This window comes from Neovison vison, chromosome 3, assembly GCF_020171115.1.
Source record: "Neovison vison isolate M4711 chromosome 3, ASM_NN_V1, whole genome shotgun sequence".
NCBI classification, from domain to species: Eukaryota; Metazoa; Chordata; class Mammalia; order Carnivora; family Mustelidae; genus Neogale; species Neogale vison.
In genome coordinates this window covers 54927912-55072090 of record NC_058093.1, presented here as the reverse complement: position 1 = coordinate 55072090, position 144179 = coordinate 54927912, and the positions used below count along the sequence as shown (strand labels likewise).

At 37.0% G+C, this 144179-nt stretch overlaps 2 protein-coding genes across 2 annotated transcripts; one reads left to right on the top strand and one right to left on the bottom strand.

Moving 5' to 3' along the window:
- Positions 1 to 28986: 28986 nt before the first annotated feature.
- Positions 28987 to 36719, top strand: ERMN (ermin). Its single transcript, XM_044242096.1, has 3 exons — positions 28987 to 29475; positions 30132 to 30224; positions 33600 to 36719. The coding sequence occupies exons 1-3, from the start codon at positions 29235 to 29237 to the stop codon at positions 34115 to 34117; spliced, it is 852 nt and encodes a 283-aa protein (XP_044098031.1). The 5' UTR covers positions 28987 to 29234; the 3' UTR covers positions 34118 to 36719.
- Positions 36720 to 40903: 4184 nt separating this feature from the next.
- Positions 40904 to 85482, bottom strand: GALNT5 (polypeptide N-acetylgalactosaminyltransferase 5). Its single transcript, XM_044242095.1, has 10 exons — positions 83774 to 85482; positions 70059 to 70225; positions 68324 to 68443; positions 58714 to 58849; positions 57999 to 58118; positions 55600 to 55717; positions 54244 to 54567; positions 48932 to 49012; positions 46022 to 46183; positions 40904 to 43107 (listed from the first exon to the last, which is right to left on the bottom strand). The coding sequence occupies exons 1-10, from the start codon at positions 85222 to 85224 to the stop codon at positions 42967 to 42969; spliced, it is 2820 nt and encodes a 939-aa protein (XP_044098030.1). The 5' UTR covers positions 85225 to 85482; the 3' UTR covers positions 40904 to 42966.
- Positions 85483 to 144179: the final 58697 nt, after the last annotated feature.

Sequence of the window (144179 nt, the reverse complement as noted above, 5' to 3'; positions counted from 1 at the left end):
AGATTCAGTAAATGTTAATTATGCTTAAAAACTGCCACACTTTGGTATCTATCTTCCCAACTCTTTTAAAAAGGTGAAATTGATAAGTTTTTCCATTGGTTCTAGAATTTCTCTTTATTTTTGGATAATCCTACTTGAGTTCCCATAACTTACATCATTACTTTCCAGCTAATAAAACTCACCTTAAATAATTCCACATTTGATGCTCTTCTCTAGAAGCTTGATCCCCTTTCTAAAAATACCATTGAAAGAGAAGAAATTGCCTATCTTTTTAGCCTCTTACTTTAACTTACTTCCTTGATCCCTAAGCCTGTAAAAAAGGGCAAGTTTCCCATTATCTTTTATATTGAGACTCGAAGGTAGCAGAAAGAAGTATACTTGTGTGAAGAGTTAGTTAATCCATTGCCACTAATAAAATCCCTCAGTATGACTACAGAGGAGGATGCAATATTTTAAAGGGAAATGAAAATATGGAATTCTTTTAGTTTTCTTATTTCTTGAATAATGCAGATTTCCTTTAAATACAAATTAATATAATTTTGCTACCTATACTAGTGAAGACACTGAATTAGATGTGAACATGTTTAAGGTATTATATACCAAGGATGAGGTGTTTTTAAGGTTATGTCTCATTTATGTCTTCCAAAAGCTCTATGAGATTAATTTTTGAACTTTAATTTTGCAGTTAAGGACATTGAGGCTCAGAAAGGTGAAGTACCTGGACCTACATCACCTGGCTGGTAAATGTTGGGGTATGGATGCAAACATGTCCTTCTTACTAGATACTCTGCGCTTTTTTTTTTTTTTTTTTTTGGCAATACTATATGGCCTTCCTATAAAGTAGCCCACATATATATCTTAATCTAAAATCTTGCTTAAGCATTTTGTTTTTGACATTTTTTTCCACAGATTTTTCTTTTACTATTCCTACATACTAGTTCTTTTTCCTCCATTGATGGAATATATTGCTTCTAGAGGAGCACACAGGAACTAAAAAAAAAAAAAAAAAAAAGGAAAACTTGTTCTCTACTATTATGTCACCAAAAATAATAGTCCCTACCTCCAGCCCCACTATCCAATTTACCTTGGCCATTTTACTGCTAATAATTCTATATACTTATTTAGTGAAGCAATACTTCCAATTTTAACTCAAGTCACACTTGGTTTTATTTATTCATGTTGACAAAATATTTTCTGTAACTGTGTAAAAAATGAGTTAAAAGAGTTTAGAGCTCTCACTATTTAAATTTCTTCTGCTCTTTATTCCATGGCTAAAAGCAGCTGACTTATTTCCCAAATGTAATGAACTGATAAAAGTTAGATATTTACAATTACCTCAAGACTTACAGAAGTAAAGCTTTATAAAATTTTCTACAACCCAGGTCTACTTTCGTAACATTCATATTGAAATTCCTCCTGCATGACTTATAAGGCTATGAAACTAGGTTTACCAAGTACCAAGAACCATGAAGCTCAAAGAAGAAGCTTTCTCTTGGAAGCCTTTGCAATCATATTTGTACTTCAAGGACTTAGCTTGCAATCCCACATTATTCTTCCACTAAGTACAACAGATCCTGGTCATTATCTCTGCAATACCAATACAGATTGCCGACTTTTTCTCTTGATCGTTAGTTTACCTCCAGAAATATAAAGCTTTGACAGGCATAATGTGATTATTTCCAACTCCCATTACAAAGAGTTCAGACCTTTGCATTGCCTGGCACCGTAACCCATGGTTCCTAGATGAGCCAACAAAGAGGATAAAAAAGAAAAAAAGAGGGGAAAGGCTTAAAATGCAATGGTTTGCAGCCCTAATTTTCTGCAGCATTTCCCTTTCAGCTTTTCATGAAAGTTGGTTCATTAGACTCCTCTTTCACTAAGAAAACTAACATATTGAACTTAAAAGATTAGGTTCAGATTTTAATTTTTATTTACGTTTAAATTTATTTATTTTATTTTATTTTTTGCCACTGAGAAATTCAGTAGAGAACTGCTCGATCTCTTCTCTTGAACAGATTCGGTTTTAAACTTTTTCATTAACAAAGACACTTTATCTGTCTTGGCCACTTTTTGAACTTCCTCAGTTCAAAACTTGCTCAGTTCAAAACTTCCTAAGTTCAAAATACACAGGAGCTGATCAGAAATGAACTTTCTTTGTATTCCCCAGACATATTTCAGGCTTCTCCCCTATATTTCTTTCATCCTCTTCACCTTTACATATTTTTTTCACTTTTATTTTGCGTTCTCTTTTTATCATCCATGTCTGTGCTGACAAAATTTCATTGAAGTTAGGTAGTAAGGCTGTGGGCTTAATGCAACATTAGGCAAAAGGTACAGTCTTGTGTAAAATGCAAAGACAAAGTATACTCATCTGTTATTGCATAGGAAGGAAGAAGAAAATTCAGAATGTCTGGTCTTCCTACAGTGATCACAGAAAAAGACTATGCAATGCACAGACTAGTATAAAATAAACTGAGGGACAAGGTTCAGAAATTTCTGCCTTCATCCCTCATTTTGGCTTCACATGTCACATCAATTAAAAAATCCATTGGCCTTGGTGGTAGGTATTAGGGAGGGCACATATTGCATGGAGCACTGGATGTGGTGCATAAACAATGAATTTTGGAACACTGAAAAAAATAAAATTAAATTAAATTTTAAAAAAACAAACAAACATGGGCTTTGTCTCCATGATGTGTCCTAAATCTGACCATGTCTCACCATAACCATTTCTCCCCACCTGCCTTTAACAGTAGTCTAAGCCATTAGCTTGTTTTTGGTCTGTGCTACTAAATGTTTCAAAAGCTGAAGTGATTTCCCCAATTCCATTCTCCCCCAAATAACCAGAGTAAACTCTTAAAAATGTAAATTAGATCTCATTGCTTCATTGCTTAGACTCTAATTGCTTCCCATTGAATTCAGATTCAGTACAAACTCCTCATCATCATGCACATGCCCATGCAGAATCTGGCTGTTGTCTGTCATGCTGACCACGTCTCCAACCTCATTCTTATTTCTGCGATAAGCAGTGCTGGCCTTTCTTCGCCAAATGTGCCATGCCACTGTAGTTCCCTGTGCTTTGACTAGTTTGTGCTCCGGTGTTCAGGCTGCAGGCTTCTCAGCTCCTCACTTCTTAGGGCCCACCATAATCACCCCATCTGAAGATGTTCTTCCTCATCCCCATCGCTGTTGCTTCTCCTTATTCTTTTTTTTTTTTTTAAAGATTTTTATTTATTCATTTGACAGACAGATCACAAGCAGGCGGAGAGGCAGGCAGAGAGAGAGGAGGAAGCAGGCTCCCTGCTGAGCAGAGAGCCCAATGCGGGACTCGATCCCAGGACCCTGAGATCATGACCTGAGCTGAAGGCAGCGGCTTAACCCACTGAGCCACCCAGGCGCCCAGCTTCTCCTTATTCTGTTACCCATTTTCTTCTCTTTGAAAGAGAAATGTGTTATGACAGTTTCTTGTGTATTTCCTCTAGGATTTATTGTCTAAATTGGAATGCAGTTTGGTTTGCAGAGATTAATATGAAATATAAAATAATTGGTCGTTCTATACTTATGAATCATTGAGGAAAAGCAAAGGGTAGACCATGAAGAGAAAGGTAAGTATCAAGGTAGAGCTGCTGGCATAGTGAATTCATCACCTAGAAGGATGCCTCAAGTTCTTTTGTTCCTTTGAAAATTGCAGATGTCTAGTTTTCTTCTGAGCACCAAACAGGCACACTGCAGTTGCCTGAAAGACTTTATTTTGCTAACTGGATACTGAGGGAAACAAGATCCCGTGATGTGAATTGTTTCTGGATTATTGGTTAAGGCATTACAGAAATTTGTCCAAATTATGCAGGAATCATCGTGATTATGTTATAAAATGTGATTCTCACACCCTGAAAGTCAGGTCAGAGTCTCTCTATTTTCAAATGAGGAAACCACATCTTGGACATATTGAGATCTGCTTAAATTCAGCAAGTAAGAGCCAGGGTGGAATATGGAAAATAGATTCTTGTGTCCATGTATATTCACATTTTACTCTCATTTCTCTTTTGTCTCCCTCATTAATAAATGGTCTGGATTAGAGTCTTTTATTGGAAGAAGTAATATTATGTTCAGTTATGTTTTGTATTAAATATAGTACCAGTAATCCATTATTTCTTTAAGACCTAAGATTTAGTTTACCAACATGAACAAATTAATGGGTTAGAGTTATGCCTTAATATAATAGAATATTGGTATTAGAAGGGACTATACAAGAGATATTACTTAATCCCTCATACAAAACAGAAGTACTTTCTAGAGCATTCCTAGGAGATGGTGGTATTAAATGGATCATTTAGAATGTCTGCCATTTAAATCCCCTCCTGAGAACATCAGTCATATAGGTTACAGTGTTTGCTATCCTGTGATCACATCACCCTGGTCATGCTGAGTAGACCATGGCTGGGTGGCTGTCTCAAAGGCAGTTGACTAGAGCATGTCATCTGTAAGATCATGGTAGAGAAATCTAACAATGCTGCACTCTACTGAATGTTAACAGGCCAATCCAATAAAATGATCTTCTAGGAGGTTTTAAGATTAAGTTGGAGAGAAAATCCTCAGAAAGAACAGATGTCAGAAACCAAATAACAGAGAAACTAGTGAGGAGAAGCCATGAGGCAAGTCCTGCCTTGAAGTATGGAAAGACACAAGAGGGAAAGACAGTGGGTTGTGGGGTAGGTCAATGCAATTAGAGCAGCAAAGAGAAGAAGCACTGTCACAAGCATGGTCAATGACTAAAGTCACCATTGGGCCAAGAAAAACAGTTCTTTGATAATCAAAGGGGGTTATTCAATTCTGGCCACCAGTAAATCAAATTTTATTTCTTTTTTAAACATGGCTATGGCATTTCTGAGATTTCCTTTTTCATTACTACTGAATTTTCAGAATGTACTGCTATTAAGTGAAGTAACTGGAAAAATACCTCTGGTCCTTGGTGACTTTCAAGAGATTATCTAACAAACCTAATCTTGCAACAGCCCATTCTCTTCTGAGACAGCTTATTAAATCATTTTGTTATATAACACCTCAACTTAATCCCTTATAACTATAAATTGTTACTCCTAGTTCAGGACTCTAAGAAAACTCCAAATAAGTCTATACTACTATCCTTATCACAGTCTTAACTATGGGAAGAATGTTAACTATCACATCTTAGCAACCTCATATCTTTAGTCAAGTATTTACATCAATTAAAATATTCCCAGAGTCCCCAATAAGTCATGTGATATAGTTCCCAGAACTTTCAACTTCACTCTCAATGTCTGATTTTCTTTTAAATTGTCAACATTCTATTGTAAGATTTCATTTTGAGCTAGATATACACACCTAATCTCCCTTGACATAGACAGCATACTCTTATTAATGTAGTCCAAGATTTCATTGACTTGTTTTTTTTTTTTTTTCTTTTCAGTGTAACAGAATTCATTGTTTATGCACCACACCCAGTGCTCCATGCAATACGTGCCCTCCATAATACCCACCACCTGACTCCCCCAACCTCCCACCCCCTGCCCCTTCAAAACCCTCAGGTTGTTTTTCAGAGTTCATAGTCTCTCATGGTTCATCTCCCCTTCCAATTTCCCTCAACTCCCTTCTCCTCTTCCTCTCCCTATGTTCTCCATGTTATTTGTTATGCTCCACAAATAAGTGAAACCATATGATAATTGACTCTCTCTGCTTGACTTACTTCACTCAGCATAATCTCTTCCAGTCCCGTCCATGTTGCTACAAAAGTTGGGTATTCATCCTTTCTGATGGAGGCATAATACTCCATAGTGTATATGGATCACATCTTCCTTATCCATTTGTCCGTTGAAGGGCATCTTGGTCCTCTCCACAGTTTGGTGACTGTGGTCATTGCTGCTATAAACATTGGAGTACAGATGGCTCTTCTTTTCACTACATCTGTATCTTTGGGGTAAATACCCAGTAGTGCAATTGCAGGGTCATAGGAAGCTCTATTTTTAATTTCTTAAGGAATCTCTCCACACTGTTCTCCAAAGGGGCTGCACCAACTTGCATTCCCACCAACAGTGTAAGAGGGTTCCCCTTTCTCCACATCCTCTCCAACACACGTTGTTTCCTGTCTTGCTAATTTTGGCCATTCTAACTGGTGTAAGGTGGTATCTCAATGTGGTTTTAATTTGAATCTCCCTGACGGCTAGTGATGAAGAACATTTTTTCATGTGTCTGATAGCCATTTGTATGTCTTGATTGGAGAAGTGTCTGTTCATGTCTTCTGCCCATTTTTTGACATGATTATCTGTTTTGTGTGTGTTGAGTTTGAGTTTGAGAAGTTCTTTATAGATCCTGGATATCAACCTTTTGTCTGTACTGTCATTTGCAAATATCTTCTCCCAGTCCATGGGTTGCCTCTTTGTTTTGTTGACTGTTTCCTTTGCTATGCAGAAGCTTTTGATCTTGATGAAGTCCCAAAAGTTCATTTTTGTTTTTGTTTCCTTTGCCTTTGGAGACATATCTTGAAAGAAGTTGCTGTGGCTGATATTGAAGAGGTTACTGCCTATGTTCTCCTCTAGGATTCTGATGGATTCCATTGACTTTTAGCTTTGTCATCATCTTTAGACTTACAGTAGCACTTCTCCTGGACATTTTAAAATGCACTGTTGGCCTGAATTTTGTTGTTGTTGTTGTTTTGTTTTGTCATTGGACTTTTAAAATATCTAATATCTAGTTTAAATTTATCTGCATTAAATTTAGTCTTATTGGTTTAGTTCTATTATAGCCTTTGGTTGCCTTTTCCAAAATGCTTCCAGTGAAACAATCATGTGCTCACAAAAGGATTAAGCACACAGGCACACAGACACATACAGACACAGACACACAAACGCATTTCCCATCATGTTATAAGTTTGAGAAGTTCTGCATTAAAGAGATATTAAAAAGGTTAAAAAGATTGAGCTCTACATGACTTCTTAGAGCCTAATCTCTAGAAGAGAGAAACAGTGGGACCTGTTTTTCAAAAAAAATTATTTATGGGCACCTGGGTGGCTCAGTGGGTTAAAGCCTCTGCCTTCGGCTCAGGTAATGATCCCAGGGTCCTGGGATCAAGCCCTGCATCAGGCTCTCTGCTCAGCAGGGAGCCTGCTTCCTCCTCTCTCTCTGCCTGCCTCTCTGCCTACTTGTGATCTCTGTCTGTCAAATAAATAAATAAAATCTTAAAAAAATTATTTACCATGGAACTCATTTTGTAGAATACTTACCAACTTTTGCAGGAACATGAGTATCTCTGTGACCTCAGGCATGTTATGAGCCTTCTAGAATCATGACCTCCTAATCCATAAAGTAGAAATAATGATATTCATCTTCTAGGTGTATTATGAATATAAAGAAAGTGATGTATTTGACCCATAGAGAGTTCAAGATTTTCTCTTATTTTATTCTTTTGCTAAGATTTTTAGCTCACTGTCTATGATTTTTCTTCATATGTTGTTATATTTAGTCACGTAATTCCACAAAAACATTGACATTTGTTTTCAGTTTTCCAATGAAATTGCCAGACTCCTCTATGATCCTTTCTCTATTCTTCACAGTATTCATTTTTACCTAGAGTAATTTTCATCTTGTGTTCAAATATTGAGTTGAAATTCCACTTTGTTAGCAGTTTTGATTCAGTTCAATTCAACAGCTGTTTCCTGAGAATGCTTGCCAAGCATATTGACCTGGCCTTCTTTGCTGTGCCTTGTGGAGTCCTCATGTGCTTCTCCATCTATTTCTCACTTCCTAGAGTGGGTTCACATTGGGTCTAGGGACTTGCAGACTTCCTTTGACTATCTCAACCCAACTTCTAAATCAGACACACAGTTCTTGCTTATTGAGATGAATAACTGGTTGCAATAAAGTAGTTATTTTAATTAAGAACCCAATCTCAATGTGATCTTGGCCAATATTTGCAAAGGCTTTTCAGGTTTTGTTTTGTTTTGATTTTTGTCTCTTTCTGTTTATCCTGTGGTAGAAATTGAAAGAAATACATGAAAGTTGGACAAGGATTAGGACCATATTTGCAACTTCTCTGTTTTGGTGGATCCTCTCTTTATATAGAAGTAACAGTGCTTCCCTTGTATTTCCCCACCCAGGTGTCTGGGGCAGTCACAGAGAAAAAGCCCCAGCTGCTCGTTCAGCTGTGGTGTGTAGACCAGAAAAGAGTGAGGTAGTGAAGGGAAGGAAGCCAGAGCTGGGAGAAGATGTGGCTGAGTTAGCATATTTGCTTTAAAATACAACTCATTGTCTTCATTGTCATTTGGAATATTAGAACCCATTCTACTTTACATTCTCATTGCCTCCCTCTGGTAATAATTTGTCCACAGAAAATTTTATGTTAGGAAACTATGTGTATGGGCAGAACTCTTTTTTAAAAAGATTTTATTATTTAACAGAGAAAGAGAGAGAGCACAAGCAGGGGGAACAGCAGGCAGGGGGGAGAAGCAGGTTTTTCACTGAGCAAGGAGGCTGATGTGGGATTCCATCCCAGGACCTTGGAATCATGACCTGAGCTGAAGGCAGATGCTTAACTGACTGAGCTACCGAGGCGACCCTGGGCAGAACTCTTGAAATTATTCTGAGTCTACCCTTTCCTTTTCTTTGGAAATCTGTAGTCCCCAGGCTGGGTGTCACTGCTCTGGAGAATTTTATATATGCACGTTACCCTTCAGCCCTTCACCTGCCAGGTAGTGGATGCAGGGGATCTGGGTCCTCTCAAGCACAGATGGGAAATCAGTATCCCTACCTTTTCATACCTCACAGTTTCCTTTACTATTTCAGGGCAGACTTTCTTCTTTAATCCTACAGAAGGCAGCTGTGTTCGAACCATACTTTCATTTCCATAAATACACATAAGTGGATTGTGTGTGTGTGTGTGTGTGTGTGTGTGTGTGTGTGAAGTATGTGAGCAACATTTGGAGAAGACAGCTAATCTTTAACACCTTTCTATTCCTAATTTCCTCTGTAAAGTGAAGGCTCATCCTGATTTGTCTTCCCTTTCTTAGCAAGACCCCAATCTGTCCCCCTCTTGTATCTAGTCACAGGACTTTTTCTTCCTGTATGGTGGCACGGAAGTTAACGAGTTAATCAATATGTTTCCTTTTATGTCACTTGAAAGACTTATGTTCATGTTATCACTGTGCCACTTTCTATCTGGGTGATTCTGGCAAGTCTCTTAATAATTCTGGGCCTTCGTTTTTTCATCTATAAGAATGACTCTTAGGTGCTATCCAGTTGTAAGCTGAACTTTAGTTTGTACCCAAGGAGATGGAAATTTTCTTAATTCCAAAAGGGTACCATTTATTTCTTGGTAGAAACAACATGGAACTCAGAGTCAGATAACCTAAGTTCTCAATCTCATTTCTTATTAAATTAAATCACTGCATCAGTCAGGGTCTTACCAAGACAATAGAAACCACTGTGGGGGTCTACGGCCATACCACCCTGAACGCGCCCGATCTCGTCTGATCTCTGAAGCTAAGCAGGGTCGGGCCTGGTTAGTACTTGGATGGAAGAAACCACTGTGGGGAACATAGCAGGCTCCCTATGACTTAGGATGCATTGTTTTCTCTTCAGAGAGATGTGGCAGTTTGTTCTTATGGGGAACTGAAGAGTGGTGATAATAAGCTGTTCCAATAAATAATAATAGTGGGCTTTCCGAAAACTGTGGTCCAAGGACTTCTAGAACTTCATGAGAACATTGTTGGTGTAGAGGTCCTGTTGGGGTTTCGTCTAACAATTGTATTTTTAGAAGAATTCAGAGAAGGGTACCCTAAATGTAGAAGGAGGGTATGTTTTAGAGAGTAAATAGAGTTTTGACCCAAGGATATGGTAAAGGAAGAAAACACTATTTCTGCCTGCCTCTCTGCCTACTTGTGATCTCTCTCTGTCAAATAAATAAAACACTATTTAGGAACTTGAAGAAATATATATAAATATAAAATCCCTATATTCCATGCTGTCTGTATATGCAATAAACAGGTGCTAACTTGCATTCCTGGTCAGAATTTGTGAGTCACAGACTTATATATGGAAGCTTTCAGAAGACAGCCAATTGTCCCAAGTTTGTTCTTCTCTAGCTGAAATCTTGTCTTCTTTGAGAAAGCTGAAGGGAGTATAGAATATTTCCCAAGGCTTCATATACATTCATAGGAGGAATATTATTTGCAGTCTGCTCATTCTTATAAGTGCTGATATTGGTGTGTTAGAAATGCTGACAATGAGCTCCAGAGGTATGACTTTCTTGAACTTGACAAAAAAGAAGCGGTCAAAAGATATTCATGGTAAACACAAACACACACACACACAGAAGGTAAGTAGAATAGAACTTGAACAGAAGCAGCTTGGGAATCTGAATGATGGCCCAGTTGTAAGCATTAGTAAGACTTGGAAGTCCATTTATTTTCTGTTTTCTGCGGAGGGGACAAGAGAATAGTAACCATCTTTAATTTTAGCTACATATATATGAACTAACAATAATAGCATTTTAACAGAGGAGCTGTTTCACCATCAAAAGTTGCCAGAGAGGATACTAAATATCTTTTGAGAGTTAAATTCCTGATTGGGCAGATGAAGAAGAATAGTTGCTTTTCAAGGCAAATGATAAGCTAATATTGGATGCAAGTCAATTGAAATACTCCTTTTAATATTCTAAGACATTCTTAAGATTGACATTATGAATAACACTATTATGGTGCTAGCTGGTGTAATAGAAAGAGAATGGATTTTGCATTCAGACAGACCTGGATTTTAACCTTGCTCTGCCCTTCACAAGTTCCATAACCTTGAATAACTTGCTTAACTTTCTAGGCTCAGGTTTCTTGCTCCATATAAAGCAGCCAGCAACACTACCTCACTAGGTTGTTGGGAGGATGATGGGAGAAATTCTTTAAAAGCAAAACGGTGCTTGGTCTTTCACAAAGTAGTTAAACCCGATTCCTACTTGAGGGCAGATGGAGACTGCTAGAAAGCTTGCTATCAGCGAGCAGTCAGCCAGCCAGTGTTCAGAGGATTCAAAAACTGAGGCTCCACAAACAATCTAGCATGCCAAATGTCAGAATTTTGACTTCTAGCCAATTATGTTATTTTGGCAGTCATCCCTGTCACTTTCTTATTAAGGGCCTTAAGACCAAGAGTCAGAAATAAAGGAAAAACATAGTACTAGTTGAGAGAATTATATAGGCTTAAAGAAGCAGCTAATCAATTGGAAGTGGTATGAACCTACTAACCTGGCTTTATGGGCAGAGGATTTTAAATCTACCTCTGACTGGCCTTCCTCTGCAGCTTTTGGATTTCCTTTTAGATATTCTAATGAAAAATAATGCTTCCCATGAATATTTAAATATCTTCCATGATGAGGTTCTGGAAACATTTTACATTTCTTTTTGGCTTAGGACTTTGAGCAACTTCCTTTGTGATTAGAATGTGGAGGGGTTATTTTCCCTTTCTTAGTAGTTATATAGGATTCAAGTATTTCAGACATTGAAATATCAGCAGCCCACAGAGAGTATGGGTGTAGATGAGATCCCTGAAAAGTAACATCAAAGGTCTCACCTTATGACTGTTGATAAAGGCGCTCTTTACAAGATATGTGTTGTCATGGTGATGGGGAGAAGGGACTGGATTGGGAAGGAATTAGAGGAGACAGTATAGTGTGGTAAAAAGGCTTAGCATGTATAAACTATGGAGAAAAGTACAGTTCCTTGATCTAGTCTTAGACATCATACAGACTGTTTGCAGGGTACCGGCACATGTTAGATAATCAATATATAGCTGAAGATTCTGTGATTCTCAACTGGATTCTTTCGTCTCTAATTTATCTGACCTATAACTTCAAATTTGAAAGTACAAGTTAGGTGTGGAAATTGTCCTGGTAGTTAATAGCTGGAGGTACTTTGAGGAGAGCTGAGAGGCACTGATATCTTAAACATAAACTTCCCCTATATGCCTAAATATCATTTCAAACATTTGAATATTTACTTAGCAACAGTTGTGCACTCAACACTCTGATGGTTAATGTAGGACGTGCAAAGGAGGCAGGATATTACCACTAACCTAAAGGAGATAAAATCAGATATCAAATACAAGTTGTATTTTTATTATTTATTGATGAATCCTTCTAAAATTATATGTAAGAAGTTCCAAGAATCAGTCTGAGAACCTGTACCAAGCACTAAAGAACTATTTTTTTCTTAGTAATAAGAAATAATTCATATTAAGAATATTACTTCATTGATAATACTGTATAATACAAAAGAAGCATATACTTTGAATTATAGAATATTTCCTCAGTCTTTTATATACTAAGTTCATGACTTTTGCCAAAGCTGAACACATCTGTAATAGGTTTTATTTGTTATTTAAATAAATCAATTAGAGGTGCCTGGGTGGCTCAGTTATTAAGTATCTGCCTTTGGCTCAGGTCATGATCCCAGAGTCCTGGAATGGAGCCCCATTTTGGGTTCCCTGCTCAGCAGGGAGATTGCTTCTGCATCTCCCACTCCCTGCTATTAGGCCTGCTTGTGTTCTCTCTCTTTCTGTCAAATAAGTAAATAAATCTTTTAAAAAATCAATTAAAAAAAGGTTAAATTAGTTTATTTGAAAAAGAAATGGGAAATTGAAAATAAAATTGCTTGCCATAAATAGAAGGTAGTGTTAACAATAAATACAACTAAAACAAAATAATGTAATTAAATCAGAGATAAATGCTATTGCCAGCTGAAGGGTAGCCTCTGACCTAGTTTCTCTCTGTTTTAAAAGGGAGATTAACAAGTGCTAGACAGGTGTGAAACCATAGTAGCACCAAAAAGAGATTTTCTTCTTTATATAACTAGAAAGATTAAAGAGAATTGAAAAAATTTTCTTACAATGTGACTTAGTAATGTTATTTAATCCATGTCCAACAGCCATCTAAAGCATCAGATCTCACACTTTGGAATTCTTGAGGTTTCAAGGTCAAGTTCTTGCACACTATTTTATGTACCCATACGAGAACCTTATGAGATCGGCACTAACAGCATGTGTATTTATTTACTAACCCAATTTTAGAGTTGTGGAAGCAATAGCACAAAGAGGTTAAAAGATCCTTTCTATGTTTAGTCGGTGTTAGACAACAGACAAACCTAGTTTTTGAAAAACAAAGCTCTTTTCATTATAAGATCATTGTATTATATCATTATGTTATATTTTATACAACTATCATTTCCAGCTCTTTTTTATCCTCCCCTCCCCAGCTTTATTGATATATAACTGACTTACAAACTGTGTACAGTCTGTTGACTTGATATGCTTATATATTGAGAAATGATTACCATCATTAGCATTACGTAACACCTGCATCATGTCACATAATTACCTTTTGTGTGTGTGTGTGTGTGTGTGTGTATGTGTGTGGTGGGAATATTTAAGATTTACTCTTGGAGCAATTTTCAAGTATATAATACAGTCTAATTAACTATAATCATGATGCTGTACATTAGATCTCCAGAACTTATTCATCATATAACTGGAAGTTTGAACTTTTCAACAATACCCCCCATTTCTTCCAACTGACAGCCCCTAGCAACCTTTATTTTGCTCTCTGTTTCTATGAGCTCAGCTTTTTAAAGATTCCATGTGTAGGGGATATAATACAATATTTGCCTTTCTCTGACTATTTCACTGAACTCTTTTATTATTAAATATCTCAAATAATTGAATAACAATAGAAATCAGCAATTTTTTTTTATCAAGAAACTGATTTCCCTTATTTCAATATCTTGACAATAGGTATTTTATTAACTAGAGAGATAGTCAGTGTCTACTAGTGAATCATTTCAAGAGGGCTCTAGATTGGAAGTAAATTTTATTTATCTGCATCTGTATAGAGTGAATTAGATGTATGGAGAAGAAAGATATTCAATGTGGGTGGCAGTATAGGAAGTGTACTAGACTTTCTGATGACCTCTGATTTAGAGCAATGGAAACAAGGGAGAGTAAGTGTTAAATAAATATAAGGTGACAACACAGTGGAAAGCAAAGATCTGAAGATCAGATTTAGAAAAGCTCAGATCCAAAATGGGTTGCAACTTATGATAAAACCAAAAATGATCAAAAGATCTTAGTTACATTTAGGACAAGAATAAGATCATCATAAGAATGGGCTCAGGAATAGGACAATATGTCACAATTCGGGGATAAAGCCGACGGCTGACATAGCACAGTAGTACTCTTTAATTCTTATTTTGCTTCGTCTTTTCTGTGAAAGACTGACTTCTACTAAACTTTATAGAGTTTCTGCTAAACTTTATAGAGTGAGAACTGGTATGGAAGAATAAAGATAAAGATGGGATAAAGTAGTGTAAGATAAACCTGCTGCTAAAAATGAGTTCAAATTTTCTGCAGTGGGAAAAGCAAACCCCAGAGTACAATATCCTGGGGTGCAAATGAGGACAGTGATATATGAAGAAATTTTAAGGACAAAGGGGAGATGAAAGATAGGAAAATGCAAATGTAGATTCAAATTTTAAAAAGAGGAACAAAAAAGATTGTATTCTGCCATTCCAGATTAGTGAACTTTAAATTAATTTCGGGCAAGCTTCCAGAATGAATTTTTAAAGAGATGATTCATAAAATCCTAGAAGACGATTAGCAAAAGTTCACTATGATGAATTCATGACATAATTCATCATTTTGATTTTTAGTAAAGAAAAACAAACAAACAAACAAAAAAAACCCCGTTGCCTGCTTTCTGAGTATATCTGATATTCTATAGGCACACTGCAATTTTTTCATAAAGTGTCTGGGGAAAGGGTGGAGAAGTATGCATTTAAAGCAATGGTAAATAATCCCCTATTGCAAGACAGTGCACATATGCCTGAACAAGGGGTGCTTAACAGAATGCTGTCATCCAAAGAGGAGGTTCTTAGTGTTACTTTTCAGGATTCTTCCATGTTTAACGTTTCTTGCAGGACAGGTTTGCTGGTGATGAATTCACTCAGCTTTTGTTTGCCTGAGGAATGTCTTTATTTCTCATTCACTTTTAAAGGATAACTTCACAGAAATGGCGTTCTAGGTTGGTGACTTTTTTTTTTCCTTCAGTAATCTAACTATTACATTCTACTCTTTTTTTTTGCTTGCAGAAGTTTTCTGTCATCCTTATTCTTGTCCCTCTGTAGACAAGGTGGGCGCCCCCACCAGCTTTGTTCAACTTTCCCTTTTTGTGTTTGGTTTCTGCAGTTTAAATATGATACGATGAGGTGATTTTGTTCGTTTGTTTGTTTTTATCTTATTTATCCTGCATGGTATTCTGATCTCCCTGGATCAATGGTTTGGTGTTTGTCATTAATTTGGAAAATTCTTGGCCATTTTTACTTCTAATATTTCTTCTGTTACATTCTCTTTCTCCTGATGTGGTTTTATTTATTTATTTTTTTTAGATTTTATTTATTTATTTGACTGACAGAGGTCACAAGTAGGCAGAGAGGCTGGTGAACAGTGTGGGGGGAGGGTAGCAGGCTCCCTGCTGAGCAGAGAGCTGGATGCGGGGGTTTGATTCTAGGACCTTAGGATCATGACCTGAGCTGAAGGCAGAGGCTTAGCCTACTGAGCCACCCAGGGACCCCTCTCTTGATTTTTTATTGCACATGTGTTACGACTTTTGAAATTATTCCCTAGTTCTTAGGTGTTCTTTTTTTTTTTTTTATCATTTTTCTCTTTGCATTTTAGTTCAGGAAGTCACTATTGACCCATATTTGAATTTATTGATTTTTTTTTCCCCCTCAGCTGTATTGGGTTTACTAATGAGCCCATTAAATGCATTCTTCATTTCTATAACAGGGTTCTTTTCTTTATTTTGAGAATTTCCTTTTGATTCTTGTTTCAACTTTCCATTTCTCTTCTTGCATTACTCATCTGTTCTTTCATGTTGTATAATTTTTCCACTAAAGCCCCTAACATATTAGCCATTGAAATTATATTATAAAATCCCTTTCTGATTTTCAATATCATTTCAATATCTATGGCATATTCGAGTCTGGTTCCTGAGGATTGCTTTGTCTCTTCAGACTGTATTTTTTTTACTTTTTGGTGCTTTGTAATTATTTTTTTGAAAACCTGTCAGGTAAATATGTAATAAGACTTCCATGTAAGGATTTGTGTTAATCTGGCTAGCAGTTGGGCTGTCTATAATGTTCACTAGAACTTTAGTTACCAGAGGCTTCACGTTGTTTCTTAAATACCTTCCCTCCCGATTTGGGCTTCTCTATGTACTTTTTTTAGAGACCTTTTATCTGGCAACTCTCATCTGTAAACCACTATTGTTATATCAGAGGCCCATTGCTATGGTGGGAAGGTGTGGGGACTGAAAGCATTTAATAGTTTCATGATTAAATCTCAGTCTTTCTTTGTGGGGGTGGTGCTGTATCTCTGGACTGTCAACTTCACAACTGTTTATTCAGTGGCATAGCTTTTTGATTTCTCCCTTAGGTTGTACAGGAAGGCTAGAGTGGGCTGGGCTGGGGGAATGACCTCCCTTAGCTAGAATAAGGCTCAGGGCCATCCGACCTCCACCCCCACGGGTAGGCTTTTGTTATGGAGAAGACTCCAGGATATTTCACACTGATGATTCTTCCCCCATTTTCTGCCACAGACAATAGGGAATCTTTCTCAGGACTTCACAGGCAGAAGCTGGCTGGATTTCTGGAGGTAAAGCTCATAGATATGTGGGGTCACCCCTAAGATTGTGACATGCAGAAATTGTTCCTCACACACTAATCCTCACTCAGCCTCTAGCAAATTGTCAAAATTACTCTGTAAATATTCCTCATGGTTTATGATTCCAGTATCTTCTGCTCTAAGTAAACACATATCAACTATGTCTCTCCAGATTAGAGTGATGTTTTGTCCTAAAACCTCAGTTCTCTGAAGGGTACAAGAAAAGTCACTGAGTTTTAGTTTATCCAGATATTTTCATCATAAGGATGGAAGGAATGACTTCCAACTTCATTACATATTGAAGGTGAAAATAGAAGTTCTCAATTCTTCTGTTTAACATTTATAATTCTTGGTCTAAAGATGAAGAAAATATGGTGAGCCAGTCTAAGGATGAGTTATACCAAGTGACCAGACAGGATGACAGAGTTGTGATATTGACAAACTCAAACAATAACATGAATTCAACCAAAGGTAATAAAGGAGGAAGAAAATTAAATTCCTGTCCTTGGATTCAAAACACATTTTTCAAGGATGGGACAGGTAAGCTGATCCTTAACAATGACACGAAATATATGTGGGACTCTGAGTCATCATTTAGATTACCATGACTCAAAAGTGAGGATCAGCTTCCAAAATATTTAAAACAGTTCACTAAAATGTTTTTGGGTATTAAAGAAGAAAAGGGTCAAACCTCAAATACATTAGGTAAACCATTTTCTTTATTGAAAACTGTCTTAGAATCTTTAATGTGCTCAAGTTCATCATGATTTTGCCAAGAGGATAAAGAACTCGTAGCGTTTCCCAAATTTATTGGACCATTGATCTGTTTTTTCAATCTAACTCTGGCACTTAATAGTTGTAAAACAATGGGTAAAACATGCAACTTCTGCGGCTCTTAATTTTTGCATTTATAGAATAGGAATAATGCTGACTACTTTATAGTCATGCTATAACTACTAAATGAGAATAATGTTTGAAAACATTTAATAAAGAGTGGATCTAAGTTTAAGAGCATAGGCTCTGGAGCCTGACTTTTTTGGTTCAGAACCTGGCTCCAGGCTGTGTCCCGTACAGAAAGACCTTGGCAAGTTACTTAAACTTCCTTGTTTCCTCATCTATAAAATGATGACAATAAGAGTGCCTATCTCAAAGAGTTGTTTTGAAGAATAAAGACCTACTGTATTAAAAGCTCTTTGAGGGGCGCCTGGGTGGGTCAGTGGGTTAAAGCCTCTGCCTTTGGCTCAGATCATGATCCTGGGGTTTCTGGGATCAAGCCCTGCATCGGGCTCTCTGCTCAGCGGGGAGCCTGCTTCCTCCTCTCTCTCTGCCTGCCTTTCTGCCTACTTGTGATCTCTCTCTCTGCCAAATAAATAAATAAACATTAAAAAAAAAAAAAAAAGCTCTTTGACCAGTCTTGGTGCATAAGTGCTAAAGTGTGTTGGTTATGACTCTTAGGACTTTTATTTTTTATGATTACCATTCCTAGATGTTTATCTCAAGACTTTAAGTTTTAAGTCCTCCAAGACAGTTGCTGCCTTTTACTTTTTCCTTGGTTAGGAGTGTGTTGGAGGTTAGAAAGTGTAGTGCTGTTTCTTAGAATGTATACCCGAATCACCCAGGTACTTGCTTATAGTACATATTCTGGGCCCTAAGCAAATCAGAATATCTGACATCTGGTAGAAATCCATATTTTAAATGAGGAGCTCAGACGACTTGGGGCAAACTGAACTTTGATTACAACTGAGTAGAGCCAGCATACCCTGCTTTAGCTCAATCGCAATGTCAGGCCCTTTCCAGAGAATGTATCAGACACCAGCCACCGGGCTCTCTTAATCTTCACAAGATGCCTCCTGGGGCAGGTCATATCATAATCTCAGGTTTTCAGATCAAAGGTTAAATGATTTGCCCAAGATCTGCTGGTAAGCAGCTCATTGAAAGATGGGATTGGGTCTACCTGGCCAGAATCTGGCCCTAGTATGTCAAATATGTCAAACAAGTCAAACAAGTCGTATCCCGTCTGAGCACATGCTTTCTCCTCTGGGAAATTTGACCAAAAATATTCACTTTTAGATTAGGGCTGACTTTAGAAACCCCTCTACTACAGGATATGTAATATACTCTTCTAATACAGGAAGAATGTATTAGCCAATGTACATTTTACAGAGAGGGTCTGTCCAGTGAGCAGTCAGGAGGTGGATGAGAACAGCCTTCTGTGTAGCCATAGAGTTGTTTCATTTTCGAACTTAAATTCTATCTTTTGACCAGTAGGTGGTGTCTTATAATTCTTATACTATAGAAAACTCAACGAATGTTTAGATCCTGAATCCCTAATATTTAATAAAGACAAATTTATAAAAGGAGGATGGAAAATTGGGTCAGGGATATGTTCAAGTGAATTTTACTGTCACATAGAAACCACTATGTACAATTCAAAGTGTGTGTATGTAACACAGACCATGAACCAGGTGCAATGCTTGCTCCTGCAGGAAAAAAATAAAAAGGAATCATAAAAAAACTTGCAAGGAACTGATAGTATATTAATAAATAGTATAGCTATTATAATTTGGCTCTCACTATGTGTCAGACACTGTAATAGGTTATCTACCTATATTTTGTCACATAATCTTTTGAAAAATTCCATGAGGTTATCACTCTTTGGATGCTTTGAGGTTCTGGAAATTAAGTAATTTGCCCAAGTTCATATAGATTTTCAGTGCAAAATGAGATTTAAATTGAGATCTTTCTTACAACATAAAATTTTTTGGTAGCGAGGTAAAACAATTGTACAAATAATAATGCAAGGCAAAATAATGAGATTTCAATAAAACATCGAGATTAATTGTGAAGGAGGCTCAAAGAAAATATCTAAGTAGAAACTGTGAGTAAAAGTGTCTTAAGATACTTTGTAGAGGATATAATTTTGTGACAGGTCTTGAAACATGGCTCTGACTTATGTACAGAGTGAAGAGGATGCTAGGTGATGTGTTCCATATATGGAAAAGAATGAGCCAAGACATGGAAATAGGAAACCATGTTTGGTAATACAGAATAGCTGTCAGTGAGAAGGGTAGGAAAAAGAACGAGGCAAATAAATAAATAAACCTGAAAAGTAGCTGCATCGCATTGTGAATTTGTACCTAAAATGACAAACAATGGAGCAAACGGGCAAAAGCTAACTTTGCATGTGTGTGTGCGCGCATGTGCGTGTGTAGTAGATTAGGGCAAAGAGAGAATCTTTAAAAAATTAATTTTTTTTTGAACATCTGCAGTAAACCAGATAATGTACTATGGGATTATTCACAATATCTCAATTTGGAGGTAGGGGACAAAGGATTGTAGATAGTAGCAGAAGACTATTGAATGGTCCACATGAACAAATCTGAGGGTCCCAATTTACTTTATTGTGTCAACCCAGCTAAGTGAGTGTGCTGACTAACAACTTTTGTCTTGACTTGTTCAGCTCCTGAAGTACATTTTCTGTTTGCCTTCAAATGCTTGGGGATGAGTAAGTGAGTCAATAAAGCTTTAAAAACACTGGCTCCTGCCCCACAAACCCTGTTCATCTAAAGGTCAGGAGAATCTACACATCTATACAATGTTCCTTGGACTCAACACAAAGACTTTACAAAAGTTGCTAATATATCTGTAGATTTATTTCACTCATCAAGAATGCGTGAACTTTTCCTTTGTACCCTGAGACAAAGTTAACTGAGCCAAATTATCAGAGGCATCGTAGGAAAAATTATATTTGTTCATGGTTACAACACTATCACCTTCTTACAAAAGCAAAGATGGCTTCTTTATTTCTTTAAGGAAAAATGTGTCTAATTATTTTGTTGCTTTTCTCCACTGAAAAACAACATGCTGCCCTAAACTCCTAGTGACATTCAAAATAGTTCAGGAGAGATGCTGCTGATAGTGATATTACTTTCATACAGCTCTGCTTCCCCAGGAGGATTATAAAATACTTTTAAACTACCAAGTAGTCTATATGCATGTACAGTTAAAAATTCTTTTTCTGTGGTTTTGTAAACACTGTGCACATTCCACTTCTATGTACTGAGCACTTATGGACTCTTCATGAATAGAGAAACAATTCTTTCCACTAAAAAGCATCAAGGAAAATCCCACTGTAAGTAAAATAGGATTATAACTTCCTGGCTAAAAGCTGTAGAGAATCTAGTCCACTGGGGACACTCCCTTATGCATGCAGGATAGTATACTCTTAAACTTATTTTCTGGGGCTTCCCTCTTCTTCATCTGTGCAGCTGCTCTCCAGTACTCTCAAACATAATTCATTCTCTACTACATGGATTCGTGTGGGAGATAGGTACATGGGTCAGGATTTACAGAGCTACCCTTTTATTTCATACTTTTTAAGGATTAGTTTCCATCGAGTCAGTGCAATAGGGTATTTGTAGTCAGCATAAACTGGAATTCACACATTAATCCCAAACCCAGGTAAGAAGGATGAAGTCATGGTACTCATCCCAGTGTGTGTTATTAGATGGAACAGATGCCACCATTATTTACAATGATCCCCTATAACAAGCCATTTTAAAGATGCCAATAGCTAAAATATTTCCAGGGACTATGAGAAGGGACAGGACTGAAGCCACATTAGATCTAAACTCCATGTATGTACACAGGTCTTAGGAGCAGGCATGTCTAAGTCTCCACATTGTCTTCTACTGATAAAAAAGTTCCCTTCAGGGGACGCCTGGGTGGCTCAGTTGGTTGGACGAATGCCTTCGGCTCAGGTCATGATCCCGGAGTCCTGGGATCGGGTCCCGCATCGGGCTTCCAGCTCCATGCGGAGTCTGCTTCTCCCTCTGACCTTGTCCTTGCTCATGCTCTCTCTCACTGTCTCTCTCTCAAATAAATAAATAAAATCTTTAAAAAAAAAAAAAAAAAAGATCCCTTCAGTGATCGAACTCCACCCAAACTGCTACAAATTTCAGTCAAAACTGTACCATCAAAAAGATGAGAGAGAAGAAAATACAATTTATTATGAGAGGTCTTTTTGTCCTATAACAAACAGTCCAAGATAGCTGGAATTCAAAACTATATATCCCACAAATGGTTGGAAAGTTAAATTTTCTTCCTCTAGACAGTCAATGGAAATGAAGGCAAAGAAGCAAGAAACTAAGTGTATTAGTTTCCTATTACTGCTGTGACAAAGTACAACAAATTTAGTGGCTTTAAATGGTACAAATTTATTCTTTTTCAGTTCTGGAGTTTAGAAGTCTAAAATCAAGGTGTTGGTAGGGCTGTATTTCACTTAGAGGTATCAGGGGAGAATCTGTTCCTTGCCTTTCCAGCTTTTTTGGGCTGTTTTTAGCTCAGGATTCTTTCTCAATTTCTCTCCAAACTGTTGCTATCTTGGCACATCTCCTACCACTCCCTTTGTCCTTCCTGCCTCCCTTTTATCAAGATTCTTGTGATTATCATCTTAGATCTGATAGTCCACGACAATCTTTCTATCTTAAGTTCCTTAACTTAATGTCTGCAAAGTGTCTTTTTACTATGTAAGTTAACAATTCACATGCTATAGGCTTTAGGACTTGAACACCTTTGGGGTGGCCATCATTCAGTCTACTATACTCAGCGGAGATAGGGGACCCAGAAAAAGCCTGAACCCTGAGGTTTACCCAAGTACCTCCCAATCTTCTAATATTCATCTTGTTTGTGATAGAAAGGGAAAGGTTACTTGTGACACTGTTTAAATGCTTGGATCCAAATAAATAGAAAACCAACCCTAGACTTTCTAGTTAAATGATCTGTTAGGTTCACAGAGTTTAAGATTCTTCAAATCAGGTTCTATCATCTACAACCCAAATAGGCCTGATTCGTACACTTGCCCAGGGTTAAAAAGCAGCAAAGCTAGGATTTTCTGTCAGGTCACCTGATGTCTGAGTCCATCATCTTGACCACTGTAGGGGTCACTGATGATAATGCCCATCTGTCCTTTATTTGAGGGTTCTTCTTAATTCTTGTTGATGCTCTCATCCTCAACAAATACCCAGCTTGTTTCTTCCAGTATATTTCCTTAAAAAGAACAGTGACTCAGTGAGACTCTAGGACCACACAGAGATATACTTTTACTGAGGTATAAGAGAGGCTTCATCTTTACAGAGATGAGAGGCATCCCCCAGCCCCCAATCCTGACTTACCTCCAAGATTGGAAAGCATGCTTCTTGTGAGATATGGTTAAATTTTCAAATTCTATTACATTAAATTCTTAAAACTCACATGCTATCCATAGACTTCACTATTGGCTTTCTGGGGAAAAAAAAAACAAACAACAACAACAACAACAAAAAACAACCCCAAACCAAACACACACACACACACACACACACACACACCCCAAAAAATAAACCACAGAACATCCTCTATACTTTAAGATCTTATAGTACCAAAATGGCAGCTGTTATTTTAGACCACGCACAAATATAAGCACAAGGTACTAAGATGATATCAGATAATCAACTTTATTTAATTTATACTAAGAGGCAGGCAATCTTTTTTGAAGTGAAATATAGGGATACTGATAGACTCTAGTATGTTATATTTTATATTTCTGTTCACTTCAGCTGGGTTGCTCTTTTAATTTGGAACGTTAATCCCTTAAGTGAAGCAATTCAGATTATGCCATCTCCTTCAGTACTGCACATTCCCTTGAAGTATTACCTATTCCATATAGAAGATTCTATGGGTTATGCGTAGGATTTTTGAGCTGAAAATTTACATGTGGTACCACATTGGCTCAGAGAGGTGCTGAAAGTCCATGGTGCTGATGCTATTTGTCACGCTGGCCAGTCTAAACTACATTTCCCCAAATTCCCTTTTCTAATTGTTTCCAGGAAAAGAAATATGAACTAAAAAAGACATTCTTGTGTGAGATTTGTGGGGCAAAAGTGAAGCAGCAACTGTTTTGTAAATCACACACTCTTATTAACCTGTTGGCTTACCTGTTGAATGACAGCACTGCCCCAGCTTCCTCTGGAGCTTCCTTCAGTTTCTTTGATTCCTAGGCCATGGCATGGTAGATAGATCTCAATAGATTGGTCTATAGATATCTTAGTTTTTCTACCTTTCTGTTTCAACCCTGATTGTTAGAGTACCCCTTTTTCAGTCATACAAATCTTTTTGTATAAGAATTGTCTCCAAGCTGATCTTTCAAATTGATTTATTGTTGTTATTCAGTGATCATTGGTCATCTCTTAGATATAACATTGACATGTGGGTTGGCTTTTTACATATTATTAAAGGTCAGAATTTTATGATTTTCCCCAAATCTTATTTCTGGACCCAACATAGTCTTAACATTAATCATTTGGTACTTGACAAATAGAGTGTGGATATTTATGTACTTTTATTTTGATACTTTCCATTCCTAGGTGATGATCCTTTCATTATTATCATATTTTGTTATAGACTTGATAATGGTTACATTTATATGATGTCCTTTATCATTAAGTATAATAAATAGGAAAAAAGGCAAACACCCCACTAAACCATCTAAAAAAAGTCATATTTCATGCGTGGAGATTATGCAATAGTATTTGAAGTAAGAATCATTAGTGCAAATTTTAACATATGCAAATCATAGGTTGTTATGGAGGAGGAAAAATTTTTGTTACCCCAATATATGATTTTGGGATGTTGATTATTTTAAGCTCTTAAGAAACTATAGAAAAAAAGAATTTGAAAAAACAGGTACAAATTACCCATTTTAAGAGATATTCACATTTACAAAGAAAATTTCCATTTGTAAGGGAGTTTTGCTGCTCTACCATAAAGCAGAGAGTGACCCAATCTCTAGAAACTCTTATCAATGGGGAAGACAATGACTTAAATCCACATAACAAACTTACCCTTATTTACTGTGCTTTTCCTGGTAAGCTTCCATAACTGACTCCCTGTCCTTAACATCTTTTATCTTTAGCTAAAGATGGTATTTAAACTGATGGCTTCAGCTGTGTCAGACAGAGAGTTATTTAGTTTTCCCGGGTCTCTCTTATGTATATAGGATGTATATGTGTTATTAAACTTTCGTTTGCTTTTCTCTTGTTAATCTGTCTCACGTCAATTTAATTCTTGGGCCAAAAAAGAGTCTTGAAAGGTACAGGAAAGTTGTTCCTCTCCAACATTACAAACAATCAGTGACAACTTACTTTTTATGGATGAAATACCTTATATTTTATTTGGTAGATCTTGGTGATCTAGCACAGATCTTGGTACTAAATGTATCTTGTGTTGCCATGTGCTTGTAGGAAAGATAATGCATGTTATAAACCAGTTACAAGTAAGTGGTTATTACATAGGACAACATTAAAACTATGCTTTTCATAGAGGTGAACATTCTGATTACACAGAACTCTGAGTTATTTTTCTGTGTTCCAAATATGAAATAATTCAATGTTATAAAAAATTAAAAAAGGTCAAACCAAGGCAGTCAGAAAGAAGATAATCCAAAAAAGAAAAGTGAAACTCCCATAAAAACTAAAGTATAAATTGCACATTGCTATAGGGTCACAAAAATCTAGGTGTAAGAGAGAGATAAACTAAACTCTCTAGACTCCACTGCATCCCTGAATTGAAGTGTACAGCAGTCTTGAGGGAATTGTGAATGATTGGAGTCAGGTGTTTAAAGTTAATGTGAACATTTCTCCATTTCTATGTTTATAGCTGGACATTTTGTTGAATTTTTGTCACTTCCTGCCCTTAAGAATCTCATAATCTAGAAGATAAAATTATGGAAAACAATGAAGCTGAAAATAAGACAGAAAGGAAGCTATTAAATCATGAATAAAGACATGTATATGTCATAGGAATTCCAGAAAAAGAAGTGTGGGAAAAAGAGGTGGAATGTTTATTTGAACAAATTACAGCTGAGAATTTCCTAATGTGGGGAAGGAAGAAGGCATTTCAGTCCAAGAGGCCCAGAGAACTCTCCTCAAAATTAACAAAACAGGTCAACACCAAGACATATCATAGTGAAACTTGCAAATACAAAGATAAAGAGAGAATTCTGACAGCAGCTAGAGATGAAAGGTCCTTACCCTATAAGAATAGACACATAAAGTGTGTCTGTGTGAAGCAGACCTGTTCACTAAAACTTGGCAGGTCAGAAAGCAGTGACATGATATATTCAACATGCTAATTGGGAAAAATATGCAGCCAAGAATACTTTATCCAGGAGGGTTGTCATTCAGAATAGAAAGAGAGATAAAGGGTTTCTAAGACAAGCAAAACCTAAAGGAGTTCATGAACACTAAACGTGCTCTGCAAGAAATACTAAAGGGGATGCTTTGAGTGGGAAAGAGAGACCAAAAGCAACAAAGACTAGAAAGGAACAGAGACAATCTATAAGGCTAGTGACTTTCCACATAATACACTAGCACAACATTCATATCTTTCAATAATTACTCTCAATGTAAATGTACTAAGTGCTCAAATATAAAAACGTAAGGTATCAGAATAGATTAAAAAAAAAAAAAACCTTCTAAACAAAACCCATCAATATGCTACTTACAAGAGACTCATTTTAGACCCCATGACACCTCCAGATTGAAAATGAGGGAGTGGAGTACCTTCTATCATATTAATGGACATCAAAGAAAGCTGGAGTAGCCGTCTTTATATCAGACAAACTAGATTTTAAACCAAAGACTGTAATAAGAAATGAAGAAGGACACTATATCATAATAAAGGGCTCTATCCAACAAAAAGATGTGATAATTTAAGTATTTACACCCCCAACTTGGAAGCAACCAAATATATAAATCAATTAATAACAACCTTAAAGAAACTGATTGGTAATAATGCAATAATAGTAGGGAACTTTAACACCCCATGCACAACAATGGACAGATAATCTAAGCAGATATCAACAAGAAAACAATGGCTTTGAATGACACATTAGACCAGATGAACTTAACAGATACATTCAAAGCATTTCATCCTAAAATAGCAGAATACACATTCTTTTTATATGCATGTGGAACATTCTCCAGAATAGATCACACACTGGGTCATAAATCAGGCCTCAACCAGTATAGGAAGATAGAGATCATACCATGCCTATTTTCAGACCACAATGCTATGAAACTTGAAGTCAAGCACAAGAAAAAATTTGGAAAGACTATAAATACATGGCAGTTAAAGAAATTCTTACTAAAAAATGAATGGGTTAACCAGGAAATTAAAGAAAAAAATTTAAAAAATACATAGACTGATAAATGGATAAGGAAGATGTAATATGTATATGATATATGTGTGTGATATACATATGGTATATGTGTGATATATCTGTATATATACAGATTTTATTTTTTAATGAATAAGAAATATATATATATGTGTATATATATAATGAAATATTATGGAATATAATCCCATATATAATAATGTAATATTACTCAGTGACCAAAAAGAATGAAATCTTCCCATTTTCAACAAAATGGATAGAACTAGAGTGTACTATGCTAAATGAAATAAGTCAGTCAAAGAAAGAGAAAACCATATGATTCCACTCATATGTGGAATTTAAGAAACAAAACAGATGAATGTAGTGAAAGGGAAGGAAAAATAAAATAAGATAGAAACAGGGAAGCAAACTATAAGACGCTTAACTCTATAGAACAAACTGAGGGTTGCTGGAGGGGAGCGGGGCAGGGGATGGGCTAAGTGGGTGATGGTTATTAAGGAAGCACTTGTAATGAGCACTGTATGTTACAGGTAAGGGATGAATTGCTAAATTCTACTTCTGAAACCAGTACTACACTGTATGTTAAGTGACTTGAATTTAAGTTAAAAAAAAAAAAACAACAAAAAACCTGGTTTCTTAACTCAGTGATCATTGTGATATTCTAAGAAACTAATGCAGCAATTCTTATTTTTAAAGCATTTGGCTACATTAAACTACCCTCTTTCTGCTTCTGTTTGTCAGAGCAAGTCGTATGGTTTTAATCTAGATTTTATCTAGATTTAATCTAGATAACCAGTCACTAGAAAATGCTGATCTACTTTACAAGGAATCATACTGTTTTATTAGAGTTTATTCTCAAACTAACACTTTTATTTTTCAGTTGTATTTGATGTTATTGCTCTGTCTCCTTTAAGTCTTAAAGGAATTTTTTCCAGTTCTCAAGGTATTGGAGTACCATGAGTCAAATTTTCTTATGGAAAAGAACCTAAACTTTCAAGAAGTTGGTTTTCATTTTGTTTCTAACAGAAAACAAATTAGTGAATTATTCACTGCCTTGAAAAAATTTTGCACATTTTGTTTGTGAACGTGTATTTGAATTCATATTTTCAATATCACAAGGAAAATAATATGTGAATCTTTAATGTGTTTCCATTGAAACTTAATGAGTTTTCAGTGTGTCATAAATTAAATTAAATTAAATTAAATTAAAACAATTAAAATTAAAAATTAAAATAAAATTAAAAATCTTAAATTAAAATTTAAAATTTTAAAAAATTAAAATTAAAATTAAAAAAGTAAAGGTTGGTAAGTAGTGGATATTTTCCATAATTATCTGTTTCCCCCAAGGGCAGGCTATGTTGGTGCTATATGATTTTACCAGCATCATGCAACTTCAGTAGGGAATATTGAGAATAAATCTGATAGGGGAAAGGGAAAACTCCATGGAGAAAATTATATTATGGGTTCAAAGGATAGTTTGGGCCTTAATAAACATAAACTAGAGAGTAAGAAGCTACAGATCAAATGAATTATCTAAATGTAAAATTTTTGGTATTGGAAAATGGTAGAGTTTCTTGTTTGTTTTTTTTCCTTAGGTCTTTCCTCTGGGCTCCTGAAGCACACCATGGAATCTGCTGCCAGAACCACTTACAATAAAGTTGTCCTATTTACAGGTTTTTGATAAGCTGATTTTATTCTTTAATGAATAAGAAACGATGCCATTATCCCCTACAAAATAGCTAAGGTTTTACTTGAACAAAATCCGTTTGGAAATGTTAAGCTGGTTACACAGAACTAATATGCCTCAAGGTGGTCATTCTCTCTGGATTAAAGCTATGGAACAATTGTGGCTCCTGTTACAAGGAAAATGACAAAGGGCCATTATGAAAAGGGACAAAAATCTCTGTTCCCAGAGGGGGACTGACAAGCTGAAAGTCCCCTTCTACATGCCAACACAAAAGCCTGATTGCCTCAGATTGTTTGTTTATGTAAATCAAAATGCTGCCATTAATTCAGCAAGTGGGCTGCTCAGAGACAAAGAAGGTGGTGATTGGCTGGATGCTTGCTTCTGGGCTGGTGGCAAATCTGACAAATCCTATTGCTTCTGTTCTAAGCTCTATCTGGACACCTTTAGGAAAAGCAGCTTGATACTAGGTACTGAAGCAAATACTTTGTATTCTTAGAGTAGGAGTTGGAACTACAGAACTCGAAGGGGAGAGAACACATCTATCAAGGATCCTTTCACTCAATTTCCTCATAGCTCTCTCTGCGTCCTTGGACTCAACTCTACATTATGACAGATGTTCCAGGGACACTCAGTCGGGCTGAGTGCAATGGGGATACACCACCCGAAAATGGTCAACAATCGATCACTAAAACAAATGAGGAAGCCAGTGATGTGGATGGTACCCCACCATACTACCGCGTAGAACCCCATCTTGAAGACCTACCCACAGAAGAAAATCAAGAGAAAAGTGAAAAATTACAAGGGAATATTGTAGGCAACTGGCCCATGGATGAGAAGATTCTAAAAGGTAAAGCATTTTTCCTTTCTCCTTAATTTGCTCGATTCAATTTGTAAACTCATTCGTAATTCTTTTGATAAACTGTTATGATGGAAATGTGTTGTCCATCCTCCTACCCATGACCTTGCCCAAATGTGGTCTCTTAGTCTACTGGGGCTGGATAGCTAAGGACCAACCCTCTGCCTCAGGTCAAATCCAGGCTTATTTATTTGATAGCTTTAGACCCTGGACAACTTCCCCAGCCTCCTGAAGCTTTAGCTTTCCCAATTAGCAGAAAGCAGAAATATAAGTACTGATATTTGAAGCGTTGTTGTGAGGATTACTAAGTATTGGTTAAATGTTACCTATATTATTTATTATTATTATGGACAGCCCCGATATTTTTTAAGCGAAGAAAATTCAGCATTTCAAGTTTTCCTTCTGAAATATACCTGAACTTGTGTGAATTCATGGTTCTATAACTTACTAGATGGAAAAGGAGAGGTTATCCTCAGGTTTATAAGTAAGAACCAATGAAGAAATGAGTTGGGAGAGTGAAACAGATACTTTTAGTGAACACAATTGCAAATCAAATCGATCTATGTAGCTAGAGTCTAAATTGATAATTTATTTAACTTAAACTGCTTAAATATAGTATTAATCTTGTGAGTATTTTTTCCCCCCAGAAAAACCAGAAGAGAATCTTTTTATTGTTCATAAGGCTATCACGGATCTTTCTCTCCAAGAAACAAGTGTTGATGAAATGACATTCAGAGAAGGTGAGAGGAACTTCCATTTTGTACACAGACGTTGTCTGACTGAATATGGATGGTAGTTTTTGCATGGGATGTTCTGTGAGTGTGATGTTGAAAAAGCAATCCAGACAGAGCCTTCAAAAGCACAAAGCTGCTATAGGCAGATAAGGGAGTAGTCTTGATTATCTGTGGGTTTCACCTTAAAAAGTGTTCCAGAAGCATCAAGACTGAGACTGCATAGGTTGGTCTAACTGATTGGCATGCCTTGACCTGACAAAATGATATCAGTCTCTTAATAAGTCAGTCCACTAAGATTTATTTAGTGTCTCTAAATTTGTGTCAGGTACCTTGTGAAATGTAAATGTTTTAAAAATGGGTTTATCCTAAAAGCTTACTATTGACATACATTTTAAAATAATAATATAAATTTATTTGATCTATAGAAAAATTCTAAGCTTCTATGTAAGCTGAAAATGGTTATCTAATTCTTGTTAAAGAAATCTACCAGGTAATGAAGGTAATTTTAATTGTGTTCTTTCAGAAAATGAGACAATAAAAAGAACATTGATTTTTAAGTGACTTATATTTCAGATAAACTCAAGAGACTAAGAAACACAAAGCCTTTTAGATTTTACTTCTAAGAAGACACCTATGTTGAAGCAATTTCCAAATCAAGTTCAGGATAAACACGTATTAATTAATCACTCATTTCCTCTTTTGCAGCCATAAGCACCTTATCTCAAAACTGAAGTTGGTTCTTTAGACCTTGAGCAATTTAGCTTAGCTTGGACCTTAATAGGCAAAATATGGAATTATTTTTTAAAAAATATTATAACATCACGTAAAATTGTAGATGTCAAGAAGACAGGGATGTGACTGACAATTTTTTGGGTTTGTCCACTTTGCCTGGATACCTCCCAGACTATCTGCTGTCCCTATGTAGCAGTGGAATGTAGTAAGGAACAGCCATTATTAAGCTTTTATATTAATACAGGTAATTTATAAAACTTAAGCCTTAAGCCCCAGGAAATGAACTAAATAATTTCTCTGCCCTTATCTTTCTGTTTCCAATGTAACAAGTTATTACAGGCAGGGATCTCAAAGTGCATGTAGAGACCCTTTCAAATTTTTTTTTTAAGATTTATTTATTTATTTAGGAGAGAGACAGCATGCACACACAATGGAGAGGGGCAGAGAGAGAGGGGGAGAGAGTCTCAAGTAGACTCTGAGCTGAGCATGGAGCCTGACTGGGAGCTCAATCTCATGACCTTGCTATCACAACCTGAGCTGAAACCAAGAGTCTGACTCTTAACCAAATGCACCACCCAGGTGCCCAGAGACCCCTTCAAATATCTGATCAGGAAATCCACTGGAGATAACAGTTTGCTAGGATCTTTTGTTTTGTCAAATACAGAATGAAAGCAGTCTGGATTTTTAAGTAGATGGTGTCAGGGTGAATTTTTCCCTGAATGAATTCTTTTGTGTTTGGTGGAACATATGCTTTTCCTGTAAGGCACATGTTGGTGTCTTCTATTTTCACAATGACAAACAGCTATAAAGTCTCCAAAGAGAATACTCCTTGGTTGAAAACAGCAAGATGCTAAAAATATTGAGGAAAAACTATAATTTAAATTCAAGAAGTAATTTCATGCATGACAACTCCATGCCTGAGTCATGGTGTGAGCAAAAAGATCAGCTTCTTTGGCTCTTATGGGAAAAAATAGAATAAAAGAAAGCTTACTTAAGATTACAGAAAACATGCTAATGTATATTTATTTATAATGTAAAGAACATTAACTGGGCACTAACAACCCGATAGGAATTGTATACAACCAGTTAGGACTTCTATCTCTTTCTGTAAGTGTACAATCTGATCCCTGTGTTGGGAAAACAAAACAAACAAACAAACACACACAAAAAGAGAATGAAAAATCTTGAATGGAAATGGACTTTGAACATCTTTCAGTGAAAGTAGAAAGCTGTGATGGGGAAAGACAAAGACAAACACTGCCTTTCACTTTATTTAAGGACTCTTATGCTGTTGAAAGGGAATACCCAACACCCTACAACACACACTACTGTAGTGTAGTTTCAGCACACTACAGGTGACTAGACTGAAGTTTGGGATGAAGAAATGGAAGCCTGACAAGGCACACAATCTAGACAATATTTTAAAGTCACACATAGACTGAAGCTTCTCATAGTAGCCCCTTGAGAGGTGAAAGCCCAGAGAACAAGCTCCACTCTAATTCTTTCTAGCAAACTCAATAAATATTGTTAAGGATATGCTGATGTGATCTGTTTGAAAAGTGAAATTTGACATGAATTAAGCCTTGTAAAAGTCACTGCACGGTACCAAACAACTTGAGTTAATTAGTCGTTAGTAGGGATATATCTAACATAACAGGCTAATCTACCAATATATAGAGAGGACCACAACAAGATTTTTAAAGTCTGGCTCTCTAGAAATCAATGGCAGATCTTAGATGACATTGTGTGTGCTTTGATGGGCTTGGTGTCACTGTTAGCCCAACATAGGACCCATGACCACCCATGGCTCCCTGCTCCTCCTTCCACAACTGGTACTTTAGCACAAATCTGAGAATCATGGTGGCAAATACTGAATGCGCTACTCTGAGCATGCCCAGTTGGGAGGAGTCATTGTTTTTACTACTAGAAGAAAACCTTTTTTCTCCTGTGAGATATTTTTCTAATTTTCCTTGAGGAATGTGGTATGTGTGTGTGTGTGTTGTGTGTGTGTGTGTGTGTATGTGTGTAAAAGATAGGTCCAAATATTTTATTTTCTATGTTCACATTTCTAGTCACTACAGACTAGACAGGATTTTAAAAGTCTTTCTCAGGAACATCAGTCTCACTAGATACAACAGTCCACAAAAACAAAAAAACGTTTTATGGTCAAATGAAGTTGAGTCATCATCAACTTCTTAGAGATCCACAATATTTATTGGCATTTTAAAGGCTTGCATAAATTCTGAGGCTTACTTAACTGTGTTTAATGTGATATTTTCCAAACTAATTTGATAGTACAACCGATTTTATTGGGTAAAACATATTATTAACCCACAAAATAATATCCTATAAGGTATGTGTAGGGAAATGATTGTCCAGAAACATAATTTAAAGAATAAGAGTTGGGCATCTCATGGCGCCTGGGTGGCTCAGTGGGTTAAGCCTCTGCCTTCAGCTCAGGGCATGATCTCAGGGTCTGGGATTGGGTCCTGCATCGGGGTCTGTTCTTAGCAGGGAGCCTGCTTTCCCCTCTCTCTCTGCCTGCCTCTCTGCTTACTTGTGATTTCTCTCTCTGTGTCAAGTAAATAAATAAAATTAAAAAAAAAAAAAAGAATTGGGTATCTCAATTACCAATTGATTTTGCTACAGGACACCAATGGGAGAAGATTCCTCTGAGCATCAGTAACCAGGAAATAAGTAGACAGAAGGAAAGGATTGCTGAACAACTTCTAGAAGAGAAGGAAGAGGAGGATGGGAAGAACAAAGCTCGCCAGGCAACTGAAATTGAATGGTTGGGATTTCGGAAACCTAGCCAAGTTGATGTGTTGCATTCTAAACATGAAGAGGAGGAAGAAGTTTGGGATGAAGAAATTAATAATGATGACGATGATTGCAATGATGATGAAGATGAAGTTCGAGTGATAGAATTTAAGAAAAAAAATGAAGAGGGTTCTCAATTAAAAGGGGAAGGTGATGCAAATGAGGACTCCCCACTGAGCAGCCCCAGTTCCCAACCTGTGACACCTGAGGAGCAGCCAACCTTTGGGAAGAAGAGTGATATCTCTAGAAATGCTTATTCAAGATACAATACAATATCCTATCGGAAAATCAGGAAGGGGAACACCAAGCAGAGAATTGATGAATTTGAGTCTATGATGCACTTATAAATTAAATGGAACTGAGGAATTCTCCTGCCCACTAAAGCAAAATCTAATTCTATTTCCCTGAGACACATCTTTGCATGTCTTATTTGAGTCATCCCCTTTAAAGATGTAAAAGCTTAACCTCTGTTTCACTGTAGAAAAATATGGAAATAATCCTAGACAAAATTCAGTCTGGTAACCTCAAGTCAAAAAGCTTTAGATTCATTCATGGGCATTTGCTTTTTAAAATTTAACTAATATGGTCTTGTGTGATAAGCACTAAACAGCAAACAGCAAGCACCCCTAGAGAATCTGGCATGATTTGGCTTGTTAAAAGTAACAACACTGGGAAATACAGTCATCAAATGAAAGAGGACTATGAGAAATGACCTGTATTTCTTTTGGTGTCTTTCTTCCTGTACATTGAGGGTGCTAGAAAGTCTGGTATTAAACCTATTTCATTTCAACTTGTTTTTATAGACACTGGCAATAAGCTGTCCAAAATGTTTTGCCTTTCCTATTATCTTCAGAAAAGATTTTAAGTGGCTTTTCTTGGCCTCCTCAGAGTGAAAAATCTGTATAGGCCTTCTTCCTAGGTGTTACCATTCACTGAATTTTCTCACTAGAGGGGCTGAGCAGTTGTCAAGTCAGGAAAATTCTGTTGACTAAATGTTGGATTTATGCAGTCAAGATGAATAAAATCCATTGTGAGGTTGATACAGGGAGGGACTAGAAGATTGGTGGGCAATAGACTAAGGAGTCAGATAGTTTATTTTTGTGACTGAAAATAAAATCTCGTCTAGCACAGTTAAAGTCATTAAAAGTGAAAATGACAGCTTTAGCACAGTTTTAAGAAAATACCCTTCTCTATTACCACAGTTTCTCTTATTAACAGTATCTCAGAATAATTTTCTTTCCTTAGAAACCCAAGACAACTCTAGTCATAACTGTACTAGTTACTATGAAAATGGAAATAATTATCTTAGGATATTTTCAAAGTAGAGTGTGAGCATGTATTTTTAGTAAGAAAGCTCTGATAGTCGTTGGGAATATATAATTTACTGGACCTCAGCCCAAATCAAGATGCTTAAAACTGTGCCTATGGAGTTTCACTCAAGCCAGTGTATCAAATAATGTATTAAATATTTATGAAAAGGGAGAGTCTATATTTTTATTCTTAGATAGTTTCATAATTTTTCATTTCAGGCTTCCATATATATCACCCTGAACTTTCTGTCACCACAGATAAAGATATTTTTGGCCCTGCAAATAAAAAGACAATTCCTTATTGTCTGAATGTAATACAGTCTCCATTGTACTATTCAACCCTTTGTTTATTTCTTTTTCATTTTGTGAAAAAACCTGGGTTAGGCCTTCTTAGATTATTGCTTATTTATGTGTAACAAATCCCACACATTCTAATGGAAATTTCTTTAATTCTTCCTGGTCACATAATATATTTCCAGGATATCATTTACTATTATTTACTGTTTACAAGATTCAATTTTGGATTCAAGATTGAAGTGCTTCTTTTATTCTTTCAAACAGATATTTCACAACCTGATCATGTAAAAGTGCTGTTGCTCTTCATTTGTAGAACCTATAGATTTCATTCTTGATGATGCAGGTTTTTCAGAAGAAAGTCAGAGAAAATCAGGTGTTTATTGGTAAATTTAGGTAAAAGATTGGTGCACTCCAACAATTTCCTATTTATTTAGATCCTCTAAATCGTTCCACCTGGGCAACCTATTTTCTTTTCTGGGTTACTGATGAGCCCTACAATTTTCTACTTAACTTCAAAGCACAGTATTGTGTTATCCATCAAGGAACAGGAGCATATTGTTAACCTACCATCAACAGAGCCTCTATTTTTAATTGTTCTAACAGAAGTGTTGAATTTCTGTGGAATCTGAGTGAACTGGGTGGTCTCTGGTGTGACATAGTCAAGCGACTGGCTCTTATGGGGATCCAGTACAGAGTAACACTGGCCTTCAAAGCTTTGTGCTCTTACTATATAATTAACCAAGCATGAAAGATACTGTCCACAAAGACTTTTTCAGGGTATGTTCAATGAGCAAATGCTTAATGCTTATGGATGAGGCAGTGCAGTTACAAAAGAGCACTGAAACTACTCTTGGACATTAACACCCCAATGCTTCCATCTTACACTACGGCTACAGAGTTAAAGTGATCAGAAGCAACATGATGGGGTTAGGTGACTATTTGATTCTTCATAACCTAGGAAAGGCAAGGGTATGGTTCTGATTTCACGAGGGATATTTAACATATTAGACATTCCTACAGAACAAGTTAGAACACAAATTGGTAATAATACTGGCAGATTTACTGCTTTTGTGATCTAAGGGTTCGGGTTGGATAGAAGAAGGACTCTGGTACCTGGTAGGAGGGGGAACTGATTTCTTGTGAGAATGTTGCCATTTCTTACATGACTTTTAATTTGTCTTAGTTTTGGGGTGAATATACATTAATAAAATCTCTATTTCTTTGTCAATATAAAATTTACTTTTCCTATAATGCTATATTGGAAGACATGGGATATGTCAGAATCCACCTATCATCTGTCTACAGTTTAAATAAAGAACTGCTGTGTCTGACTTGCTTTCAATAACAGTGTGTGTCCTTGTTTTTGGTGTGAAGGACTTATTTTCTTTTGCTGTCCTTTAAAATTTAGGAAGAATGCTTGCATATCAGCAGTTACTAAAGACCATTAAGAAATGATGCTTTAGAAATCAAGAGAACACTTTATTTAAATCCAAAAAGCATTATTTATTTCAAAAAGGTCTTAAAATGATTGTAAAAAGAAAAAAAAAAAAAGAAACACAAAAACTTCTGGCAGGTAGATACCTAATGTTCCTGAAAAATTTGTATTATTTTTATAGGAACTGAGCTCTTGTTTAGATACACCTTAACTTCAACAACTTGAAAAACACACATGTATCTCTCTAGCCATCAAGGTAATACATTTAATCCATGCTGACACTTTTATAGTAACTGTTTCTGCCTATTTACATGGGCTAGTACTTTTGGCACATTTTCAAATGAAGAACGGACATTTAAGTTTTTCAAAGTGATAGGAAAAACACTTAAAATAAGTAATAATAGAAAATTATGGAAAAAAATGAAGCACCAGAGTATTATAAAAAAGAAATATGTTTGACCATATGAGAAAGGCAACTACTTTTAAAGGCTTAACTTTCATTGCTCTATAAAAACAAGAGGGCTATAAAAAGTAATGTCAAAAGTTGTAGCAAACATTTGCCAATATTAAAATATCAGACAGTAACATAAAAAATATGAATACCAAAATGTGCATACAGCTCATGAGGAACATGAAGTGACTCAGCCACACAATCAACATAAACACAATGACACAGGTAGTAATCAACAGCAGAAATCACCCAACAGATACATGGCAAACTACAAAATCAAAGGACAATGCCTCGTAATCAACTGCCAGTGTGGGAGAGTTTTGGAAATGAATTTGGAAAGTAACCCGAATCTTTAGTTAGTGACTTAAAATTACATATTTGATTCCTTCTTTAAGATAACATCAGTGAGTAGAGGCAGAAAATTGGTTACTTCAAAATGTTCAACTTAACTCCAAATTTATTTATATTCCATTGTTTCAATCTTGTCCCATTAACAGAAGTTTTTAGGTAATCAATAAGAAAATTCACTAATCTGACCTTTGCCTTCTCTTATTTTTCTGTCCACCTTTAATAGCTAATATGTATAAAACTAGCAATGTTTGGGCAGCTGTTTGAAGGAGGAGAATTAAGACATGTGCATAATCCGAAATGTATAAGCATTTTGATGATTTAGAGTTCGGTTACTCCCTTCAAGTATGGAAAGTGATACCCAGAGTCAAAGTCCACTGGAGATACTTTTGTACAGAAGGCCAGATGCAGACAAAATTGTGCACTTAAAAGAATTAAAATTATCCAAAAACATTTCACAGTTTTCTTTATATTTGTAAGCAGGAAGTCTTGGTCTTATTTTCTCCCTCTTCAAAGCATAAAATGTAGAGATTCCTATATATAATTATATATACACACATATAAGAATATATACACATACTTTTCTATATGAATATATGTATGTATATATACATATATATTTACAAAGATAGATACATTTTGGTCAAGTAATGATAATCTAGTCCCTCAAAAAATTGGTTTTTATATCTAATATAGAGGTTTTATTTTATACAGATATTTATAACTGAAATCCTTGAACTGGTAAATACCAATCAATCAATAATAAAATAGAAAGCCTCTGTTTTCAAAGATATTATCTGTTATTTATTTAATGGCAACTGTCATCATTAGAAACTCACCATATTAGAAGTTGTTCTATTTGCTGAAAAATGAGAACTTTCCTGTGTTTTTGCAAAACAATGATTCACATAAAGTTGCAAGGAGACCCTAATTGGAATGGTACTCCTAGTTGACCCATTAGGTTGAAAACAGAGGCATTGAATCTGCTTATTGTGATGGGATTTTTTTCTCCTTTCTTTAAGGTTCCAACACCTACCTGAAATACCATCCGTTAAACCTCATCAGCAGTATTTAATACTTTACATAGCTTACGCAAACTTGTTCACAGAATGGCTGTTTGCCAAAAATAAGTATTTTGTACATTAGCTTTGGTTAGTGTTCCTTTTCTCATTTCAAGGCTTGTGGCTCATAGCAATTTTTAAACAACCTACACAAAAGTTGTAAAAGCACTATGGTGACAATCTACACAATGAAGTAAAAGTTACAGGTTTTGGTTCGTATTTTAAATTAAAGGACTCTTCAATGTTTACTTCCCACCTCTGTTCAAATTGGGCAATCTGTCGGCTTTGATTAATGGTTGGGGAAAGAAAGAGGTGGCAATATTATTTAAGGGAAAGCAATCTCTCTATGTCTGCTTCTCCTTCTCATATTTATTATAGGAAATGGAAAAGAATATGTCCCGCATGAAGTCAAGGAGATAAACCACTGTAAAGCATGTGGGGATAGCTAAACTTAAGCCCACACTTCAGGTGATTAACAGAAAGGCTGCAGCCTCTATATCACAACCAAGGGAGATCTAAGACTTCACAATAAAGGGATTTTAACTGAGCCTACCGGAGTTGACTTCCCTACTTAGAGAAAAAAAACAAGTCATAGGAGCATGAGACTCTTTTCTTCTACTTCTCCTCCTCCTCCTCCCTCTCCCCCTCTCCTTCCCCCTCCTCCCTCTCCCCCTCTCCTTCCCCCTCCTCTTCCTCCTCCTCGTCCTTCTTTTTTTTTTTTTTTTTTTTTCCAGTCAGGTAGAATGGAAACTAGATTTTAATCTCTTACTAGTGGGATGCTCTTAGATAAAATACCTCTCAGCCATCCTCTTTGTCTGCATAATGAGAAGAGTTAAGACCTAATTCTCTTGAGTTGTGCACAGCGGTGAGATGGGGAACAATTGGTGCCTAGCACATGACAGGTACTCAAAGATAATCAGTTCTCATCTGGTTTCCCTTTATTCCCTGTAAATTCCTTGTTTATACCAAAGATATTGGGACCCTCATCTGAGGCATAATTTCTTTTCTGTGTTTGAACATGGAAGTTAAAGTTGTTAAAACAAATAAAGATAGTACTATCTGGCCAGCTTCAACCCCACTCTCTTTGCATGAGAATCCCTTGAAAATCATCCTAAGCCATTCATAAATTCAGGGTTGACTGGAGAATTTGAATTCCTATATACTATAACTGATATCTTTGCCCCTCTACAATACCTAAGGCAATACTATAAGCAAGGTGTTTCCTTATTTAAGAGAATATTTCCAAGTTAGTTGTGGAGACACTAACAATACATTGTGATTGTGGCATATGGTGGTTTTTGGCCCTGTAAATGACAGCTGATTGAATGTCAGCAAGCAGAATTGAGCAAATTTGATGCTGGTGATAAAACATGGTTGTACCAACAACAGCTGTGTCATCCTTCAGGGAGAAGCTCTGGGTAACTGCTGAAAAAGAGAAAGGAATGGTGCAAACCAAAAAGTTCAGAAGCACTCAGATGGTCTGGTAGTTAGGTTTTGATCAAATAAGTCCTGTAAAATACCGAAACTATGCTTGTGTTTAAAGTAACAAAACGTATAGACACTTCTCTAAGAAAAGGCAATGACTTAAGCCAACCCACGGAATACTCTGATGTCTCCCATAACACAGCCTCCTACTAAAGAATTTAGGGTTGGGGCACCTGGGTGGTTCAGTGGGTTAAGCCTCTGCCTTCGGCTCAGGTCCTGGGATCCAGCCCCACACTGGGCTCCCCACTAAGTAGAGAGCCTGCTTCTCTCTCCCTTTGCCTGCCACTCTGCTTACTTGTAATCTCTTTCTCTGTGTCAAATAATTTAAAAAAAAAAAAAAAAAATCTAAAAAAAAAAAAAGAATTTAGGGTTGAATAGGACCCTAATGTGTCCCACTCAGGGGTTTCTCACTAGAAGTACCAGAGGCCTAGTAGCATTTACACTTTTATTTTAGTCTTCTGAAAACAAAATATAGAGGGTAATGCTTAAAAAAGTGTTGGTAGGGGATTTCACAATTAGTCAATACTCTGATGTTTAGGTCTGTAAGATTTCCAATTTGTGATTAGTTCCTTGCATCTTAAGAGTAGTTGAGCAAATACATGGAAAAAGCTCTTTTCAAAAAATTTTTCCAAGAACAAACATGTGATGTATGGAAACAATCCTTTGCTATATTGACAACCATATAGCTTTGTATTAAGTCAAGGTGAAGTCAGGAAGAGCACGCTCTGAACAACAGACTGTAGAGGTTTTTTTTGTGAAAACATTTTAATTTCTTTCATTGCTATGCCCCTAGGTAAGTGTTTCCGAACCATAATTTGTCTTTTTCTGAACAGACTTGATGTGTTTTGTGGAAACTGTTTTTGAATAAAAAGCGTCTTCAGACAGGGGGCAAAAAAACCTTTCAACATTTTTGCAGTTACACAAAGAATTGTATGAGGCACTCAGCACATTCGGTTTGGTCAGCAATTCAGTTAGTCCTTTGGCAACTGACTTGTGTTTTATCCCCCATATGGCTCTGTTTTGAAAAGAATTATCTCATTTTCTAGTCATTCTCTTATCTCATCTGCAATGTCAATTATCTAAATAAAACATCTTAAATATGATGCAAATAGGCAGAACTCTTTCCCCCTCTGAGTCATAGCTATAGCTCTGCTTTTGTGCAATTAATTGGGAGATAAAATTAAATTTTAAATAGGAAGTCAGAACTAAAGATGCCCAGTTTAACCACCAGCTCAATTGAACAAAGCTTCATTTTTATATTAACAAGCCTATAGCATGGTTTTCCTTCAGACACCCAACCCCAGCAAAAACGTTTATGTCTCTCTTTCTTAAGAATGCTGTGGAACAGATTTATTTAGGCCAGCGGCCTGGGGCAGGGAACTGAGCCCTGTCTCTAGAGATCCAAATTGTAATCCTCATCTCTAACTGGTGTAGGACTCTTATGTAATATGTTTTCTGGGCATCAGTTTTCTTACCAAAAATGAATATAAAGGATGTTAGGATTTCTAGACTCTCTTTTGGTATGCCTAAATACTGGCATATGTAAGGTTAGGAATTCAATGTGGATTGATGAGATATTGTTTCCTCAGATTTATCAGTGTTATCATCAGACCTGCACCTACGGCCTTATCTCTCAGCCCCACCCCACAGAGGTGCCGGATTCCTTTTCTTTTCTGGCAAGTCTAGGTCAATTTTTTTCTTAACTCTCTTCCAGAGGGTTTCTTACCTCATTCTCTTCCCCTTTCATTATGTTTACTTCGTTTTATTCTTACTTTGAAATCTTTTAGAGCTTACTTTTAGCATATTTCATCCTTGTGAATGCTGCTAAATCTAAAGCCATATTTTGTATAAATCTTTAATAATTGTTAGTGCTCTGTCGCTGCTTTATTCGTTTCAGCTCCTTTTATTTGGTCTTACATTACACTGCAATTAAGTGTATTTTGGGTGCCTTTCTGGTGACTACAGTGCCTTATGGGCTAGGCTCTTTCTCCTTGCCGTTTTTTTTTTTCTTTTTTCTTTTTTAAAATATCCACCTAAGTCTTAAAAGTTAGTAGTATGACCGTTTCTTAAAAGTGTAGCTTTAAAAGCACAAAATGAATTGAAACAATGTCCATATCTGGAACTGAATAAACATTTGACTTCCTCACTTAAAGTTTTTTTTTCCACTGACTCAGATTGAGAAACAAAAAACAAAAAACAAAAACCTTTATATAGTCATCTAGATCAAAGTCCTACCATTGAGTAGTATGATAACCGATACTCATTCAAACTGTTAGGTGCGCAGGCGTGTCGCTGGGAGGGACTTCACCAAGATGACAGCTGTGTGTTTCTGAGGTCTTTTTGCCATTGGAACTCAAGCGACTTTTTTTTTTAATTAAAAAAAAAAAGCAAATAAAAGAATAGGTTCTCATTGATTATACCTACTTATGGGCCAAAAGAGCTGGTTATTATCCAACTCAGTCATCATGAATATCATTGTACTTCCTCAAGTACTTTTGGCTTCATTTCCTGTATTTCCCGTTACCTGTTTGATTGCATTGGGAAGTTTGCAGGCTGAGGTCCATCCAGCACAGGGCAGGAAGCATGCAATTCAAAAGGCCACCTAGAGCTGAAGATGGGCTCCAGTTCAATGTTAGGTTGTTTCCCTGAGCTCACTTTTGGTTTCTCAAATATTGCGGGTTTTTAAATCTCCTATTCAAATGCCATTAATTTTGAAAATGTAAACTACCATGGAGAAATACGGTCCCTACATCCACTGTCATTTTCACAGTGTCTAATGGGTTTACGAGATAAAAATATTAGTTGTTCTTTAGTCTTCATAATATTTTTCAAATTTCCACTTTTGGTATTGCTTCTCTGGGTCACAAGCAGCAACTTTCAGGGTCTTCTGAGAAACGTTTCCTTCTAAGCATAACAACTGATGATAGTTCCCAAAAACAATGTGATTCACCTGGAAAGAAAGGGAATCTGGGAATGAGCCACAGAATGAATTTGACAACTGAAATATAAAGAAATGAAAACTAATAAAAAAATTATATTTTTGATTTATTAGGAATTCTTCTGAACTAAACGAACAACATGAATACAGTCTTTGGACTGTATTAAATTTGTCTCCATCTCAAACTAACTTCTCACTTCTTTAAGCTACAGGGCTTTTAAGATTTTTATGACTTCCTTAAGGTGGAAGCAAAAGATTTATTTTCTGATGATGGGTCTGGTAACTGTATTATTTAAAAGAAATAATTCCATATGGCATTTGCTATATTTGATGGATGATGGCAGTCTAACTGATGGTGGTCATGAAAAAACAACCATCACAAAAAGCGAGTCAGTTAATTTCTTAATTAAGTTCATACCTTTGAAAGCAAACTTAGAATACAAAGTGCCAGAAATTATGTATATATTTATAAGCTATCCACCATAATATCTGATAGTATGTAATGCCTGATATCCAGAAAATCCAGATATAATTAGAAAAAAATCAAAGGTATTTCAGAGTTCTATTATTTGTTAATATTTATTGAATAACCTAGAAATAATAGATAACCAACTTAGAACTTGCTCGACTTTATAATTTTTTTCACCTATTAATCCTATGATAAAGATAATCTTAATTATATGTATATTATTTTGAAATGTTTTAAAAAAAATAACAAATAGGGGTAACTTCATAAAAGTGTATTTTAAAGATATTCCTACAAAACCATTGTCATCCTTGTAGGACTTTGGAAATATGATGTTTGAGTATGCTCACGGTTTTGTAAAGGAGTTGGCCTTGAGCAAAATCATCCTGGATTATCTACAACATTCTGCCAGTGGATTGTAAAGAGGTAATTGAATAACTTGTCCCCAGTCTAAAGATACTTGATGAAGGCACAAGTGGTGGAGGGTCATTCCATGTCACAGTACATAGGAACTACCTATGAAAGAATTTCCTCTTAGGGGTCTATAATCCATAACACTTGGAGTGAGCTGGCCTAGAGAATATCTTTTAAATGCAGATTAGAGATGTATAATTTTAACAATTCTTTGGTATTCAGGATCAAACTCACTGTTACCCTATTTCCTTCTAAGAAGCTCTCAATTCCTAATGCTAAAGGGAAAGACATGTTCCTGTTATTCAATCTTTTTCTCCGGTTATTTTTTAAAGACTTAACAAGATATGGAGGACTCAGGAGGTTTAGTATGAAAATTACCAAAATACTGAAAATATAGGGAAGACCATTATCAAGACATTATTCTCCACGACATCTAGCAGCATGGAAAGGGGAACGTAAGGCAGAAGAAGACAGCTGTGTGACATGCTACAAATTCATAAGCACAAACAGCATCGGGAAACATTGAATTATTGCCATCTTAATTAAATTACTGTCTTACTAATTGGCTTGCCATTTAGAGGGACCAAAATTAAGCCTATATGAAAATCAGCTAATGAGGGCTTAAGTTCTCAATGGGCCAACCCTGTTTATAAATAAGACCTATGTGATTTAAGGGCTGCTGACGCCTACATATTTTCTAACTAGCTTGAATTTTTTTCTGGTAACAGATTCATTTCCGGAGATTAAAAATATGTTCTCATTCTCATCCTTTCTCACCCCTGGCCCAGCCTCCAGCTTTCTTTGGCATAAGGTTAAGGAAGCAGAAGGTAATATTTGATAGATGTTTATGGATTTTTCCAACATTATGCAACATAAAATTAGTAACTGGTACACTACTAATTCCTAATTTTCCTAAATAACTCAATGGTAGTCATTATCACTAAAAAGAAAAAAAAAATGCCCAAAAGGAATTGAAATATAACAGAGAAGATTGAAAGGGAGAAAGACTGGGAAATATGATGTTGACCCCAAGTAGAAAGAAAAATGCCGTGAAGGGAGTAGTCACTGATTGTGACATCTAAAGAAATGGATGCACTCCACGGGGGAAACAAAGTGCTTACTTTGGCGACAACCCTGAGCAAAATGATGGTCTTCGTATACCCAATGTATTTTGTGGGTTTGGTGGTCACTTTTAGTGAGATAATAGAAAGTTTAAGAAGGTTGACCTGAAATTATTTTTGTCACCTCAATATCTTACACCAAAACTTATCGCTTTGTATCTTGTTAGAATTGGGGAAACCGATCAGAACTTTAACATTTATCATTTTGAAGGTGAATAGGATATAGCAGGGGTGGACTGGTAAGTATTAATAATTGGAACTCTGGAAAAACATCCCTGGATTAGTAGCATAGGGTTGTGTAATTCTTCCCACCATGGCTGGTTTCAAGCTTTCAGAGTGATGTCACTGAATGATTTGGGAAGTGCACAAGGCACACCGTCAGCTCCTATGAGAAGCAGGTGGGAGCTGCCTCCACCACTTGTTGAGGCCCAGGTCTCAGGGGGTGGGGGATGAGAAAAAGTCTCCCTTTATGGAAAGGAGTTAGAACGCTGAAAAGCAGAGTCATTCTAAAGTGCAAAGCTTGTAGGAAGAACACTGCTTCTTGCTTTCCCTATATACTTTCCTTCAGGCTTATCTGATAACCAGTGAGAACCAGTTCTAGCCCGTAAGCAGGATTTTTGGCATTGTTAGTTGACTGAAGTGAATGACTTATAGAAACAAAGATGCTGATAGCAATATAACCACAGCAATGGGTGGCTTATGTTTAAAAAATAACAGATTTGAAATAAATTTTGTAAAAGAAAAAAAGGACTTGACAATTTGCAAAAATATCTGTTTATCTCTCTGTATGAACTTTTTACACTGCCTCTTTTGCCATAAACACATTGAAAGCTTCCGACTGAGGATGCGGACAATGAGAGTTTTATGTCCCATTTAACCGGAAGTTGGATTTGCAATAAAGAAGAGGTACCCATATTTTACTTACCAGCTCTGGTTGGAAGACCGATGTTGATTTATGCAGCCATCTTAGCCCTTTGTTTTTGTTATCACAAGGGTGCAGCCTCAGGGCCCTGGTTTCAGGGACAGGAGCTAAGCACCACTCTCCATGTTTAATAAGTCTTAGCCAGGTGTAATTGAATTGTTGAAGCTGTCGGGAAATGAACAAGGAGAAGGTCACTTTAGGTAGCAGATACAGGTAGGGGCTCTGCCAAACATTTTGGTTAGCGATGGTTAAGGATATAGGCAATTGGGTCAAATGTTTTGTACCCAAATCCCAGTATTGCCACTTTCAATTCTAACAGCATGGGTATATTATTACCATATTTAATTCATTTTTATTATTTTTAAGTTGGATAGCAATAGGGAGTATCTCAGAGAGTTGAGGTAATGACTGTGAAGTTACTGTAAGCCCTCAATAAACGTGAGCTGCAATAATAATAATTATTTAGTGCAGTTAGTGTATATCTGCAAATGGAGGTTATTTCAGGTGGTCTGAATCCTAGACAAGCCTGGTGCTTGAAGTAGTGGAACATTCAATAGCCATTAGGGCCATAAGGAGATCCAAGTCACAGTCCTAAATTGCTTTGGTGGAAATTATTATGCTTCTTTGTTTAAGACTATCCAGATTCCTGGATTCCTGGAGGTTTTGTAGGAAAGGGTAAAAATCTTTCTTAATGCTAACAAAATGTTCCTATTTTAAGAAAGGTTAAAAATCTTTCTTTGCTGATAGCAGAAAGAATTATCAGGTTCTGCTCTATTAGCATCCCGTGGTTCATAAGAACTACTCTTGGGAGAAGTCCAGTTTTGGGGAGTTGTCAATGTCTAAAATAAATACTGATCCAGGTAATGGAACCATGTTTTTAGTTTTTATAAGTAATTTCTCCAGTTACTTACACCCTAGTATCATCTGCCTGGTCAATTTATTCTAAGTCTGTGGGTCTGCGGGAAATTCGTTGTTTCTCACCAATGTGAACATAAAAAAAGTAGATGGCTGGTAAAAATCTATCTAAATGCCTTTGTGTAGAGAATCATTTGTGATGTAATTGAGATTTAACTTAGATCATCAGGTATGTCATTGGGTTAGACCTCACCACTCAAAGGGTAATCTCTGGACCAACAACAGCATCACCTGGGAGCTGGCTGGAACTGCTGAATCTCAGCCCCACCATGAACCTATTGAATCAGAAATTTATATTGTAACAAATTTCCAGGTGATTTGTATGCACATTAAAAATTGAGAAGCATGGTCTTATGTCATAATAAAAGGAAGTTATGTGGCTACTAAGAGAGGCTAGACATTACCTTTAAAAGGGACATCTTAAATGGTTGAAAAGTTAATAGCTAAGGGGACTTTCTAGGTAAAGTGAAGGTTAAGGCTTAGTCGTTCAATCCTTGGGCTTCATTCCTTTCGAGCTTTTTTGGATGAATGTTATAAACTGGTTTTGTATTAAACTTCATTAATTCTGCCAAAATAAATTGTTCTGCCAAAACAAACTACAAGCTACAAATGAGGAAGAAGACAAAAAGGGAGATGGGGGTTTGTGGAAAGCAGGGGCTACATATTCATACTTTTGCCTCCCAGTATCCCGTTGAGAGCCTCAGTGGTTACCCAGACCACAACTTGGGTCTTCAGATAAAATCCTGGTTAATCAGGTACAGAAAATCACAAGAAGAATGTGTCTTGAAGGACTGAATTAAATAATACCTTACTTTCATATAATTTGGACTACTTGTGGTTTTATTTTGCAATTTGTGATTTTATTTCCTCTTTGAATTGTTAATATGAGTTGTATCTTTCAAATGATTTCTGACATGTTTCTCTTCCCTCTACCTCCTCTCTTTCCTAATTAAGAAAGAGCTTCCTCAGCCTCAAGTTTACAGTCCGTAGCTGAATTGTAGCAACAGAGAGGACAAAAATGCCTTTTCCGCTTTAAATTCAGAGGTAGAGGGGAGATGTGGTCAGAAATAGAAGCAATATCTCTTAAGTCAAAGCAAATAGGTAACCCCGGAGAAACCTAGATTCTCACCACAAAAGAATTTCTTTACCAAAGAGTGATCTACAATTTTAGGAAGCTGAGTTCTACTCATGAATTGATGTTTCTATGAGTTCTATTTGGCATCCAAACCAATAATATCTGCACAGAATGAGAATGGGTGGGGAACATACACTGAAGAGGGAGGTACCATCACTCAGAGCTCACTTCCAGCTCGGCAGAGTCCCTGCTCTGGTCTCCCTGGCTCTCCTTCCTCCCCTTCCCATTGTTTTCTGAGTTTGTCAGAGATTGTTGAAGGGTTTCCACCATGGATCATGGATTATGTAATTTGCATTAATCTCAATATGGATTCAGGAGAACTGAATCAACAAAATGGCTCCCTTAGATTATTTGAAAATATTCTCTGCCTTTATTTCCTTTATTATTTTACCTTTAGATGTAATTTTTATTGTTCACATTTTTTGTCTTTATTATTAGAACAGGAAACATCTATGGAGCACTGAGGATTAAGTACTGGTCTAGATGCTTCATCTGTATGACATAATTTGATCCGCAAACCTGATTTAGAGGTTGGCTCTGTTATACCTGCTGTTTACCTAAAAGTTAAAGGATTTGCAAAGTTAACACACTTGATAGTGATGGAGCAAGAACTGGGTCCCTGGTGGGTTGACTTTGGTAAGCACAATTTTACTCCCTTAGTCACTATCTTTACATTGAGTGGTGGGCTACCTTATCACCAACCTTATGATCATGCAGCAATTCATAAATTAATTATTGTTTGTACCGCAAAAATGAATTTCTCAAGTGAGCAGTAAATGTACCACACTTGCACTTATCAGGTACACCTGGGCCTTCTATCAACTGTGTCTGTGATGAGAGAGAAAACCCAGCCCAGCGGGTACCTTGCTGCTCGCATCACAGTCTTCCAAAGTGGCTGTGGTGTTTTCAATGGAAATGCATTTGCCCAAGGCCACATTAATAAGCTAGGGAACAAAATATAAAATATGCATTAAGAAAAAAAAATTTTTAAGGAGAACAAGACATTCAGAAAGCACAGACTATAAAATTATAATAAGGTTAAAAGATAGTTAAGTTGATAGCTTAGCATTACTTAGCACTATACGATTTTATTGGTTGCTATCTCTAACAGAGACATAATGTAATCTTGCTAAAGTACAGCTTCAATCTGTCAATTTAAGCCTATGATTCAGCCTCAGAGCCAACAAACAGAAGCTTTTAATTAACCCTTGCCTGGAATGCTAAATAGGGAATGAGCAAAAGGTAGCATGAAAAGTAGTTATTTTCTTGTCTCAAGTTTTTCTGATGCATACATTAAAAGTCAATGCACAGACTTGCAATTTAATCAAACCAACAGTTATGGGCTCTGTTCCCTGGCTGACCCCTTCAAGCAATTTCACTGCTTAGGCACTGAATCATAGATAAATTGAGTCCTTCAAAGAACAGCAGATTCCAGCTGATTCCCTGTCAGAATCTTCCTAATGACTCAGGCAAGCCACAATTCATTACAGGAAAGTCATGAAAGCTAATACAGAGCCAACCTTAAAGGCACTATTTGGCAGGCCCCCAGGTTTTTAATGGATTTGCAGGGTCAAATATGGAGGCAGCTTTCTATAAGTCACCATTTAATGCAGAAAAATGTTGATTCCCTTGCCCCCTTTGACATCTTGGGCAAGGCTAACGAGATGGTGAGTTAATAGTGCAATTTAGACTTCTTAGATTTCTGGAAGAGCAGTGTAGAGTCAAGTCTACACTCAGAAAAGCCTTCTGAGCTGGGAGGTGGCGAAGTCTATGTTGGCAAGGACACTATTTGTGCCCCGTCCTCTTCTGAGGGTGTTGTATGATATAGCTGTGTAGCTCAGAGTTGAAAGCCTTCATAACAGGGTGCTCTTGGGGTGGTCCTCCCTTTTACATGCATAGCTTAGTTTGCAAGAAAATCAGGGGCATCTTCGGGGACCAGAAAATGCAGAAAATGAAGTAAAACAAAACCCTTTAGAAAGTGGGAAAACTGCAAATATTGGTAGGCAAGGCACCAACATTATTAAGGACAGGAGGAAAAAACATGGGTAAGCCAGAGGGTTGGAACTACAGTCTTTCACATAAAGATGGATGACTAAAGAATTAGACCCTCAGTAGAACCGTGTCCTGGGAAAAACAATTTACCCGTAGCACAGGGAGACAACATGGTAGCTAGAGTCTCCCTTGGGAATCTGAACCTTCTGTGGACCTTCATCTGGGTTTGAGATACAATTTTACTCTACTTCCATTGGATAGGAACTTTGACAGACATAAAAATAGTACCAGGTTGGGGGTCCCTGGGTGGTTCAGTTGGTTAAGCACCTGCCTTGGGGTCAGGTCATGATCCCAGGGTCCTGGGATCTAGACCCACATCAGCTCAATTCCAAGGCCTGCAGCAAAAGGCTCATGCTCAGTGGGGAGTCTGCTTCTTCTTCCTCTTCCTCTGCCCTCTCTGCCAGCTCACCACCCCCCCAACCCAGCTCTCTCTCAAACAAATAAATAAAATCTTAACAACAACAACAACAACAAAAAGTACCAGATTGGTTACTTCTTGGGCAGCTGGCATGTGAAACAAATCTAGAAGGACAGAATTTCCATCAGAAATCTTCAAAGAAAGCTCTATTCACAATGTAGAGTGACAAATACGGGAAGAGACTATCCACCAGTAGTAAATGGAGCGGTCAGGACGCACAAAAGGAATTAACTTCAGAGAAGAGATTTAATAGAAATGCATGAACGTAGGATAATCCTGGAGATTAAAGAAAGGAAATGTGCTCCAATTGTTCTCTGGATTTTAACAGAGATAAACATAAACTTCTGTATTTGTGGATTACCCAGAAAACATTCTCTCTTCCCACGGGTTTAGAAACCTGGTTCCAATACAGCCGAACAGGTTGTACTGCTCCAGAATCTCACAGAACTTCCAGTTCGCTAATGTTTAGCTCTCTGCTGTAAGAGGGAATGCAGCGTGAGCGGCTGCCAAGTGTATCTGGCCCGGGATCCTATTTCTGGCAGCACAACTAACATTGCCCAAAGCAGTGTATGGAAACCCCTGGCTTAACTGATTTCTTTGTATTTATTTTGTACAGTCCCGTCTGCCAAGCATAGAAAAGCATTAGATAGAGGGGAAATTTTTCTTTCCCTTGCTTTCTGCCACCCTTCGCTTTCTCTGAAGTTTTGTTTCCCTTCTTCCCTACCAGGAATTTCTGGAGAAACTACTTTTCTTCACATAGAAATGATTCATGAACTCCCAAAGAGTTGTTACTCTTTATCTCATTATGAATGGTTTAAAAAATTGATTCTTCATTTATTTTCAAGGAATTATATTTATGATTTTATTGTAAACCATTTCAATCTTTTTGAAAAAAAAAATCAGTCAGTATATAAATTTTAAATCACCCATTTTGAATTATTTCACTTTCCAGTTTAGGAGGTGGAGTTCCCCACAGTTTATCACAGAATTACTAAACATTGGGCTATAGGTTATTTGCTAAGCGTCTAATTCAATACAAAGACACATTATTAGTGAGGTTCTTTCTTTCACTAAGTATTTGTGGTTCAAAAAGATCTGATGTGTTCTTTTTTTTTTTTTTAAATTTATTTATTTATTTTTTTTAAGATTTTTATTTTTATTTATTTGAGAGAGAGAGACAGTGAGAGAGAGCACGAGCGAGGAGAAGGTCAGAGGGAGAAGCAGACTCCCCATGGAGCTGGGAGCCTGATGTGGGACTCGATCCCGGGACTCCAGGATCACGCCCTGAGCCGGAGGCAGTCGTTTAACCAACTGCGCCACCCAGGCGTCCCAAGATCTGATGTGTTCTTATAAAAAAAAGAAAAGGAAACAAAAGACCTTGCACTGGATTTAAATTCCTAAATTAGTTGAAAGAAGGAAAATGTGGAGCAAATATCAAAAAGTTGCAGAGTTTATTTTCTTGGGACTTTTCAAAACTGTCTGTTCAAAATAATGGTCAAGTTAATCTTAATCTGAAATGTCTGGAAAATAACTTTTAATAAAAAAATATTAATAATGCTCCTTACTGGTTATTTCAGAAGGGAGGAAATGGTATCTTCTTTATGATTTGTGTAAGGAAAGCAACAAATAGAATTTTAAAAAGTAATTTAAAAATATTTTCTGCATTTTAATATATTATAGCTCAGGCATCAGCGGAAGGCTGTTTTAAGAGCGGTTCAGAAATTTTCATGGGAACGCCATTCGAAGTTAACCTCACAGAGGAGGCAAAAGGTAGTTTTTTAGTTCCCTCTGGTGGTTAAAATTCAGTAATGCTCTTGCTGAGAGTCTGTTAGGACAGGAAAAAAAATTACTATGGTGAGAATTTCTTTTTCTCTTAATCAGGAGTTAGAATTAAAAAAGAAAAATGTAAATTTATTTTACAGACACATTTTTTGAACAGCGTATAAATCCAGGGTATTCTTTCTAATGGGTTACTTAGAAAAAGACACCAGGTTGAACCACCAGAAATAGTTGTTATTCTATTTTGACCTATAAAAATGACAATTTTATACCACATTGTGTTACATATAAATAGGTCACATGTACTTGTTTGTCAGTTGAATTTTTTATATTTCCTCTCTTCCATACTCTTCCAGAATTCTCCCCTGCACTGTCAGGGAGAATGGCTCTACTAAGTCCTTGTCATCAGGAAATTTCCTAGACGGAGAATGATTGGTTTGTATAATTCACTTTCTAGGGAGAACTGAACAAAAATGGCCCAAAACAGCAGGCTTACTGATGATCAAGTCTGAGAACCTCTTTTATGAAGAAGAAGAAAATTCTTAAAGAAAATGAAATAATGCCAGGAATATTTATAAATAAAAATAAATGAGAAAATAATAACGCAGATAAACCGTATGCATGACTGGGGAAGAGCTCTAGGTCAAGGCTTGACTAATCACTTCTAAACCCATACTATGGTAAATAACCTCATGTCTTGCCATCCTCTTCAAATTAAGCCCCATTCCTAGAATGGGTTTGAAATGGCTTTCATCCAGGTTCTCTGCTTTCTTGCTTTAATTTCTTAGCTTTGTACTCTGTCCAACCTCTTTTGTGTGGTTTCTTCCCCTTTTGGTACATTACACTGTGCGCTGGAATTTTTTGGGTCATCATTTGACAATTTCTTTTATATTCGACCCATCTGACATCTGTAAAAATTGAATTAAATCATGTCGTCCCATTGCTTAACCTTACTCAATAACCTCCTGTTACATTCAGTAGAGGGGGCGGGAAAAGAAGAAAGAAAAAGAAAAAGAAAGAAAGAAAGAGGGGTGCCTGGGTGGCTCAGTTGTTAAGCATCTGCCTTCTGCTCCGGTCCTGATCTCAGGGTGCTGGGATCGAGCCCCACGTCATCGGGCTCCCTGCTCAGTGGGGAGCCTGCTTCTCCCTCTTCCACTCCTCCTGCTTGTGTTCCCTCTCTCTCTGTGTCAAATAATAAATAAAACTTAAAAAAAAAAAAAGAAAGGAAGGAAGGAAGAAAAAGAAAGGGTGGAGGGAAGGAGGAAGGAGAGGAAGGAAGGAAATCCTTATTCTGCCTACAAGGACTATGTGACCTGACTCTTTCTCCCTCCTCCCCTTCATATCGTCCCATTCCTCTCATTCATACCCTGACAACATTCATCTTCTTGGCAGTTCTTCAGGGCCTGGACAGTCATCTATCTTAAGACTTTTTGCACAAAGGTCATCTCTGCCTAAGACTCTCTCCTTCAGAGCTTGGCTGACACTTGTCTTTCAGGCCTAGGCTTCAACATCTCCTCGGAGTTGAATACTCTACCTTAGAAAGATTCATCCCTTAAGACCAGTTCCCTAAACGAGAGCCATTCTATTTTTTTTAAACATTACATACTCGTACCTTGTTTTCCCTATTCAACTTTAAGCTCCACAAATAGGAATCAAGTCTGCTTTATATATCACCCTATAGTATGGTTCTGAAATGCTGTCTGTCTTATTGAGACCCAGTAGATATTTGCTGAAGTAATCAATGAACCTGAATGCCTAAAATCTTCCCTCAAGTTCACCTATATTTAACCCTTAACAGTGTTCTCTCATCTGCGCTCATACTTGGTATTTACTTGTAAGGTAAACCTTTATTCTTTTCCACACCTTTTCAAGAGCTTTTAAACTTTATTTTTATGGAGTCAGAATTTAATTGCTGCTTGAACTTACCACACCCTTAGCCCTCACAATGGGAGCCTTCAAATCAGGAAAAACATTCTCCAAGTACCATTTGAAACTTTTGCATTTTAGTTTCTTTCGAAGTTCCCGTTGCTCGGTGAGGTTTCCAACATCTAACCCTTGGTCTATGAGGTGGTCCCCATGGCCATAGAATAGCTCCTTGTATTCATCAAGCCAGACCTCAGCAACCCGCACCAAGTTCCGCTCTACTGTCTTCATCCGGTCTTTGGGGAAGGAGTATGGATTGTCATTTCTGAATATGTGGCCCACTCGGGAGCAGGGAATGATTTCAATTTCACCACCACACATCCACACCTGAAACAGTTTGATAATAAACATCAATTATCAAATGATGTCCCCAAATCATGGGCGTTAGTTAACAATAACAAAGAACAAGCTGGTGACCACTCCCTCCTCCCCCCAGTTTGAAGTAGTTTTGTCCAGTAGTTTCAAGTTAAACTCAACAGGTTTATTTAGTTTTGTACATTGCTGTGGACCATTTTAGGATTCATTATATATATATATATATTTCCCTACCCTGTAGTGTACTTCTTATTTTACGAAGAAATTTTCACTGAATCCCAAAGTGTAAAATATGGAATATGGATTCCTCTTCTGGTTGGTTTAAGGAAAGGAGTATATATTTCCATGTTTTCAACTTTCCCTTCTCATCTTGGGATGACCAATATGGAGCACAAGTTGAAAATGAGCTCAAAGTAATACCCCCTTTTACAATATATCACCCCATTCCTCAGGAAAGCAGTTGCCTTTTGGATTCTCTTTACTCTGGCTGCTGCCAAGACTTGCTTAGCTGTTGATCAATGGTTATAAATACCCAGAGCTATCTGAAATGTCCAAAGTTGCTGCACCATTGCCTGTTGATGGCCTGCTCTAAAGGCACTTTTTGTACTTCTGTCACTTACGCTGTCTAACATGACCCGTTACTCAGTGATTTCGTTACTTCTGATATACTAGAAAAACATTCCTGGAGATATTTTGTATGAAGTATGAATCCCACAGCACTTATACAGAATGGCAGACAATTATTTCCCCCATAGTCACATGTGTATGAATCCCACAGCACTTATACAGAATGGCAGACAATTATTTCCCCCATAGTCACATGTAGAAACAGTGTTATAAAATACTAGGGAATTCTAATAAATTTTATGAAAGCCATTGATTCATCCAAATTTAACATGTGATATTAAAACATTAATCTAGAGGCCCTAAAATTTCTGTGGAATTTCCTCCCTGAGGCAGTCCCATATCTAATTATATTAGTAAAATGAAACCAAATGATAAAGTCTTAATTGTAGAGAGAATTTGAGGACCACTTGGTAATACCTTGAATGAGAGCTCCATATTTTCTCCACCCCAGACATCAAGCCCAGGGTCATATGTTCCAAGTTCAAAAAAGTAATTTTTATCAATAGAAAACAATCCACCTGCCATGACGGGGCACCTACAAAAAGAAATGTTTGTGTTTTTAAGCTTGCATGTCATGGGAATTCACTTTTCAAGTGGGTCCCCTGTGCAATTGTGATGGCATTAAGAGATATTTCAAAATAGCTACCAAGCATGGGGAGGTCTTAGAATGGAGTCACAAATAGCCCTGAAGTCATCATTCCCTGGTTCATGGCGGCAGAGCTTGATTAGTGTCAGGAAAGATGGGGCTTGGGAGTAAGATTCTTATTTGCCCTTTACTTTCTGGCACAAACTCTCCAGATAGGTTACTTTAACAATGCTTATTTAACAGTGCAAAGGGAGTACCAGGCACTGTTGTATTATATATGTACTATTTCAGACTTTATGAAAATCCTACAAGTATGTACCATTAAGGAACTACAATAAAGAAACGGTTAGGAATTTCCCAAGGTCACAGATTACTATGATGTACATCAGGGGTTCACTTTAGGTGGTCTGGTTTGACTCTGATTTCTCACTCCACTCTACTGCCTCAACTGTAGACAGAGTTTGCTGACAGCTTATTAGGTGGCAAAACTTTTTAAAGCATGTCATATAATTGGATTTAATTCTTAGATGATAGAGGTAGCTCCTTTTTTTAGTCTTAATGCAGAATATGAGGAAATGAGATTCAGAGAGGTTAAGAGACTTTTTAAAGCTCACACCATTAGGAAGAAGTAGAGTTGAGATTTAAATCCAAAGAGTCAGATTCCAGAGTCTTCACGACTGTTATAGATTATGGGGGATAGAAACTACACTTGAATCAGCAACTGGACAAGGCAGTAATCACTTTCCATGGTGGCAACCACTGACCCAGTTGAAAGGTTTGTGTGGACAGCCTGTCTTGGGTTTAGAGTACAATGCAATGTAAGATAATTTCTGCCCCACATCTATTTCCCCTCCCCTACAATTTATGCACATATTCTGTCTGAATGCCCAAATGTCCATTCTAGTCCATCCAGAATGCATTCTCTTCCTAATGTTCCGTGGAATATAATCGGAACTCAATCATTACACTGACCTTCAAAACGGGAGTCTTATTTTTTATTTTTATTTTTATTTTTTTTAGATTTTATTTATTTATTTGACAGAGATCACAAATAGGCAGAGAAGCAGGCAGAGAGAGGGGAAGGGAAGCAGTCTCCGTGCTGAGCAGAGAGCCTGATGCGATGTGTGGCTTGATCCCAGGACCCTGGGATCATGACCTGAGCAGAAGGCAGAGGCTTAACCTGCTGAGCCACCCAGGTGCCTCGGTAGAGGTTCTTTAGATTGGGATCAGATTAAGTGTGTTAAATTCAGGCAGATATGGGTTTGAATCCCAATTTGTTCTTTTACTAACTGTACATCCCTGGGGAAATTACCTCTTTTAGGGTCAATTTCCTCATCTCTAAAATGACAATACTACCATCTCTCTCCTAGAGTAATAGAGAGGGTTAAATGCACAGTGTTTAGTCAAAGATAGTACTCCTCCCTGACTTACTAGGAATAACAATTCTGAAGGGATCACACCTAGCAAGGAATGAGGCATGCTTTATTGAGGGTTAAATTTTGAGAAATAGTGCTACAATCCACTGTGGCCGGAGGCTTTCTCTTGGCATAGTCTGCTCAACTGCTCTCTCCAAGGGAGAAGGCTTTGGGATTCCTGCTGTTCTGCCTGAGGCTGGCTGCATGCTTGTTCTGCATGTCTATACTCTGGGGGAAGTGTTCAGAAGTTCTCACTTTGGCTTCAGGTCTAAGCTGTGTTCTTCAATTCAGCTTCTCCAGCAATAAAGCCTCACTTTTAATTCATATCTTCCTTCTGTATCTATTTCTTAATTCATTCACAGAATTTGGCACCCCTCCCATGGAAAGGGTAAGATTAGAATTAAAAAGAAAATCCTGACAGTAGCTATTATTACAATATTTTTACTACTATTACTTACTCTTCTAATTTTTACTCATGTTGGCTTTAACATTATGTGTGTTTACATAGCATTTATGCAGCATATTCAATTAGTATGTATTTCTTAGGTTGTAAACCCCAGAAAACAGGAAAAGTATTAGTGAATTTCTCTGGGTTCAGGGTGAATAAGGTACAATCGACCATACAAAAAATGAGTTTTGGTAGTGGGAAAGTAATACCTTAGGAAAACTCTGTTCACTTTTGATCATCTATTGGTTAAAGTTGTAATTCTTGATGGTCTACAGAATGACAGGAAATACTCGTTTTGTGAATAGCGTCCTACACATTTATAAAAAGATACATGATTGCTTTCTAATCTTAAATTTCACATACTTACCTTATTATATCTGTTTCTTTAATTCTGTTTTTTGCAACAATGTCTGGAGGAATTGTTCTCCAACCAAAGTTCATGGGCCACACAAAGATGCCTCTTTGAAAGTTGTCTACTGTCATGTAACTAACACAGAAAAACAAAAAACAAAAGTGCTCCCTGAGATCATCACATATACTTAATCAACCTGATATCATGTCTTGTTCAAATGAATGGAGCAAGAGCTTACACAAATGATTTTAGATTATCACAAACTTTTTAATAACATTTCAAGCAAATTTATGAGTGCAAGTCATATTAGTGACTAACTGGCTGGATTGTTAGTTTTTAACTTAACTTTTAACAATGTTCTATTTTTGAGGGGGAAAAAACAATTTAGGAGCAAATGTATTTTTCCCACAAAAAGATGAACTAATCTTAAGGAAGGTAGATATTTTCTGGGTTCAGGTACAGCTGACTAGAAAGAGGACAGAACTGAACAATAAATATTAGGATTTATTGCTATTAAGAGTTAAGTATTTTGATGACCAAATAAACTACTGGATTGACTTTCTCTGATCCCAAGATATCTATTATGTATTTTCATTTATTTAAATGGATGAACTGTGTATGGAATGGTCATATGGTCATTCCATATGGTCATATGGAATATGACCAGTACTTTCTGCTGTTGTTAGCTAAAGATAACTTAGAAGTATCTTGTAGAATATGACAGTATTACCTCATATCCTTATCATTGATGACTTCAATTACTGGACAGGCTACTTTCTTTCTACTTAAATAAACTCTTTCCAGAAGAGGTTCCAACCAACCAACATTACATTCCACGTGAGAATCTAAGAATGTCAACACATCACCTAGAGAGCCAGGAAAAAAAACAAAACAAAACAAAACAAAACAAACAAACAAAAAACAAACGACATTTGAAAATGCAGATTTACTGAGTGTGTGTACTTCATGTTCAAAGGTCTTGGGGATTGGGGCATCTGGGTGGCTCAGTGGTTAAAGCCTCTGCCTTTGGCTCAGGTCATGATCCCAGGGTCCTGGGATCGAGCCTCACATTGGGCTCTCTGCTCAGCAGGGAGCCTGCCTCCTCCTCCTTTCTCTCTCTGCCTGCCTCTCTGCCTACTTGTGGTCTGTCTGTCAAATAAATAAAAATCTTTACCAAAAAAAAAAAAAAAAAAAAAAAAAAGGTCTTGGGGATTGCTCCAGAAAGGTGATTAAGGGTAATAGTCTTCTTACTGAATTCCTGGTCCCTAGAATTTCATTCTATAGTGAAATAAAATGAATTTTGTTTCTAGAAGTCCTTAGGGCAAGCATCATTTTCGCTTGTGAAAACTTGATAAGCCACTTAGAATGGATAGCCAAGACTTTGAAGGGAATTCTTAGTAGTAAAGGTGGCTGCTTTGTCTTTTCTAAGGAGGGTGGGTCCCATTAACCTGGAATGGGGGCCTGTGGACCAGGCAGAGTTTGGTATTCCAAGGTGGGCTTTAGGAATGACAAAAAGGAGAAATCATTCTACGTAACAGGGGTGAAAACAAAAGAGGAAGAATCAACAAAGCTAGAAGGAAGTGTAAAAAGTGTTACAGGGTTAAGGAGGGAGAGTAGCGAATAGTTTAATGGGGACAGAGTTTTAGTTTTGCAAGAGGAAAAGTGTTCTGGAGATTGGTTGCACCACTGTGTGAATATACTTCAGAGTACTGGACTGCACTGAAGAAATAATTAAGATTTTATGTTTATTTTACCACAATAAAAAATCCAAAGCTTGCAGGAGAGAGAGAGAGGAAAAAAAAAAAAAAAAAAAAAAGAAGGGCGCCTGGGTGGCTCAGTGGGTTAAGCCATTGCCTTCGGCTCAGGTCATGATCTCAGGGTCCTGGGATCGAGTCCTGCATCGGGCCCTCTGCTCAGCGGGGATCCTGCTTCTCTCTCTCTCTCTCTCTCTCTCTCTGCCTGCCTCTCTGCCTACTTGTGATCTCTCTCTGTCAAATAAATAAATAAAATCTTAAAAAAAAAAAAAAGAAAAAAAACCTTGGAGTCCAAAAAACAAGCATTAAAAATTATTTTTCCTATTAGTTGTGTGAGGTAACACTCTCTCTGTAGCATCTACATTTTCCAAATGATTTTATACAAGTGGTGTGTGTGTGTGTGTGTGTGTGTGTGTGTGAGAGAGAGAGAGAGAGAGAGAGAGAAGATTAATAATAACCTGAGGAATCTGGGTTATGTTATGACCAAAATCCTAGATGTGCTTTTTCAGGCCCAACTATAGCCAAATTACAAAGGCTTTCCTGGCAAGTCCTCATGTGTGGAGGCTGTCCTTTCACACCAGACGTGGTCTGCAGCCAGTACAGCACAGCCTGTGAAGGGACCTGCAGTCAAGAGGACATGTTCTCAGCATAACTTCATTTCTAGCTCAGGTTCCTCCATTGGAGACCTCCTTTAGGCCAAGATCTCTGTCTTACTGCATGGGAGGTCAGGAGGTCTCCAAGACATTTTCCTCCACCTGCCTCAACATTCAGTACTTTCCCACTCCAAGTCCTCTCCTTTTCCCACTATAGGCCCAGGCTGTAATGCATATAGGAGGAGCCTTTTGTTCTGGGCTCCTTAGTCCGTGAGATGATTCTCACATCTGCCCAATCTACCAGCCCATTTCTATACAGGGAAACATGGAACATTCAGGGAGTCAGAACTTTATTCTGTTTCTTTTTTTTTTTTTTTTTTTTTAAAGATTTTATTTTATTTATTTGAGAGAGAGACAGTGAGAGAGAGCACGAGCGAGGAGAAGGTCAGAGAGCGAAGCAGACTCCCCATGGAGCCGGGAGCCTGATGTGGGACTCGATCCCGGGACTCCAGGATCACGCCCTGAGCCGAAGGCAGTCGTCCAACCAACTGCGCCACCCAGGCGTCCCCTATTCTGTTTCAATTCTTATATTTTCTAGTTACATTAGTGGAGGAAATACAGATTTGAGTGTTACTTTCCTTTTGGCTTTATTGTTTGAATCGACCCCTCTGCCCCCTGGCTGCTCCCCTCAGCTCTTGACAAACCTGTAACAACATCAGTTACCTTCTATTAAGTGCTTACTCTATGCCAGACATGGTCCTAAACATTCTTCATGGTTGTCTTGTTTAATCCACACAACAAACCTGATGTATCAATCTAATTTGTCTTTCCCTTTAAGAAATGAGATGTAGGTCTGAGTTTTATTCCCATTTAATAGAAACAAAGAACTTAAGCACTTTCTTCAAGTTTGCTCAGCCAAGTGGCAGCTTGATATTAGAAAACACATAGTTTATTCCATTGCCTGTGTTCCTAAAAAAAGAAAGAAAAAAAAATGGCCATAAAGAGACAGGGCTATGAGAATGGGAAAGCTTAAAGTTAGCCACTAAAAACTACCTTAATTAGTGGTTCCATATCTTATTAACTGATCAACAATGGTATTTTTGCATGAGGGTAAAGAAACTGACCTTAGCCAAGGTCTTGCTGAGGAATGTCCTTGAGAAGTCTCCAGGCATAACCAGGCTGTGCTAGACTGAAGCCCTTCTTCTCTTACCCCCAACTCTTGGAGACAGTGGTTGCAACCCCTATTATGCTGGTGGAGTCCTATTTTCAGAGATTATGGGTTAGTTGATTATGGCTTATAATCAGCTAAGGGTGTTATTTTGCACAGCCCACTCACTGTGTGGGAAAGTTCATAGGGGTTATCTAGGTATGTAGGGTATGCAAGCATGGCCTGCTTAAGGTCCCACTTGGCTATGAATACCATATGCAGAAGATAACCTCCTTTTTCTCACTACTTCAGCTGTTGGTCCATTCAAACCAAAGAGCAGTGTCTACCAGACTACCAGTCCCTGTCCCCAGAATAAGCTGGCAGGGTCAAAGATGCCTGGATCGACTTTCTAAATCCCTGGTGGCAGCAGGATGGGTACGCAAACCTACATTCACTTCCCACCTGGCCCAGATTCCCATACAGATTTTCATTCACTTGTTGCCAGAACCCAAAGGAAGCAGCTTCTGCCCAAAACATAGACTGGAATTTTATACTGTTTTATTTTGGGTGAGAAAAGAATCCTCCCATGCATGAATGTCATTGCTCCACTTTCAGACACTTTCACTTAAAATAAGATCTCCGGAACTAGACCAGGGAGCTGTCTATGTAGCTGACTCTGGCAAGGACTTCTACTTGTAGTGGGTATGATCTGTGGACATTTCAAACACTCTTCCTAACCCCAAGTGTCATGGTGAAATGAACATAGGATCGAAGCCACAGAGCTCTGCTTTCCTTAGCCACACTGGATAATTACTTAACCTCTCTGAGATTTACCTTATGGGGATAGTTCTAAGATCTATCTGATACCTAAATTTCTTATAAATAGCTAGTGATATTACTATTTTTTCAATGAGTGTTTAAGCTAGAGCCCCAAAGAATTTTATCTTTTTTTTTTTAAAGATTTTTTTTTTTTAAAGATTTTATTTATTTATTTGACAGAGAGAGATCACAGGCAGGCAGAGAGGCAGGCAGAGAGAGAGAGGAGGAAGCAGGCTCCCCGCTGAGCAGAGAGTCCGATGCGGGGCTTGATCCCAGGACCCTGGGATCATGACCTGAGCCGAAGGCAGCGGCTTAACCCACTGAGCCACCCAGGTGCCTTTTTTTAAAGATTTTATTTATTTATTTGAGAGACAGAGACAGTGAGAGAGAACACGAGCGAGGAGAAGGTCAGAGAAAGAAGCCCACTTCCCATGGAGCTGGGAGCCCGATGCGGAACTCGATCCCGGGATTCCGGGATCATGACCTGAACCGAAGGCAGTCGTCCAACCAACTGAACCACCCAGGCATCCCAAGAATTTTATCTTCATGACCACGTGACAGGCTTTTCTGTTTCCTGAGTAGAGAACAGTGATGCTGGATTGTTTGCAGATGGGTTTGATTGTAACTTATTTATTTATTTACTTTTTGACCAACCTAGAGATGCACAATGTGCCAGAAAGCTTTGGTTCCTTGTTGAGTACAGGCCCCCCATTTCTATTGAGCCAATCAGCTTGGGATATTGTTGCCAGCACCAATTAGTGTTGGCATGTTGTGTTTAGGGTTCCTTGAGGGATGTGGGCCTGGCTGGTTGTTTAATTTTACATAATAATTTATAAGTGATGCTAAGGAAACCATTTGTTTTACTTGCAACAGAAACAAGTTGTAGAAATTTACAGAAGGATTATCGCTTTTCAGGAGACCTCAGAGCTGTCCAGGAGTTAGATGTCATTTTAGTTCATATACTTAAAGTTAGCCAACTGATTCTTTGGAATGTCATGGCAATGTCATGTATTTTGCCAAATGCCCTTGTTATAAAGGAAATGAGAATCTGATCTCTACTCTGACTCTCCAGAGTGTACTGTTGAACCTTCCCATGCAGACTCGTCTTGGCAGGGCAATAACTTGCTCTTTTGTTCAATACTCACATGAGATCTGAATGTTTGGCTTGTTCACCCTGTACCTCAATTACTGCATCTCTTTTTACTCCTGTTGGCTTCCTGCAGGACACTTTCCCTAGAGATCCACTGACCCTGGACTGCCGTTCAGATTTTTAAGTCCTACTTGAAGTCTCTATCTCCTCCATCTCAGGAAATGACTGATTGGACCCGATCTTTTTGCCTGAATCATATCCAGATGAAGAACCTGTCATACACTGGAAACTAAACATGTAGTGAACATTGCTAGTTTCAGAGAGTCACTGTTTTGCCTTTATTATTTCATATTACATACTTTTGGAGAGTCTAATAAAACCCTGGGACCAAAATGGGGCCATCTGGCTAGTTTCTGTAGGTCCTTGGATCTTTGTTCTCATCCTTGCCTGTGGCTTCCCCTCCCTTTTCTCTGAATCCTAAAGGAAAAATCCTTTAGGAAACAATAGCTGTCAGGGCCTGTCAGATTTTGAATTCAGATTCTTGTCTCTCATCTCTTTGTTTGGCCAAGGCGGTCTAGAGAAAATGTCTGCCCTGGTATCTTTGCTGATCTCTGATTACAGAGACTTTTCAGGCCCACAATGTCTCCTGCCTGTGCTTTACTTGTGATGGCTGCGGAATGCCCAGGGAGAGTCTGGGAGAGTGAACAGGCTGGCCAGCCCCACTTAGGGCCAGTCCCCAAATGGTCCTTGAATTATTTCCTCAGCCAAAACTGGTATGGGCTTCTGAATCCCTTTGAATTGCCCACAGGAGTCAGGTACACTTTAGGCCTTTTGGATGTATCCTTCGACAAGGTTACTAATCCCAACAGAACACACATTTCAACTCCTTTCCAAATTCAGGGATTGGTGACCCTCCAATGCTACTCAAAATGTGGGCCACAGACCCTGCCATCAGACACAGGAACAGAAATTGAAAATGAATGCTTTAAAATTCCAGCAGGTTGCTGGAATTTGTTAATTTATTCTCTGTTTTATATATGTGTATGTGTATAACTTATATGTCATTATTTATGTTGTGTATTTATATCATTTTTTATGTTATGTATTTTATCTATGTTATATATACACACGTATAGGTTATACATAATAAATTATGCATATATCTATATACATATAGTATAGATGTATGCATATATAATTGTGATTATAGCTTTATTTTTTCTCTCTTAGGTAGTTTATCTTTATTATAATTTACAAAGGGGTGGGTCCACAAAATTTGGAAATTATAAAGAAAAAAAGTTCTTCTCTGATAGTTTGAGAAGCAACTCTTCACTAGACAGTGGCAAGCAATTAAGATGTACGTAGCTGGACTCTCCAAAGTAGAGTTGTGACCCATTAGCAAGTCATTGCGACAATATGGTGGGTTTTGTCAGACTCTAAGAAACAAATAAAATAGCAAAGAAGGTATTAGAATCTGCTACACATGTTATTTCATGAAATGTCTACTATAGTTATATGGGTAACATATATATATGCACTGGGTTGTGATGTAAGATTTATTTCTTAACATGGGTCATGGTCCAAATAGTTTAAGAGTTACCCAACAAAAACTGAGCTAATGTGTTCAAGCGTGTTAATGACTGACTGAGAGCCAAGTTTATATTTTTACATTTGGATTTTCTAAATTTGAAGAAATTATTTGCTGGCTGTATAAAAGCAAGTACTTGAGCAGGCCGATTAGGGAGCTGCTTTGAGCGAGTTCATGCAGCCCATCCGAAGAGGACTCCCATGTTGTCTAACAGTTTGGACTCTTCTGGAGATCATCACCAGCATGCTCTGTGCTCCAGGCAGGCACAGAGAAGGTTTTTATAAGCAGTACATTTTTGGTTCTGTGCTTGTCAGCTTTCTCTACATGGATGTCTCATTTTCATCTCAAATTTACATGGACAAAATCAGAACTCAACTGCAATCCCAAATCTGTTCCTCTGGTTATGGCCCTACAGCCCACCAAGTTGCTCAGATGCCAATTCTAGGGTTTTGTTTTTGTTTTTGTTTTTTGGGGGGGGACTCCTTTCATTATTACTCTCTTCATATCTTATCTGATGACAAGTCCTGTGGTCTCCATGTCCACAATATAGTCTTACTCTGACCCTTTCCTTTCACTGTCCTTGTACCCTTGTGCTTGGACAACTATAATAGCCTCCTTTTTTTCCTCTCTAAAAATTTTAAATTTATTTGAGATAGAGAGAGAATGAGTGATGGGAGTGCAGAGGGAGAGAGAATCTTCAAGAAGACTCTCCTCTGAGTGCAGAGCCACCTGTGGGCTCAATCCCACCACGCATGAGATCACAACCTGAGCCGAGGCTAGAAGTGGACACTCAACTGACTTGAGTCATCCAGGCGCTGCTATGATAACCTCTTAATTGGTCTCCCTCCTTCCTCTCCTCTTCCTAATACCCATTGTCTACAGGTGGTCAAAGTGAGCTTTAAATTAAGCCAAACAATTTTATCCTCCTCTTTAATGTACTTCATTCGTTTCATATGATACCAAGAATAATGCCTACACTCCTTAAATGACTCAAAGCTTTACAAAAGCCCACCTGTGCCTTGCCCCACAGATGAATCTCCTGTCACTCTCTCCAGGCTCAGCACCCATCAGCCAGAATAAGCTTTCCTTAACTTTAATACACAGAACATTTCTCCACCAGGACTTTGCATTTCTTTTTCCACTTGCCTGGGGAGGTTCTTTAGCCAGATCTTAGCCCCAAACTTGCCCACTTGGACTATTTCCTCACTATCCTATTTTTGTATCATTTGCGTGTAATTATTCCCAAAAGAAATCAAACATGGATTTTTACTTAATGTTCCAAATGCAGTCTATCATTAATAATCTTGGTTATCACCACAATGTCAATTTTGGTGTGATGTATTTGTAGTTCATTTTAGATTTCCATTACAGGCCAAAGAAATTTGTTAACAAACCAATGGGATAAGAAAAGTTCAAAATTTGGGGCCTAGTTACAAGGAACTATAACTATATGAGCAGATAATTTATCATTAGAACATGCTTTTAAATGCAGGGCACCTGGGTGGTTCAGTCAGTAGCATCTGCCTTTTGGCTCAGGTCATGATCCCATGGTCCTGGGATGGAGACCCACGTCAGGCCCCCTGCTCAGTGAGGAGCTCCTTCTCCATCTGTCTCTCTCCCAGTTCATGCTCTTTCTCTCTCTCAAATAAGTAAATAAAATATTTTAAAAAAAAGAACATGCTTAAATTCAAGCTGGTGGAGATCAGTAATGCCATAGCTTAGGGCAAGAGTGGCTAGATGTCTAGAGGTAGGAAAATGTAGCAGATAAGAGTGCAAATTTGGAGCTAAGTTTTCTGGGTTCCAATCCTGCTGTAGCACTTACTAGCTGGGAGAACTTGGGCAAGTCATAACCTCTCTGTGCTTCCATATCTTCATCTGTAAAATGAGGAAAGTTATTGTACCTAGCTCCTAGGGTTTTTGTGAGGATGAAATCAATTACTGTAGAAAATATTTAGAATGGAACCTGGTACATAAGTTCAGCTATTATTACAGGGAATGGGTCTTTCCACAGAAGGCTGTGAAAATAAATCAATATGTTTGATGTTTTTTTAGAGTACTCATGGGCAGAAGAGATTTGGCTCCTCCCATTCACTCACCAACACCCACACCCTAAAAAGAAGTGAAGAAAAGAAGATTATATTGCTCTTTGGGAACACAGCACTATTAGAAGAGTGGACATACACATAGGTCAAGGAAGAGAAAAGTAAACAATTCTAAGTCCACAAATACCAATGAGATGAGGTCAAAAAAGCATAGGATTAAAGGGGCTACAAGTGGTCCAATTTGGGACAATCTGAGTACAATAAATAAAGAAATAGATAAATGAAGGAAGGAAGGAGGGAAGAATAGACAGAAGAAAGGAAGTTAATAATATACACATAGAATTTTTTAAAGCATAAATTCCTGTTGATGGGAGCATAAGGGGAAGAGGAAGGAGAGAGAGAGAGAGGAAGGGAGGAATAAAAAGAGGGAGGGAAGGACAGAGAAATGGACAGCCCTCAGTGTAATAATTGATTCAAGGAATTATCATCAGTGGGTGCAAAACCACTAAGTAAAATGTAAGGAAAAAAGTATTCATATGGATCAAAAGTATCACATTACAAATACTTCCTACCCCCAAAAGAAAAATCTGGCTGTCAATATTTTAACCAAACGTTCAAAATTACTATCATCCACAGTGGGACAACCTGACATCATGTGTCAATGATTTGAAGCCATTAAGCAATATGTAATTCCTACCACCTACATAGTAGAATATTACAAACTATTCACGCCAAAAACATTTATCCTGAGTGTAACATCAGGAAACAATGAGAAAATTTCAGAATGTGGTCCCATGTACAAAACAAATGGCCTGGACTCTGAAAACACGTCAACTGGAAGTAGTGTGTTGTCTACGCTAGACTGAGGAGCTGGGGAGACTAAACAACTAAGTGTGGTGCATGAGACGTAATAAAATCTCAAATTTCAAAAGAGAGAAGTAGTTATACAAAACATTTTAGGAGCAATGAGGAGGTCTGAAAGAGTATAAACCAGATGATATTTAGATAGGAAAGTGTGCTTATCTAAGAGAATGTCTGTATTTTGCAGAGATGCCTACTAAGGTACACAGCGTTGTAGTGTCATGATGTCCGTGAATTCAAAAGTTGAAGACAAAACTGTGTATGTATAGACATGTGCTCGTGTATGTGTGTGATGAAGCACATGGTGCAGAAAATTCAAATTGGTGGCATGATGATGGCCATGTGGGTGTTCACTGAAGTATTATTTCAAATTTGATATATATTTGAAAGCAAATAAACTAAAACGAAAATATAAATAAAACAAAAAAGAATTGGCAACTTCTTACCTGTTGCATTCTGTGCTCCCGCCAGCCTGGCCCTTATCAAGCCATGTCTCTCTTTGAGACGAAGAATCCGAACTTTTGGAAACTGAGACATGTATTTATCCAAATTACCTTTCAGGTAGTCTATATCACAGTAAGAACAGACAAGGACACATGTTAAGTAACAAGATCGGGATAATACCAGCAGTGGCTTCTCAACATCAAATTCCAGAAACCATGTTTACTGTAGTCAGTAAATTTTACTCCTTGGGGCATGATTTTATTTTCTGATGTCATTTTCTTGGGTGATTTTTTTTCTGTATTCAATACACCAAGCTATCTGTTTCTCAAATTCCAAATCCTTTTTTTTTAGTGTTGCCAAGTGACCCATAGGAGGGCTCACCTTTTCTAAATATTTGTCAGGACAGGGGCAAATTTGCCCCAAGATAAATGAAAACTCAGGTTTCTGTACAAAATTCCTGGCTTACAAAGGCCCCTTCCAAGACCCAGACCAGAGGCTAAGCATTGCATGCAAATTGGAAAATTTGTGAAAGAAAGATATTACAACTGCAATTGGTTAAGGGCACTGTCACTTCCCTACTATGACACCATTGGAGCCATACGTCTTTTGTTTTCTGGGTGGCCAGGAGGAATGCATCTAAAGGAAAGTTGTTGGGGTTTTATGGGATAATTTACATGACTTGCAGTCACTTCTATGTGTAATTAAGCTATTGACAGATATCCCAGGTAGGAAAGGTTTCCAGAAGTACTTCTGCTGCTCACTTTCTTACTGACTTTGTGGGATTTTTTTTTTTTTTTCCTTAAAGAGGACCCTGAAAACCATGTAAGCTCTAGATCTCTCCAAATGGTTCTTCAGGTCCCTTGAATTGTCATTCATAAAAAGACTATTATTTGCTTGGTGAATGGATACTATTTCTGTTTATGTTTTCAAGGCCCCTTCCCAAGATTTTCAACCAGTTTTTTGTCTGTTTGTTTGTTTGTTTGTTTTAAGGCATTTTAGTGCTGATGAACCTCAGGGTGATTATGGTAGGAATTCTGAGGCTGATGAAACTGGTTCATGCAATTTTGGTGATGAACAGAACTGAGTTGTTCTATTGGGGCTGTCCTCTCTTTGCTATTTTCTAAATTTTTCTAAAGTGCATTGCATTTTGGGAATTGGTAATGTGATAGCTATGGGACCTCAGGTGGAAAAGGACCATTTACATACACAAATTATGTGAGGACCCCAAGAGGAGATTCTTCACTTCTTCCAGACCGTTTCTGCCTTTGCACTCTATTGAAGCCTCATCTCTTTGGTTCTTTTGGCAATTTGTCTTCTCAACACTTAACACATAACTTGCTTTGCTATTGAGGAAGAAACCATCAGCCTTCCATTTCTTTGTTTTCCATAAAATCTAACTCTGACTTGTTATTACCACTGGGAAAGGCATCCCATTATTGTGAGGGTACTAGCTTATTAGATTTCATAAAACTGTTGAGTATCTTCTCTGGTCTCTGGGATTTCAAAGTGCTCCAAGGAGCTATAGTTAGAAAATCATTTCTACATGGCAGAGAAGGCACTGCGGAAGGGAAGTCTGAGACAGCTAACTGAAGATAGAATTCACTTTCTATATCCCATAGATGCTTGGCTTTATGCCTCCAAAGCACCACATGAAACAATGATTTGATATTTTCGCCATCCACCCAAACTGCTATTGCCTCATATGAAACTTCAGTTTTTCAGGAGTGGTTTTCCTACCTTTGGTGCTGAAGTCATCCACCAGCAGAATCTCCTTGATGAGATGTGGAGGAGAGCGATTAAGGACACTGTGAACAGACCTCAGGAGAGTGGACCACACTTCATCCACAAAGCACATGATGACACTGGTGGTCGGGAGGTTGTCATGAACGAGCTGCTCTGCACACCTGGGCCAGGACACAAGCAGGACTCATTTTAAAACTAAGGAGATGGTTTTACAAGTCACAGAGGGCAATTGTATATAGTTATACATACACTCACATGCTCTGTTTATCTGTTTGGGTATCTATCTGTTTGTCTCTATATCTGTTTATTCATTCATCCATCCAGCATCTACTATATATATCAGTGATGATTTTATCATGTGTTTTTCTTGGGGAGGGTTATAAGCAAAATAGACAGCAGAGTAAGAATAGCCAGTAACAGCAGTTGCTGTGAAAGGACTAGCAATGCAAGACAAGATGTGAGACGTCCCTGTAGCGGCAACTCACTGTAGTGGACAGGAAGGACATGGGCTTTGCAGGTGGTTAGACACTATTTTGAATCTCACCCCCAATATTTCCCAGGTCTTTATCCATTGATACCATGCTTAATAACTCTGTATCTTTGCTTCTACATCTTTAAAATTAGGTAAAGTTTCTTATTCAACAGAGCTTTACAGTCTAGTGAGAACACACATGAAATGTCTAGCACAGTTCCTGGCATAGGAATTCACCAAATGGTAGCTAGTGCTATCCTATTTAGACCATATACCACAAGAGAACACTCTGACTTATTTAATGTTACCAAGTAGTTTCTGATTGCCCTTCCAAAGGGCCTCCTGCCAAGTGCCAAAGGAAATATTTTTTCTCCCACCTTGCATGTGAGTGTATTTATGGATGTATATGGAGATATATAATTAAACTCTTCATCTTCTCTATCTATTTAGGGGTTACTTGCTGAGACTCTCTGTACTACAGAGTAACCACAGTTGAAATAAGTCCTGGGATAGAGAGGAGGATAAGGCTACAGTGGGAGTTGGTATTCAGGTGGGTTGTAATTGGTCTTGGGTTTTTTTTTTTTTTTTTTTTTTTCCCCACACCCTGCAATGTGTACTGCTTCACTGCTGGCTTTCTTCCATCCCCTGCCTGTTACTCTTCATAGGAGGGTGCCGAGTGGAACCTCACAAAGAGTATTTGCCATCCTCTAACACAACTACTGTTATAATGTCATAATTAAATTATAATGACCATAAATAAATATTATAAGCATGCTGTATTATTTCAATTTAAACCAACATCATTTCTTCCCCTTTTTATGGATGAATAATTAAAATCATGGCAAGGCAATTCATGATTATACTTTTAGTAAATGGCAGAGTTGGGACTCAAACTCTGTCCAGTCTGGCTCCAGAAATAGCCATTCAGGAAGCCTTAAGTTCTCAAGAATAAAAGAAGCTGGCAGCAGATGTATCATTTTGTGGGAGCAGGCACTTCTGCCAGACGACATAGCTACACTTTGCTTAGTCCCTAAAAAAGAAATAGATAAGAGCAAAAATCATAGTAAAACCATATTTCCATGCACTCACCATTTATCAATAGTACTTAATAAAGTATTATCATGTAGATAACTATAACAACTGTCTGAGATCCATATTTTTACCCTCTTCTCTAAATAGAGCAAACTGAAGCTGGAGAAGTTAGATGGCTTATCCAATATGATTCACCTAAAAAGGATATATATGGAAATGTGAACAAATTGTTGTCATTCCACTGCACTATCCTGATTTTCCTGTACTAAGAGCATAGGTTTTGGAATCAGGTAAGTATGTGGTCAAATACCAGATCCCCTAATTACTGGCTTACATAAATTGTGTAACTCCTTTGAACCTGAATTTGCCCGAGATTAAGAACATCCAAGCAGAGATGAAGAATGGATTTATTGTGAGATTAAGTGCAAGTATTTTATAAAACTCACCTACTATTTATCTGACACACAGCAGATACTTAAGAAAAGATAGGCAAATCCAGCTTTGGTCTGTACTTTCAATGGTTCCTTAAAGTGGATAGTTATGATACTACCTACAAAGCCTTATGAAAACATACTTAGCCAATCACTAGCCCCAGAAATTCTATCCAGCAGTTCTGAGTAGTCCCTGAGAATCTGTGTCTTAAAGAACAAACAAACAATGTAAGTAAAATTCTACAAACAATTAGACAACCCACAAGTTGTGATAGGCCAGTTTGGGAATCTGAGCTCTAAGACAAAGTGGACTTAATTTTACTTAACATTGGTAGATAATCTTAAAAAAAAAAAAAAATATATATATATATATATGTAGAGGGCTGATAGGAGCATGTCCCAAATCTTCAAGTGATGTAAAATCTAAATGATACATTTTTACCAGATACCCTGATCTAGTAATCAGGTACCCAGTGTTAACATCAACTAGTAGACAACTCAAACTGATCTGATTCTACATTAGAGATAACGAATTGGCATTTCTAAATAATGTGAGATATCTCTAAGGGCTGTATTAGTTTCCTGTGGCTGCTGTAACAAATTAAAAAAAAAACTGCTTATCAATTTCTTTCTCAAATTATCTCTTTCTTCTCACATTTTACTATGAAAGAAAAGAAATACCAGTACACACCCTCAACATCTGACTTGGAATTCTCTTCAGTTAACTATCCAAGTTCATGGCTTACAATTTCTGCTTTCACACAGCTATTGGACACAATTTAGACAAAGTTTCTGCCACTATCTTGCAAGGGTCATTGTCACTCCTGTTCCCAGTATTGTATTCTACATTTACTTCTGAACCCTCACAAGATGCACTTAGAATGGTTATATTTTTTACCAACATTCTATTCAAGTCGGTATGTGTATTCTTAAAGAGGACAGAAGCTTTCTTTTCTGTACTTCTCACTTCCTTCCAAGCCCTCACCTGTAGCATCTTTAACATGTATGTTTCTACTAACAATTTCTTCAAGGCAATCCAGGCTTGGCCTGTTGTGTTTCTCAAAATTTTCCCTGCTTTTATCTATTATTCAATTCTTTCGATATTACTTGAATAATCCTTCCACATTTTTAGGTGTTTGTGACATCAGCAACCCACTCTTTGAAACCAAATTATATTAGTTTCCTCTGGCTGCTGTAACCAAGTTCATAGCTTAAAAAAACAGAAACATATTCTTTCATGGTTCTGGAGGTCATAGCATTAATTTATTGATTTTATTTCTTATTTTCTGCATCCAGAATTTCCTGCTTACTACAATGCTTCTAGCATAGTTACACATAATTAATATTTGACAAATGTGTATTAAATGGGTGGATGAAAAAAACGGAAATGGAATGGAGCTTAAATCAAAAGATTAATGGTGGAAGAAGAGACATTTTTCTTTGAGATAGGAAGAAAAAGGTGGTAATGTATACAGATGGGTTTATGCACAGAGAAGTTGAAAGAATTTGTAGCTCATGTTGGAGGAAAGGTTGTTTGTTAATGTGATAGGGTAGGGCTTTGAGAAGAACAGAGAGTATTTTGAACTGACACTATGAATAATGGGAGGGAGTACTGGCCAACTATTTATGAAAGGATTTCTGAGGGGCACTAAGTGCTTTCCTGAATTAGGAGATCTGAAAATTTTAGTCAAAATGCTGGTGTGATTTACTCCACCAGGGTCTGTCAGCCCGAGTTTAGGAGGAGATAAAAGAAGATTGGTAAATTAATCCAAGTCTAGGGGTCATCAGAGCAAACGAAATAGAAAGAAAAATGGTAGAGGATTTTGAGGATACTGGTATAAAATGGGTAAAAGTTCCATCTTGAGCTATATGTTGGGAGAGAAGAAGTAAAGCTAAGAGGAGTTTAATAGCCTGAGGAAGACATCAGTGACTCCCTATGACTTCCTCATCTCTAATTTTATAATGCAAATGGATGGACAATGCACATTTTACACTTAAATACTCCTTACATCATTTGGTGCTAAGAAAAATAAACCAGTTCTAAAAAGAAAGGGTCAGCTGCACAAATTCTGCCTGAGCCGTCTGAACCAACATGCCTCTCTGTGAAGTCCTGAGAATTGATTTACTGTTAAAATTTGGTTGATATTAGAAAATCTAGTTATAAACGAGAATACATCGGGGAGTTAATCTTGTAGGCTAATGCTGATGAATCTTCTCATATAATAATAAAACAGTAGATTTTTGGTCTCTTTTAGAAGGAAGTTCCAAGAAGTGTTGTCATGTAAGCCAGTTTGAAATTAGAGATTGGAAGAGCTCTCAGAGATTTGAGATTTGGGGAGAGGCACCTCCACTAACCAAATATCTGGGCTTCCATTCTCCCCAGCCCATCATGGTGCCTTAGTTTTAAAATTAGAAATCCAAATGGGTGGGGTCATGAAGGATTCCACTAGATGCCAGAATCCCATGAAATAAGCAGGAAATCTGCCAATTATTGACAGACACATATTTCAGATGCATTTAAAGAACCCACTGAAGATGACTCTGTGGAAGATTATATTGTACAGGTCACACTGGTGCCTGGAAAAAGAGGCAGCATCAAAGAATGGGGAAAAGGGGCACAGAAGGAGCTGAGAGAGACTGGAAATACAAAGTTACAGGGTGTGCCTTGCTTTGGGTGGCTGAGAAGTCGGGCCACGCTAACAATTTTATGTACCTGTTTTCCTGCACAACTCAGCAGGGCAAACAAGTCTCCAGGTGTCTAGAAAAACTAGCAAGCTAGCTTTGTTTAAAGGTGCAGTACACCAGACCAGAAGCGCTTTCCACATTAACGCCTGTACCCTTTTTATGTACTGACAGTCATCTAGGTTACTACAGGTTGTGAAAAGAATTTCAAGTGATCCTCCACTGACCAGCTAAAAGCAAATTTCCTTTCTTACGATTTGCCTACTGGAAACCCTGCTTTCTGCTGTAGTGAGGGGGGGAGTTGCAGCCCAGGTGAAGTCTCATTTAAATGCAAGCTATTCCTGGGTTTGTAATCTTTTTTGAGGTTAAGAAGTCATATTTTTATTCTAGATGTTCATCCATTTCACAAGTCAGGTGTTTAGAGCCCACAGACTCCGTACTATATCTAAAAACTAAGCCGATCTGTTCGGTTTGGGAGAAACTAGGACTTACATCATGGCGGCCAATCCAGGTACCGACCTAATGGAGGCTCTGACGTGAGGTCAGCTGACCAGCGCATGGCTGATACTACTTTGGTGGAACAGCTTTCTGGACTTTCTCTAGACTTGAGAAAGATGAGAAGGGACTGAGTTTTGATTCCTTTCTGACACTTACTGGCTGCGTGACCACAAGTAAGTCGTGTAACTGTGCACACCTTCAGTTTCTTTACGTTTAGGGTGAAGATTACAATGCTTTCCTCACAGAGTGTCCGTGAAGATTTGATGTGATAATGGATATAAAAATACTATGTAGGGTCCATAGCAAAAACCCATGTGAGGACTAGAGAGTATCCACAATGCAAACACACACATTTTGACTGGGTACACTGACCTTTTCTCAGGCAAACCTTTAGTTCAGATCTGTCAAGGGCTCGTCAGTTATCAAGAGACTCAGGGAGTGATGTGTTTTGCCTTTTTGGCTTGTGAGTGCTGAATGCTCAGCCACTAACCTGATTTGAATGTAGTCTGTCCCATAAAGAAGGTTTCAAATCATAAGATTGGGGAAATGATAACATTCTCTCATTTTTATGAATTTTTCATTTTATTCCGAAACCGTCAAAATGTACTATGTGGGTCAAGTCTCAGTCTTCTCAGGTTTGAACAGAAGGTCGTGAAGAATATTTCTCAAGTCCAATTTGCAATTCAACTAGTGCCTGGAGGTAAGCCTTCAGGGGCCTTCACTCTCTAAGCTTTGCTATCTTTGGGAGGATCAGAAGGGGGAATAGGGCATCCCACTGAGGAGCTTCCTCCAGAATTATATTCTTTTCTAGGAGATGTTTGATATATTGGGGCTTCTTGACTTCTCCCTGATAATAGGGTATAGTTATATAAAAAGTTTACTTCTGTGTTTTTCAGTCAAAATTGCCTGACTGCTAATTTAGAAGATTTCAGGCACACTCACCACCTCTACCCCAAAAGCCTCAGCCAGCTGAGGCTGTGGTTTCTGAGGTCGCCTTATATCCATCAAAGCTACTGGACTCTGGATCAACATTTCTCAGTTTAACAATCGGCTATTTTGAGCAGGCAGCTGTTGGAGTGAAATCAGCATGAAAGGGAAAAGAACAGCGGTGATGTCATGTGGCAGAAATAGTTCTGGGTGACGGTCAGGGCACCTTGGGGGTAGCTATGACCTTGAGCAAGTCACTTCCCTTCTCAGACTTCTCTTTAACCTAAGGGACTGGATTAGATCAACTTTGATGCTTCATCCAGTAGTAACATTCTGAGATTGTCTATGCAACTTGAGCCTTGTTCACCTGTAAGTGCTTCCCTCTGTGTCACAAGACCCCTGAGAAAAGGTACATCAAGTGGTTTTATTTTCCACATTTTCTCACTGGTCCTTAGAAGAACCTTAACAAGGTTCTGAGGGGATCTGTGTTCTGCTTACTTTCCATGGTCTCATTTCCACAACACTCCCCAACCTCATGTCGGATTTCCTTCAGTTTCTCAATGGATTTTTTTTTTTTCGCTTTTCCCCCACTTCTCTGACTCCCTACCCTTCCAGGTCTCTGTCCTCTCTCAGGCCAGGTACAGGGTCTCCCTTCCTTACTCTGGGAATACCCTGTGCTTCCACAAATCGTTCTGCAGTCCTTGCCTTCGAGGCAGGGAACTTGCTCAGATGGTAGATCACCTAGAGGGAGCTTAGAGCCATTTGCTGTGGTCGACATTTGCTTAGTGCTGTATAGAAAATACTTTTCTACCAATTTTCTCTCTGAGGAGGTAGCTGATATACAACACTAATTCCTTTCACACAACTCTGACTCATGTGTAAGGAAGAGGAAGAGAGATGTTTTAATTTCTGTCAAAGTTGTATGAGTCTAAGGAAGCAAAGGAAAAGGAAGGAGGAGATGTATCCTTATGGAAAGAGGACTGGGATTAGATGTTAGGAAGTTTTAGCAATTTGGCTATTGGCTTGCAGGGACAGCAGATACATCGCCTGCTCTTTTCAAGCCTCGGCTTCATTTTCTCACCTGTAAAACATCTGAGAGATAATATGTCTTTCATAGCGTTGCTGTGAGGGTTGGTTGGAATAAAAGTGTGTATACACATACACTTATAAAATCTACACATGCACGTGCACACACAAACACAGCATTGCCTAGAACATAAATAAGCCCTTTTTCAGTGAGGCCCCGCAAGCGAGAATCCCCTTATTCAGACAGCCTCGGCCAACACAGGAGAGGTGAGGATGATGATCACTCTGAGGCAGGAGAACTGGTTCGGGGAGACAGCCAACCCTGGGTGGTGGAATCTTTATGGAGTGAGAAAGAATCAGAAAAGTTTGGGTTCCAGTGGTGTCGCTTGTGAGCGGTTGGACCCTTGGCCAGAATACCTTTCGTTGAGTTTTTTTTCTACCCCCTCATCTCTTCAGGGATGTAACGCTTACCAGTCTGGCATGACTATTGTAAGGCTCAAGTGGGAAGGTGTGTGTGAAGGATGAACGGTCCCAGCTCCCTGGTACAGGGAGCCCCACTCCTCATAGGCGGTGAGCAGACAGCACTTGGAAGGAAGGCGACTGCCCCCAGTGAATTATCGGCCGCTGTCTGAAAGCTCATCTGCCTCTTCAAGGTCCAGTTTCTCCATAGGCAGGGCTGGGATGGTGACTGTCCCTGCCTTGAGGAACGGTTTTAAGGATCAGATGACAGGAGGCAAGTCGGAAGGCCCTTGTAAATACTGTTTCTCTGTACAACTCCTTCTCACACATGTCCATATAACAACATTTTAAAAGCGGAGCCAATTTTGGAGATAATTTAGTTTGGAATAATGTAGACTTTTTTTAAACATAGAAGGGACTCTAAAAAGCTCCTTTCATTTTGAAAGCAAACAACAAAAGAGAGCTTCTAAACACTGTTATTTTTCCCCAATTTTCTGACCCTTGAGCAAACAGTGTTTCATTCTTGAGAGGCTCTGCGGGGAATGGGTCACCCAGAACAGCCCAATAGGTAGTTATTTTTTGAGACAAAGCGTACCCAGGGCAATACTGTAGCCAGAGTCTGATAAAATTAGGCCGGCGGTTAAATTAGGCACATGGATTAGATGAGTAAAAGAGAAGTGTAAAAGGTTCGAATTCCTACATTTATTCCCTCCTTTCTTTCAGAGACATTTCTGAGTCTTTGGCAGTATTTAGGGGAAAAAGTCACTGATCTGCTCTAACATTTCTCAGTTTTACATAATCAGGCACTATTTCATTGTTTTCTTCTGAGTTAGTAGCAGAAATGTGTTTTGTGTCCTCTGATCATCTTTCTCCTTACTGCTCTCAAGTGATGGGGAGAGTGTGATAAATGAACGTATTGAAAGGCCCTGTGTCATCTTTCAGCTATGTTTAACCTTTGTTATGCTGCGGTGTAGCCTGTACCGTTTAAACAAATTTTGCTGTTTACTTCCTGCTCTCCGACATGACTTTTCAGTGAAATAGCTCACTGTGCTCTAACACACAAACACACAGATGTGCACCAATGTACATGTATACACACACACAAACAATTCAGAAGCACCCGAAATAACTCTTTTAAATCATCTTGCCAGATGTTTCTTTCCTGCTCCTGCTTAGTTTCCCAGGGAGCTCCTGCAATCGGTTTTAGATAATATTCCCTTTTCACGGTTAGTCGCAAAAGCAGTCTCCTTTCGTCAGTTAACATATCCACACTGTGTAAAAATAAAGAATATGAACTTCATTTAACTTTCGAGTTTCTGTTTTCTCCCAGCCAGATAAACTTTCAGGAGCCTGAACTTCAGAAACACATGTGGTCGGTTTATGTTTTCTCTCCTGACTGCTCCTCCTCCCCTAGTAATTTATTAGTTACGATTTTTGACCTCAGTAGGATTGAGAGGGGAGGAAGGAGTGGAAATTAACGTTCTAGAAAGGTTTTTCTTTCCCCTCAGTAATTTAGACTGGTCTGTGGCAAACGCGTGGCACTATCCTTTCCTTTTCCTATGTGCCCAAAGAAAAAGTCTCTGTAGCTGTGTGGGAAGGAATCAAGTCATTGGTTGACCGTCCTGGCTCTGGGCTAAGAGAGTAAAGATCAGTTTTAATTGCTTTATAAAGGGGCTTGCCGGAGTTCCGTAGAAAAGCAAAGCATTAAATTAAGCAATCGAGTAACCTCATGACGACGCAGCAGTGGTAGGACAGCATGCTATCATTCTTATTGTACTTTATGCTGGCAGCAAAAAAATTTTGAGTCATTTTTCTCTAAAACAGATTCCGGAAGTGGACTCTTAAAATAAGTTCACTTTTGGAGTGTCATCTTAACTAAATCGTGGCAGGCCAGAAGACAGACATCTTGCCATACAAAGGCCCTGCCTTTCCCATAGATAGGACCGCGTTTTAGCAAAATCTGCGTGTATTGATTATTGCTGACTGAAAAGAACTTCAGTAGTTGAGAGCAAGAACTGTAAGGATGGCTCTTTATAAAAAATAAGTATGGAACTTTAAAATGACTATATCAAAAATTTTTATTTGAAGCATATTTTATAGGCAAAAGTTCTAGGCAAAAATGAAACTGTATTTTACTTATGGACACCAAGCATTGTTATAAACAAAATAAGGAGATTTTTCCTCCCCTGAAAGTCAAAACATGAAAAGGAAAAACCAAACAATGAACTTATAGACTGAGGAACAAGTATGAATCAATGAATAGATCATAGTGTTAGAACAGGATATATTTACCTTAAGCCAGATACTAATAACATACTCTATATATCCAAAATGAAAAATTAGGAAGCCATTATTAGTTTATAAAAAGAATTATTGCATGCAGTATTTGAATGATTACCTTTCATTTATTGTTTTAAAATAGTATCAGTTTTCAAAAAGCATTTCTGAGAAACATATCTTCTAAAACCATATTGTTCAGGGCCAAGGGGGCAGAAAATGAAAGAAAAGACAGAGTTTCCTGGAGAAGCTTATACTTTCACTGAGGAGGCAAACAAATTCTCAAGGCTCTCGTGAAGGAAGAGCACATGATAGGGAGTATTTCAGTGACTGTGGGCACATTAAAGGTTGTTGGAATTTAGAGGTCACAGTCAAATCACGGTCTAAGAGGAGATAAGCTGCAGCTGGGTTTTGAGTAATGTCAGACCAGTGTGCATGGGAGGAAAGGGTAAGGATTCCGCAAGGTGAGGCTGGTGGGGCCAGTAGGAAGGCACCAGTTAAGAGGAACATCAGTGGATGGTACTGACCATGATTGCAGGAAAATGTAATGAGATACTTTCCTAATGCAGAGACCCCACAGTAGAGAGAAGGTCATGTGCAGAAAGCTCCAGCTATCATGCAAGGGACAGAGGTTAGGGTGACACTGAAAAGGAGATCGAGAATAATGTTCATGACCCACAGGGGTCTTTGTGCTTTTGGAGGAGGCCATAACTGCATCTCAACAGCTTAGAAATGGTTCTCTGGGACTCAGGAGAAAAGGAGGGAAGAGGAGCTTTGGAAAAGAGAGTTTGATTTTGAAAAGAGAGCCGGTGAAATTGTCCTCGACATCCTGCTTGTCTCCTTTCCTTCTCAGGGCCAACCTCATCCTGGAGCATCAGTTAAATCATCCTTAAGAAGATATTAACTTCCCTGGTACTGGTTACTATCTTTACTCAGGGGAATTGAATTTAAAGGAATGTACTAGCCAATCTAGTAAAAGGTTTTCATCCTTTATTTGGCTCAGTGTGTATTCAATAGGCAGTTAGTTATGCCAGTTACTGTGGTAATCGTTCCATAGCGGTGCATTTTGGGAAATGTAAAGAGCAGTGAGGAAGATATTCCCCAGAACTCTTAAAATTAAAGGGCTTCAGTGGGTTGCTACTGTGGCTAATTTCAAGGCAAGCCCTCCTGTCCTCCTGTGTCCTTATAGATCTCTCTGTCTCTCTCTGTCTCTCCCTCTCACATGTTTTCTTATTATATTCTATGACAGTTTTCCCCTTATGCTGACTTCTAAAATGTATTATCTTCAAAAAATCTTAGTGTGTGCATTCTTGTAAGCCATTTCAGATACTTTCGGAGCAAGGCTGAAAATAAATAAAATCAAAATAAGAAGACTTCAAATCGTGCCAACCTGATGAATCAAATGTTTTTCGTTTGTATTTTTTCCCAACCTTTATCCATATAAATCCGTAATTGGCACATATTTATAGTCAGGGTGTTCGGATAAAAGAGAGGAAAAATAATTCACCCTCTTTCAAGGAAGAGTGGCACACACGGGCTGTAAATACCTCAGCGGGCCCTCTGCCTAGGATCCCTGGGGGCTACGGAGTCACCTCCCTCCTGCTGGCGTGCAGCATCAGGGAAGCAGCTTGCAGAGAGCGCCTATGTTTAGCCAAGGTGGGTTGTGTGATAAGAGGGAGGGGGCCCGGCCACATGCTGGCTGACTCATGCTCTCGAGCACACGTGTCAGCCTCTCCTCAGCTGGGACAGCCTCCATCAGAAGACTGAGCCTGACTGTGACTTTTCTGCCACCTTCATCTTCTACACACCAATTTTCAGAACCTAATAGGTGCTGGGCACCGCTGAGCCTTCAGTAGCTCAGAGGACCAATAACCTCATGATTACTTGCTGCCGGTCTTCACACAATTGCCCTTTCTCTGGTTTGGAACTGCAGCCCGAGCTTCTGTGTAGTGCCCGACTCTTCCCCAGGTTCCAAAGCAGTCTGTCAGACCACCGAAAGGACATCAGAATGGAACTACTTGACCTACTACTTCATTCTGTGGCATTTTGTGTTCCAAATTGGCAAATTTACATATGCATACATAAATATATGTGTGACATGTGATAGACAATATTTCAGATCAGAGCTGGTCCCACATAACTTTTAGGATCCTTTTGGGGGGTAATCAGCCAGCGATAAAGAGCACAGCCTAATTCTGAGCATGGATTTTAATAATTTCTTTACACTTACTGCTCTATGACCACGGACAATATAACTTCCCATGGCCTTGGTTTTATCATCTTTATTTTGGGCATATTTGTGTTGTTCCCCATGTTCTGAGTTTTAGGAGAAAAGGACGTGAGTGGCACGGTCCTTAGCCTAGCAGGTATTGGTGCTTCACTGATAGCCACCTGCCAGTGGCCGAAAGAGTTGAAGATAGATAGACATCATCATGAAGAGGCTCCTCTTACTAATATGAGAGGCCCATCTATACCTGCCTTCCTCCTAGTAACTGGCCACTTAGATCATAAACAAGAGTTTTTCACTGAGGCCAAACAAGGCCATTGGCTTACCTACCCAGGTGTTAATTCTGAATTATGACATTCCATAATTCCAACTTGAAGGCAAGCATCGTTTAGCTCAGGAATTGACTATCAAGGCCTACATGGAACCGTATTGTCAATTAATGGATAGTGAACATACGACTACAAAGTGCCTTCACTTAGGAGGGGGCTAAAAAGAACCAGGAATCGGGCGCGTGGGTGGCTCAGTGGGTTAAGCCGCTGCCTTTGGCTCGGGTCGTGATCCCAGGGTCCTGGGATCGAGTCCCACAGAGGGCTCTCTGCTCAGCAGGGAGCCTGCTTCCCCTCTCTCTCTGCCTGTCTCTCTGCCTACTTGTGATCTCTCTCTCTCTCTGTCAAGTAAATAAATAAAATCTTTAAAAAATAAAAATAAAAAAAAAAGAACCAGGAACCAAACTGCGTTTGGATCAGATGAGATATTTGTGATTTGATCCACATTCCTGTGATGTAGTTACAGGACTTTAATTCATTGAAGAGCTGGCTCGTGAAGGCTCACTGGGCAGCTTTGGAGCTGTGCTGCTTTGGGAAAGTGATAAAATTTCAGACGGCCCTCATCTATGAATTTGAACCCATCATATCTACTGGCTTCTATCTGGGGACTCTTATGCAGTTCATGTGATGTGTTTGCAGGCTCTCTGTAAATGGTGAAATTCTAAACATATAAGTGATTCTTGATATGCTCTTATACATCCTGCAGATGTTGCAAGCTATTGATTGATTGCTTTTCCCAACATTATTTTTCCCTCTATAACTAAACTCTTATAATATCTACCATCCCACCTACAAAGGATATTACATCTTAGGGAGTAAAGTCATTTCTTCAGTTGCTATTATGGTGATCATTAGTCATGATTAGGTGGAATTCTGCTGGTTAGAATATAATTCCAGGGAGGCCTAGAAGGCTCCTTTTTTTGTGCTCATTTCCCAAATATATTCCTGACAAACTTGCTAATAATGTAAAGTTCTGAAATTGGGAATCCATGTCATTGTCACTATTTTAATGGAATTACATTTTAAGTTCTACCATTCATATAGACCTTATTGGGAATTAAGTTCATCAATAGTCTTAATAGGTTTTCAGTAGAGGAAAGGAATGGGGCATAAGCTAATAGGGGTGAGAGCCAAAATCTCAGACAAGTTAAGTGTAGAGAGAAAACATAGTGGGTATGCTCTATCTGAATTTTTCTCTGTGTGAATGGTAGACTATCTGGGCTCTGTCTCATGATTAATGTTGCTTTCCTTCTCTAGGTGACCAAAAATATGCAAAATTACCTAGAAATAAATCTTCTCTACAAGGGCCAAAATACTTCAGGTGGAAGAAAGAGAAGAGAAATGGATCTTACCCAACAGGTCTGGTGTCTTCAATGGCTCTGTCCACTGGGATCAAATCGCTGAGGTAGACATTGAAGTTTCCTTCTTTCCATCTTCTTTCTGCCTCCTTCTCCTTTCCACGGGGAACCACTACAGGCCGTCCAAATTGGCCTGGAGCTTTGGGGTCCCTTGGAGAAAGTGTCACATCAATTCTTAACACATGGTGCAGTCCATGTTCTTCAGGTAACAAGGCTTTTATGTGACTTTGGTTGAGTTCTGGAGGTTGGGCCTTGGCAGTCAAGTTGATTCTTGCTGGCTCTAGCCCCTCAGCTAAGGCTTGGTGAGACTGAGTTACCATTGCTCTCTGTGGAGCAAGTGTGGGGAAAGATGTTTCACTTCTATTCCCAGAAATGTGTTTCCCTCGGCTTTCACCCAAAATAATAGGGAGCACAGTTTTGTTTTTAAGACTGGGGGCCTGTTTGGAGTCTGTCTGGAGCTCCTCGTCCTTGGTTATAATCACAACGTGGCTTTCAGAGAAACGGAATTTCTTCCCACCAGCCACTTTGGCTCCATCATCCTTTGGCAAGCCTCCCAATAGTACTTCGTTAATAGATTGCTTCTTTGAGCGATTTGAATTGGCAATAAACTTGGAAAAGGGAAGGCTCTTATTGGCTCCGCGTTTATTTGAATCTAGTTCTCTGCTCTGCGTCTCAGTTTTATTTAAGGCTATGGCTTCCCTAGATTTTGGCAACAGTGGGTCGACAGGGTGTGTCCTCTCATTTGCTACTGCCTGCGATTGCTGCTTTGATCCGTCAGTATTAGGTCTGATGGCCACATTTGGATTTCTTTCGGCTGCTTGTTTTGATGTGTCACTGCCGAGACCATGACTCTTCCTGGCTTCCTGGTTTACACCGACAGGTCCCGCGTGTACAGAGATTTCGGCCAAATGAGTTTCTCTTGCAGCTATGAATGGGGTTTTCTGAGCCCCCTGAGTTCTCATTTGCTTTGCCAAGCGGCGAGAGTAGGCTTCAGGTCTGAGGTCCTGCCCCTCTGTGTTCTGCTTGGTAAAACTCACTGGAAGGGTCTGTAGGTACTCAGGATGCCACAAAGGGGCAACCTTGCCCCTTCCTGGGGCGTTCTGCGTTTTTCTTTTCTTCTGGGTTTGGTCCAATTCCTCCTCAACCTTGAGCATATTCTTTTCAGTTTTTCTAAAGTTCTCTTTACCCCATATGCCCCTCCCGTGTCCCCTCAGTGGGGGCTTCATCTCTTTCATGCTGCTGTAAAGGATCTTCATTTGGTTTGGCTGAACTCGGAATCCTACCCGCTCCCTCCTGACGATGTCTTCCTTGAGGACCCGAGTGTTGATCTCACTGAATGACAGGCGGAGAGCTGCCATGTCAAAGAGCAGCCAGATGACAGAAGCGACAAATATAAATGCCAGGACTCGCCCACTTCCTCGGAAAAACTTTCGAATCTTGTTCATGGTGCAGAGGCTTTGCTTGCTGCCTACCCTCCCTTGGAGCCTGCTTACCTTGAGCGGAGAGAGAGCTGAAGTAGCAGCGGCTGCAGCAGAGTTGCCAGAAATGCCCCCTCCCCTGAACACAGCAGGAAACAGCAGTCCAAGAGGGGAAAGCTCAGCTCCTACTGCTTGTCAGTCTCTGCCTGCGTGGCATTTCCCAGCGGAGCATCTGTGCCTGCTCAGCTGGCCCCTGGCTAAACAGTGCTAAACACTGTCCTTAGGTCACTCTGGGAGCAGTCAATTCCAGCCACCAGACAGTTCAACATATCACTTGTCTCCCCGAGCCCACGTCCACCGTCCTATGAGCCCAAGAAAAGGTGGGGGCCGGGCTGGGGCTGCCACTTCTCTCCTGCCAGCGCTCTGCTCCGTCTGCACGCTGTAACTCAACACCACTTCTCATAAGGAAAACATTTCAAGCCATTACCCAGAAAACTTCATTCAGCTCTCACCTTCCGTGTTATGTGAGAGTGTGTATGTTTTTTTGGCAATTAAAGGGAAAGAAAACTTGAAGGGCATGTGTTCCTGGTTTGTAACCCCACCTACCCCATGCCTGCTCATTAACCCTGTTGTGTCCAGGTCTCTGAATGATCTGGTCCAGCAAATAATCTCTGACCTTCCTGTTTTGGCTTTGAGAGGCAACAGCTTAAAGAAGGGGTCGAGCATGATCTCAATTCTAGTAGTGGATATTTAATTATTCAATGGTTTTCCTTGAGTGAGAAGCAAAACGTTTCTTTAGAAGTCAATGGTGTTTTAAAATGACTCTATTTTCATTATTAGATCGACGAGACATCAACTTAGTTTGTCATACTGCTGTAAAAGCTTCTAAACGCTTGCCTTCAGTTACCATACTTACCTTGTCACAGAGCAGTAACAAATACCTTGCAGAGTGTCCTGACTTGGGGAGGCACTGGGGGGCTGGCAGAGCAGTGGTCGCCATGCAGGCTTCATGTTAGGCTCACTCTAAAGAGGTCCCCCAACCCCTAATTTTGATTGATTGATGGGGGGTGAGGGCAGCGATAGCAGTTGGTCTGGTGTTGTGCTTTTTTTTTTTTTTTTTTTTAAATTCATTTATTTGACAGAGAAGATCACAAGTAGGCAGAGAGGCAGGCAGAGAGAGGGAGGAAGCAGGCTCCCCGCTGAGCAGAGAGCCCGATGCGGGACTCGATCCCAGGACCCTGGGATCATGACCTCAGCCAAAGGCAGAGGCTTTAACCCACTGAGCCACCCAGGCGCCCCAAGTGTTGTGCTCTTAAGAAACTTCCCAGGTCTTTATAATGTACAGTCAAACGTAAGAAATACTGGGAGCCCAACATGAAGCTCAATCCCAGGACCCCAGGATTCTTACTGAGCCGAAGGCAGCCGCTTAATGAAAGAGTCACCCAGGTGCCCCATGTTTTTTGTTTGTTTTTGAGCACTGCTCAGAATTTTTGTGAAATTCCCTCCCAGACAGAGTAAAACTAAATCAAAATCTGCATTTTAACATCACCTGTTAAAAACATTACCCATGAAGTTTGAGAAGCACTTTCCAGGAGCCCTGCTCTCCTGGGAACTTTGAGGGATGTGTAGACAGCAATACCACTTATTACTCTAGTGTTGGGAGCCCATAGCGTCTCTGTTATCAGGTAAATTTAGCCCCCTACAGACTTGGGAAGGGAAGAAGGACAAAGTCTGAATTCTCTATACGTCTGCATTACCTTCTGTAGCATTTGGCCTTTAAATTTATATCTTGCCCCAAAGGAGAAAAGCCTGATAAATGCAGCTGTGGTAACATGTGTCTTGAATCCATGATTCTCCTTTTTATTCAGTGCCTGCTTACTCTGGTTTGGATTGTCCATATGGAGGACAGCATTGGTATCTCAGTCATTTCCTGCCTGCTATGATTCATCCACCTTTCCAATATTTGTTATGTTTTATGGCTTAGGTCCTGTGTTAGGTGTTGAGAGATATGGAGTAAAAGGACATAGCTCTTGGGCACTTGGGTGGCTCAGTGGGTTAAGCCTCTGCCTTCAGCTTAGGTCATGATCTCAGGGTCCTGGAATCCAGCCCCTCATCGGACTCTCTACTCAGCAGGGAAAATGCTCCCCACGCCCCCGCCCACCTCTCTGCCTACTTGTAATCTCTCTCTCTGTCAAATAAATAAATAAAATCTTAAAAACAAAAAAGGACATAGCTCTTGTCTTGGAGATCTCACCCTCTAGGGTGGATACAGACAGGTAGGAGGATTTACAGGGGACATGATAAGTAATATGAGAGAATAATCTACTGGATTCTATAGGGATCTAGCTAAGTTCTGGGCTGCATGAATAATTTTCGAAGAAACTATCCTTAGACTTGAGGGGTGAATGAGAACATCATTGTTTCTCCTTGTATTGTGGTCCGAGAAAAGAAATATTATTTGGATGATGAAAGGCAGCTAAATTAACAAAATCATAGAAGTGAAGACAGAGTATAGTACATGAGGGAAAAGCACAAATGTCTGAGAACAAGCACAACTGGAAACACAGGCTTTGCCATGAATGGGCATGAGTTTGTGTGTGTGTGGGTGGGGGATGGGCCCAAATGTCCCAAACACTTTATTAATCTCTTTCCTTTGAATATCTCACTCAATCTCCAAAAACCTAATAGAGGAGAGGCAGTGAGAACTATCACTCTGTTATCAAAGAAACAAAGCTGTGAGAGGTGAAACCACCTGCAGGAGAAAAGGAGGATTTGGATCTGGAATAAATGACCATGCGACGCTATAGTCCATGTACTTAAATGCCACATGATACTGCTTCTCTCTAGCTGTCTAATCTTGTAACTTAGTTAATTTTGTGTGTTTACTCTGTGATTTAAAAAAAAAGAAAATAAATTCTACCTTGCAGGTAAATGTAAAGATTAGAGAAAACAATTTAAAGTTCTTGTTATATTGAACGATGTAGTTGCTGCTTCTGATATGGTTGCTGATATTTCGTGTGATAGGAGTAAGGGGAGCATGGGGGAGACAACATACCATCTCTTCTCGAAAATCAAGTAAGACTGATGACTAACATGCTTTTGGCAACAGGGCTAGAAGGATATTTGAGTATTTTATTTTTGGCTTCCTGTTCCTAATTCCTTTATTTTGGATTCGATCAATGAACAGTTGTTCTTTGAGAACTCACTATATGATCAAAACATTGAAGTAGGTAACTTTGTTTCTGCGTCCTAATGACTTTAAAATGCCACTGAATAGAACACCTTCGACATCAAATGTAGCACAACTATTTAGGATCCAAGTTCCAAAATAAAGTGAGAAATTGTTTTTCATATGATGGATATATGGTTTACATTACAATATTGCTTTAGATATGAAAGCAGAACGCTTTGGAGTATTTTACTATCCAAGATTTAAATCTTGTCCAACCACATCCCCAACTCAAATGGCAGCTGGAATTAGTCAAACTCCTGTTAGAAAAGTCAACACTTATTACATCCTTACTAATCTTGACAGCTTAAAACACTGCTTGAAAAATATCCTAAGTCTTTTATATTTATTTGATTTAAGAACAATGATTTCTTTCTCTCTCTCTCTCTGGTCTGCCTATATAAATTAAAAAAATAAAGCACTTACAACAGGAGGAAAAATTGTTAAGAAAATTAAAGGAGAGTCTTGGCTTATCTACCTTAGGCAAAATTACTTACTAACTCCGGCTTAGTTTTGAGTTTTAACTGATGTAGAATACAGAATAAGACATGAAGAGTACATAAGAGAGAAAAGAAATGTTGACCTAGTCCCTTGCAACAGAAGGAGTAGATTGGCAGATTTGGTCTAAAGTACTGACTTGACCATTAATAGACATGATCATGGATAGGATCACACAGGAAAGAGCTCCTCTAAAGGCCTCTTCCAGCCACTTCCCCATTTTTTTCCCCCTGGCGAGTCTATAAGAATCTATAGGAATGACAGAAGTTGGTTATAAGGTACATTATAGTCCTAATGCGATGGATCTTCAGGAACCTGGCAATAATTTCTGGTGGTCTCCAGGAACTATACATATCTCCTCTTTTTCCTCTCTTGTCTGGACACATGATGTTCATACCAATGACAGAGTGTAGATAAAAAGAAATAGAAAACAAAGAAATTAAGAAATTCTACACTTAATAGAAGTCAAAGCATATAGAAGACCCTTCATATAGGTAAATGATGCTGCTTTTTATTTTAGTTGTATTTATTTCCATGTTACCAACATAAAGCTAAATAGAGGGGTGAGTTAACTATTTAAGATACTTCTGGCTATCATCCTAAATCATAGCTTTAGGTGCTTAAATTTCTTAAAAATCTATACATACTTAGTTGGAGTGACTATCAGTCTAAAAATACTGAGTAATGAAGTAATCCTTGGGAGGCTTTTGGAGGTGCTATTCTAATTTTCATTCTGACTTCAACTTGTAGTAAAAAAATTAAAATAGGGGCTCCTGGGTGGCTCAGTGGATTAAAGCCTCTGCCTTCAGCTTAGGTAATGATCCCAGGGTCCTGGAATCAAGCCCCGCATCGGGCTCCCTGCTCGGCAGGGGACCTGCTTCCTCCTGTCTCTCTGCCTGCCTCTCTGCCTACTTGTGTCTGTCAAATAAATAAATAAAATCTTAAAAAAAAAAATAAAAATAGTTTAAGCTTTTTCTCTATAAAATGGCTATATCAATGAGGGAGTGCTCTCCTTTACTTGGTTGCTGTCAAATACCATATTAATAAAAACCTTTTATTGAAAATTACTGAATGCCTCCCACTAGGTTCTCCTGGACTAGATCACAGACTGTTCAACAGGAAAGCTCTGTTTTTAGAGTAGGATCTGAAGCTTTATACTATTTCTATGGCAAATATCTCTGAATCATCCTCATTGTTAATTGAAGATTAATAAACACGTTTTTATTTATAGCCTCAAACTTCCCTAGTGGAAATACAGAATCTTAGAAGTACTGATTCTAGTTCTCTGGACTTGCAATAGTGTTACTTTCTCAGGATATTTGAGTGTTGCTGGAGTGTATATGTATATTTCAATTAATATCTGTTTTCTTTAATGATTTTTACTTAACTGCTTAGCCCTAACTACAAAAGATATAAAAAGGAAAAATGCATCTAGACATATATTTTGTGGAGAATAGTGATAATTTAGAGATGTATCACTGAATTTGAATTTAGATTTAAATTTAGAGATTCTAGTTAAAGACAATATGGGCTGACGTTATTATTCATTTGAGAAATTCAAGTGGGAAAGCCAAATAAATATTATGCATCATTTTGGTTTCTTATTTTAATATGGTCATTTTTTTCCTTCAAAATTCTTTTTTTTTTTTTTGAGGAAAAAAGTGTATTTAGTATGATACCACTATCCTGTGAACAAAATCTACAAAAAAAGAGAGAAGATTGAAAATTATAATTTTGAGGCTAGAATTATTGCAAAATCCATGGGTAGACTAAAAATATAAATCAAAATCTTATTCTATTTTAACCAGTTCTTCCAAAGAAGATGGTTGACTATAAATTCTGGCAGCCATCTAAGCATTGGTGTATGTCTTCTTCTTCAGAAGTTTTGGAAGCTGGTTAAGAAAAAATTAAAAATGGAGGGGCAGCTGGGTGGCTCAGTGGGTTAAATAAAGCTTCTGCCTTGGGCTCAGGTCATGATCCCAGGGTCCTGGGATGGAGCCCCACATCAAGCTCTCTGCTCTGCACAGAGCCTGCTTCCCCACCACCCACTCGCCTGCCTCTCTGCCTACTTGTAATCTCTGTCAAATAAATAAATAAAATCTTTTATAAAAAAAAAGAAAAGAAATAGAGCACTACATCGAAAACTAATGACGTACTGTATAGTGACTAACAACATAATTTTTAAAAAATGGCCTCAGTGGCTAAGGCCCACAGAAGGAGAGCTGCTATAATATCCTTTTAGACATTTGTTCTTGAAAAGGATTGCCTGGGGCACCTGTGTGGCTCAATCAGTTAAGCATCTGCCATCAGCTCAGGTCATGGTCCCAGGACTCTGGGATGGAGCCCAGCATTGGGCTCCCCACTCAGCAGGGAGCCCTTCTCCCTTTCCCTCTACTGCTCCCCCTTGTGCTCTCTCTCTCTTTTTCTGCATCAAATAAAATAAATAAATAAAATATTAAAAAAAAAAAAGAAAAAGTGTGGGGATTCCTCAAAAAAATTAATAGAATTACCTTATGATCCAATAATTCCACTATAGGGTGTTTACCCAAATAAAACAAAAATACTAATTTGAAAAAATATATGCACCCCTATGTTTATTATAGCGTTATTTGTAATAGCCAAAATATAGAAGCAGCCCAAATGTCCATTGACAGATGAATGGATAAAGATAATGTCACACACACACACAAAAACACACACAGGAATATTCCTCAGCCATAAAAAGGGAAATCTTGCCATTTGCAATAACATGATGGATCTAGAAAGTGTAATGCTAAGTGAAATAAGTCAATCAGAGAAAGACAAATACTGTATGATCTCACTTATGTGGAATTTAGGAAACAAAATGAATGAACAAAGAAAAAAAGAGAAAAAAAGACCTTTTTTTTTCTTTCAAATTTTTATTAAAATTCACATTAGTCCACATATAGTATTGTATTAGTTTCAGGGGCAGAATTTAGTGACTCATCAGTTTCATATAACCCCCAGTGCTCATTACATTAAGTGCCTTCCTTAATGGCCATGATCAAATTACCTTATCCCCCACCCCCCATATTCCCTCCAGCAACTCTCAGTTTGTTCCCTATAGTTAGCAGTCTCTTATGGTTTGCCTGCCTCTCTGTCTTTACCATATTTTATTTTTCAACAGATCCTTAAATACAGAGAAACTGGTGGTTGCCAGAGGGGAGGTGGGTGGAGGGATGGGTTAGATTTAAAGGGATTAAGAGTTGAGTTATCTTGATGAGCACTGAAAAATGCTTAGAATTGTTAAATGATTATATTTATACCTGAAACTAATATAACACTGTATGTTATTTATACTTGAATAATTATGTATATACACATATCTATATAAAACTGTGTGTGTGTGTGTGTGTGTGTGTGTGTGTAACAAATCTTTATTGAGTACCTACCACGCAGTAGGCTTTGGGAAAACAAAGAAACTGAAGCTCATAGTTTAGTGTAGTTCTCAATTTTCTTGTACATCAAAAAAGCTCATGGGGAGCAATTGTTAAAATATAGATTTCCAAGTTCTATTCTCAGATATTTTAGGTCAGATGTAGGACTTAGGAATCAATTAGATTATTGGATGATTATGACACTGGTGAACCAAGAAACATGCTTTGAAGCTCAGTGGTTCAATGGCAGAGGCAAATATATTAATATTAAAGGAAAAAAGTGAAACAAGCAACTGATTTATTGAGGGTGCTTGAGAAAGCTTCTGGTGGTGATGACTAATGAAGGATAGTTGGAAGAAAGGCAGGCAGGGACAAGGGACCCCGCTATAAGAGGAAACCACCCTTAAGAGGATTTTGCACCACTCTGGAAGAAACTTTGCACCCTTTCCCACTGGATAGTTAGGTGACAGGTGCATGGAGTGTTAATCAGATTTAAAAAGCCTGCCAACAAGGCCATAAAACTCCCAAGATTTAGAAATTCTGGTGGCAACCCTCTCCCAGTCCCCTCCCTCTGCAGGAGCTTTGTACTATCACTCAAAAAACTTCACTTTGCTGCCCACCACTCTTCATATGGTCTACCTCTTCATTCTTTTGAAGTGGCACGACCAAGAACTGTGGGCATTGAAGGAAAAGAAATCCCAAAACAATTGTGTGTGAATTCACCTTATGGATAGGGAGGAATTCCAGACCCAGATTCAGGGTGAAATTTTGCCAGTGTCCCTTTCCAAGAGTGATGGTGAAGGCTTTAGAAGTATGTGAAGGAAGGGTGAGAGGGGTGGGGGAACAGAACTCAATGCTTAGGAGTGATGAAGTTTTAGAATGTAAGTGAGGTTTGGTGGGGTGAAGTCCAGAGCCAATGACCAAGAAAGAATTCCTGAGACATCTTTGGTGCAAAATGGTGGCTTATTAAAGCATGGGGACAGGACCCATGGGCACAAAGAGCTGCTGCCCCGGGGCTGTGAGGAGTGGTCCATTATATGCTTGTGAGTTGGGAGGGGGTCAGGGATGGTGGATGTCTCTAAGGAATTTTGGAAGCATGGTTTCCAGGACCTTGAGGGGCTAGCTATTGTTGGGAAAAAGTTATTTATTACTGGTAATAAAACCATTGTCGTGAGACCATTTAGATGTGTATCAGTGGACCATATGCTTGGGAATGATTGTCAACATTATCTTGGAGGGTTTAGAGATAAAGGAAGTTTCCAAAGGAATTGTTAAAGTAGACTGACGGGACCCTGGTGGAGGGTAGGGGTCAGTCAGGCTAGGATTGCCCTTTGCTTGTAATAAAGCCCTAAGGTGGAGGTAGTTGAGTCCCTAGAGGAATGTCACTCTGCCTGTCTCAAGGGCTTGTCAGTGGGTAAGGAAATTTAATCATTTTTTTTCTGCCTCTGTTTCCCACATCAGGAGGGTTTGGTAATCAATTATAATTTCTCCGTGAGTGGGAGAAGGAATATGGCATAAATGCAGGGAGTACAGAACAAACTCAAGATTTCTACTCAGGTGACTGGGTGATTCCCCAACTTTAGCATGAACCAGGATCACCCAGAGGACTAGTGGCCCCACTCCCAAAGTTTCTGATTGAGTGGGTTTGGAGGGAGTCCCAGAATTAACTTGTAATTTATGACAAATTCCCTAATGAGGCTAATTGTGCTAGTCAGGTGACCACACTTGGAGAAACATTGGCTTTTGCCAAGAATGAGGACAGGAGAGGAGTAATAAATGTGTGGAGGATGATGATGATTTTGATTGGTCATGTTGAGTTTCAGATGCCAATGGATATTTGATTAAATATGCTCTTTGCTTTAAAAAAAAAAAAAAAAGACTGTTTTGGATTTCAAGAAAGAAGCCAGGGCTCAAGCCCTCTGTGGAGTCATAAGCATATGTTTAATATTGTATGCATAAGGTTACTCTAATTTGGCAAAGAGCACAAGCCATGAAAATTGTTGGGAAACTTGTATAAATAAGGTAGAAGAAGTGTACAATAAAAAAGAATGAGAAAGAATAGAGAGCAGGAAGGCTGGACAAGAATAATGTCATGAGATCCCATGGAGGAGAGAATGGAAGACAGTCAACAAGGTCAGAGGTGTCTAAGAAGTTAAGCCAAATATATTCTAAAAATAGTCTTAGATTTTTTAGTTCACAGTTCTTCAGTGGACTTCCAGTGAATCTGTTTCTATTGAGATGAAATCCATATAAGAAAATTAAATTAAAGTGAACAATTCAGTGCCTCTTAATACAGTCACAGTGTTGTATAAGCACCACCTCTATCTAGCCCCTCAAATTTTATCATCCTAAAAGGACACCCATATCTTTAAGCAGGACCTGGAAAAACGAATCTGCTTTCTGTATCTATGGATTTACTTATTCTGGATATTTCATGTAAATGGAATCATACAATATGTGACCTTTTCACAATTTTCTGGGCACTGAGAATACAAGAGTGACTAAACCAGAGAAGTTTCCATCCTCTTGTAGTTCACACTCTAGGGGGAGATACACAACTAAATTACCTGACAAGAAGTACAATTTTAGTTATTGATGCATGCTAGAGAGAGAAATAAAAGGGACTAGAGATGAAAAGGATAGAAACCATGCATGCTTCTTTAAAGCGATAATATCTAAGCAGAAACATGAACCAAATGAGAGAGTGTATGAAACATCCTGGGGAAGAGATTCCAGGTGAAGAAAGTAGAAGAAGCCAAGACCTGACATTGAACCCAAGCCTGGAGTTAAAGAGAACTGGACTTAAAAGAGGTGAATTTAGGGGTGCCTGGGTGGCTCAGTGGGTTAAAGCCTCTGCCTTCAGCTCAGGTCATGATCTCAGGGTCCTGGGATCGAGCCCCACATCGGGTTCTCTGCTCAGCGGGGAGCCTGCTTCCTCCTCTCTCTCTGCCTGCCTCTCTGCCTACTTGTGATCTGTCAAATAAATAAATAAAAAATCTTAAAAAAAAAAAAAGGTGAATTTGGAGAGGTAGGCAGGAACCAGATTTCCTAGCTACATTATTGTATATACGATTGAATTGGCTGAAAGAGTGGACTAGAATTCATGCATTACATAAATTACTTCAGTTAGTCTTTTTAAAAAATCAGCTGGGTGGAATAGGTGCTAATATTTCCATTTTACAGGTAAGAAAACTGCAGCGCAGTGAGGTTAAGTAACCGGCCAAAGCTCACACAACCAGTGAAGCATGGGTGGGTATAGAATGTGAACCCAGGTAGTCTGGATCCACACCAGTTTTTCTCAATCTCCTTTTCATTATCGGACCCCATTCCTTGGCAGAAAAATAAATTCAAACTCTCCCTGAAGAAATAAATTAATCACTAAGAATTACTATTTTATTGAGTAGAGTTGAACTTTGGAAGACCAGAAACAATTGTAATATTTTAGAACTTTTTGTCTCCAAAGAACCAATTTTTATCCCCCGAAGGACAACATCATTTCATTGAGAAAAAAAAATGCATGCACTGCACTGTAATGCCTCTCATAAGCACATAACTTATGGTAAAATTTATTGTATATAAATCTTATAAATAAAGGAATACTTTTTCTTATAAATAAATAATGTCTTTTAAATAAACATCTTCATTGTAAAATTTTCTTACAAGTAAGGGAATAAAAAGGAGAAGTTGGTAACAATGAGGCTGTCTTTTATTTGTGGATGGAGAAGACGTGGTTGTTTTTCAAGAATAAGGCAGGAAAATGGTAAGATTGAAGATAAAGTAGAGATAAGGCCTTATCAGACGAAAGTGAAGTCCTAGGGGAGACATAAAATAGGCCTTAAGAACTCAGGTGGATGATTAATTCATCAGAAAAGACTAGGGGCATGTTTGATTTTGATATTGTAACTGTTTCAGGGCAGATAAGAATGAATGGAAGCAAAGGAAGTTGGGGGAATTGTGTCCAAAAGCTTCAGATTGTTTTAAATAAGTACAAGGCAGACAAGACAAGTTGGATACCAATGAGAAAGGGGTCAATGCACTTGGCAAAGGGTTGAAATCAATTATGAAGAGAAAGAAAAGGGGCTAACTCAGAACAAAAGTAAGAATTGTCAGAAAACTTTGCAAGTCTTATTGACATTTAAACCAATGTCTCTAATCCAGGGGAAAACAGATCGAGTGACAATAGAACAGAGTGGGGATCTGGACAGTCACAGAGCATTCATGGCAGAGTGACAGAGGGTGGTGGGAAGCAGAAACAGAGTGGTGCTTTCTTTCTTTTTTCTTTTCTTTTCTTTTTTCTCCCCTCCCCTCCCCTCCCCTCTCCTCTCTTTTCCTCTCCTCTCCTCTTTTTTCTTTTTAAGAAGACTTCACACCTAAGGTGGAGCCCGATAGTGGGGCTTGAACTCACCACCTTGAGATCAAGACCTGAGCTGAGATCAAGAATCAGAGGTTTAATTGCCTGAGCCACCTAGGCACCCCCCGAGTGGTGATTTCTGACCAGCTTGGTGGAAAGCAAGATTTCATGGAACACTTCTTACCTCTTACAGGAAGTGGAATGCCTGGATCTTGAAGAATTTCATAGAACCTGTACAGGTTAGAATAGGAGGTAGATACCGTTTTTGTTTGTTTGTTTGTTTTTTGTTTTGGTTTTTTGGGTTTTTTTTTTTTTTTTCTGTTGTTGCTGTTTGCTTTTTTTGGTGGAAGGAGATATACGATGATGACCACAGATGTGCAAGGGATTTATCTTTTGAAAATCTATTACCAATGATATAAAAATTCTTCCTGCATTACTTTTGACAGAAACTGGATTAATCTTCAGCTGCTCTTTGACATCACTCACTTAAAAGTTTCATTGTCTCATATGTAGAGCTTGGGTTAAGAGAACAGAGATGTGGGCAAGTTTTTGGCCAAAGCAAAGTTGCCAGCTGCAATGGAATGAGCACCTGGTGCCCCCCAAGGAGCTCTACATGCCCGTGTAGGGCCCCCTCTGTGGTATTCTCTGTGTCTACACAAAAATGCCTTCAGAACATATCCTGGCACTGTTTTCTCTTCTCATCCTTCCTATTCTGGAATCTTCCTGTTCTCTCTATCACCTCCATTTTAGCAAAGAAAAGAGGAGTAGAAAAAGAAGTGTCATGGGAGGAGCAGATAGCAGGAGCTATGGAGGGCATACGAGGGCACTTTTCATGTGCTGTGAAGAAGTGGGATGAAATTAAAGCCTTTCAAACACAGCAAGATGCTGTTTCTTCTTTCCCCCACTCCCCCCACCAACTCAACTTCTGCCCCCAGGAGGAAGATCAAAATAACTTTCTGTGGGATGAAATGCTGACAATGACTTTGGATCCAATTACATTATCATAACCTGGAAACAACCCTTTCATTTGAGGCTTTCTAAAGTACTGAACTGTGAAACTGAAATCCCAATGTGAAAAGAGATTTGAACTCAAGGCCTTTTGGACATTTCCCTCAATATCAAAGTAGATTTTTCAAATCTGCAAACAAGATAGGAAAGGGTCAAGTGATGAACTAACTGAGAAATGTTGGAAACAATACCTCACTGGAAATGAACCTAAAAAAGGAAAAGACAAATAGGTTCAGATTAATGTCAGGCTTGTAGTTAATCACAGGATCTGAATTTTGTTTACATCATCACACAGTTTCAGAGTTACTCAGGTCCTCTGATGCAGCGTGTCTAAGTGAAATGGAGAATGAAGATTAATTACTCAATGCTGGGCACATTGGCGATGGAAGTATGCAAACATCCACTCATAACTGAGGTATGAAAGGTAGAGACAGCTAGAGCGCCCACCCCCAACCAATTCCAGGGGGATGAAATAAGTCTGGAATTAGGCAAACTCTCCCCACATATTGAGGCTAGACTGGAGCCACACAAAAAAGGAACACTTAAGAAAGAAGGAAAGATGAGCAACATGTAGATTTTCCACATGTGCACATACATGTGTCTGTATGTTTCCAGGCAAACCCAGAAACTCCACATGCGGTTTGTTTGTGTGCACATATTCATAGTTACATGCATATGTATGGATGAGCTTACAGAGCACACCCAAACAAATGCACACCACATGTGCTGATTTGGAGCTCTGTAAAAATTACTATTGAAAAAGAAATGAAACAGGGCGTTTAAAGACATTGGTCATTCTACCAGTTATCCTGTTTTTTGGAGGACATATTGTATGTTTTGCATATGTTTATATTGAGTAAGAGAAGACTCAGGGGCAACATGACAACTGCTTCAAAATTTGGGAGCAATATCATGTGGAAGAAGGATGTAACTTATTCCATATGGTTCCAGGGGGTAGAAATGAGGCTGAGGCGTAGCAGATTTCTATTCTAAGTGAGAAGGACTTTCTAACAATTAGTACCATACAAGAGAGACATGGATTCCTTCTAAAAGTAGATAATGATCTGCCTAGCTCTTGGAAATGACATGTGGCAGAGGCTGCATGGCCATCTGTCACAAAAGTTGTCGGGGGCATTCTTCCATTTGGTGGGCGTTGGGACTGTAGTCATTTGCTGGGCCATCTCCATTCTGAAATTCAATGCTTTTTGAACATACATAAACATATTTTGAGGCAAGTCAAGTCAGATAATGGTTTTGGCTTTACAACTATTTTTATCTTGTTCAGTGACTTGTGAGCAGCTCACTCCTGTCTCAATATATCCTACAGATAATGATAATTTTTCCTTCTATTTGGTTTCCTTGAAGTTTTATATTTCTGTTCTTTTTTTCTTTGTCTTTCCTTCATCCTGTCTATGCCCTCTAGATGTAAGGAATGGAGTAAAGGTAATGTTTGTTGAGAAAGTAAAATGAGGAAGAAAAACGTTTAACTCAATTATATTTTCACTTCAAATTCTGGCTGTGTATGAGTATGTGAATATGCATATGTGTATGTATATGTGTGTAAATCCTCAGTGAGCTGATGCTATTGCTGGGGAAATAAGGCTCATAGTGTTTTTAACCTAGACTATTTCTCTCCCAAGTGAAGTTTGGAAAAGCTGGTGCTTGAGAACCACTTTTTTTTAAAATTTATTTTTTATTTATTTTCAGCATAACAGTATTCATTCTTTTTGCACCACACCAAGTGCTCCTTGCAATCTGTGCCCTCTATAATACCCACCACCTGGTACCCCGACCTCCCACCCCCCGCCCCTTCAAAACCCTCAGATTATTTTTCAGAGTCCATAATCTCTCATGGTTCACCTCCCCTTCCAATTTCCCCCCAACTCCCTTCTCCTCTCTATCTCCCCATGTCCTCCATGCTATTTGAGAACCACTTTTAATTGTCATAATGCCTGGGGTCTTCGACTAGCATTTAATTGGGAGAAGGAATGGAATGCTCAGTGTCCTAATATGGGTAGGGACAGTTTGATCTAATCAAGTATTCTACCTCCATAAATGACAATAGAGTCCCATTCGTCCCATAGGAGAAGGTTTTGGAGATAGACCATCAGTTTTTGTTTTGTGATCTTGGACAAGTACTTTAACTTTCTTGGGCTTTTGTTTTTGTCATCTGTGGAATGGAGGGTAATAAGGGCATCCACCTCACAAAGCTGTGGTGAAGATGGAATGAATTAATGAGCCCAGTGCTCCAAAGAGCACAGACAAAGAAAACACACTCAATGAGGGTCAGCAATGATTTTAATTTTTCCAAAATGGCCAGGAATGGACTATTTGGGTTCATTTTACACACTGAGTATATGTGAGTGTCTACATGCTTTAATTAACCAGTTTTCAGGGAAATAGAACATAAGGAACAAGTACTTACCAAAGTTTGGCCGATGGAGCCCTTCAAGTTGTGGAGTGGCTGGGACATCACCATGGACGCATATGGGCAGTAAGCATTGGCAAGGTAAAATTAGTCTTTCTTTTCCTCCTCGTACATATGCAAAACATTCCTAAACATTTCCCTAACACACACATGCACACACACACACACACACACACACATAGTTGTAATTAATAAAATGTGAATTCATTTAAAGTCCTAGGAGTTTTGTCACTATGTATTTGCTCGGTAAGTGGATATAAGCGTACATCTGTGCCCTCTATAGGGACAACAGAATTTTGAAAAAAACCTTTTTTTTCTTTAGTTCCTTATGCTGGAACAGTTTGTGATCCATACCATAGATCATTTTTAGTTCTACACTGATAATGAAGATTATTTTCTTTTTAAAGATTATTTTATTTTCTTTTTAAAGAATGACTCAGAAGGCATTTCAAGATTTGCCATATCTCAAGGTCAGAATCATGGACATTTATGATAATTCTATCATAAACCAGCTCTGGGAGGCACATTTAATTAAGGAGAATATGTTAAAACATAGTACTGATGTAGAAATTCCTCTTAGGGGAAAAAAGAAAACCTCCTGGCATTAGCTTGTTTACTTGTCATTTTTAATCTATTTTATGCAAACAGGGTCAAGATCCTTCAGAATAATGTGTATTTTGGTACAATGAACAATATCTCCAATTGATTTTAGTCCTATTTGTTTAAATAATTTCTCCCATTTTGAGTGTCCATTTGGGGAGAAACAAGTGTGTATGACAGTGTGTATTTTCTGAACTATATTATTCCCCTTTAAGATGACTATTATATTTTTCTATAAATCTATATTGAAAAGTGTTAAAACTTTTCCTGCCTTTCCTGCATGCACTTGCTGATCTACCTGAGGCACATGTAGCCTGCATGTGTGGATGCCTCATAGTCCATAGAAAGAATGGAGACATTTTATTGTTTTCTAAAATGTATATTTACCCACTTTTTGATATTTGTTATGAGGATTAAATGACTTCTTACAAGTCAAGGGTTAGAAAAACACAGACAAGTAAAACATTCAGCAAGTGTCAGCTACAATTTTTATATTACTGAAATGGCTGCAGATGAGCTATTTGGATTCATCTTACATGTTGATTATATGAGAATTTGTGTATGTCTTAACTGGTTTTCAGAGAGCTGGAACATGATGAACCAGCCCTCAAAAAATTCCACGGAGAGGATAGAAATAGTGTATAATTATTAAATTAGGAGTACTCTATGTATCACTCTGGTCCAAGATCTTAATGGTGGTGGCAGTAGTGAAAATCGGGGGTTAGGAAGTTTATGGGAACTGTATGTACTTTCTGTCCAGTTGTGCTGTGGAAATAAAACTGCTCTAAACAATGAAGTCTATTGGGGTGCCTGGCTAGTTCAGTCAATAGAGCATGGAACTGTTTATCTTGGGGTAATTAGTTCAAGCCATCATGTTGGTTGGGCATAGAGTTTTCTTAAAAATAAACAAACAAACAAATAAATAAATAAATAAAGTCAGTCTATTATGCCACTTTTTTTTTTAAGATTTTATTTATTTATTTGACAGAGAGAGAGATCACAAGTAGGCATAGAGGCAGGCAGAGGGAGAGAGAGGAGGAAGCAGGCTCCCTGCTGAGCAGAGAGCCCGATGCGGGACTCGATCCCAGGACCCTGAGATCATGACCTGAGCCGAAGGCAGCGGCTTAACCCACTGAGCCACCCAGGTGCCCAAAGTCAGTCTATTAAATGCTCAATACTACCAGAATTAAGACTGAGCTTGTAAAGTAACAATAATAATAATAATAATAATAATTGAATAACTCAGGGTTTATAAAATCAAAAAATTTATAAAATTTTATAGAATCAAAACTTTAAATGACTTCTTTCCTCTCCTGTGTACCTTCACCCATAAGTCCACTAAAAGTGTTACCAGAATTTGACTTAATAAGGAGTTTTATTTATTGGTGTTTGTCTGCCTCTGAGGAAGCCCAGCTTAGGAAAGAGAGCCAACAGTGTTCTTCATGGCTATATGATTGGCTTGCTCAAGGTACTGTTGTTCTTCTGAAGTGTTCTAGGTTCACTGGTTTACATGGCCAAGTTTTGGGTATAATTTTCTTTGTTTTCTTTCATCTTTACTGTTCTGTTCATTAGTGCTTTTGTGCATTAAAGGTCTAGTTGCATAAAAATAAATGAGTATTTACCCTGTGTTTATTTTTTGTAAAAAATGAAAACATTGAATAGAGAACCATATGTGGAAAATTCCCTTGGGGGGGGCGCCTGGGTGGCTCAGTGAATTAAAGCCTCTGCCCTCGGCTCCGGTCATGATCTTAGAGTCCTGGGATGGAGCCCTGCATCGGGCTCTCTGCTCAGCAGGGAGCCCGCTTCCCTTCCTCTCTCTCTCTACCTGCCTCTCTGCCTACCTGTGATCTCTGTCAAATAAATAAAATCTTAAAAAAAAAATTCTCGTAGGGGGACAGCCTGATATAGTAAAGCACAGAGTTTGAGGTCACTGAATCTTAAATTTATATCTCAGCTGTGTCGTTTTCTTGTGATGGAGCTTAGACACTCCAGAACTTTCATGTGCAAACTGTGGATTTTGATGCCTATTTGTTAAATTTGTTGTGAGAATTAGATATAAGTAGGGTAAAAACACCTAGCTCTGTGTGTGGCATATAGTAGATGCTTATTATATGCTAGGGTAACAATTAATGCCAGATGATTTTTTTAATGTTCTATTTAAATTCACTTAGTTAACATATAGTGTATCATTAATTTTAGATGTGGAGTTCAGTACTTCATCAGTTGCATATAACATCCAGTGCTCATTACATCAAGTGCCCTCCTTAATGCTCATCACCCCGTTACCTTCCCTCCAGCAACCCTCAGTTTTTTCCTATAGTTGAGTCTCTTATTGTTAATCTCCCTCACTGATTTAATCTATTTTACTTTTCTCTCCTTTCCCCTATGATCCTTTGTTCTGCTTCTTAAATTCCACATTTGAGTGAAACTATATAATTGTACTCCTCTGATTGACTTATTTTGCTCAGCATTATACCCTTTAGTTCCATCCATGTCAATGTAAAGGGTAAGATTTTATCCTTTCGGATGGCATGCATCTATAACTATATCTATATCTATATCTATATCTATATCTATATCTATACCTATATATCTCACATCATTTTTATCCATCCATCTATCGATGGACATCTGGGTTCTTTCCATAGTTTGGCTATTGTGGACATTGCTGCTACAAACATTGGGGTACAGGTGCACCTTTGGATCACTACATTTATATCTTTGTGGTAAATACCTAGTCGTGCAATTACTGGGTTGTAAGGTAGTTCTACTTGTATCTTGAGGAACCTCCATATTGTTTTCCAGAGTGGCTGTACCAGCTTGCATTCCCACCAACAGTGTAAGAGATGTCCCTTTTCTCCACATCCTCATCAACATTTACTGTTTCCTGACTTGTTAATTTTAGCCATTCTGAGTGGCCTGAGGTAGTATCTCATTATGGTTTTGATTTGTATTTCCCTGATGCTGAATGATATTAAACATTTTTTCATGTGTCTGTTGACCATTTGTATGTCTACTTTGGAGAAATGTCTGTTCATATCTTCTGTCCTTTTCTTGACTGGATTTTTTGTTCAGAACCTTTGGGATGCAGCAAAGGTGGTCCGAAGAGAGAAGTATATAGCATATTTCTCAAGAAATAAGCAAAATCTCAAATACATACGCTAAACTTACACCTAAATGAGCTGATAAAGGAAGAGCAAATAAAGCCTAAATCTAGCAGGAGAGGAGAAATAATAAAATTAGAGCAGAAACTGATGAAATAGAAACAAACAAACAAACAAAAAACCAGTAGAACAGATCAACAGAACTAAGAGTTGGTTTTTTGAAAGAATTAATAAGTTTGATAAACCCTAGCCAAACTTATTAAAAAGAAAAGACAAAGGACTCAAATAAATAAAATTATGAATGAAAGAGAAGATTACTATCAACACTGCAGAAATACAAACAATTATAGGAAGATATTATGAGCAACTATATGCCAACAAATTAGGCAGTCTGCAGGAAATGGATGCATTCCTAGGAACATATAAAGTACCAAAACTTAAACAGGAAGAAACAGAAAATGGGAACAGAACCATAACTAGCAAGGAAATTGAAGCAGCAATCAAAAACCTCCCCCTGAAAAAGAGTCTGGGGCCAGATGGCTTCCCAGGGGAATTCTATCAAACATTTAAAGAAGAATTAATACCTATTCTTCTGAAGCTGTTTCAAAAAAAAAAAAAAAAAGAAATGGAAGTAAAACTTTCAAACTTGTTCTATTAGACCAGCATTACCTTGATCCCAAAACCAAAGACCCCACCAGAAAGGAGTGTTACAGACCAATATCCTTGATTAACATGGATGCCAAAATCTCACCAAGATACTAGCCGACAGGATCCAACAGTACATTAAAAGGATTTTTCTCCATGACCTAGTGGGATTTATTCCTGGGCTACAAGGGTGGTTCAACATATGCAAATCAATCAACATGATACATCACATTAATAAAAGAAAGGAGAACCATATGGTCATCTTAATTGATGCAGAAAAAGCATTTGACAAAATCCATCATCTTTTCATGATTAAAATTCTCCACAGTATAGGGATAGAGGGAACATACCTCAATATCATAAAAGCCATCTGTGAAAAGCCCACAGTGAATACAATTCTCAATGGGGAATAACTGAGAGTTTTCCCCCAAGGTCAGGAGCACAACAGGGATGTCCACTTTCACCACTACTGTTAAATGTAGTACTAGAAGTCCTTGCCTTAGCAATCAGACAACAAAAAGAAATAAAAGGCATCCAAATTAATAAGAAGGAAGTAAAACTCTTACTCTTCCCAGATGACATGATACTTTATGTGGAAAACCCAAAAGATTCCACCCCAAAGTTTTTAGATCTCATACAGAAATTCAGCAACATGGTAGGATATAAAATCAATGCACAGAAATTAGTTGCATTTCTATACACTAACAATGAGATAGAAGAAAGTGAAATTAAAGAATCTATCCCATTTTCAATTGCTCCCAAAACCATAAGATACCTAGGCATAAACCTAACCAAGAGGTAAAGGATCTTCAGAAACTACAGAATACTTATGAAGAAATTGAAGAGGACACAAAGAAATGGAAAAACATTCCATGCTCATGGATTAGGACAAATATTGTTAAAACGTCTATACTGCTCAAAGCAATCTACACATTCAGTGCAATCTCTATCAAAATACTATTGTTGACATCTTTCATAGATATGGAACAAATAATCCTAAAATTTGTACAAAACCAGAAAAGACTGAATATCCAGAAGAATGTTTGAAAAGAAAACCAAAGTTGGTAGCATCACAATGCCATACTTTGAGGTCTATTACAAAGCTGTGATCATCAAGACAGTATGGTACTGGCACATAAAACAGAAACATAGATCAATGGAACAGAATAAAGAACCCAGAAATGGACCTTCAACTCTATGGTCAACTAATCTTCCACAAAACAGGAAAGAATATTCAATGGAAAAAAGACAGTCTCTGCAACGAATGATGGAAAAATTGGGCAGCCACATGCAGAAGAATGAAACTGGACTATTTTCTTACACCATACACAAAGATAAACTCAAAATCAATGACAGACCTAAATGTGAGAGAGCAATCCATCACAATCCTAGAAGAGACCTCGGCTGCAGCAACTTCTTGTTAGACATGTCTCCAAAGGCAAGGGAAACAAAAGCAAAAATGAACTATTGCAACTTCATCAAGTTAAAAAGCTTTTGCATAGCAAAAGAAACATTTGACAAAACCAAATGACAACTGACAGAATGGGAGAAGATATTTGCAAATGTCTTTCCAGATAAAGGGCTAGTATCCAAAACCTACAAAGAATTTTCAAACTCAACATCCAAAAAACAAAAAATCCAGTCAAGAAATAGACAGAAGATATGAACAGACATTTCTTCAAAGAAGACAAGAGTGGCCATTCAAAGAATGGCCAAGAGACACATGAAAAAAAGGCAGTTGCTATTATTATCTTGATGTTAAAATTTTTGATAAATGAGTTTTGTTATTAAAGTATTATCACTTGTTTTCAATTATGACACTATGGAGTAGTGTCTGTAGCAATAATGACAACAACAAAAAGATTGGAGACTAAGCCCAATAATTTGCTATTTAGGCAGGAGGCAGAATCCCACAGTTCCCAGATAATAATGGTCAAAGACTTCAGAGACAAGATACATGAATACTACCTTGTGTGACTGAAATGTGCATATGATGAACTTACATCTACACATCATAATCACTCAAATTCCATAGTTCACATTACAGTTCACTCTTAGTGTAGACATTCTGTGAGTTTGGATAGATGTATAATGACATGTATCCATTACTGTGGTATCATACAGAATACTTATGAAGATCATATTTTCACTGCCCTAACAACCTCTGTGCTCACCTATTCATCCTTCCTCACATCTATTCCCTGAAAATCAGTGACTTTTTTTTAACTGTCTCCATAGTTTTGCCTTTTCTATAATGTCAAATAGTTGGAATAATACAGTGTGTATCATCTCCAGATTGGCTTCTTATACTTAGTAATGTGCATTTAAGCTTCCTCCATGTCTTTTTATGGCTTGATAGCTCAACTTTTTTAGTGCTGAATAATATTCCACTGTCTGGATGTATCTCAATTTATTATCTTTTCACCTAGTAAAGGACATCTCGGTTACTTTCAAGTTTTGGCAATTATGAATAAGGCTGCTATAAACTGCTATATGCAGGTTCTTGTGTAAATGTAAATCATTTTCAAATTTTCCTTTAAAAAACAAGACTGTATAAACAAGTAAAGAGTGGGGAGAAAGAAATACCTTTACCACAAAAATGTTTTTAGTGTCAAAACTGAAGATAGGCCTCCATGGATAGAATGCCATCATAGTGGGCTGACTTGGGGGATATTCTGAGCAAAGGGGACTTTTGCCTTTTCTTAAAACACTTAACACAAGGAGGTCACTGATATTGCTACATTGAGGAATTTCCTTGCTAAAATTCAGTGGTTTTCATTCTTTTCAATTTCAGAGTTTGCCATAAATTTTAGTGATCTGCTTTAAAGAATAGCCAAAGTCCATAATCCTTACTGCAGTCTGACAATATTCTGATCTGTCTCAAACAGCAACTATAATTACTGAAACCAACTTTTTCACTGATCAAACCCCTTTTCCTAACAGATGCAACATTTAATATCTTGACCATGATTTCATATTTCCTCACTAGGCAAGTTCCTAGAGGAAATGCCATTGCATGGTTCTGGCAAACTCCACTACTTTATTCTTTGAAAATGGTGCCCTTGGAGTTGTGCAATACTTTTGTGTGCTGTGTAAGCACACAATATTTGTCTGCTTTCATCTTGAATTTTACTCCATTCTTCCTTAACCTGTGCTTTTCACTTTCTGTTCATATACCCCATTCAGCTCAATGTTCTATTTGGCAAACCACAATAACATTGTCCATATTAACTAAAATAAAATGAGATATTCTAGTTCTTGACTTTAGTTTAGTCTCAGCACTGAGTTCTAGGGGGTTGAAAGGAGTGGATAAAAAGCGTCATGATTATTTATTCTTTGATAAATTTGCCCTGATTACATGCTTCCACTTGCAGCAAAAGTAAATTTTACAGGTGGTTAAGTTACCTATAGTACATTTTTATGTCTTTTGAACACAGTGGCCAGCCTTGCAGTCAATTTATACTTAGACATTTATATGGACAATGTATCAGCATAACCACCAAATGTCATAAGCCCCTCAAATGGACTTGGTTTCTGTTTTGTTATTTCCTTCAAGTTATATAAAATATTGGTCACCATTTTTTAAATTTCCTTTTAATCATTAGCTAGAGAAACTTTCTAGTCACACAGAATATTTGTCTTGTTCGGCTATGAAGGATATCTCACTACTTAACTGAGAAACTCCACATCTTTGAATGCCAAAATATAGCTCTTCGTGATACTTTAAAATTGGAGTGGGACAGGCTTAACTAATCAATTTATCTACACAAAGATTTCCTCCCTTTTCTCAAGGGAGGAAATGCTTTTCAAATAAACAGGAATATGTAATTTATTTGTAGAGAAACTCGGTCTATAGTGCTTGCAGTGGGCATATTTGGCCAGACTAATAGAAATGTTTTTCAGAGTTCAGGCCAAGAGCATAAAGTTTTAAAGTATAGAGGGTTATCTTCAGGACTCTTTATGAGAAACTATGGATGATCAGATATACAACTGAGCTGTGTCAAATAACAGACATCATTTTCTCCAAACACTCCCTCCACTTTCCTTCACCTCTTTCAAACATAATAATCTTTTTTTAAATGAAAAGACAGTGACATAATAACAAGTTGCTATTGGAAATTTAATTTAGAGAACTTTATAATTGGTAGAAATGTACATTTTTCTCTTTCATTTCTTTTCAAAGAGAGTTTCTTATTTCATTTAAATATAGAAATAGCTACTGTATTTAATGTCAGGATATTCCAGATACTTTATTGAACCCAGTTTGAAACCTCAAGTCTCTGTGCATTCCACCACTCAAGAAGGGAAGAATTTTATAGCAGGAGACCATTTTATGATCTGCAAGTATCTGGAGACCTTTCCTTTTTCTCTTTTTTCATTTATTCATCCACAGTATCCAAGACAGTTGGGAAGCAATGCAATTATCATTTTATTTTATTCTATTTTATTTAAAGATTTTATTTATTTATTTGACAGACAGAGATCATAAGTAGGCAGAGAGGCAGGCAGAGAGAGAGAGAGAGGAGGAAGCAGGCTCTCTGAGGAGCAGAGAGCCAAATGCGGTACTCGATTCCAGGACCCTGAGATCATGACCTGAGCCGAAGGCAGAGGCTTAACCCACTGAGCCACCCAGGCACCCATCATTGTATTTTAGATAATATGATTGCATAAATAAAAAATTAGAGCCACCTATTGATAAATTATTATGATTTGTAAGTTAATTTAACAAGATTGCTATGAAAGAGGTCAATTAAAAAAATCAGTTGCATTTGTATATATGGCACATTGTAGGATCTGAAATAAACTTCAAAGATAAATCTTAGCTAACTCACCTAGCCGAATGCAAAATTTTAGACAGACTCAGAAGTGGAATTATTTTGAACCTAACTGAATTTGTGAAAAGATTCTATACCAGAAGACTGTATAATTCTCTGAAGTTTGTGTTATAGTCTTTTGCAGTAGAATCCTATAGGTATTATGAGTTATTTGGAGAACAACTTTAAATGAAAAAAGTTATTTGAAGAATGAGCCCATTTTTCTTTTATCTGGGCATATCAGTACCTATGCAACTTCTTTCAACGGCAATGGACAGCCAAGTGTCATGCTGGAAAATCCATCACCAATAGTTAAATAGGTTTTGTTCTGCCACACTTCCTCTCTGCTTCTTCCCAGGTGTCAGCATCTCCTCGTGAGCAGGCTCTCTCTTTCCAAGCCCTCCCTGTGGTGATCCCAAATGTTGTTTATCAAATGGGTGTAATTCAACCCACTAAAATACATCCTTGCCAATGGGATTTGTGCTCTGAACTCCAACCCCCTCTGTCTAGTGACATATGCAGGTTGTTCTCAATCTGCGTCATGAAGATCTGTAGGCAGATGTAGGTGGTACCTAACACATGCAAAATTATTATTATTTTTTTGTATTGTTCTTATATCATTTGGACACAATGGTACAAAAGTAATCATTCCTTAGTTATAAAGGATTCAGAGAAAGAGTTGGTACTGGGGCTCTCCTTCAACCTCCATCTGTGTGATGTATCTTGCTTGATCTTTGGAAAGGAAAGAATCCATATAAGCTTTACATTCTGCAGTTGATTTTTATCCCAGGCATGCCTATTGTGTTTCTTCGGCTGGGCCACTCTAACGTACCACACATTTCTAACTGGCAAACAGGGCAGGAAAGCAAGACATGCCTGAATGGGATCTGGACATATAATCATAACATTTACTTTCCACTCTTATGTTAATGTAAAGATGTGGTTGTTACTATTTACTTCTAACATTGAAATATTTTTAAAGTGGCTTCTAGGACTCATAAAATGTAAACATGTTTTAATTACCTAGCAACCGTCTATAAGTTTAGTAGACAAATGAGAAATATGAGAGAAGAAAATCAGAATATGATTCTAATAAAAAAATTTCTATTAAAAAAATCTTTCTCTTACCAGGAAGAACAGGAAACTCCCTACATATAGGGTTTGGAAAGATCCTCTGTTCAGTTAAATCCTGAGTTGAACAAAAGCAAAAAAATCTCCAAGTCTGTGACCTATGTTATTCCCTCTTATTTTTTTTTTTTATAGAATGTTGAATCTAAGGTGAATTTCAAAATGACTTGGATACTTTTTCAGACATTCCAAGTATTGTTTCAAAAGATCTTTCATAGTAGTTCAAATAAACATAAAAAATGAAAACAAGAAGATGCAGCTTGCTACATCTAAACAAGATCATTTTAGAAATCAAAATCATGACATTTGAGGAGGATCTAAACTTGGCAGAATTGTGCCTAGAATAGAAACAGTAGATTTTGGAAGTACTGGAAGACACGCAGTTCATAATGGAAGATTTCACCACATGATGAAATCGTTCAAATTTAAAATTGTTCCCCTTCTAAATGATGTACATTTTGATCTCTGTTTTCCTGTTTTCAGATTCAGAGCTGAATACCACTTCAGCTTTAAAAGTATTGTTTTTAATTTTTCCCTAAACATGTCAGATTTGAAGGGTGCTGGGTGGCTCAGTCAATTAAGTGTCTGCCTTTGGCTCAGGTCCTGATCACAGAGTCCTGGGATCGAGTCGTACATCAGGCTTCCTGCTCAGCAGGGAGCCTGCTTCTCCCTCTCCTTCCAGCTCCTACTCTCTGTCTCTATCTCTGTCTCTCTCTCTCTCAAGTAAATAAACAAAATCTAAAAAAAAAAAAAAAAAAAAAAAAAGGTCAGATTTGGATTGTCTTTTCATGTATTCAGTGGGTTTTTGTATTAAATCAGATGGCTATTTTTGGAAAGGAGAGAAAGGTTCACATTTAGTATTTTGATTGATCTTGACATAAATTCCAAAGCCTTTCACGGTCTGTTAATGGATGAGTGAGGATGGCCACTTTGTCTGAGTCCTTGCCTTGAGTTGTGATAGTCTATCAATTTGAGAGTGTTGCCAAGATTTCCACATTGTTTTCTAGGAACCCTCCTCAATATCTGTTTTCAAATGTCTAAGTTATTACTTGAAATATCTCTATTTGTTAATATTAAATTAAGGCTTTATTTCATTATGTGAAAAATGACTTACGGCTTTAATATTCACATTTATTTCTTTCTGTTCACTATACAGCCTTCAGAGCCATATCAGGCATAGAATATTGATAGTATAAAATGTGCCAGAATGCTCCAACACATGATTTTTTGGTGTTATTTTAAGCATAAACCTGTTTCTGCAGCAGAGTCCATCATGGAATTTTAAGACTTACATTTAAAAATTTATTATGATTTATTATCTGAAATTCACACTAAATATACTAAATTTTTAAATCATTGGCAAACAGTCATCTGCCCCTTGTCCAGAACACATGATGATTTTGCTAGGTCGGGATAATATGGTATGACAGGCTCTCAGTTTGTTCTGACCCTGCCCCCATTCTCTGACACAGTGTTGACTCTGCCTGACCTCTTTTACTTCCTACCCCAGCATAACATACCAATTAGCCACTTCCTCAGCCCAGAATGTAGCCATCTTGGACAGAATCCCATAGACTTGCTTTGAATCTATCTCCTTTATTTAAGTAGTGATCGTTTGGCCTAAGGAGACTTTGGCTTTCTAAGCACACCAACTGCTGAAAAGGACAGGTTGTTCTCACAGCTGGACTGTCTCCTCTCAAGATCCACCAAGATCCTTGCCTTCAAAATTTTCCAAGTAAGAACCAGATTCCAATCTCTTTGTTCACCAATGTTCCCAGTCTCCATGGCACACTTGACAAACTCTGCAATCACCTCATCATGTCACTCACTTCTGGTTCCCTAATATCTCCTTAGTTTAGCAAATATTTAGCTGTAAGGTTAAATGTCTGTCTGAATTTCAGACACTCCAGTCTTTTTTGCTCAAGGGTGGGAAGCAGTTCCTTTCTCTTTATATGTTGGGGAAAGGAAATGAATGACACAACACTCTTCATGTTATGATCCATCTCAAATCCTCTTTCCAATTTATTTTCTACTCTGTAGAGGCAAGAAGTCAGTCATTTTGATCAATAAAATTGTTACATAATTTCTGACATTTTAAATTTAGCATAGGTATAATTCAAATTGTTTTTTTTTTGGAAGGTAAATATGCTTCTTGCCTATGGTTTTCATTATTGGGACTTCAGCAGAATTCCCACAACAATAGGAAAAGTTCCCTCGACCTCCTGTTGCATTCCCTTATAGAGTAGTCAGCAGGTTGGCAATTTTCATGGTTTTGAAAAGAGTTAAATATTCTAATTAAGCAATTACTAACATTCTGTTCACATGTTTCTGACAAAATTTCTGCAAACTTACTCCTATGAAATGATTGAAATACATGTTTAAAGAAATCATAGAGCCATAGCTAGGGATTTCTATCAGAGGTTACCCATGGAGTCAAAAGCCAGAACATCCTAACTCACTGGAAAAGCTGAAACTCAAATACCAGAAGCAGAAATAAAGTTAAGAGTAACAGATCAAGAAGACTGGGGCTTAGTACTGATTGGGAATAAGTAAGAGGAGGCTAAGAAGAAAAGCTGTAAACTTTTGTGGATATTTATGATTTGTATTAATGGTTTGTGGTATGTGCATGTATTTGAGTTGGCCTGGATTAAAAAGCCAGAGCTAACCATGAGAGAAATGAATATGTTTTTCTTATTTAAGTGGATTTTTTGGTTGGAAACCCAAGATGCCTATGAGAATGAAATTTCAAGGCTCTTCACGTATCTATAAGGCTAATAAGCTATATATTATCTCCTGGGAAGTTATTATCTCTTATTTACGGTAGCATAAGCCAATTTATTTTAAACATATGATGCTCTCTGGGAGAGCACCAATAACATATACAATACCATGAATCCCAATGGGTCCAGAAGGCAGACTTTAGTCCATAATCTGAAACCAAATTATGAACCAGGGAGTAAATGAAAAAAAAAAAAAACAAAAAACAAAACACAAAAAGACTCTAAATGATAAATGAGAGTCCAGAGTTTTTCCAGAGAAGAGGTTGGCACACTTTCAAAATCTTACCCAGACAATTATATACAGACAGAGAACAGATGAAAAGTGGTAATATAGTGACAACCATGAGAAATAACAGCTGGTTTCAAAGAAGGCTAGAGAACTCCTTGTGTAAAGGAGAACAATATTAGGTACAATTTACCCAGAACAAGGGACCTTACATGTCTCATGAATTCCTAGGCTCAATAATTCATAATCAAAATGATATCCTCTGAAGTTATCATTACATAATTTATCTTCTTTATTCTTCAGTGAGTGATATTGTTAAAAGGATTTGCTTCAAAATCCATGCTAAATAGTTGATCTTCCTGATAATGCTAGGCATATTAGATTTTGTTACTTGTTTTCCAAATGATACATTTGAATCTTTGAAGGTTTGGTTGGAAAATGGTAGATTGCTGATGAGGAAAGTCATTAATTTGGAATTCCTGTGTCTCACCAACTCAAAGAAATATGACTGTTGAGTGGCTATGTTTGGAATGGTGGTAAAGGGAAAGGGTAGGGTCTGAGGTTTTTACTCATTGCAAGCCTGCAGAGTTAGATCCAGATCTATGAATTCTTTAAAACCAGATTTCTCATTGCCAATCAATGAGTGGTACTTGTTGAATTTTGCGGTGTGGTTCTCCATTTTTATCCACAGCCCAGGTTACTTAGGTCAAGATTAAGAGATTAGTTTAGGAAAGTGGAACGGAACCAGAAAGAACTCAGGACTCCGTTATGTCTAGGGGACCAGCTAATTTGAGGGCCCTCTGTTATGATTGCTGGTGCTGCTTGTCTTCTGCTCCTCACCACAGGAGGCGCTAAAAAAAAAAAAATTGCAATTATTTCAGGTTGTGCCAAATTGCTTATTTTTTTCCCATTATTGTCTTCTTAATGGATTGGTTCTTTGTCTTCCACTGTATGGCTTTTATAAAAAGTTTTTATGGAATATTAATATGAAGCACTCCATAGATTTCTTGCAATAGAAAGAAATTTTTAAAAAGGGAGAAAAATTCCGAAAGTGAAAGGAAAGAAAAAAAAAATCTAATATTTCAAACAATAGAGGGATTGTGATTGTAAACAACGTTAGAAAATGGTGAACAAAACCTAAAAGCTCTTATATGTGTTGAATAACTATTGAGGACACTTGAGCTACATATTTTGAAACACAAATTGCTCTAGTCATAATACTCAGTCTATGAGATGCATTGTGGCTTGTCTGTGGTGATACTTCCTTGAACTGGGCACAATTGAATTCTTACTCATTCATCATTGACATGGTCCTTAGTGAAATGCAGATAGATTAAGTTTTGACTTTGGGTGTGATATTTGGGTAATATATAACCATAAAATGTTTTCCTTCCTCCTTCCCTTCCTTCATTCCTTCATTTCCTTCTTTTAACATAAGGGAGAGGATCTGTCTTTCCCTATGGTACATGCACAGCTTCTTTCATTGGGGCATGGTGTATAATTTTAGTTCTGTTTTTAAGTTATTGGGAAATTACAAGATTGTGATTAGTAGGCTTTGCTTTCAGTATTGTAGGCACAACACTTAAGAGTGAATGTTTCTTAGGATGAAATGAGAGATATAAAAGAGTTTTTTTTAAATTTTAAGAAGTGAAATTATAGGAATACAATTGATGAAGTAATTTACAGCTGAAGTAATTTCAATGAATTCTAAATTTGGATGGGGTTATTCTCCTATTGAAAAGGGTAGTGCTTCTCAGTTCCACTGCTGCTTCAGTTTAGGGGATTTTCAACCTGATTATTTTAGTTAAGTAAGCAATTGTAAAAATAAAACATATTTATATAATAAAAATCCTCAGGTTTAAAGGCCTTATGTTAGTATTTTGAGCTTAATATTTCTGGTATGGCTCCAAATCCTGTTCATCATTCTTCCAAGAATTTAGTGCCTATTTGAATTATTTATATTATTCTTCTCTGGGATATTTCAATTCTCTCTATATACCATCAGTAAAGTAGCAGTAGTTTCCATAAGAATTGCTGCTACTAAAAAATAGGCAAAACACAGGAAAACCAAAACTGCGTAGCACATTATAGTCCTTCAACATTTATTCCAAACTTAACTATATCAATATGCACTTGATTATCTCTATAAATGATAATATAAAGCAAAATCTAAAAAGTAACTTTCCATGAGATATATGTATAGGTATTCTCAGTAGGTTAGTTTTAAGTTTGGGACAGGGGAAGGACAAACATAATCTGCAAGTTAAGTGAAGAGCAGGGAAGAATTATGAACAGGTGATGAGCTGTGCACAGATAATACGAGTGAGGTCTCTAGTCAAGTACCTATCTAACTTGATGGTCAGACTTTGACTTTTCTGATGTTAACCAAAAATTCTTTAAACTTCAGTCTTCTTATGGGTTAAATAAGATAAAACATACCTTCATGGAACTGAGTTAGAGATTACCTGACTGGTATATAGCTAGAGATAATCTCAGTGGTGGTAGAATGAGTTGCTTCTTAAAAGATTTTTATGTCCTTCTTGTAAACAGAATTTTGGTAAATCTACTTAATTGGTCCTTCAGTCATGTCCAGTTTTGATGTACCTGAATCATAGGGTAAACATAGCTTAACATAGCATGGGAATAATTCTATAAACATAGCCATGTTATGACTCATTAGGATTCCAAATTGTTTTTTTACTCTATTCATTTGGAAACTTTCTATATATTTTTGTCATTATGATTTCAGATATATTTTCTTGTTCATATCATTCACTAGAAATTGATAAAAACATCTTGAAAATTCTTGGCTTTGGGCTACATTATCCAAACAACTTTCTGGAGGAGAAATGTGTATTATTATTTATATTTTGTGGCTTTGTAAAAATGTCTTGGATAGATTAATAGCCAGGGTTTTCCCCTCTGTAACAGTATGTTAATTGTGGGTATGGAACTGATGGTAGTGGTCATTATCAAGAAGATTGGGGTTTTGAATATGGGTGAGTACATGCATATGGATGTATATTTCAATGAGAGTAGTGGCTAGAGAGGGATACTTAGTATTGATGAGGTGAACTTTCAGAATTCACTATTTCATAAAAATGTATTAAAGACATGTTAATATATTTTTCTAGATTTTTTTTTGAATCACCATGAAAATAAACTGTAAATCTTTGGCAAACTCAAATGATGTTTTATGTTTTTTTTATTTGTACAAATATTACTAGAGCCAACAAGCTATTATAAAAGATTAAATAAGTTTGATAAGGCTTATTTTATCAAAGCCATTAATCTGTTGTTTTTCAGTGCACTGTTTTATTTAAGGTGTTTACAAATTAATCTCATTTTAAAAATAAGAATCATGATATAAATGTACTGTTCTTTGAATACAGGACAAAACCTGGGTAACAGTATAGTTTGCCTCTTTATGCATTCCATAATAATTGAAAGTAATTCTTATGGAAAAAAAAACACAGTGAACTTCAGAATGTAAATGAAAATAAAATCAAGGCTTAGTAATTTGTGCAGAGGTTGTGTTTCATTAAAATGTGTCTCATATAAGCAGAGAGCATGTAAAAATAGATGGCATATCTGACCAAGAGTTTAAAATTAAAAATTATACATAGAATGTGTGTTAAATTGATTGGGGAATTAATTGAGAAGCATGAATTAAGGAGAAAACTAGTTGATGTTGTATAACATTTGATAATCAGAGTCATTTTTCTACAATTGTTAAATGTAATTTATCTCCTAATGTTATCCTTTGGTAAATTGTTACAACATTGTATGATATATGTAGCTTATTAACAGTTTCATTAATTGCTATTAGAGGAATGAAGCTATGAAAGCTGGTGCACATAGGAACAAATGTTGAGGCAGATGGTTGAAATTAGTAAAATGTGATCAGTTGCTGAACTAGTTTACTTAATTAGCTTTCTACATCAGAATAGTTGAAATAAATTTGTAATATTGTCTTCAGAAAATTGAAATTCGGAAGGCAATCATCATATATCGTAGTTTTAAAAATAACAAGACAAACAGCAAAGAACTGTGGGCGCTGGCCTATGACCATGAGTTTGTTCTGTACTGAGTCGGCTGAACAGTTTTGAATGAGTGGGAAATTTTCCCATTAGGGAATACCAATTGTACTGACATCTTTCCATTGCCTGTTAACAGGGAAAACAGAGGGAGAAGAGCAAGTGGAAGTTGGCCACTGCCCACAAAATTTCCTTGATGCTGTTACTTCTTAATGAATAATTCTTGAATAATTCTTAGAGAAGCTGAAAGAGATTTTTGAAATAAAAATTTTATGAAACAATTTAATCTTCAGTGGGATATCAGAAAATTCTAAGGCATTGAAATTGTAATGATTTTCATACTCAGGCCATTCTTGGCTATACTACTGGGGATGGGAGGAATCTTTTTTTTTTTTTTTCAGGTACTTATCTTTGGTTAATTGTAGATTTGAATTTTGCACCACACCCATAACAGGAACAACAAACAGTTGAAGGTGGTGGAGATTTTGGTGGGAATACCATTCATATACTGGAGAAAATATATGTTCTGAATTGTTGAATAGAATTCTCCAGGTATGAGGGCATTATTACATGGTTTATACCTGCTAAAGTTTATGTAATTTTTAAATAATTTATTATCCCCTCCCACCTGAATTTTTCCTGTATTTTCTTTAACTTATTCTTTTTTAAAAGATTTTATTTATTTATCTAACAGAGCGAGAGATCACAAGTAGGCAGAGAAGCAGGCAGACAGAGAGAGAGGGGAAAGCAGGCTCCCTGCTCAGCAGAGAGCCTTATGTGGAGCTCTATCCCAGGACCCTGAGATCATGACCTGAGCTGAAGACAGAGGCCTAAACTACTGAGCCACCCAGGTGCCTCACCTGTATTTTCTTTTAAAGAAATACTTTCCTTTTTCATGTGTTTACTCATAGGAATTTGAATAATTATAAGCATGTATGATCCATTTTGATACAGCTCCCCTTTTCCCTATTAGTATGTAAAGTGTGCTTTTTTTCTGCTAGTTTTAGATTATAAAGCTGTTGGTTGTTGATTTAGGAACTACAGAGCTGCTGCTACTAGTCCTTTGGCCTTTGTCTTCTTCCCTGCCTTTATTACCACCCTTGGACTAGGGAAAGGTCATAAGGGTAAGATTATCTTATTTATAATACATTTATAGGCACTGTGCCAAGAACCTTTGAATTTCTTAAGGTTCCAGAGAATATTTGCATCTTGAACTTTTAAAAAACATATTTTTATAATATGAAGCCAAAGTTGAAGCTAGTAAGTTTCTACTTATTTAAAACATGTAATTAAAAAAAATAATCAATTGCTATTTTACTAAACTCTTCAACAGTAAGATATAAGTAGTATTTAATGTGGGAAGTAGGTTTATTTTTTATGTTAATTATGAGGAAAACTTTAATATAAAATGGAGCCATCTGACAAACTACCTTCTTATTTCCATGCTTTTATTCAACAAAAAAACAAGGTGCATATTTACCATGACTTGAAGGCCATTACATTTTAGCCATTAATTCTTTTTTTTTTTTGAAAATTTATTTTTTTTATTTTTAAAGATTTTTTTTCCAATTTATTTATTTTCAGAAAAACATTATTCATTATTTTTCACCACACCCAGTGCACCATGCAAGCCATGCCCTCTATAATACCCACCACCTGGTACCCCAACCTCCCACCCCCCGCCACTTCAAACCCCTCAGATTGTTTTTCAGAGTCCATAGTCTCTCATGGTTCACCTCCCCTCCCAATTTACCCAAATTCCCTACTCCTCTCTAACGCCCCTTGTCCTCCATGCTATTTGTTATTATTAGCCATTAATTCTAATACACTTCATAAAGGACAAGAAAATGTTAAGCATGATGTTAGCTTATTAAAATTTAGGAACAAAATTTGGGGAGCCTAGAATGATTATCTAAAAAATAAAGAAGCTTAATTTTATTCTTATAAATGATGACAAACATAAGATAAAGCTATTACAAATATTCTACATGTGAAAAATCTAGAGACAAATGTATACCATAAACCATCTTAGTATTATTTTGATATTGAGCAACATAGGACCGGCTCTATGCAAAATTTGAGTCAGCAAAGCTATTTTTGTAGATTAAATGTTCTGGCTTCTTAGCTTAAAGAATTATTATTTAAAAAAAAAGAATTATTATTTAATTATTCTTGATGAACTATTAGAATTAATGTTGCAAACCCATCATTTTCATGCATTAGATTTGTAAAGCCTTAAGAGTAGAGACATTGCATCATTATTTGTCTTTCCGGTAATTGTAAAACAAACAACCAAAACTGACAGGTGTTTAATAAACATTTCTTGGTTCAAAAACTTTTTAGTCTGAATGTTGGGAATACTGGGGAAAGCTGCCTCTACTTTGGATATAGATTACTCCTAATCTAACAACAAAAATATGAAATCATCTATAAAGTTATAATTTATTTGTTCTCATCAGAGGACTGAAGTTGCAAAGAAACTAGGATCATTGAATTTCAAAGAATGATAAGCCTCTCTAAAGCGAGGAGGTCTACAAAAGATTTGCCTCTGTTAGAGCACAGCAAAATGAGGAGGAAGTCATACAATCTCGTAAGAAGAAAACAATTGTGCAATGGTTAATTTTATGTATCAATTTAACTGGGCCATGAGATGCTCAGATATTTGGTTAAACATTATGCATTATTATTGAGTTTTATTATTATTAAAATCATTATTGGATATGTCTGTGAGAATGGTTTCTGAATGAGATTAACATTTGAATCTGTAGACTGAGTAGAGCAAATTGACCTTCCTTTTTTTCTTTTCTTTTCAAAAAAAATTTTTTAAGATTTTATTTATTTATTTGACACAGACAGAGATCACAAGTAAGCGGAGAGGCAGGCAGTGAGAGGAAGGAGAGCAGACTCCCGCTGAGCAGAGAGCCCGATGTGGGGCTCGATTCCAGGATCCTGCGATCATGACCCGAGCTGAAGGCAGAGGCTTTAACCCACTGAGCCACCCAGGCGCCCCTTTTCAAATTTTTATTTAAATTCTTATTAGCTAGCATACATACAATATTGGTTTCAGGAGTACAAATCAGTGATTCATCACTTACATATAATACCCATGCTCATCATTACAAGTGCCTTCCTTAATGCCCATAACCCATCTAGCTTATCCCCCATCTACCTCCCTCTATCAATCCTCAGTTTATTCTCTATCTTTAAGAGTCTCTTATGGTTTGTTTCCCTCTCTCTTTTTTCTTCATTTCCCCCCCTCCCATATGTTCATTTGTTTTCTTTCTTGAATTCCACATATGACTGAAATTATATGGTATTTGTCCTTCTCAGACTGACTTATTTTGCTTAGCATAATACATCTTCATCCATGTCATTGTACATGGCAAGATTCATTCTTTTTGAAGCTGAGTAATTTCCCATTGTATACATATACTACATCATCTTTATCCATTCATCAATGGATGGACATTTGAGCTCTTTCCACAGTTTGGCTATTGTTGATAACGCTGCTATAAACATCAGGGTGAATTAATCCCTTTGAATCACCATCTTTGTATATTTTGGTTCTATACCTAATTGTGTAATTGCTGGGTTGTAGGGTAGTTTTATTTTTAACTTTTTAAAGGAAACTCCATACTATTTTGGGGTGGATGCATCAGTTTTCTTTTTCACCAATAGTGCAAGAGGTTTCCCTTTTCTCCACATCCTTGCCAACACCTTTTGTTTCTTGTGTTGTTAATTTTACACATTCTGATACGTGTGAAATAGTATCTCATTGTGACTTTGATTTGTATTTCCCTGATGATGAGTGATGTTGAACAAGACACATGAAAAAATGTTAAAACACTTTTTTTCTGTTTTTAAAACACTTAAAAAAGATAATTGAGTGTATAAAACAAGAATAATAACACCATATATTGTGGTATTTATAACATAAGGGTAAAAAATATAAAAATAATAACAATGAATTAGTGGAAGAAGATAATACTCCATGGTTCTTAAAACATATTGAAGTTATATATTTTTGGAAAATGTGTGGTGAGAAGTTGAAGATATAAAATGTAAATTCTAGAGAAAACATTAAAAAGGAAAACAAAAAGCTATAACTAATAGGCCAATGGTGGAGTAAAAACTAAGTCAGAAAATATTCATTTAATCTAAAAGAAGGCAGGAAAAAAAAAAGAACAAAGAATATTTGGCACATTCAGAAAGTAAATAGTAAAAAGGTAGCTTTGGGGCACCTGGGTGGCACAGTCAGTCAAGGGTCAGACACTTAGTTTCAGTTTGTGATCTCAGGTCCTTGTATTGAGCCCTGCACTAGGCTTGGTGCTCAGCATGTAATCTTCTTGAGATTCTCTCTCCCTCTCTCTTAGCCTTTCCCCCACAATTTACTCTCTCTTTCTAAAATAAATAAATAAGTGTTTGAAAAGAAGAAAAAAAAAGGAAAAAGGTAGATTTAAATACAAACCTATTGATCATTCTATTAAATGTAAATGGTGCAAACACACCATTTGAAGTCTAGATATTATTGAAGCACCTGGATGGCTCAGTCTGACTCTTGATTTCAGCTCAAGTCATGATCTCAGGGTCATGAGATCAAGTTCTGCATTGGGCTCCATGCTAAGTGTAGAGGCTGCTTAAGATTCCCTCCCTTTGCCCCTTACTCTCTCTCAAAAAAAAAAAAAAAAAAAGTAATAAATGAATGAATGAATGAATAAATAAATAAACACACAAAATCAATCTAGATATTATTAAACTGGATTAACAAAAGCAAGATCCACCTATGGTCTGTCTACAAAAAACTCACTTTACATATAAAAATATAGACAGATTCAAAGTTAAATGATGGAAAAATATATATCCTATAAACACTAATCAAATAAAGGAGAAGCAGGTATATTAGCATTAGACAGAGTAGACTTCAGAATAAGAAAAATTACAAGAGATATAAAGGGACATTACATAATGCTAAAGGAATATATTTTATATCAACCTGAACCAGACTGGAAGAGATTATGCTGAGTGAAATAAGTCAAGCAGAGAGAGTCAATTATCATATGGTTTCACTTACTTGTGGAGCATAAGGAATAACACAGAGGACATTGGGAGGTGGAGAAGAGAAGTGAGTTGGGGGAAATTGGAGGGGGAGACAAACCATGAGTGACTGTGGACTCTGAGAAACAAACTGAGAGTTTTGGAGGGGAGGGAGGTGGGGGGATGGGTGAGCCTGATGGTGGGTATTATGGAGGGCATGTATTGCATGGAGCACTGGGTGTGGTGCATAAACAATTAATTTTGGAACACTGAAAAAAAAATAAAATGAAATGAAAGAAAAATAATATCTTAACTACAAGAAAAATATTATTTGTAGCATTTGACCAAAGTTACTGATTGACAAAAATGTTTGTAAATTGAACAGCAGAAAAAAAAGCTTGCTTCAATTTTTGAACAACAACATCAAAATAAAGGAATTATTTAATCCAGGAATTTTAATAATTTTAAATATGCATTTTTCAAAACTTGACCTCCAAGATGTTTGAGAAAAAAAAAAAAAACCTGACAGAACTGAATGAATAAAGAGATATCCACAGTTGTAGTTGGAGATTTCAACATTTCTCTCCTCATAAAGACATAGACAAAAAAAAAAAATCAGTCAGAAGACGTGGGCAATGCTATTAACCATCTTTATCACGCTGACATTTATAGACTATTTCAGCAAACAGTAATAAAATATACATCCTTTTTAAATGCATATGGAGCAGTAATTAAGAACATTTTTTTCTGGGCCATTCAAAATGCCAAAAATGATAAAGAAATGAAACCATATAATTTATGACATTTAGAGCAAAATAAATCAAATTAGAATTTTTTTAAGATTTTATTTATTATTTATTTGACAGAGAGAGAGAGAGAGAGAGATCACAAGTAGGCAGAGGGACAGGCAGAGAGAGGGGGAAGCAGGCTCCCAGCCAAGCAGAGAACCCCATGCGGGGCTTGATCCCAGGACCCTGAGATCATGACCTGAGCCAAAGGCAGAGGCTTAACCCACTGAGCCACCCAGGTGCCCCTCAAATTAGAATTTAATATCAGAACGATACTTGGAAAATCCCTAAATATTTGGAAATTTAACAATGCACTTCCAAATAATTCCATAGGTCAAATATAAAAATAGATATATTAGAAAATATCTTGAATTGAATGATAATAAAAATACAACATATTAAATTTGGGGGGGAATTCAACCAAAGAGCTGCTGAATTCCAAAGGTATAGAGTCAAGTGGTTTTATTACAAAAGAAAAAAAAAAGACAATTTTGGGGGGTGTATGACACCAAAAGCACAAGCAACATGGGACTACTTCAAACTAAAATTTTTAAAACTAAAAATCTTCTGCACAACAAAGGAAACAATCAACAAAATGAAAAGTCAATGTACAGAATGAAAGAAAAATTTGCAAACTATATATATATTTTTTAAAGATTTTTATTTATTTATTTGATAGACAGAGAGAGATCACAAGTAGGCAGAAGGCAGGCAGAGAGAGAGGGGGAAGCAGGCTTCCTGCTGAGCAGAGAGCCCGATGTGGGGCTGGATCCCATGACCCTGAGATCATGACCTGAGCTGAAGGCAGAGGCTTAAATCACTGAGCCACCCAGGCGCCCCGCAAACTATATTTTTGATAAGGGACTAATATCTAAAATATATAAAGAATCCATACAACTCAATAGCAGAAAACCCAAACAATCTGATTAAAAAACAGAACTAAGCACACATTTTTTCCAAAAGAGACATAAAAATGGCCAATTTATACATAAGAAATAGTTAACAATACTGTGTTATATATTTGAAAGTTGCTAAGAGTAGAGCTTTAATGTTCTCATAATAATAATAAAATAACAAAATTTTAATTATGTGAGGTTAAGGATGTGTTAATGAATCTTATTGTGGTATTTCATAATATATATGTATCAAACCATCACACAGTATGCCTTAAAGTTAAATAATGTCAATGTCAAATACATCTCAATAAAGATGGATTTAAAAACAAAAAAGGAGAGAGAAAAGGAAAGAAGGGGCTAACTTTAATAATCTAATTTTCCACTTAAGACTCCATAAGAACAAAAGAAAATTTAAACATAAAGGAAAGAAGGAAGGAATAAAAAGATAAGAACAAAATCAATAAAATAGAAAAAAAAAAAGCTAATAATGGAAATGAAACCAAGAGTTGGTTCTTTGAAAAGATTAAAAAAATGAATAAATATTTAGCCAAACTAAGGAAAAAGAAGAGGATATAGAAATTGCAGATATCAGGAATGAAAAAAGCTAGCATTACTACAGACCTTAAAATGATATTTTAAAAAATAGTAAGGAAATATAATGAGCAATTTTATGGTTATAAATCTGACAACTTAAAGGGAAAAAATTCTTAGGAAATAGAATCTGCCAAATGTCATGCAAGAAGGGATATGTAATCTGAATAGTCCTGTATTTATTTAAAACACTGAATTTGTAGTATTTGTAGTTAAAAATCTTTTAACAAAGAAACTTCCAAGACTACTTGACTTCACTGGTAAATTCTTTAAACATTTAATGAAGAAATCATAGCAACATTTTACAAATTCTTCCAGAAATTAATAGGATAGTCTTCTAAGCTCATTTTATGAAGTCAATATTACTCTTTTATCTTGATACAAAAATTTTAGAAAGATACAACAAGATAAGAAACTACAGACCAAAATATCTCATAATTATAGATGGAAAAATCATCAACAAAACATTAGTAAGTTCAACTCTAGAAATACGAAAAAATAATAGAACGTAATTACCAACTTGGACTTAAACCAGAACTGCAAGGTTGGTTGAATAATATAAACAGCAACTGATGTCCTTTATTGTGTTTAAAACTAGGAAGATTCTTTTCCTATAAAAGGAAATGGTCATAACATTATGTTAATGAATATGAAAAAGGATACAAAGTCAATATACAAGAATTAATGGTATTTTTATATACAAGCAACAAACAACTGGAAATTGAAGTAAAAAAATACTATTTATGTAGTATAAAATATATCAAGTACTTAGGAATAAAATTTTTAAACATATATGCAAGACCATTACAGTGAAAAACTATACATTATTGAAAGAAATTAATAAAGACAAATAACTAGAAAGCAACACTGAGTTTATGGATCAGAAGACTCAATTTTGATAAAAATGACAATCTGAGGGGTTTGAAATGGCGGGGGGGTGGGAGGTTGGGGTACCAGGTGGTGGGTATTATAGAGGGCACGGCTTGCATGGAGCACTGGGTGTGGTGAAAAAATAATGAATAATGTTTTTCTGAAAATAAATAAATTGGAAAAAAAATAGCATAAAAAATGTCAATTCTCATCAGAACCCCAGCAGGCTTTTTTCCCCCATTTTTTAAAAATTTAAATTCAATTAAGCAAGGTATAGTACATCATTAGTTTTTGATATAATATTCAGTGATTCATTAGTGGACTATTATACCTAGTGCTCTTCATGTCTTATACCCTTTTTAATCCCCATCACCCAGCTGACCCATCCCCTTTTCTATCCACCTCCTTTTCTGCAGCCCTCAGTTTGTTTCCTGGAGTCAAGAATCTCATATGGTTTTCTCCCTCAAAGATTTCTTCCCATTCAGTCTTCCCTCCCTTTCCTGTTGTCCTCTGCACTATTCCTTACGTTCCACATATGAATGAAACCATCTGATTGACTTATTTTACTTAGCGTAATACCTTCCAGTTCAACCCATGTCAATGTAAATGATAGATATGCATCCCTTATGATGGCTGAGTAATATTCTATTGTATATATGAACCATATCTTCTTTATCCATTCATCTGTTGAAGGACATCTCGGCTTTTTCCACAGTTTGGCTATTGTGGACATTGCTGTCATGAACATTGGAGTGCAAGTGCCCCTTCTTTTTACTACCTCTGTATCTTTGGGATAAATATCCAACAGTGCAATTGCTGGGTCATTAGGTAGCTCTATTTTTAATGTCCTGAGGAATCTCCATACTGTTTTTCCAGAATGGCTGTACCAGCCTGCATTCCCACCAACAGTGTAAGAGGGTTCCCCTTTCACTACATCCTAATCAACTTTTGTTGTTCCCTGTCTTGTTAATTTTAGCCATTCTGACTGGTATAAGGTGATATCTCATTGTGGCTTTGACTTTTTTTTGTAGAAATTGACAAACTGATATTAGAATTTATATGGAAATTAAAAAGACTTAGATTACCCTCAACAATTTAAAATATTCCCAAATTTAGAGGGTTCATACTACTTGATTTCAAAACTTACATTAAGTTATACTGAATGAAACAGTATAATATTAATTTAAGGACAGACAAATTAAATAAGGGAACAGAATTGAATCTATAAGTAGGCCCACATATATATGGTCAATTGGATTTTGATAAAAGTGCCAAGGTAAATTAATGAGAATGAGTAAGTCCTTTTAACATGTGAAATTGAAAAACTTCAGATCTGAATGCAAAATAATGAAATTCAACACCAATCTCAGATCATTTAAAAAAAAAAAATTGGTGCAGGGAGCCTGGGTGGCTCAGTCAGTTAAGCATCTGACTCTTGATTTCAGCTCCAGTCATGACCCCATCATTGTGAGATTGAGCCCCAGGTCAGGCTCCATGCTGGGTGTGGAGTCTGTTTGAAATTCTCTCTCTCCCTCTCTCCCCCTCCCCCATTCCCATTTCACAGTTTCTCTCTCTCTCTCTCTCCAAAAAAAAAAAAAAAAAAAAAATGCATTACTAATCTAAAATGTGAGATCTAAAGCTAAAATAATTTCCATAAGAAAACATAGAAAAATATTTCTACCTCATGTTTGGCAGCGATTTCTCAGATGGAACACACACACACAGCATGAATCATGAAAAGAATATAATTTGAGCATACTGACTATGTGACTTTGAAAAAGTTACTTGCTTAATCTGGGTCTCATTTTTCTTATCTATAAACAGAGAAAACAATCCCATTTTCATTGGTGGTTGTGAAGATTATATAAAGCATATAGTAGCTGCTTTGTAAGTGGTGTCTATTTGTAATTACTATTTTTATTAACAGTAATATTAACTGATATTTAAAGCAGATGATTCTTTTCAAGAATTTTCTTGCTTAAAAAGCTTATCTTTTCAATAGGAAATGTTTGTAAATACCTAAGCACTTCCTGCAAAGATCAGAAAGAAAATTTATGGTAGAACTTACATTTTTTTCTTCCTTTTTATGTAGAGTCATTTTGGGGGGTGTGGTCACTAGAAAATGAACCAAAGTGCATTCTAAATCCATTTCTTTCGATTTATTTTCTTCCTTATCCCTAACTTTCTTAAATCTAATAAATATATTAAATCTATTAGATTGCTTTGATGCCTCTTTATAGTTGGGTCTATGAGGACGGATTTATATTATGTAAATACTACAAACTGAATTATGGGAAATGCTAATTTAAATGTGTGCTTTTTCCTACTAGAAATAATTTTCTTTTATGATAAAGCCATGAACAACAGCCTATAAATTCATCTTTGACTTGAACATTAAAATGTATAACCATATAACATTATATTAGAAATTGACTTTTAGAAAAACATATTTTTGCTTTTTGTTATATGTCCCATTTTAAACAATTGGTGAACACTTTGTCAGATCAGTGAACCAATCTTTCTTTTACTCAGTGATTAAAGAGCCTAGTAGATTAACAGCACTTTTATTTTGGCTCCTTGTTGATTATGACTCTAGCTAGTGAACAGAAGGGCTTATTTGTTAGAAATTCTGGTGAACAGCTTGCTGCAAGTTTAGTCAAAATAAGTTTTTTTTGACCAAGGTTGTCATTCCTGGTATATAAGGTGACAAAGGTAGAGGAATTTATGGGGTCTTGTAGGGGAGTCTAAACTAAAAGACGTGTTATATTTTAGGGTTCCTAGAAGGTCCTTGCTTGAAGACTTTGCATGTTTGCTGATGTCTTATGGGAAACTGATTGATTTTTGCAATCTTCAGTCTAGCCCCTAAAAACATGTCAAAAGATAGTATGTAAATTTTAGATTTGCTATTTAAAGTGATTATTTGAAATATTTTGTATTATAATCTTATTTTTAATGATTATATTCAATATTTAGAGAAAGAATTAGATCTGAACATATTTAGTGTTCATAGCATTGTTACAACTCTAACAAATTGCTAACAGTAGAAAAATGGGATAGGTAAATGTGATTATAAAGGTTCAAATGAGCTTAATACTTAGGCTTTCACTAACATTTTTCAGATAATTGAAAACTAGGGGAAGTTTCAAGGGACCACAAAGACAGTGGGAAGTACCTTAAAATATGAGGACATTTTTTAAAAGAAGGTCAAGATAATTTCACCTTTTTCCTTTTGAAAGTCACTATTACTTATGGCAGGAGTGACTTTGCCCTACTCCCCCACCTCAGGATGTTTGGCAATGTCCAGAGGATATTTCTGTGTCATCATAACAGTGTAGAGAGGTTTACTACTGTTATCTTGATTATCTACAAACTTATTTAGATAACTTCCTATTAGGTTGTTCCAAAAGTTGTTTTTCCAGAGGTAGGGAAAATGAAGTAGATTGTCTCATGAATTTGTATCATAAATGGAAGTCTTATGTTGTCAAGCACCAATATTTGAGATGCATTGTGTTTGTCTTTATCATAATAAAGTACGTATTATTGTGTCACTTAACATATGGAAAAAGTGAAGAGAGGTTAAGACACAATCTCAGGGTTATCTGACCAGGTAGTGTCACTAGCATTTTGAATGTAGGTGTTTTGACTCCTAACAAATTCTATCTCACTGTACCCTTTTCTCAACTGCCTTGCATACATATAACAAATTGTTCTAAAACTATAATTGTAAAAAGATGATTATGAGTTTTAAGAAGTTTTGTGTTCCTGGTTGCAAAGTAAGGACATGGGACTACATCTACTATCTATTCTTGCTCCTGTTTTTTAAGTTAGTATTTAAAAATCAGTAAACCTTTAGAAAATGTGGGGGAATATCTCATTATTCTAACTGGTAAATAATAGAAAAGAACACACATTTGTTTATCTTGACTTCTTTTTTTTTTTTTAGGTTAAATTATTCAGTTAACCCTCCCATAGATCATTAGTTTCAGATGTACAGTTCACTAGTTCATCAGTTGTATATAAAACCCAGTGCCCATCACATCATGTTCCCTCTTTATGCTCCTCACCCAGATAGCCCCTACCCTCACCCACTGCCTCTCCAGCAACCCTCAGTTTCTTTCCCATAGTTAATGGTTTGTCTACCACTCTGATTTCTTCCCATTCCATTTTCCCCTCCCATCCTCTGTGATCTTTTTTTATTTCTCATATACATGAAACCATATATAATTGTGTTTCTCTGACTTATTTTGCTCAGCATAATATCCTCCAGTTCCACCCATCTTGATGTAAATGGTAAGATTTCATTCTTTCTGCTGGCAGTAGTATTCTAGTGTGTGTGTGTGTGTGTGTGTGTGTGTGTGTGTACATATATATGTATATGAAGAAGATGTGATGTATATGTATATCACATCTTTATCCATTCATCTATTGATGGACTTCAAACCCCAAAAGCACATACCCTCCCCAATGTCCATAACCCTACCCCCCTTCTCCCAACCCCCCTCCCCCCAGCAACCCACAGTTTGTTTCGTGAGATTAAGAGTCACTTATGGTTTGTCTCCCTCCTTATCCCATCTTGTGGACTTCTCAGCTCTTTACATAATTTAGCTATTGTGAACATTGCTGCTAAAACTATTGGAGTGCAGGAGCCCCTTCAGATCACTACATTTTATCTTTGGGGTAAATTCCTAGTAGTGCAATTTCTGGGTCATCGGGTAGCTCTGTTTGCAACTTCTTGAGGAATATTCATACTGTTAGGCTGAGTGGCTGTATTAGCTTGCATTCCCATTGACAGTGTTAGAGGGTTCCCCTTCCTTTCTCCACATTCTCACCAACATTTGTTGTTTCCCAACTTGTTAATTTTAGCAATTCTGACTGGTGTGATGTAGTATCTCGTTGTGGTTTTGATTTGTATTTCCCTGATACCAAGTGATGTTGAACATTTTACATTTTTTTCATTTGTTTGTTGGCCGTGTGTATGTATGTTTTCTCTGAAGAAAAGTCTGTTCATTTCTTGTGCCATCTTGATATCTTGACTTTTTGTATGAATTCTGTCTCAGAGCAACTGAATAGTTAATGAAGGGAAGTTTTCTTTGTTTTTTCCTTTGTATGTACCTTTTTACAAATTAATAAACTTTGTTTTTTAAAGCAGTTTTAGGTTGACAGCAAAATTGAGCAGAAAGTACAGAGAGTTTTCATTACCACCCTCCACCCCCATCACCCTACAAATCTTCCCCTACTATCCGTATTCCCCATCATGGTAGTACATTTATTTCAACTGATGAACATACATTGATGTATCTTCACCTAAAGTTCACAGTTTACACGAAGGTTCACTCTTGGTATGGTACAGTCTATGGGTTTTGACAATATTATAATGATATATACCCAACATTGTTGTATCATACAGAATAGTTTTCACTGCTCTAAAAAAATCCCGTTTTCTGTTTAATCATTTCTCTCTCCTCCTTAACTCCTGGCAACCACTTGATTTTTTTTTTTTTTTTTTTTTTTACTGTCCCTATAGTTTTGTCTTTTCCAGAATATCATATGGTTGGAATCATAGAATATCTGAAGATTGGCTTCTTTCATTTAATAATATGAGTGTAATGTTCCTCCATGGCTTTTCATGGCTTAAGAGTTAATTTCCTTTTAGTAATGAATAAAATTCCATTGTCCGGATATACTATATTTATTTATTCATCTAATGAAGAATATCCTGGCTGCTTCCAAGTTTTGGCAATTATGAATAAAGCTGCTTATAAACATCTTTGTGCAGGTTTTTGTGTGCACACAAATTTTTAGCTATTTTGGATGTCAAGAGGCATGATTGTGGGATCATACGGTACGAGTATGTTTAGTTTTGTAAGAAACTACCAAACTGTCCCCCAAAGCGACTATCATTTTTGCATTCTGAGCAGCAATAAATGAGAGCTGGTGTTGAATATCCTCTCCAGCATCTGGTATTGTTATGTTCTGGGTTGTGGCCATTCTAATAAGTGTGTTGTTGTATCTAACTGTCATTTTAATTTGTATTTCCTAATGACAAATGATGTTGAGTATATTTCCACATACTTACTTGGCATTGCTGGTGAGGTATTTGTTCATGTCTCTTCCCATTTTTAAATTGGGTTGTTCATTTCATTATTGTTGAGTTTTAAAAGTTCTTTGTATATTTTGGATAACAGTTTCTTTTTAGATGTGTATTTTGAAAATATTTTCTCCCAGTCTGTGGGTTGTTTTCTCATTCTTTTGACATTGTCTTTTATAGAGCAGAAGTTTTAATTAAGTCCAGGTTACCAATTATTTCTTTCATGGATTGTGCCTTTTGTGTTGGATTTGAAACCTCACTGCCATATCCAAGGCCATTTAAGTTTTTTCATACGTTATCTTCTGGTAGTTTTATAGTTTTGCATTTTATATTTAGAACTATGATCCATTTGGGGTTAATTATTGTTTAGGGTGTAAGGTTTGTATTTAGATTTTTTTTTTTTTGGCATATAGATAGATGTCCAGTTGTTCTAGCACCATTTGTTGCAAAAATTATCTTTGCTTCATTGTATTGACTTTACTCCTTTGTCAAAGTGATGTTGACTATATTCATGTGTGCCTATTTCTGGGCTCTTCCTTTTGTTCTTTTGATCTGTGATTCATCTGTTGTTTCACCAGTATCATGCTGTCTTGGTTATTTATTTAGTTATCCTTTGAAAGCTTTCATCACAGTTTCGTAGTTTGCTTCATATAGATCTTCTTTCTATATATTTTTTGGAATGGCATAACAAGGACTACTAATGTAAGTGGTAATGTGTTTTTAATTTCAAATTCCAATTGTTCATTACTGGTATGTGGGAAAGGGATTGAGTTTTGTATGTTAGCCTTGTGTCCTGACATCTTGCTATTATTCCTTATTAGTTCTAGGACTTCTTCATCAAATCTCTGAGAGTTTCTACATGAACAATTCTGTGATCTGTAAGCAAAAAGAGTTTGATTTCTTTATTACCAATCTCTATTTCATTTTATTTTATTTTCTTGTCTTATTGCATTGACTAGGACTTCCATTATGATGTTGAAAAGTAATTAGTTAGACAGTTTCAAGTTTCTCACCATTGATATGTTGTTAGCTGTAGTTTTTTTTTTTTTTAATAAATGTTCTTTATCAAGTTGAGGAAGTTCTCTTTTATTCCTTGTTTGGTGAATTTTTATCATGAATGGATGTTGGATTTTAGTGAAATGCATTTTCTACTTCTACTGATATGGCCATGTAGTTTTTCTTCTTTAGCCTATAGATGTGAATACATTAATTGATTTTAAAATGTTGAGCCAGCCCTGTATACCTAGAATAAATCTCATTTGGTTGTCATATATAATTCTTTTTAGACATTATTGATTTGCCAATATTTTGTTGAGGACTATTGCTTATAGTCAGTGTTTATAAGAGATATTGGATGGTAGTTTTTTTTGGTAACATCTTTGTCTGAGTTTGGTATTAAGGTAATCCTGGCCTCCCTGGTGCTTTCTGTATTAGAAGGCTATTAATTATTGATGCAATTTCTTTAGTAGATATAGATTGGCAGAAACCTATTTCTTCCTGTGTGAGCTTTGGCAGATTCTGTCTTTTAAGGAATTGCTCATTTTGACTATGTTGGTATAGTCAAATTTCTGGGCATGCAGATGTTCAGAGCATTCCTTTTAACCTTTTAGTGACCATATGGTTTATACTGATGTGCCCTCTATCTTTCTGATGTTACTAATTTGTGTCATCTCTCTTTTTTTCTTAACTTGGTTAGAGGTATATCAATTTTATCAGTCTTTTGAAAGCACCAGATTTTTGCTTCGAGGATTTTTCTCTATTGATTTCTGCTTTCAACTTCATTAAGTTTCTCTAATTTTAATTCTTTCTTTCTTCCTTTCTCCCTTCCTCCCTTCTTTTCTCCCTTGCTTTCTTCCTTCCCTCCTTCCTCCCTTTCTTTCCTTCCTTCCTCTCTTTTCCTTCCTTTCTTCCTTCCTCCTGCTTACTTTGAACTTAATCTGCCCTTCTTTTTCTAGTTTCCTCACGTAGAATCCTAGATTACTGATTTTAGATCTTTCTTCTTTTCCCATAAATGGATTCAATGCTAAAAAATTTCCCTCTAAGTAAGTACTCCTTTTTTTGCATCCTACAAATTTTGATAGGTTATATTTTCATTTTCATTTAATTCAAAATGTTTTAAAATTTATCTTGAGAGTTATTTTAATTTTGTATTATTTAAATGTGTATTATTTAATCAGCAAATATTTGGAGACTTGCCAGCTGTTTTTCTGTTTATTAATTTCTAGTTTAATCCCATTGTGGTCAGAGAACAGACATATAATTTTTATTTTTTTAAATTTATTAAGGCGTGTCTTATGGCCCAGAATGTGTTCTATCTTGGTAGATATTCTATGTGACCTTGAGAAGAACAATTTGTTATTACTGGATGAAGTTGCCTATATATGTCAATTATATTCAGTTGCTTGATGATATTGTTGGATTCAACTATGTCTTACTGAATTTCTACCTGCTGGATCTGTCCATTTCTGATACAAAGTTGTTACAGTTTCTAAATATGGTAATAGATACATCTATTTCTTCTTTTATCTATTATCAGTTTTTGTCTCACATATTTTAACGCTGTGTAGTTAGGTGCATGTGCATCAAGAACTGTCATCTTAGAGTACTGACCCCTTTGTCATTATGTATTGCCCCTCTTTATCTCTGATAACTTTGCTTGCTCTGAAATCTGCTCTGTTTGGAATATATGTAGTTACTCCCATTTTCTTTTGATTAGGTTAATGGTATTTCTTTATCCCTTAATTTTTAATCTGTATTTGTTTATATTTAAAGTGGGTTTCTTTCTTTTTTTTTTTTTAAGATTTTATTTATTTGACAGAGAGAGATCACAAGTAGGCAGAGAGAGAGGGTGAAGCAGGCTCCTTGGGCAGGGAGCCTGATGCGGTGCTTGATTCCAGGACCCTGAGATCATGACCTGAGCCGAAAGCAGAGGTTTAACCCACTGAGCCACCCAGGCGCCCTTAAAGTGGGTTTCTTATAGACTACATAGAGTTGAATCTTGTTTTTTAAAAAATATATATATATTTATTTATATTAGAGAGAATGGGGGAGGGGGTGAGGGAGATGGGCAGGTGGGAGATTCTTAAGAGAATCTTAAGCAGACTCTAAGCTGAGTGCGGAGTTCAACATGAGGCTTGATCTTATGAACTTGAGATCATGAATCTGAGGTCATGCCCTGAGCTGAAACCAAGAGTCGGATGCTTAACTGACTCTGCCACCCAGGCACCTCAGTTGAATTTTGGTTTTGGCTCATTCTGACAAACTGTTTTTTTAATCGATGTATTTATACCATTGATATTAAAGTGATTATTAATATAGTTAGATTAATATCTATTATAATTGTTAGTTTTCTACATTTTGCCCTTGTTCTTTGTTGCTATTTTTGCCTCTTACTTTTTTCCTGCCTTTTGTCTTTTTAACTGAGCATGTTATATGATTCCATTTTCTGTCCTTTCTTAAGCATGTAAGTAATATTCCTTTTCCCCCACATTTTTTAGTGGTTAGACTATAGTTTACAAAATATATTTACAACTAATCCAAGTCCAGTTTCAAATAACATTGTATTGCTTCATGGGTAGTGAAAGTACCTTATAAAAAAATATTCCTAATTCCTCCCACCTATCTCTTACATCATTGCTGTCATTTATTTCTTTTATACACAGTATACTTAAGCATATGTGAGTATATGTATAAAAGCAGATGCTTATATATGTGTATATATATGTGTGAGCATACACATTCAAATAGATTGTTGCTATTATTTTAAAATAACTTTTATCTATTAGATTAATTAGCTGCCAAACAGTTCTTGATATTATATATTTTTTGTATTTATTTGTCTTTCTTTTCACTTTTTGTTTTTTTTTAAGAGTATTCTCTATTATTCACTATTATTAAAGATTCTATTTATTCATTTGTCAGAGAGAGAGAGAGCACAATTAGGCAGAGTGTCAGTCAGAGGAAGAAGCAGAATCACCACTGAGCAAGGAGCCTGATGCAGGACTCCATTCCAGGACCCCAGGATCATGACCTGAGCAAAAGGCAGACACTCAACCCACTTAGCCACCCAAGCATCCCTGTTTTCACTTTTTGAAGTTTCTGTTGCCATACCCTGAAACTCAGAAATTCTTTTCTCATCTGTGTCCAGCTGACTAATGAGCCCATGAAAGTCATTCTTCATTTCTGTTACAGTGAGTTTTTTTCCTAGCATTTCTTTTTTATTCTTTCTTACAAATTTTATCTCTCTGTTTACATTATCCATTTGCTTTTGCATGTTGTCTATTTTTTTTATTAAAGCCCGTAGCATACTAATGAGTTTTTAAAAAAATTCCTGACCTTATAATTTCAGCATTTTTCCATGTCTGACTCTGGTTCAGATGCTTTTGATGCAATCTCTTCTATTTTTTTTTTTTTTTTTTGTCTTAGCATTATTTGCTTGGTTTTTGCCTTTAAGTATGCCTTGTGATTTGTTGTTGTAGAAAGGTGTACATGATGTACTGGGTAAAAAACAATAACAATGACAACAACAAAACTGGTAAATAGTCCTAATGTAGTGGTTTGGGAATAGGGGAAGTGTTTTGTAGTCTTATAATTAAGTCTTGGTCTTTTAGTGAGGCTGTGCACTTGGACTGTGAACGTCACCAGTGCTTCTCCCCACTACCCCTTATTAAAAAAGAACGGCTGAGAGTGGGCTGGAGTTGTGTATTTCTATTCTCCCAGGTTGGTTAGGCTCTGGTAAAATCCCAGCAGTTTAGTCTCTACTAAGACAGTGTCTTCTGATGGCACGGCTTGTTAACAAAAATGGAATACTCTGATGTGTTTCAATATGGTTCTTTTCCTCTCCTCTTGCTAGAGCACGAGGGGATTTATTATTATTTTTTCCTCTGATTTTCACTGTAAGAATCTGCTAAAACTGCTGGAGGTAAGTGTGGTCCTCACCCATCCCCTTGCCATATATTTTATATATATATATATATATAATTACAGAATGATCATCAATAAGTGCTAAAACAGATGAAAAGCTGGTGGGAATTTTTAAATGGATGGTTCAAGATAACACCCTGATTAATCTTAACAGCCAAAACAGTATGTATAATAGAGGTATACATTATCACTTGTGTGGTAATCTTGCCAAAATATTGAACATTATTTTTATCAAACCTCAAGACCTTTTATCAGCTCATAGGAGAGGAGATAGAGAGACTTGCTGGATGACACCAAAGGGATCCCATCGGCAAAAACCAGAGTATGAAAAATTCTACTGAGAAACTCTGCTTCTTAAGCAAGTGCATTGGGAGAAAAAAGAAAGAAAATAAGGGGGTGGAGGGATACATAAATTCAGGAAAGACCTAATAGCTTTTGCACTCTGTGTAATAATCAACTAAAACCAATAAATTATGGAACAATAGGGGAAATTTGAATGTTAATTGGATATTAGACAGGGTTGAGAGTTTATTGTGATAACTGCACTGCATTTGTGTGTGGGAAAAAAACCCTTTGTTTTTTAGAGGCATATGTTGAATTTTATTTTATTTATTTAATTTTATTTTTTAAAGATTTTATTTATTTATTAGAGGAGAGAGAGAGAGAGAGAGCAGGGGGAGCAGCAGGCAGAGGGAGAAGCAACCTCCCCATTGAGCAGGGACCCTGATGCAGGACTCAATTTCAAGATCCTGGAATCATGACCTGACCTAAAGGCAGATGCTTAACCAACAGAGCCACCCAGGTGTTCCTGTTGAAGTATTTATTATTGAAAGGAAATTTTGTCTGAGATTTGTTGATCATAATCTGTAAAGGTAGGAGAGAAGAATAGGAAAGTATCATAAAGTTTATTTAGTAAAAAATCTTCATTTTGTTGATAAAGGGACAAATTCAGAGGACTAAGAACCTTATTCATTGAAATCAAGTGCAGTTAATAGCTAAACTGAAACTAAAATTAATTGTTGATTTTTATTCTTGTACTTGACCATAGAACATTTTAAATATCCATAATCTAACTTGCATTGATTTAACAAAACAAAATTTAGAAAAATACAAATCTCTAGCTGAATAATATTTTTAAGCAATTGAGTTATGAACTAATAGCATTTTACATAAATTGAAAGAAATGAAAACTATGAAAGAGCTAAACTTCTTTCCTTTCATTATCTGTTTTTTCTAAGGGAACAAAATTTCTATAAAAGGTATCACTTTAGTGTTGCCCCATTTATATTTAGACCACATTATTTACGAGTCTCCCATATCCCCAACTGCAGTTTTTCATTAATGCTGGAAATTTTTCACAAATCTAACTTTACTCCAATTACTTCATAACTTGAGTTTCCTAAATAGTTTCTTGCAAGTGACTAGCTAATGTAATAAAGTCATTTCTGTGAGGTGTTAATGGCTGACAACAATTCAGTGGATGTGGAAGTACCATTTCTTGAAATACCTACAAGACTAATATGGGAATTGATGCAACCATGGTAGACTGGTGATGACGAGAAATATTTTTAAGTGGTGGGTGGGAAACTTTCAGTGTTTCTTATATAATATTACATACAGCACGTATCTTCTAATATTTGGGGTCACCCTTAATCCCATTCTAATATTTAGCTACTGTTCAGTATTCCTTTTTAAAAATGTATTTATTTATTTTTATTTGAGTATAGTTGACACACAATGTGCATTAGTTTCAGGTGTACAACCTAGCAATTTGACAAGGACAAGTTTACACATTATGCTATGCTCCCCACAAGTATAGCTACCATCTGTCCCTTACATCATTATGGTATCATTGACTATGCTCCTTATGCTCTGTTTTTTATTCCCGTGACTTACTCATTCCATAATTGGAAGACTGGTTTCTCCTTTTCCCCTTCACCCACTGTGTCCAACCCCCCATCTCTCTGGCAACCATAAGTTTGTTCTTCATATTTATAGTTCTGATTATGCTCTTTGTTTATTCATTTTTTAAAGATTTCATTTATTTGAAAAAACAAAAAAAAACAAAAAAGATCCTTTATAAGTGGACTTATATGGTATCTTTCTTTTTCAGTCTGACTTATTTTACTGTAATTTAGTTTCTTTTGCTATCTATCAAACACTCTTAAGAATAACTCTTGGTTAGTTTCCTTCAAAATAGCTGTCAAAATATTTATTTTTTTAATTCAAATTTACAATATATTTACCAAGATAACTTTCTACAACCAGCTGAAAGTGCAAGTAAAATTTTACACTTACCATTAGCATTCAGAAAGTTTTCATTTTTCATTTCAAATAAGTGAGAAAGGAAGAAGCAAGTTTGTATAAGGCTTAAGTGATTTTTCACTGAAAATTTTATTTTTAAAATTTATAAGAACTTTAGAAAAATATGAATTAAATTTTCTTCAGTTCATTAAAAAAAAACCTGAATTCTCTTTTACATCACTTTTTTGTTTGTTTTCATTTTTCTTTCTCACCATTCATTTCCCTCTTTTATTGCTGGGATGAATTTTGTGATGACAGGTCATATTGTTTTCTTAAGTGAATTTGTTCCAGATAGATAATCTTGTGGCCCATTTAGAAAAAGAGTTAATATATAACTTCAAAAGAGAATTCTAGATTTAGAATGCATCTCAAAAGAAAATATTATTTCAGCAGGATTCCAAAAGTTAATTTTAATTTCTAAATGTTGGCTTGAAGTTAGACATCAGTTGTTTTTAAATTAAGTTAATTTCTTTTTGTCAGGTAATAAAATATTGAGAATTTACTTATGCTAAAAAGCAAACCACCCAGATGTTAAAGGAGATTTTAGATGAAAAAAGACACAAAATTTAAATTACAAGAGTCAAACTTCACACATACATTTGCTTGAAAAATATTTAAAGCAATATATAAATAAGATATCATTATTATTGTACAGATGAGCAGGGTAGGCAGGTAATCCAGAGATTGGACAAGAGTACCAACTAAAACTGAAGAGATCTGGGTTCGGATTATGACCTGCAATTTATTTTAAGACAGAATAAATCAGCCATCTGGATTACTCTGTTGCCCTCCATTAATAATCAGAGGTGTGCTGAAGTCTACTTACAGTGCCTTGCAAAAGCCAATTGTTAAATTTTTAGGAATTTAGAAATCTAATTATTATAATTGTCATTATTAAAATAGTAAATTATATAAACTTTTAATTAAATAATGTTAAGCCCAAAGGTAACATATATTCAAAACTCAAGACTTCCTAATTATTGTACTACATTTTAGTATTACATATGTGTTTAAAATTACTTATGTCAATGATACTTGTAGGATGAAAACAATATATAATAGTATATGCTGTATATAAATTGACAACCATGTAAATAAGATTTTATCATTTTGTTGATTTTTAGAAATAAGAAATAATGGTGAATGTTAATATTGTGGATTAAATCTAAGAGAATATCATTGTTCGTACCTTCTACATTGTGAATAGTACAAAAAACTGAGGATATGTTCTTCTCTTATTTGAAAACAATTATCCAATTCAATAAAATAGTTACTTACTTACTGATGAATGAATGAAACCCAACATACACCTTTTTTCATTTTTATCTTACTAATTAACCTAAATAAAATATCAGTAACATTCATGTCGGAACTACACTTGTTTCTCACTTGCAACCATAGGTTGGCTACAGATAAAGAGATGGATAAAAATCAGTGAAAGCATTCTGTGAGAATCAGTTGGTTATAAGGAATTTACAGCACAAATTATTTTATATTTTATTTTTATATAAGCATAACAAAATACCTAGAACATCTTTCATGATATCTGCTGCATAGATGATGGTTGTTGATGTTACCTTTAGTTAGTTACTTTTAATGTAGTGAAGGAGAAATTGAGACGAGTAGTTGTGTTCATCAGGAGAAATTTTAATGTAGACATCCTTTGGAGTAGACTTTGAAGATGTGGAATTATGAATTAAGATAGTCTAAGACTGATAGCTAAAATGAAGAGAATTCACTGATGTTCAGTTTTGACTTTGTTTAATTATTGTGCCTGTTATTTTCAGCTCAAATATGCTGATTTCTTTTACTAGAACCACAGGGAGTTGTTTAAACATAGATTCTTTGACTTCAGAGCCAATCTACAAATCAAAATCTCCAGGGTTTAGAAACACATCCTTGGTAATCCTGGGGCAGCCAGTCCAGCTACACCTGAGGATGGGGTTTGGAAGCTACTGGAAAATAAGGAAGGGGACCCCGAGTTCTGGATTCTGTTCTGCTTCTGATTTCTTTCAGTGCTGTGAATGTGGGCAAGTTACTTGACCTTCCCATACGTTGGTTATTTCAGCTCTAAAGTGGGAACGGTGAAAAAATAGTAATAAAGTTGCAATGTATAAGAAGACAGATGATATTCAGTATTGTTAAAAGAGAAAAATATTCTGTGGTTATGTTCCCATAGTCTACCAAATTCTGTCAGGATATCTACTGCTGTTTAAATCATTCTTATCTCAATCCTTCTCTTTTCCCTGTGAATGAAATTTGTCACATACAGATGCCAATATTTTTAAAAATTGATTTTATTTGTATTAATTCTGTGAGAAAAAAATTGCTACTTCCTATTAAACAAACTACTGTAACTGTATTTCTAATTTAAAATGATCAATAGGAAAAATTTTATTAATAAATTACAAGGACTAAGCTTTTGTTTATTATAATTAAATTCTATTTTTGTTTCAAATTTGCCTATGGTATTTAAGTCTCATATGGTTATTAGGTACTGGGATTTGTAATCATGAATCTTATCTGTATACAAATGTATTAAAGGTATATTCAGTTCTAAATTGTATTAAGTCAGTTAGCCATCTGTTCCAGAGAAAGTTACCAAGTGCTTAAAATTAAACTTGACAAATATTTCATAAAAAATATGTGTGAAAAAAGTTATTTGTGACTCAGATTGGCTTGCATTGAAGTATTTTTTCTTTTCAGCCACAAGATGGTGCTTTTGCACTCTGTATCTCCATTGGGAAAGTAAAATCTCTTTAAAATGGTTGACAAAAGACTTTAATTTTATAAGAATCATTAGAGTTCAAAGCGCTTGCTATCATTTCCAAAAAACATTCCTCACTACACCCTTGGGTAAGAAATGTTAATATGAAGGTGAAAATGAAAAGCATTTTTTTAATCCTTTGGGACAATTCATTTTACCTCTTTTTAAGCAGGGTTGTGACTCTCAGAGTGTGTTTTGTTATTTCTGTTCATAACTGAGGAAAGTCTCTCCCAGTATATTACTGTATAATCCCTGACATATCATAGACCCATTTATTAAGATGCCCAAACTGGAGCTTGTGAAATGCTGCTAGTCATGGTATGTTGTTTTGTCAATGTTGTTGAGTCTAAAAGCAAGAAGGTAAAAAGAGTCCTCTAAAAATGGAGGTCATGTGCTTTGCATCCAACATGCCTTGCTTTCTTTTTCATATATGCCATCGTTTCATTCTCCTTTTGTTTTCTTATCCTAAAAGGACTTCTTGTCTCATACCATACTGAGTTTATTCCTTCCACAAGACAGTCATGGACTTAAACTCCATAGTTAAAGAGCCTTTCATTCAAACTCTTAGCCAGAGAAGACATTCTTTGTGTATCATCTCTTGATTACTCCAGTCCTTGTGCCATCAACAAGAAACTTTCTGTGATAGCTTTTTTTCCCTTTTTGTCAAGTGCTCTGCTCATTTTTTTTTAAATCTGCTAACCCTGTGTCATAGTATGCTGCCTTAAGACAGTTTCCTGCAGATCAAATAGTTTTACTCATAGTTTTACTATATCTTGCCTTTTAAAATGTAAGCCACTAAAGCAAATTATGTTTGAAGAAAGAATCATCACTTACCTGCCTGGCAGAGTTGTTGGAGGTATTGCATCCCAAATGTTTTCATGAAGTTTAAAGGAAAAATTATAAAATACATTCAGAGTTTTCACCTAGGACTAAGCTTTCACCTTACTTCAAATTTCAATCTCACACTGATTAGATGTTTCTTTTTCTACTTGCTAGATTTTTGCCTGATCCCAATAGCAGTACACAAGAATGAATGCTGTCTCTATGAAGCATACTCTTTTTTTTTCATCCAGTAACCATTATTTTATATTTTTAAACATTTATTTATTTGCATCAGAGAAAGAGAGACAGAGAGAAGGAGGGGCAGGGGGAGAGAGAGAGAGACAAGCAGACTCTCCACCAAGTATGGAGCCCTACATGGGGCCTGATCGCAGGACCCTGAGACCATGACCAGAGCTGAAATCAAGATTCAGATGCTTAACCAACGGAACCACCTAGGCAACCCCATTATTTTATATTTTTAAATATAAATGTTCACTAAATTGATAAACTCCTGCATTTTTTTCTTTTAAGTCTTTGTGTGTGAATGGTTAATAGGTCGAAGGGGAGGGGAGCAGAAGGAAGGCGAAGAGGAGGATGGGGCATTACCTAACTTACATGGAAGGAGCAAGGAGACACCTGCATAAAGAACTCACCTCTGTAAGTGATTCCCTGTCTTAAGCAGCTATTTAAAGTCTCCCAAAGTCTCCAAAACAATTTCATTTGACCTTTTGTTAAAAACCGCTTCTCCTAAGCAACCGATTTTCCTGTTCCCAAGGGTGGAGAGTTGAGACAGGTTTTTCTGTTGCTTTGTATTAAAATTGTATCAAACCATGTGGTTCCTGTGTAGTACTAAAAAAATCCTTAGTCATCGGAGGAGAAGTCACATTTATAATTCCTGACTCAAGAATTATGTTACCACAATCGTGAGTGACATTATTTCTTCAATTCTTTACTCCTAAGAGAAGATTGAACAGGCAGAGCACTTCTGTTTGTGAAAAAGGGATGTTTTAAGGCAGGGCGGTGGGGTGGTGGTGGTTAGTAAAGGCGGCTTGAGTTGAGATCTGCACCCATCTTGGGTTAATAATGGGTACAGTGCATGGACTACTTAGGGCAACATGTTAATGAGTGGTATGCTTCTGTGTCTAGCTGCTTGAGGGGACAGAAGGACTATTTAGCACACATTGCTGTGGTAAAAATAGTTCAGATGACTTTTCTTTTCCAGGTCTCCCATGCCCATTGTCCTGTTAAATTGAGAAGGGAATATCTGCCATGTTGCAAAATATATTTTAATGATGTCTCATTATATTTCTATGGGAAAGTATCCTACACTCTTCTCCTCACGAGTCTATAGGGTGTTCTGATATGAGGGTGAGAGAGTGATTCAGAGTATGGTAGTCAGTGTGCACACAGTCCGTATCTAATTATACTTGCCTTTTTCTTTTTACCCTCAAGTTTCTTCAAGTGGCCTGGTTCACAGTTTGCATAATTTAAGGATGTCTCCTGTCTGGGAAGACACTGAACTACATTTTCTACTCAACTTAGAGCATGAAAGAAGTAACATTTCCACCTAGTCCTTCCCATACATTTCTAACTTCAGTAGATTACACAATGATCAGTCATCTAGTTCTCAAGCATCGTCCTCTGGCCAAAATT

Coding starts and splice junctions, on each gene's coding strand:
- ERMN (XM_044242096.1), top strand. CDS start 29,235: ATGACAGATGTTCCAGGGACACTCAGTCGGGCTGAGTGCAATGGGGAT. Junction 29,476..30,131: donor GGATGAGAAGATTCTAAAAG/GTAAAGCATTTT, acceptor TTTTCCCCCCAG/AAAAACCAGAAGAGAATCTT. Junction 30,225..33,599: donor TGAAATGACATTCAGAGAAG/GTGAGAGGAACT, acceptor ATTTTGCTACAG/GACACCAATGGGAGAAGATT.
- GALNT5 (XM_044242095.1), bottom strand. CDS start 85,224: ATGAACAAGATTCGAAAGTTTTTCCGAGGAAGTGGGCGAGTCCTGGCA. Junction 70,226..83,773: donor GAAGACACCAGACCTGTTGG/GTAAGATCCATT, acceptor GTCCTGGCCCAG/GTGTGCAGAGCAGCTCGTTC. Junction 55,718..57,998: donor AAAGAAACAGATATAATAAG/GTAAGTATGTGA, acceptor TTCTTTTTGTAG/GTGCCCCGTCATGGCAGGTG.